The 144,179-nt window shown below is 43.5% G+C and overlaps 1 protein-coding gene across 2 annotated transcripts; it reads right to left on the reverse strand.

The window, feature by feature from the left end:
• Positions 1-8,340: 8,340 nt before the first annotated feature.
• Snx2 (sorting nexin 2) lies at positions 8,341-64,763 on the reverse strand. 2 transcript variants are annotated; one of them, XM_045131675.1, is made up of 16 exons: positions 64,618-64,763; positions 44,141-44,258; positions 40,341-40,504; positions 37,383-37,449; positions 36,604-36,647; positions 34,009-34,150; positions 31,622-31,700; positions 25,272-25,347; positions 24,463-24,576; positions 24,115-24,208; positions 18,611-18,816; positions 11,888-12,031; positions 11,284-11,295; positions 10,416-10,496; positions 10,232-10,303; positions 8,341-8,830 (listed from the first exon to the last, which is right to left on the reverse strand). In XM_045131675.1, exons 1-16 carry the CDS (start codon positions 64,723-64,725, stop codon positions 8,780-8,782), a joined length of 1,572 nt encoding a protein of 523 aa, XP_044987610.1. In that variant the 5' UTR covers positions 64,726-64,763; the 3' UTR covers positions 8,341-8,779. The 2 variants fall into 2 exon arrangements, with proteins under 2 accessions (XP_044987610.1, XP_004669249.1); XM_004669192.3 differs by lacking the exon at positions 11,284-11,295.
• Between the last annotated feature and the right edge of the window lie 79,416 nt (positions 64,764-144,179).

The following is a 144,179-nucleotide window of genomic DNA, read 5'->3' on the forward strand; positions in this document are numbered from 1 at the left end:
TACATATATATTCATATATATTCATATATTCATATACATATGTATCAAGATTTGGCATATAACAGGAAATATATATTTGCCTTCCCTTTTTTTTCTCCCCATTACACTGTCTTGCTCCACACTCCCTATACACTCTTCCTCCCCCATAACCCTTAAGGTTCAGGGGTGACCAAAACCATGGAGACCACTCTGAAGCAAAGATGGAAACTTTATTCAGGAAAAACACTAGCTGCCAGGACTGACTCTCAAGAGCAGAGCAGAGCAGTCAACTTGGGATCGCAGACAGTGGGCTGAATGGAGCTCTTAGTTGGGGGAAGTAAGTAAAGAAAAGGTTTCTTTAGGGGAGATCTAAGATAGGCAGGGTGTGAGGCCAGAACAGTAACCTGGTGTCCTGAGAGATAAAGGGGGCAGGGAACCCATTAAGGTTTCTCATTCATTTTGAGTTGATTTTTATAAAGGATGAGAGATAAGGATGTAGTTTTATTTTTCTACATGTGGATACTTTCCCTAGCACCATTTGTCAAGGATGCTGTCTTCTCTTAAAGTATGCATTTGACAGTTTTGTCAAAGATCAGCTGCAGGCTGTAGCTGCATAGGCTAATTTCTGGGTCCTCTATTCTTTGTGACAGTCCCATGCTAGTTTTGTTACTAAGGCTCTGTAACACAATTTGAAATTAAGCATTATGATACTTCCAACATCATTCTTTCTGTCTGAGATAGTCTTAGCTATTCAGGATCTTTGTGTCTCCATATGGATTTCACAATTAAAATTTTTTTCTAGTTCTTTGAATAATGTCATGGGCATTTTGATAGAAATTGCATTGGATATTCAGATTACCTTCAGTAATATATTTGTTTTCACAGTATAAGTTCTGTGTATTTTGCGTGGGAAGTCTCCCATATTTGTGTGTCTTCTTCATTTTCATAACTGTTTAATTTTTTTTATTTATTTGCAAGCAGAGAGAGAGGGGGGGAGGGAGGGAGGGAGAGAGATTAGACAGAAAGGTTGTACCTGCAAAGCCTAACAACCCAAGTTTGATTCCCCATGCCTATGTAAAGCCAGAGGCACAAAGTGTTACACGTTTCTGGAGCTCATTTGCAGTAGTTGGAGGCCCTGGCACACCCATTTGCACACACACACTCTCTCTCTCTCTCTCTCTCTCTGCATGCAAATAAAATATTTAAAAATATTATTTATTTATTTGGTAGAGAGAAATATGGGCACATCAGGGTGTCCTGCTGTTACAAATGAACTCAAGACACATGCCACTTTGTGCATCTAGCTTTACCTGGATACTGGAGAACTGAACCCAGGCTGTAGGCTTTGTAAACAAGCACCATTGACCACTGAGGCATTTCTACAGTCCCAGAGAGTTTTTATTTTAAAAACTTATTTTTTATTTATTTGAGAGAGAGGAAAAGAGAGAGATTGGATGCGCCAGGGCCTCCAGCCACTGCAAACCAACTGCAGATGCATGCGCCTCCTTGTGCATCTGGCTTACAAAGGTCCTGGAGAGTTGAACCAGGATCCTCTTGCTTTGTACGAAAACGCCTTATCCACTAAGCCATCTCTCTAGCCCTGATCTTTTCTTTTTTGAGAAAGGGTCTTGCTCTGTACCTGTGGCTGGCCTGGATCTTGCTGTGTAACTCATTCTGGTCTCAAGTTCCTGACAGCCATTGGGCCTTAGCCTCGCCAGTACTGGGTTTATAGGTGAGATCCACCACATGTGTCTTTAAGTGAGTTGGTTAGATCACTAACATTGACGTTACTGAGACAGGATTGCAGGTGCCTGTAACTTTCTTGGTTTCTTTTCCTCGTTGCTTGGATTAGTTTTTCTCTCTCCCTCCTATTCATACTAAGGGTTTACTGAGTTGTCTCTTTTGTAAAGCTTTTTTAGTTTTCATCTGAGAGAGAGGGGTGGGGGAACACACATGGGCATGCCAGGGCATCCTGCCACTGCAGAATAACTCCAGGTTCCTATCACTTTGTGCATCTGGCCTTTTGTGGGTACTGGGGAATGCTCAAGCCCAGACCATCAGGCTTTAGAAGCAAATATCTTTTACCTCCGAGCCATCTCTCTACCTCCTTTACTCATTTATATCTTCCATAAATATAGACACTATACCATGATCGTAATCCTCTACCACCACCACGCTCTTAACCCCTCAAGTCCCCTCTCTACTGAATCCCTTCTTCCAATTAGTCTCTCTCCTATTTTGATGTGAACATTTTTTTTTCCTCCAGTTATGCAGGTTTTGTGTAGGTAGTGTCAGCCTCTGCGAGAGCATGAATATCAAGGCCACTTTGTGTCTGAAAGACAGCATTGTAAACAGTCCTCTCCTTCCTTTGGCTCTTACATTCTTTCTAGCACCTCTTCCACAATGGTCCCTCAGCCTTGGAGAGTGTGACAGAGATATCCCACACAGTGAACACTACGCCACCACTTCTTTTCAGCACTGTAGTGAGCTTTGAGTCACCCAGTGGTCACTGCCATCTGGAAAGAGAAGCTTCTCTAACCAAAAGTGCAAGTAGCCTGCTATGGTGGTGCACACCTTTAATCCCAGTACTCAGATGGCAGAAATAAGAGGATCGTTGTGAGTTTGGGGCCACCCTGAGACTACATAGTGAAATTCAAGTCAGCTTGAACTGTGAACAGTGAGATCCTAACTCAAAAAAAAAATAAATAAATAAATAAAGTGAGAGTAGCATTAATATATGGGCATATGCTTAAGTATTTAGTGGATAGTTTGGTGGGCATATTCATTTAGCTAGATAACAATAGTAGTTTCCCCATAGGGCATATGATCTCCCCATCAATAGGCTTTTGATTAGGTTTTTAATTCCTGTGAAGCAGGCCTCTAGTCTGATCAGAGAGCAGTTGGATTCCCCCATAACAGACATGCCACCATTGCACCAGTGGTATATTTGGCCTGGCTGACCAGTCGTAAAACTGGCAGGGTCTCCTGCTTAACACCATTGAAGTCTTTTCTCCCCTAACAGGCTACGTAGCTCTTTCCAGCATCCTGACAGCTAGTCAACAGGGAGGAGGCTTCCAGCCCAGCTCCGGCTTGATTTCTCGGTGACCAGCAGCCCAAGCATGTGGTGTCTTCAGCAAGAGTCTTACCATCCAGTTTTGGTGGGAAACCAAGAGCCTTGACAATAGGCTACAAGTTTTGGAGCTAGGGGCTTCCCTAGCCAACAGCTCGCTGGAAGGTATCCCACCCCTGGAGGTGCCTCTGAGACATGATTTCATTATTCAGTCCAGGCTAGCCTCAACCTCACAATCCTCCTATCCCAGCCTCATGCACGCTGCAATTACAAGTGTTTGTCTTCCTGTCCAGCTCATGGACCCCTCCAGATTTTCCATACTGATCTCGCCACAGGGCTCTTCTGGTAGTGGCCATGTGAAGAGAAACACACCGATCCAGCCTGCTTCCTGGTGCTTGGAGGTCTTAAGGTACCAATCCTTGCTCCCTTTGGTTACCTGGGCAAAGTCTGGCACGACCCACACAACCCAGCCTGAAACACAGCAAGTGCTTAAGGGCAAGCGGCAGGGCGAGGCACCAGGCCCTGGGCCAGCAGTTCAAAGACATGGTTGCTGGGCAGCCGCACTGCTCTGCTGCTTCTGCATGGGCATGCATGCCATTTTATTGCTCTGGGCAGTAACGTGCTCACGTGTGAACTGAAAAGACCCTTCCAGCAACCGAAGTGGATAATCTCATCAGTACTCTCCTTTAGTGTTCCAGCAGTCCCCGTCTGAAAGTGGCCCAAAATGTTCTTCAGCATGCTTATATTCATCCCCCGGTGGCCCAGGGCTATCTCCAGTACCAAGCAGCCTTAAGCTCGTGGGCAAGCTTGATGGCTGCTGGGAGAGAAAGCCTGGCAAACCCTCTTCCCACCTCACGCTGTCCTCTTAGGAAAATTCTTCCTTGTGTTCTCGTAACCAGTCGTCTTGAAGAGCTTCAGTTCATGCTTTTTTCCCTTTCGTTTTTTTCTTGTTATCTGTGTGCACCTAAGTGTGCATGTGTTGTGGGTATGTATGTATGTGTATGCATGCCATAATGCATGTGAGGTCAGAGACAACCTCTACATGTCTGCGCTTTTCTTCCGCCATCTTGAAGACGGATCTCTTGCTGCTGCAAGCAAACGCCAACCTAGCTGCTCTGCGAGCGTCAGCCTCCCGGCTGCAGCAGCACACAGGGATGGCTCGCGGACACGCGGGCACTTTTCTCCAGTGAGCATTTTTTTGTCAAACCAGATGGCTATTGCTGCATGGGCTTCTCTCTGGATCCTTTTGGATCAGGTGTCCCCCGTAAACTCAGGTGTTCTGAATGCTCAGTTCCCAGCTGATGGAGATTTGGGAATTAACACCTCATGGAGGGAGTGTATTGTTGGGGGTGGGCCTATGGGTGTTATAGCCAATTTCCCCTTGCCAGTGTTTGGCACGGTCTCCTGTTGCTCTTGACCACCTGATGTTGGCCAGGGTGTGATGTCCACCCTCTACTCATGTCATCATTTTTCCCTGCCATCATGGAGCTTCCTACTAAAGTCTGTAAGCCAAAATAAATCTCTCCCTCCCACCCCCACAAGCTTCTCTGGGTTGGGTGATTTCTACCAGCAATTCAAACCTGATTGCAACAGTAAAGTGGTACCGAGGAGTGGGATTGCTGTTAGACACCTGACTGTGTGGCTTTGGGCTTTTGGAGCTGATTTTTCAAAAGGAATGTGAAAGGATTTGAAACCTTAACCTAAGAGATGCCTTGAAGTGCTGTAAGTACAGCTTGATGGACTATTCTGGTCAGAGTTGAAAGACCTGAATGCAGTAAGAACTATGGACTGTGAGGTTTGGCTTATGAGGGTGAGAAAGAGCTTTGCTTGGACTGGGCTAGCAGTTTGTGTGAGCAGCTTACTGTTACGCCCATGTCCTGAGACGTTGTGCACGGTTGCTTCGTGTAGAAATGAACTGGTGTGAGCAGAGGGATATGGCACAGAAAAAAATAAAATAAAATAAATCTTTGGGTGAACTGCCGCCCATTCAGCTGCAATTGAGAGATTACAACCTTGGAGACTGGGCCAATTGATTTGCATTGGGACAACAGGAAGAATGTAGACTCTTTTGGTGGCGCCTGAGTGCTCAAGGAGTGTCCTATTCTTCAAAGTCTGCTTTATATCCCCCCGGATTAACAAATTGGCACCCTTCCTGGTATTGTGGGGTATTAAGAAATGCAGGGAAGAGAGGGTCATTGAGTTTATAGTGTGGTCTTGTGTTTTGGAAATGGCCATGGGCAGTGTGAAGCAGGTTTGTTGGATGCCTGCATGGAGACCCCGTGGGGCCATGAGGATGAACCCTTGGTTGCAGTGGAGACCCAGTGGAGTTGCTGGGACCACGAGATGGCTGCTAAGTAGAGCTGCCGGCCCTGAAGTTTTCCAGGACTGAGAGTAGCCTGGCTAGAGGGGTGGAATTGGAACTCCAGAGACTTGTTGCTGGTTAGAATTATCGGAGCTACAGTTTCATATTTGCCTTTTTTTTTTTTTTTTTTTCGAGGTAGGGTCTCACTCTGGTCCAGGCTGACCTGGAATTAACTCTGTAGTCTCAGGGTGGCCTTGAACTCACGGCGATCCTCCTACCTCTGCCTCCCGAGTGCTGGGATTAAAGGCATGCGCCACCACGCCCAGCTCTGGCCCTATTTTAATCTTATATTGGCTGAATATTTCTTTGCTAGGCCCAATGCCATCTTTTGCAGTGTGTTTATTCTGTGCCATTATGGGTTTTGTGGGGAGTATTTGGTATTATGCCTCAGTTAAAAGATCATGGACAATGGGGTTGTGTGAACATCATTGGGATTGATAAAAACTATGGGGACTTTTAAGTTGGACTGAATATATTGTATTTTACGTCATGTATGGATATCAGTTTATGGGGGCCAGGGGTGGAATGTAGTGGTTTGATTCAGGTGTCCCCCATGAACTTAGGTATTCTGAATGCAAGGTTCCCAGATGATGGAGATTTGGGAATTAACACCTCCTGGAGGGAGTGTATTGCTGGGGGCGGGCTTATGGGTGTTAATAGTCAATTTCCCCTTGCCAGTGTTGGGCACACTCTCCTGTTGCTACTGTCCACCTGATGTTGGCCAGAGGGTGATGTCTACCCTCTGCTCATGCCATCATTTTCCCTGCCATCATGGAGCTTCTTCCTATGCGAGCCTGTAAGCCAAAACAAACCTTTTTTCCCCACAAGCTGCTCTGGGTTGGGTGATTCTACCAGCAATGCAAACCTGACTGCAACAATCTTCTATACTGTTCCGCTGATCCACTTGCCTTTGTGCTGGTGCCATGATGTGCTTGAGACGATGGCTCTGTAATGTAACGTGAAACCAGGGATGACACCTCCTAGGCGTACTTATTCATTTGCTTAGGACTGCTCTGCCTGTTGGAGGTCTTTGTTTTGCTTTTAGGCAGGATCTTATTCTAACCCAGGTGGCACATGCGGAGTTCATTTGCACTCACTGGCTTGAGACCCTGGCATGCCTGCTCTCTCTCAAATAAAACAGAAAACGTGCACAGCAGGCTGGAGAGATGGCTCAGTGGTTAAGTTGCTTTCCTACAGTGCCTAACAACCCAGGTTTGATTCCCCAGTACCCACATAAAGCCAGATGCACAAAGTGGTACATGCATCTGGTGTCCATTTGCAGTGCCTAGAGGCCCCGGTGCTCCTAAATCTTTTGAAAAGTGAAAAAAAAAAAAAAACTACACATAAGGAAAAATTCAGAAAATTCTATTGTCTTGGGCATTAAAAGCATGTTTATTTTTAAATATTTTTATTGCTTTATTATCTATTTGCACGCAAATAAACTCCAGATGCATGTACCACTCTGTACATCTGGCTTTACATGGATACTAGGGAATCAAACCAAACCCAGGTCACTAAGCTTTGCAGTGCTTTAACCACTGAGTCATCTCTACAGTCTGGATAGGATATTTTAATAAGAATATGTTTTTATTGTTTGGGGGCTAGAGATGGTTCAGCAGTTAAAGTTACTTGCTTGCAAAACCTGACATCCCTGGCTCAGTTTCCCAATACCCATGTAAAGCCAGATGCATGCATCTGGAGTTTGTCTGGAGTAGCAGGAATTCCTGGAACACCCGTCTCTCTCTCTCTCCAAATAAATTAAAAAAAATATTTTTCTAAAAAGAATACTTTCCTTTTTCAAAAAAATATTTTTATTTATTTATTTGCAAGGACAGACATAGAAAAGAAAGAATGGGCACACCTCCAGCCACTACAACAGGACTCCAGACGCTTGCGCCACTTTGTGTATCTGTCTTTATGTGGGTAGTGGGGAATCTAACTCAGGTCCTTAGGCTTTGCAGGCAAGCATCTTAACTGCTGAGCTCTCTCCTCAGCCCAAGAGTACAGGTGCACATCACTGCTGCTGGCTGAAGAACACTTCACTTCTTTCAGGACTACGTATCAAAGTGTGAGGGCAGTCTGAATAAATTTTTATCAGCATTAAGGACTGAAGAACAGCCATTTGCTAAAAGGACACAAAGGGACAGGAAGGCCTGAGACAGAGCATGTTTCATTTTACTTCAGACTTGCTTCTGTTGTCCTTAACTATTTATTCACCAAATCGCGGTGTGTTGTAACAGGACACTATTCCTGTCAGTATAACCACAGATGATCTGCTTGAAATGAAAGCAAGACCCGCAATACATCCCTGCAAAGTCTATGATTTTGATAACAGATAAGCAAAATCCACAGGACACACATCTGAAGCACGTTACCACAATTTTCCTTTTTTTTTTTTTTTGATGGAGCAGTCTAGCATTGAACTTGTGATCCTCTTGCTTCAGGCTCTGGAATACTGGGACTATAGGTGTGAATCAACACACACCTTTTCTTGCCTCTTAAATTGGGAATTTAAAATATTTTGTTCTGTGTTGAAATGTTCCCCAATTTCTAATGGTATCTAAAGGAAGTTTATAAGCTTCATTTTAGTCATTAAATGTAAGAATTTGACCTTTCCTGTCAATTTAAATACTTTAAAGGCTGAGGAGAAGGCTCCGTGGTCATAAAGGCATTTGCTTGCAAAGCCTGCTGGCCTTAGTTCAGTTCTCCAGTACCCATGTAAAGCCAGATGCACAAAGTGACACATGCATCTGGAGATCATCTGTAGGGGCAAGAGGCCCCGGTGCATCCATACACACCTCTCTCTTGCAAATAAATGAATAAAAATATTTTTAAAAATACGTAAGGAAACACAGTATCAAATATATACATTTAGAAGAAAATTAAAAGATACCTAATTAAGTTTATATTCCCAAATAGTTACTAATACTTCACAAGGAATATCATTTTATTACTGTAATCACAAAATCATAATTTCTGTACAGGAATGTATAAGTGAACATTAATCAATGCATCAATAATTTGCTTCATAAAGAGGGTAGACATACTACAGAACATATATAAAGAAAAAATATTGTAAAATTTTCTGGCCTTGCAGTGCACTTTTTAGTGCAAGTATTTAAGACACAATAGTGTTCAATTCAGCAAAATATTGCAGAATGTCATGCCACAGTCCACTTAATTCAAAGAGGGTCAGGACATGCAGCTTGTAATAAAATGTCAGCGCATATATATATCTGATATATATAAAAAACCCACATGTAATCATAAAATATATAGTGGTTCATTTCGATGGTTTTAAATGACTTCACTGTAGAATTCAGCCCAAGTGAACAAACACTGAACGTCTTCACAGGAGCGTCGTATTGCTAGGCAATGGCTTTGGCTTCAGGCAGGAATGCTTCCCAGTACTTTATCAGCTATGGGTAATAATACAAACAAAATGTATTCTCAGTACATTTTTGTCATTTCAGTGCATACATACTGCATAGCTTTTTAACAGTCTATATAAATGATTAACACTAGTACTTTTTTTTTTTTGGTTTTTCAAGGTAGGTTCTCACTCTAGCCCAGGCTGACCTGGAATTCACTATGGAGTCTCAGGGTGGCCTCAAACTCAGAGAGATCCTCCTGCCTCAGCCTCCCCAGTGCTGGAGTGCTGGGATTAAAGGCATGCGCCACCATGCCCAACTTAGCCTCTGGATTTTATTTGGGCTTGAAGACCCAAACTCAAATACTTATTGGTGCACAGTAAATGCTCTACTGACTGAGTCATCTGCCCAGCCTAAGCCCATGGATTTTTTAAACTTTTATTTTTTATTGACAACTTCCATAATTATAGACAATAATCCATGGTAATTTCCTCCTTTCCCCAACTTTCCCCTTTGCAAGTTCATTCTCCATCATACATTTTCTCCGTCAATCAGTCTCTCTTTGGTTTTTTCTTTTATTTATTTATTTTTATTGACAACTTCCGTAAATGCAAACAATATCCCATGGTAATTCCCTCCCTCCCCCCTCAATCAGTTTCTCTCTTATTTTGATGTCATCATCATTACCAAACCCATAGTTTCTCAGGTACCATTAGACAGTCCTTTTTAACCCCAGCACTCTGGTGGCAGAGGTAGAAGGATCTCAGGGAGGTAAAGGTCAGCCTGGAACTACAGAGGTGTTCCAGGTCAGCCTGAGCTAGAGAGAGACCCTACCTTGAAAGAAACGAAACAAAAAAAAAATCAAACCCCACTAAAAACAAGTAAGCAAGCAACAACAAAAACTCTATAGTCCTAATAAGAAAACAAATGCCTTTGACAACATCCAACTATCAAACATTCCTAAGAAAATAACTTACCAAAACAGTACAAGTTAAAAACTTTGAAAACTTCATCTTCAGTCTGTTCACTATGTTATGAAGACAAACATTTACTTTAGGCATTACTCAAGCAGGTCTATTCACTAAGGAGACACCACAGGGACTACAAAGCCTTGTGGCAGGCAGTGTCCCAGCAATCCCAGCACAGGAAGCTGTAGCGGTCTGGAGACAGTAAGGCCCCAGGTTTCCAAAACAAAGCAAAATCCCCAGTGTGCATGTGTGTGTGGGGGTGGGGGGGACAGAAAGAGAGAAAACACACACTGTGTCCTATTTAGTAGAGTCAAATAGGATCTGAGTATCTAATTTCCTAATTAACATTTTTCCTTTGTTTTCAGTCACAACCTTTCTTTACTCCATTTTTATTTCTCTCAAGCTTATTTTATTAGCCATCTTCTCTAAAACATCTGTATTTTTAAAAAAATTCTAAAAGTTTCAAAGGAAAGACTCTTACCTGCTGCTGTGTTTGTACTAATGATTCTAAGTATTTGATGATAACGGTTTTAAAATCTTTTACTCGTTCTTTCTGTTAAAGTAAAAATACATGTAAAAAGGCTATTAGAAAACTAAGCTTAATTTTACCATGAACTTGAAGTAAAAGGGGACATTATTCAAAAGTACAAAAGTATTATACATACCTCAAATCTTCCTACTTCTTTTCGAATAGTTTTAGAGATCTGTTCAAAATCTCTTTCTCCTTGTTGTACTTTTGCCTCCCACTAACAGAAAACAAACAAAAGAACACATACTCGGTTTTTGTCTGAGGAGAACAAATCACAGAATTGCCATTATTACCCACTTAGCATTAACACAATGCCTAAAGGCACTGAGGTAGCACCAGGTGATAGTCTGTCAAAGGTGAGTCCGCTCTAGCAGTGGACATGCACGTCAGCTCCTTACAGCCCACGGCTCGATTTGCTCAGACTCAAATACTTCATTTTTAACACGCTACAAGGTCCTGCTGTGGACGTGGTTCCCGCCTGTAATTCCAGTGTCCAGGATGCTGATGCAGGATCCTGAGTTCTAGGCCAGCCTAGGGAACCATAGTGACAGCATCTCAAAATATGCAAACCCTCACCCACAGCTTACTTAAATGGGACTTTTGAACATATAATTCACTATCAAATATGTAGCAGTCTTATAATTTTGCTTTTATATCACATCTCAAAATATATCAACAATATTAAGAACATATGTTCAATTTATATACCTATGGAAATACTTCAAAATAGGAGAAACATATGACAAACATTTAAAAAACATTTTTTAATGGCAAAATGACCAGATTAAAAAAATGGCCGAGTTACTGTCTACAAAAGACCCATTAATAAACATGAAATTCAGAACAAAAGCAACAAAATGTTATGATTAGTGATGAATGGAACAGCTAAAATAAAAAGAAGATTTAAGCAATGAAATGAATTTTCCCACTATGTAACCAAAACACCGGTCCATACTCTGCAAACAGCAGGTACACTTATTTTTAGTAATATAAAGTTGTCCTACCTCTTCAATTTCCTTATTGAAGCATGGCAAAAAAAGTGTATAAATTATAATAAACTTATACAGATTCATTAAAATACCATATATAATACATATATATGGGGGATAGTATTGCCCAGAAAATTAAATGTGGGGTAGGTCTGACTCTAAAAACATTTTTAAACACAAAATGAGTGAATGTCTGAAATCAAATTAACCATTTAAAAGCCAGGCGTGGTGGCACATGCCTTGAGCCCCAGCACTGGGGAGGCAGAGGTAGGAGGATTACTGAGAGCAGTTCCAGGCCAGCCTGGGGCTAGAGTGAGACCCTACCCTTGAGAAAACAAAAACTTAACCATCTAAAAAGAAATGTATGCAATGGAAAGGTTAACGTTAATTGCCTCCTTACATGACTCTATCCATTTTCTATAATCACATGGAGGTGTCAAAGGGCTGGGGACATTTTAATGATGGTCATAATGTTAAAGTGATTCTAACTTGCATAGTTCTTAAAAATATGGAGAAATAGCTAAGAGCTGAATGGTTCAGAAGAAAATTATAAAAAAAATTATGCATATATGAATGACATGAAAATTCTAAGTAAAGAAATAAAAGATTTAGTAATTACCTCTCTTATTTCATTTTTAGCTTGCTGTATTTTATCTGGTTTGTTAGCAACCATCATTTTTGCCTCAGTTTCACGTTTTTTGAGCAAAGTAATTTGAGCATCCTCCCATTTCTGCCAGCACTTCATTCGATGATCAAACACACCCTATAAGTGAATGATATAATGCTGTTATAAAATACTTTTGTTGAACTAGAACTGCTATAATATTGAAATCCATAAAGTCAAATGTATACATATTATACTAATTACTGAGATAGTGAAATTGAGCATACCAATACCAGAATTTCCATATTCATTTGCTTACAGTAACAACTGTCACTGGATGAAAAATAAGAGCTAGGAATAAAAAAGTCAAACAGTACCTATCTCACTAGCTAGCTTTTAGGTTTTCAATGTGATTTACAGAAAGATTTTAAGGGCTGAGGAAATGGCTCAGTTGGTAGACTGTGTGCCTTAGTTTGATCCCGGCACCACATCAGCTAGATGTGGTGGCACGTGCCTGTCATCCCAGCACAGGGGATGTGGAGTTAGGAGAGTCAAATGTTCAAGGTCATCTTTGGCAACACAGCAAGTCTGAAGCCAACCTGGGCTACTATATAAAACTGTCAAAAGAGAAAAAGGAAAGAATAAAACAAAGAAAGAAAAAAGAAAAAGATTTTTAAAACTTCCATGCTTTGAAAAAAAAAGATGTATTTAATAGAAAAATGCTGGTATCTTACGTGTATTCGAAGATTCCCTACTAAATAATATGAAATAGGGCTGGAGAGATGGCTTAACGGTTAAGCGCTTGCCTTGAAGCCTAAGGACCACGGTTCGAAGCTCGATTCCCCAGGACCCATGTTAGCCAGATGCACAAGGGGGGCGCACACATCTGGAGTTCGTTTGCAGCGTCTGGTGGCCCTGGCACACCCATTCTCTCTCTATCTGCCACTCTCAAATAAATAAATAAAAATAAACAAAAAATTAAAAAAATATCAAACACAGGTCTAAGTGTTGGAGACACAGAAATTGGAATGATAAAACGGGTCAGGTCAGGTGATATACACCTGGAATCCCAGCACCCAGAAGACAGAGGCAAGAGGACTGCTATGAGTTCAAGGCCAGCCAAGGGTACATATACAGTCTCAGTCGCAACTCCTTTTCCCCCTAAAAAAAAGGTAGCAGGAAATAAGTAAAAATGTGGAAGAGACTCCAATGGCTAAAAAATTAAAAAGCAGAACAACTTGCCAGGTGTGGTGGCACGCCTTTAATCCCAGCACTGGGGAGGCAGAGGTAGGTGGAGCACCGTGAGTTCAAGGCCACCCTGAGAGTCCATAGTGAATTCCAGGTCAGCCTGGGCTAGAGGGAGACCATATCTTAAAAAACAACAACAACAAAAAGCAGAACAAGTTAAACGTCTAATTAAATGGGAGTGGGGATTCCTACACAGTATGAAAACTAGAAGAGTATCATATTCAGAGATGAAGAAATTTACAAAACGTCTCTTCCCACATCTATGACTTTTAAAGAGGTCTGGTACACCAAGGACAAGTGAATTGAAGAAAGAATGACAGATATGAGAATAATTATAATTCTCATGGAAAAGTTAAAAGGATAGGAGAATTCACCATGAATTCTTTTTCAAACTCAGTGTTGGGAATTTGTTAATATCACTTTAGTATTTACTAATTGAACAGACAATCAATACATGAGGTGAACCAGAAAGCACAAATCTGAGCTACTTCAGTTTATTCCCAATGAAATTTTGTGTGTGCTTGTAAGTGTGCAAGTCCCATGCACACGTATGTGGAGACCAGAGGAAGACGCTGGGCAGTTTCTACTGCTCTTCTGCCCTATTTACCTGAGACAAGACCGGGTCACAGGCATTCATGGCCATGACCGGCTTCTTTCAATGAGGGCTCTGGGGATGAAACTCAGGCCCTCATGCTTGCACAACACGCTGAGCCATTTCCCACTCTGCTATTGCTTTTTGGTTAAAAAAAAAAAAAAAAAAAAAAGAATGGGGCTGGAGAGATGGCTTAGTGGTAAAGGTGTTGGCCTGCAAAGCCAAAGGACCTTGGTTGGATTCCCCAGGACCCGTGTAAGCCAGATCCACAAGGTGGAACATGTATCTGGAGTTAATTTGCAGTGGCTGGAGGGGCCCTGGAGCACCCATTCTCTCTCTCTCTCTCTCCCTCTATTGCTCTCTCAAATAAATAAATAAAATAAAAAATTATCAATCTGGGTGTGTTGGCTCTGACCTATAACCCTGGCACTCAGGAGGCTGAGGTGGGAGAACAGTTCGGAGCTCGAGGCCAGCCTGGGCTGGGTCTCCAGAAGGAGACCCTGCCTTAAGAGAACAAAGACCAGAACTTTACTGGGGGGGCTGGGGAGATGACTCAGCAGGGCAAGCGCTTCTCTGAGCATGAGGACTGGAGTACATCCCCAGCACGCACGCAAGAAGCTGGGCATGGCACGTGCACCCATAATCTCGGCGGCAGGGAGGTGGAGGCAAGAGGACTGCGGGCCGGCGAGGCAGCCAGTGTGACGAAGCCACTTCTCACTTCACGTTCAGTAGGAAACTCCATCTCAAGGGAACGACAGTGCAGAGAAGAGAGCAGCTCACCTGTTGTTCTCTCCTGGCCTCTGCATGCACTTACATGTGTGCACTATGCATACACACCACAGAGAACACACACACACACACAGATGACAAAATAAAAGAGGTAAATAGCTGGGGATGAGGCTAAGACAGAAGGATCACAACTTCATGACTACTCTGGCTTTAACCTTCTCAAAAACCGAAGGAGTATGCTTGGGAAGTAGTCAGGAGGATCAGGAGTTCAAGGTCCCCCTCAGCTACATAAACCTTGTTTATAAAAGAAAATGAAAAAAAACACCCTACCCTAAGATTTAGGGATGTAGTTCAGTTGGTATAGTGCTTGCCTAGAATGTACAAAGTCCTGAGTTCAAGTCCACGCAATGTAGAAAAAAAGGAATTTTAAATTTTAGTCTTAAGTGTATTTCCAGGAGAAGAAGACTATAAAACTCTCTGCTCAAGAGGTATGTAATTACTAAAAATATGTGCCACAAGATAATGTAATCAAAATACCCTTTAACTTCAGTATCTGCTGAAGTTCTTCAAACATACCAACTTTTCGTTGATATATTAAAACTAAATGTGGGCCCCATCCAATTTATTATCTCATAATACCATACAGGAACCAACTCATTTTCATTGTAATACAGATATAGATGCTTTAAGATTACCAAAGTTAACTAATTTTAGAAAAAATAATAAAAGTAAACTCACCTTTTTTTAAAAAAAAAGCATTGAGTCATGCCTTTATTTCCTTTTATAATTTTTAAATTTTATATAAATTATAACAGGTTATTCTCTTTTATGGCCCCCATCCCAGTTCCTGTTACCCTGGAGACCCTCCTTAGCAGAGTTATGGTATTCACTGTGGGGTCATGAAGGCCTCAGTCAGTCCCTGTGGGGTAGCTGGGAACCTGCACAGGATATTCCTAACTACTGTGTGGCTCTTACAATCTCCACCTCCTCTTCTGCAATGTCTCCTGGGCCATGGCAGGTCTGTTGGCAGTCTGATTTAATGTTGAGTTCTATGTAGCCTCTTGATTTCTGCTTTGATAGATTTTGATTGCTCACATGTCTACCACCATCATCCTGGAGCTGGTCATCGGGTGAGCACTAAGAGCAGCATTCGTGCTACCACTTCCTCTGTAATTTCTTTTGGATCCTGGCAGATGTGGGAGAGGTGGCACATCTCACAATAGGCCGTCAGCTAACTTCTTAAAAATGGCCCTTGGCTCACCTCTTTTCTCTACTGTGGTCTGTTTTGTTCAATCCCAGGTAGGCACGTTGGAATGGTGTCTAGCCCTCGTGAGCAACCATGCACTCAGCCTTTTTTTTAAATTAAAAAAAGTTATATATGTATGTATATGTATGTGTGTGTGTGTGTGTGTGTGTATGTATGTATGTATGTATACACACATACACACACACAAACACACAAATTTATTTATTTGCTATTTAAGAGCAAGAAAGAGAAAATGGGCACACCACGGCATTCAGCCACCACACATGAACTCCAGATGCATGCGCTACCTTGTGCATCTGGCTTACATGGGTCCTGGGAAATGGAGCCTTGAACCAGGGTCCTTAGGCTTCACAGGTAAGCACTTAACCACTAAGCCATCTCTCCAGCCCCCAAAATATTTTTTTATTTATGGGGGGGCAGGAGAGAAAGCATAGTTGTGCCAAGGCTTCCTGCCAGTGCAAAAAAACTGGAGATGCATGCTCTAGGCACTTCGTGCGTTGGCTTCAGATGAGTACCAGGGAACTGAACTCAAGTTATCAGGCTTTACAAGCAAGTGCCTTTAACTACTGAGCCATCTCTGCAGCCCTGTTTTCTTATTCTTATTCACTTGGGGGGGAAATCAAAAGCATACTCAAATTTCTATCAATTCAATTTTTCTTGTTTATTTGAGACAGGGCAGGGTCTAGGTGTGGATCACCATATCTCCTACTGCAGACTCTAGACAATGCTACCCTACGTCAATTGTGCCACAACTCAATGTTTCTCTTTTTATGCCAAGATACTGATCCACACTGGTAGAGCCAACCCACTGGACATCAGGGATAGGTTCACGCTTGTCATGTTCATCTCACGTATGTACTGTGCCTACATACAATGGAGGAGGAACTTAAAATTGCTGACTTCTCAAAATGAAAGAAAAAAAGACCAGGGACATAAAAAGGTAGTTATTTAAAAGAGTAGAACTAGGGAGAGTGCTTGGTGGCTAAAGGTTCCTGCTTGCAAAACCTGCTGGGCCTGTGTCCTCCTCCCCAGTACCCACGTAAATCCAGATGCACAAAGTGGCTCATGTACCTGGAGTTCATTTGCAGGGGCAGGAGACCCTGCTGTGTCCACACCCACACGCACTCTCTCTCTTGCAAACAAATGAACAAATACAGATTTATTTACTTGTTTGTTTGTTTTTTCAAGGTTGGGTCTCACTCTAGCTCAGGCTGACTTGGAATTCACTACATAGTCTTAGGGTGGCCTCAAACTCACAGTGATCCTCATTACCTCTGCCTCCTAAGGGCTGGGATTAAAGGCATGCACCACCAGGCCCAGCAGATATTTTTATAAATATAAGAGTAAATGTAAACAAAATTGGTAATTCTGTCAACTCTAAGCAAGTGTCATTGTGAAGTGTTAGGAATCCACCAGTAATAAATGTCATTATTAACTTGAAAACAAGAGTAGTAGGCAGTATTTTGATGTTCTCATTAGAGACAACGATCATTTTGATTTAGCTGAAAAATTACCCCTAAAAAAGGAACAGGGTCTCATTAGCTTTCTAGATGCTTGAAGTCAAGGTAAAGGCAAAATGTAAACAGCTAGATTCCCCTCCTCACAACAAGGCATGGTCCTAAGAGTAATGCAGACATCATAACATCATGAAGTATTTTCTGAAACATGTGAGAATGATTTCTGTCCAAACTCATACTACCGTCCCATGAAATACTCAATGCAACAATCACTTCTGGTTTTATCCTGTTTCATATAAGTAAGCTTTACTAATGACAAAAGCCTGGTAGGTAGTTTTACTTAATGTTGTACATGTGTAATGCTTTTTATCTTATTTGGCATTACTTAAACGTCTTAAGAATTAATTCTGTATATTGTACTATCCAGGTCACAGGGGCTTCTGAAAAAAAGTTGTTACAAGTACTCATCTTTTGTTTTCTTTGGAAACAGGTCTCATGTAGCCCAAGCTGACCTCAAATTTCCTATGCAGCTGAGGATAACTTTGAACTCTTGATCAACCTTACTCCATCTCCCCAGGAACACAATCACAGTATGTGCCAATATGCCTGGTTCTTGTTTATTTACTTCATGTGTGTGGTATGTGAGTTTGTATACATGTGGCTGCTTTGTGTGCATGTAGAGGCCAGAGATTAACAGCAGCCGTCTCTCTCAATCACTCTTCACCTTATTTACTGAGACAAAGACTCTCACCAAACTCAGAAATCATCCATTTGACTAGTCTAGCGAGCGAGCGAGCGAGCGAGCGGGCTCGGGGGATCACCCGGCTCCACCTCCCAGCTGCAGGGATGACGGGGACATGTGGCCATGGTGCGAGGGCCAAGCCCAGCTTGTGCACGTGTTCAGCAAGCACTCCACAACACCCCAAGCCCTATCTGAGCATCTGAAATAGGAGCACGTCTATGTCGGCAACCTCTCAGCGCGATGTTGACTGTGCGGAACTTCTGGCCCTGGGACTCCGGAACTCCGTCCTCTTCTACGGCCCTGCCTGCCTACTTGGCTTCAATGGGAATTTGATGGCGGTTGTGTGGAATCTGCTTTTCTAGTCATAAGCACAGGAGGTCTTTCTACCTCAGGTCTTCAATTTCTTTTAGCATTTTAAAGCTGCAGTCCTACAAGTGCTCATCTTGAGGCCTTTTTTATGTAGTAGTATGGAATCTGCATACTGAAATACACACCTGACAGAAGATTATTTTACTGTACTTTTTAAAAGTGGCTAGCCTAGAACTTGCTGTATCTATAGACCAGGCTGGCCTTGAACATGTGGCAATCTCTTGTCTCTGCTTACCAAATGTTATGATCAATGTGCCACTACGCCCTGAGCATTCTTTTTAAAGCAAACCACTTAAATAGGAAGGATGCGAGGAAGATCACAAACAGGGCTTACTTTCACTGCGGCGATTAGACGGATGTAGTCACTAAGCAGCTCTGAAAATGTGTAGAAGTCAGCAAAAGCTTGCTCTTGATGCAGCTGGTCTATCTTCTCCTCAACCTCTGCCAGCTGAGACAGGGCTCGAGACAAAGCAGTGTGGTCCTCAGAATTTCCCAACATGGCAGCACTCTTAGCAAAGGCAGCTGTGTTGGCTGAAAGTTCTGAAATTAAAAGGACAAGCATCCAGTCTTAGTAATACAATGCCTTGGGCATAAAGGCCAGTGCTCAGATATCTGCTGAAAGTCAAGAACAGCTGGACGGGAAACTAGGTGCTACAGAGCACTTGCCCAAGTTTGCATTCTGTCATGCGCGCAGGGGAAAACAATCACTGCTTATATTCTTAGGTGGTGAACTGTGTTTAACTAATTTAATATAATACCCTGCCTCCCCTTCCCACCTCAAAATGCTCTCTTACCTTTGTATAAGAAGCAGTAACAGGGCCAGGGTGGGTTATATCACAGTGAGTTGCTGGTCAGGAAGGCACCTGATGCCCTAAAACTTTACAGACTATTGCCAAAGCTCTTGGCCACCTACCTGAACTAGATGGTAAAACCCTACTGCTAAAGACAACACGTGCTTGGGCTGCCTCCCCTGCTGACTAGCTGTCATGCTGGCAGAAAGAGCTATGCCGCCATCTTTACAGCTGTCCAGCCAGGCCAACTGTACCAACCAATGCAATGGTAACATGTCTGTTATGGGGAAAAACAGGTCTCTGATTGGATTTGAGGCCCTCTCCATGGGAGGGAATTCCTGCCTCGTTCTGAAAACCTAATCAAAAGCCTATGGCTTGAGAGGCCATATGCCCAGGGCAACTATTGTTGTCTAGCTAAATGGATATATTATGCTCGCCAAACTGCCCTCTAAATACTTAGGTTTATGTCCATATAGTATGCTATTCTCACTTTTGGTTAGAGAAGCTTTTCTTTCTTTTTTTTTTTTTTTCAGATGGTGATAGCCACTGGGGAGACTCAAACTCAAAAGTGCTATAAGCAACTGGGGAGTGCTCAGCACTGAGACATCACTGTCACAGCCTCCAGGGCTCAGGGACCATTTGGAAGAGGTGGTGGAAATAATGTAAAAGCTAAAAGAAAGGGGGAGTGTTTGGAATGTTGTCCTCCAGACAAAACGTGGGCATGGCATTCATGCCTACAATGGCTGACACTATCCACATAAGACCCACACTGTAGGAAAGGAGAAACTTCTGGCATCAAAATAAGAGAGTTTATTTAGAAAGAAGGGATTCAGTGGAGGAGGGACAGAAGAGGGACAAGAGTGGGTGGTGAGAGGGCATTATGATCATGTTATATTGTATGTATGTATATAAAATTATATGCAATATATATATACACACACACACACATGTTGTATTGTATATACAATATAGGTTATATTGTATGTATATATATATGGAAGCTGTCAATAAAAAATTTTTAAGGGAAAAAATTAAGAAGCATTAAATCACAATGCTACTTTTTTTGTTGAGGTAGAGTCTCACTCTAGTCCAGGCTGACCTGGAATTCACTCTGTAGTCTCAGGGTGGCCTTGAACTCATGACAATCCTCCTACCTCTGCCTCCCGAGTGCTGGGATGAAAGGCGTGTGGGCGCCTGGCTGTCAATGCTACTTTTTTGACTTTTGAACATGTCACTGAAAATGCTATCTAAATTTTTAGTGAGATTATTCAACTAACAGAAGAAAAGCAAAATAAAATTATATATACATTCATGTCAACTGTTAGATCTTGTTGGACAATTATAATTTTTTTGGTTTGCTAACTTTTTGTTTTTTAAGACAATGGCTACATCGCTCTGGCTGGCCTAGAACTTACTCTGTAGACCAAGCTGGCCTCAGACTCCCAGTGATCCTCCTCCTGAGTGGTGGGACTATAGGCACACACCTCCATGCGTGACCAAGAGTTAGAAATTCTAAAGGCTGGATGGAAACGTGGCTTAGTGGTTAAAGGTGCTTGATTGCAAAGTCTGCAGGCCATGGCTTAATTCCCCACTTCCTATGTAAAGCGCATGCATTCAGAGTTTACAGAGGCAAGCAGCAAAGGCATATCCATACTTGCACTCTCTGCTGCAAATACATAAAAGATTTTTTTAAAAATTCTACAGCTGACGGGCATGGTGGCGCACGCCTTTAATCCCAGCACTTGGGAGGCAGAGGTAGGAGGATCATTGTGAGTTCGAGGCCACCCTGAGACTCCATAGTGAATTCCAGGTCAGCCTGGGCTAGAGTGAGATCCTACCTCGAAAAAACAAAAAAATTCTACAGCTGAAGAGATGGCTCAGAGGTTAAGGCAAGGTGCTTGCTTGCAAAGTCTGTCAGCCTAGGTTTGATTCTCAATACCCATGTAAAACCACATGCAAAAAGCGACACATGCTAGGCTGGGGAGATGGCTTAGCAGTTAAGGTGCTTGCCTGAAAAGCCAAAGGACCTAGGTTCGATTCCCCAGGACCCACATAAGCCAGATGCACAAGGTGGTGCATGTGTCTGGAGTTTGTTTGCAGCGATTGAAGGCTCTGGCATGCCCTTTCTCTCTTTCTCTCTCTCAGATAAAATTAAATAAAAAAAAATTTTAAGTAGCACATGTGTCTAGAATTTGTTTGCAGTGGTAAGAGGCCCTGGTGCACCCTTTCTCTCCCTCTCTCTATTTGCCAATGAATAAATAAATAAAAATATATTTTTTTTAATTCTAAAGATTGTGCCAGCCGGGCATTGGTGACACACACACACTTCAATCCCAACACTCGGGAGGCAGAGGTAGGAGGATCACTGTGAGTTCAAGGCCACCCTGAGACTCCATAGTGAATTCTAGGTCAGCCCAAGCTAGAGTGAGACTCTACCCTGAAAAAAAAAAAAAAATTCTACAGACTGTTTTTAACACGGTCATTTCAGATGTTTAAATAAATAAATTCATAGGTATTACAGGCTATTTATTGCCAACGACTAACAACTACATTGTGAAAACTGCTCTGTTGCTCTATGTTATGTAAGACCTTTTAAAATCCATAATGCAGTGGCTGCAGATGTAGCTCAGTGGTGAAGCACTTACTTATCCTACTCAAAGCCCTGAATTCAATCCAGCATCACAAAAAAAAAAATAATAATATAAGAAAACAACAACAAAAATCCAAACCAAGCAAAAAATCACCTCAGTTCCGATTCCTCAGAACTGTGGCCCTCCCTCATCTGGGGCTGGGCTCAGCGGGCAGGAGCACTTGCTCTGAGCATGAAGGCCTCCCCGGGCCTCAATTCCGTCCCTGGCACTCATGGAAAAAGCTAAGCATGGAAACACACCTGAGACCCCAGTCCAGAGGAGAATGGAGACAGAACTGGTGGGGCCAGTTGGTCATCCAGGCTGACCCTAAAACGGCAGCTCCAGGCCCAGCAAGACATGCCATCTCAAGGAATCAATGCAAAAGAATGACAGAGAAGGACACTCAACATTTTACTCTGACCTTTGCACGCGTGTGCACATGGCACTTGCACACCTGCATACACTACACAGACACACGACTACATGCAACAACAAAGTTCATTCTCTATTCCCTGAGAGGTGTAACTGTAATGCAATGATATATAATATAAACATTGTGACAATTATGTAGACATAATTACAAAAGTAATCAGCCTTGTCAGGCGTGGCGTCACACGCCTTCCATCCCAGCACTCAGGAGGCTGAGGCAGGACGATCACTACTACAGAGTGAGTTCCAGGTCAGCCTGCACTAGATGAGACTCTGCTCCCAAGAATCAACCAAACAAAAATTAGTTTTATTTTGTTACTATTAATGAAATCTATTATATATTATCTCACATACTAAATTACTTAAATATTTTGAAAAACTGAGTCTTAGACTCTAAAAAATATTATTCAATGAAAACTTCCTTTTAGTTTAAAAATTAATTCCAATTTTCTATACACCACAATCACACCACACCACACCACACCACACACACGCTACACACATGTGCCAAAAGTCATTCAATAGAATTTTCTAGGAAGCACAGGCAGAAAGCCTACACTTTAAAGAAAATTTGCAAACACCAATTGTTTTTACTTTTCTCTCCCCTCCTGGGATTCTAAGACACAAACCCAAGGCCTACCAAGGTAAGCAAGAGAAGTACTCTTCCACTGGACTATATATACTGTGTCCTGCAAATACTAGTTTTTTTGTTTTTTTTTTTTTCCTTTTTTCTTTTTTATCGAGGCAGAATCTCCCTCTAGCTTAGGCTGACCTGGAATTCACAGTGTCATCTCAGACTGGCCTCGAACTCACGGAAATCCTCCTACTTCTGCCTCCCAAGTGCTGGGATTTAAAGGCAGGTGCCACCATGCCCAGCCTCAAATACTAACTTTAGAATCTCAATTTTTTAGTACAAAGTATTTTATCCATTATGTTGTAAATATAGCAAATAATTAATTGAATAATAATTTCAATCCAAATTCAAATACAGTTGTATAATCTCTGAGCTGTTCTACTTCTAAACTAAAAGTTTGATCAAAAAACAGTAAAAAATTTTTGTTTAAAAAAAAAATCATTTAGCCAGGCATGGTGGTGCACACCTTTAATCCTAGTACTCAGGAGGCATAGTTGGGAGGATCATTGTAAATTCAGACCAGTCTGGGACTACAGAGTAAGTTCCAGATCAGCCTGGGCTAGAGCGAGACCCCATCTTCAAAAAACAAAACAACAACAACAAAAAATAATAATAAAACAGTCTTTTTGACCAGGCATGGCAGTGCAAGCCTATAATCCCAGCACTCCGAAGGCAAAGGAAGGATGATCACTGTGAGTTGAAGGGCACCCTAAGGCTACATAGTGACCCTACCTCGAAAAACCTAAATAAATAAATAAATGAATAAATAAAGTATTTTTGGAACAAGATTTCTCTCTAGCCCAGGCTGACCTGGAACTAACTCTATAGTCCAGGTTGACCTAAAAATCAGTTATTCTCCTACCTCAGTCTCCCAAGTGCTGGGATTACAGATTTGTGCCACCATTCCTGGAGTAGCAAAATATTTTAGATAAGGGCATTGAGACAAAATATTCGTTTTGTTTTCAGATAGGTTCTATGTAGCCCAGGCTGGTCTCAAACTCATGACAATGTTCTTGCCTCAGCCTTCCAAATTCTAGGATTAAAAGCATGAGCAATCGCATCTGGCAGACAATATTCTTTTTTAAAAAGTATTTTATCTATTTGAGAGTATGGGTGCCCAGAGCCTCCTACCTCTATAGACAAACTCTAGACACATGTGCCACTTTTTGTGTCTGGCTTTATGTGGTTACTGGAAATCAAACCTAGACTGTAAGGCTTTGCAAGCAAGAGCCTTTACCCACTTAGCCATCTCCCCAGCCCCGTTTTCTCTCTTCAGTAAGAACTTCAGAGTACACATGCACTGTAATAAAATTTAAATGTGATGCTAAGCACATAAATAACATGACAAACAAACCTTTTCTGTGACACACCAAGGCCTCAACACTGGCATGAAGTTTCCGTAGCTGCTGGTCGAGATTCTCAAATTGCTGTTGCTTCTCTTCAAACCACTAATAAAGAAAGAGAAAAATGGAGCTCATTTAAGAAGAACGAACCACTGTAAATTAGGTTACCAATAGCAAGCTACCGTCTTTGTTTTAAAACAACAAATTAGCTGTATATAACCACCATGGTCAACTGATGTGTCTGAGAACTAAACTCAATAAGCAAATTAATAACCTATTTTCTACTTGTAGAACTTTAAAATGCAATTGTTGGGCTCATTAATTCATCTCATTATTCAAGTCGAAAAATCAGCTCTTACTGCATCCGATTCATTCATCTTGATTGTCATTTTGTTGACGGCGTCGGCAGCCTTGTTCACCATCCTCAATATTCCTGCTCCACTCAGAGCCTGGGTATTAACTGCTCTAGGCAGCTGGAATTGAATGACAAATAAGGGCAAACAAACCGGTTAAAAGCCTCGAGGTTTAACTCGGCACAAAAGGGATCCCCACCTCCAAAAATAAAAAAAAAGAAAAGAAGAAAAGGAAAAAGAGGCTGTATTTTCTCCACCCTCATACATTTCAATAGTGAGACCTAATTTCTCAAATATATTCTTTGTACAATCTCAAAGGAAAACTTAAAAAATAGACTTTCTATTTGCTTTTCTTCTGCACGTTTACATTTAGATAGAACAAACACTGTTCTAACACAAGCCACCTGTTTGCTAGCAGAAATAAACTGCTTGTCAGGAAAGAAGGAGGTCTTTGGGAAATCTCTCCATGCTTAGACAGGATAATTGTTTAAAAATTCTGAGACTCCAGCAAAGTTTTTTGTTTTTATAATTTCTAGCACTAACAACTAGGGCAGTCAGAGTAAAACTATTTGCTTAAATCTAGTTTTAAAATGTCAAAAAAGGAGCTGATCGTCCTATACATATCAATACAAAGAAAGTACTCAGCCAGTAATTAAGAAATTAAAGCACTAAGCAAAACCACCAACAAAAACCTAAAAGAAACATTGCTTTACTGTACCTAGTAATTCAATTATTCACTGAGAATCTAGTCTTACATAAATTATGACAACTATAAAGGAAAATTTACACATGCAAATGTGAAGTAGAAATAATACCTCTGAACTTTCCAAAAACTGCCTTAAGTCGGGATCCTGCAGCAAAGTTGGATGCTTCACTGTTCTCTGGAGGTACCTAGATGTAAGAGTCACAGAGCTCCTATTTACTATCACTTTAAGTGGCTTCACCTAGTAGAAATACAAGTAATTAGGGAGCAAGGTGCCCTCAGTCTTTCTCCTATCACTCTGCACTGACGACATGATTGAGAACCTTCTCGTTTAATTTGTCTGGGTGCATGTGCGTGTGCACGTGCATGTACGTGCACAGAGGCCAGAGGAGACCTTGAGCGTCACCTTCAGGAACGCTGTCCACACCCTGTGATTGGAGACAGGACCTCTCACTGGCCTGGAGCTTGCTAAACTGGCTAGCCAGTAAGTAAGTGCCAGGACCCTTCTGTGTTTGCCTCCCCAGTGTTAGGATTACAAACTTAGACAGACCAACATGCCCAGCAGTTTTACTTGAGTTCTGGGACAACACTCAGGTTCTCGTGGTTCCAAAGCAAGCACTTGACCACCTGAGCTGTCTCCCTACCCCAGTTACTTAAAATCTTCTAGCAATTAGATAATTTAAAATGGCTCTGCTCACCATTTGAAAACTGATCCACCCAGTACTTCCTTTTCATAGTTATATAAAAAGAAATGTCAGACGTAAGGGCGGCGATAAAAGTGGAGAGAGGGTTCCCAAAATTCTGTGAAATTTTAACAGGTACATGAGCCTGGATAACAATGTACCTTTGGATGGAGTTAATATGGTCCCACATATAATTTTAGAGACCTCAGTTAGATCTTTTTGGCTCAGCAACTGTAACTGCTACCTGTACCAGGATGGGAAGCTGACTGTCTCAGCATTCCTGCTTGTCATCAGACTTCAGTGGTCAGTCAGCTTTGCTCCTCAGTTCTTAGTTGATGAGGACTAAGTTCCTTTTAGTATTTCCACGGTTTTTAAGACAAGGTCTTACCAAGCCCATGCTGGTCTTTTACTTTTCATCTTACCATGTTAACCTCACAAGTGGTGGGAATACAAGTGCGTACTAAAATGCCTGGCAATATTTCTATTTTTAAGGTTTTGTTAGCTTTGTCTTAATTAAATATGATGCTACCTAAGGCAAAAATGAAGAACAAGAAGCATTACTATTAGAACTACTATTTGCCCACTTTAGTAGTTTTTCTACACTAGAAAAAAGCTCACCTTTGCTTGCCATCTATACTAAATTAGCAATTGTGGTTTCTCAGAGAGGGAAAAGGTCAACAATTTATGATGCTCACTCATTTAATTTGATTATTTAAAAAAATGTTATCTTTCTCCAGACCAATGGCTCCATATAGTCATATTTCAATTATACTTACTTCAATTAATATACATTTATTCTGTTTCCCCAGAACAGATGTCAAATCAAAATGTCATAAAAAGCTGGGCATGGTGGTGCATGCCTGCACTCAGGAGGCATAGGAGGATTGCAGTGAGTTCAAGGCCACCCTGAGACTACAGAGTGAATTCCTTGTCAGCCTGAGCTAAAGTGAGACCCTACCTTGAATAACACCAAAAAAAAAAAAGTTGTAAAGATCTTTTATTTACGTATTTGAGAGAAAGAGAGAGAGTGAGAGAATGTGTGTGTATGGGTGTGCCAGGGCCTCTCATTGCTGCAAATGAACTCCAAACACATGTCACTTCATGCATCTGGCATTATGTGGGTACTGGAGAATCAAACCCAGGTCATCAGGCTTTGCAAACAAGCACTTTTAAATGCTGATCCATCTCTCCAGCCCTCAATTAAAAAATTTAAAATGTAGTTTTCATAAAATTATAAAATATGTCTAAAATTAAAGAATTTAAGAAATATTAGTTTTCAAATTAGAGTTTGACATATTTTAATGATGAAATTATTATTAAGAAAGTTATTCAGTTGTTATACTTCATACTACCTTCAGGCAGTTTACATAAATTTCCAATATCACTGCTGGCAAAAAGTGGCCACATATTTTTAAGAGGAGCAAGCAAGGAGCGTATTTAGTACTCAGTATTTAAGAACATCACAGCCAAGTATAGTGGCACCTCCCTGTCCATCTAAGAACATGGGCAGCAAGAATCATGAATTCAGTGCCCACCTATGCTACATGATGAGATCCTGCCCCCAAACCAAACCAACCAACAGCAAGAAATAATTCATTACTTCACACCTAAAAGGAAATAGGTAAGACTGCTTATACTCTAAAACAGCTTTCTAAAGTGAGTTTCACAGATGACTAGTCTTGAGCAATAGTAACAAAAGAGTACAATTAAGAAAGTGTGAAATAGCTGGTGTGGTGTGTACACCTTTTAATCCCAGCAATCAAGAAGCGGAGGTAGGAGGATTTCTGTGAGTTCGGGGCCAGCCAGAGACTACAGAAATGAGTTCTAGGACAGCCTGGGCTAAAGTGACACCCTACCTTTAAAACAAAAAAGTAAGTTTGAAACATATTACACACATTTCTCTCTTTACGAGTCACTGAACAGCACTCTAGCAATGCTGTGAACTTGTGAACATAAATCTCTGCCGCAGCCTCCCAAGCGCTGTGATTACAAGCACGCCACCAGCCCTCGATGACGTTCTTCCTCCATTTGGTGACCAAGTATGACACTGCCATGGCGCTTGGGGACTTAACCACTCTCTTTCTCTGAATTTTAATTCTACGTGGGTTGAACCTTTCATGAAAGGGAGTCATCTATGTTACTGAGATATGCAAATAGATACTGTAAATTAAATAATGAAAAAATAAATGCTACTTTGCACAATCCATCCAAATAAGTTGTATATCCCACAAATATATCTGGTTCTAAGTGTTAAGAAGTGTCACATGAAAATAATTTAGAAAAGTCAGACATATGAAAGGATAAGGAAAATGATGTTTGAAAATGTAGCACATGTAAAGAAACACGTGCACGGCCCTGGGGCACGGGTTAGAGTCAGACCAGAGCCACTGCGTTCCTTCGCTTCCACTCCTCTAGGCTTACACTGTCTTCAGTCAGTTTTGTTTTCTTTTTCTAATGGAAGATCAACTTTCCTCCTGAGAATACCATTACAGCAGCTTTTAATAAGCACCATTTATCAGTCACTGAAGAAGCTGTCTTTAAGGAGGAGGGGAAAGAATTAGAACAAAGAATAATGACACTTACATATGAAAATCCACTACTTTGTAAGCTAACTTAAAAATTAATTAAAAAGACAAATGCACAAACTTAAAGAGCTTTTAGGGACTGCTGAAACATAATCTAGATACTTCATACTGCATGGAGCTAAGGTATGCACCATACAATGCAGTCAAATTAGTAGGAGAACAAACGTAGAATCAAATTATATGACCTTAGTATAATAAATCTTCATTAAGTTCTTTATCAAGCATTGCCATCTGAACTATTTCTACTTTAGAGAAAAATCAGACTGACAAAATAGACTTCCAAGGTCTCTCAAAGGGTTGTGCATCTTCAGAAAGGATTAAGCAAAATCAACACAGAACATTAGGTGCCTTTATTCCTAAGAAGCATTGTCTATAACTTCTCTGATGACACAACTCTAATGCTTAAACTTCTGATGCAAGTTAAAATCTTTTTCCTGGGTAACTGCTGATTTTCAGACATAATCCCACCTTTTTGAAATTTTTTCAAATTCAAAAAAATTAATATTCTATTTTTATTTATTTGTGTGTGAGAGAGAGAGAAAGAGAAAGAGAATAGGCTTACCAGGGCTTCCAGCCAATACCAATGAACTCCAGATGCAGGTGCCACCTTGTGCATCTGGCTTATGTGGGTCCTGGGGAATCAAACCTGGATCCTTTGGCTTTGCACACAAGTGCCTTAGCCACTAAACCATCTCTCCAGCCCCCAAATTACAAAAATTTACAACTAAATATTCTTGTCTATAATTTTCCTGGGAACTTGAATATATAAATATATTGCAGTTTGGTCACATTCCTACCTCCCTCTCCCGACCCTCATTCCACCCTCTTATTCCAAGTTACTTCTTCCTATTTTGCTATCTCACTCATGTTTGGTTTTTGAGGTAGGGTCTCACTAGCCCAGGCTGACCTGGAGTTCACTATGCAGTCTCAGGGTGACCTCGAACTCACAGCGATCCCCCTACCTCTGCCTCCTGAGTGCTGAGATTAAAGGTGTGCACCACCATGCTCGGCTGGTGGTCTTTTGGGGGTGTAGGTAACCACTGTGGGGATCTGAATGGACTAGTCGTTCATATCCGGTTAAACTACACTTTCTTTATAGACTTGCTTATTGCATACTGTTTAAACCTTACTTTACTTAAGTGTTTTCTTAAAGTGTGAACAATTACTTAATAGTCTGAAAAGTCAGCATGTGCCTTGTATGTGTGTACACGCACACAGGCACATGGCTAAGACCTCCCCTACTTAATCACTGAATTTAAGCAAAAAGGCAAATCTAAGAGCAAACAAAATAACTATGATATTAGAAAGTGTTTCAACCTAAATAATAACTATTTTATGTTCTACAGTGGGTTTTTCAGTAGTTTCAGATTTGTTCTCATATTTTGAGCCCAGTAAGAACACAGCAGCTGTTAAGATTCTGGGGGTGGGATTCTCCCCACACTTTCACCCTGCCACAATGAAGGTGGCGGGTCTTCAAAGCCACAGGGTGTGTGCAGTCACATGCCATAAGGGCAAACAGAGCATGTGTACTAGTCTTAAGTACATAGGGAACCCCAAGCAGCAAGTAACATTATTGTGCAGTTAAGTCAAAATAAAAGGCATGCCTTTAATCCCAGCACTCAGGAGGAAGAGGTAAAAGGATTGCTGTGAGCTGTGAGTTCAGTCCAGTCTGGGATTACATACAGAGTGAGTGGGCTAGAGTGAGCCCATATCTCACAGAACCAAAAAAAAAAAAAAAAAAAAAAAAGGCAATAAATAAATAAATAAAAAAATAAAGTACACCTAAAAACCGACACGGTACCCACTTAGATTTCCCCCTACTGTATTTAAGAATGTTTATATTGTGCTGAAGAGATGGCTTAGCCATTAAGCGCTTGCCTGTGAAGCCTAAGGACCCCAGTTCGGGGCTTGACTCCCCAGGACCCACGTTAGCCAGATGCACAAGGGGGCGCACTTGTCTGGAGTTCCTTTGCAGTGGCTGGAGGCCCTGGCGCGCCCATTCTCTCTCCCCCTCTCTCATCTGCCTCTTTCTATCCATCTCTGTCTCTCTCAAATAAATAAACAAAAATAACAAAAAAAAAGGTTTTATTTAAATAAAAAAAAGAATGCTTATATCAAGCTGGCCAGTGAGCTCACTTGGCCAGAGCCTAGTGCTAATAAAAAATGCTTATATCAGAGCTGGGGGATACCGTAGTGGTTTAGATGCCTGCCTGCAGAGCCTGGAGACCCAGGTTTGACTTCCCAGAACCCAAGTAGGCCAGATATACATGGTGGTGCATGCATGTGGAGATAGTTTGCAGTGGCTGAAGGCCCTAGCACACCCGTTCTCTCTCTCTCTCTCTAATAAATAATTTTTTAGAGGTATCTGGCTATGGGATACTTTTTAATATCCTAAAAAAATGTCAAAGTGGCCTTACCTCACCCACGAGTGGCCGTGTATATGTATATCTAGAGGGCAGTACTAGGGTCAAACTCAATCTCGTCAGGCAGATCTTCACAAGAGACACATTCCCCACTGTTTAGCTTTTAGACAGTGTCTCACTATGCAGCCTAGGCTGGCTGTGAACTCGAAATCCTGTGTCAGCTGCCTTAATGCTAGAATTATAGGTGTGAACCCCCACGTACAGCTTCTCTAATACTTTTATCAACTCTTTCCTCATAATCCCAACCTCCATGTTTTCCTTTTACAAGGGCAGCAGTTGCCGAGCTCTTAGTCATGGTATCTATGATCCAATTTGAATCTCAAGTAACACTCCATTGTTTCCTGCATAGACCAGGACACAAAACAGGTGTTATTTTGTTATGTAGACTATTAATGAGAATTATTTTTAGAAATACAGTAGGATGTTGCTGGACTAGCTTTTATAGTAGAAGTTTAAGCTGCACTTGATGGTGTTTGCCTGTAATCCCTGCACTTGGGAGCTTGGGAGGTAGAGGTAAGGGGGTCAGGGGCTCAAGATCATCCTTGGCTACACAGGAGGTTGAGACTAGCACAAGCTACTTGGTACATGAGACCTTACCTTAAACAACCAAGTAACAAGAACATTAATGAATGTTTAAAGTACTCCTAAAAGTCATCAAGTCATCTTCTGAACAAACCACTGAGGCAAAGTTGTGTGACACAATGTCTGGTCTTAGATTTGTATTACTGAAGCACAAAGATTCAACAGTTAAGCGCTGCCACTCAGAATTACCTTTCCAGAGCTGCTCTCCGCTTCTCCACAAACTCAGTAGATGACGAGTCTTCTTTACCTACTTTGACCTTGGTCATACCTTTGAAAAAGTTGAATGAGATTCATAATAATTCTACATTACTGTGAAACAAACCTTTATTCCTTCATAATGTAAAATGTACTTTCAACATTGTTAAATGCCATCTTACTGAAAAAAGTAAACTATTCTGAGCTATTTCATAACATCTTTAATTAGTAAATAAAAAAAATTTCCATCAGTTTACTTATTTGCTGTATTTCATACTTCTAACAAATTCAAATGTTTTACATTTCAAGAATATTTTCTCCCCTGGAGACAAACACTGCGGTCACTCAAATCTCAACAAGCAGACATACAGAGGCTACAAAGAACTCAGCGCTGACTCCCCAGCAAAGTTCAAGGAAAACTGCACAAGGAGGGCTGGGAAAACTGGAAAGGCCACAGGTGGGCAGGGTTAGCCTACAACATGGACTCCAGCAGAATGGTAAGAGACCCTGAGGCCCCATAGTGAATACCAGTAATTCCATGGAGGACGGCCCTCAGTTGAATGGGAATGGCACAAAGGGAGTATTACTTTTTTTTTTTGTTATCCTAAAAATAAAGAAATTATTGCTCCTAAGTTATGAAGACATTAATTGAGCTTGAACTTTGGTGTACTAATTTCTAAATTTTCATTGTACATATTGAAATCTAGAAATACTTGAGGCTGGGGATGTGGCTCAGTCATAGAGTACTTGGCCAGGCATTCAGGAGGCTTTGAGTTCAAGTCTTAGCACTGAAGGACTTGGACTGAAGGCCCAGCACTAGGGAGAATTAAAAGGACATCATGTTTTCCATTTTTCTTAGACTGTATCTGTATTACTGACTCAGCCCATTTATTTGCTTATATATATGACATGGAGCTTCTGGTCCTCCTTGTCCTTTCTCCTCCTGGAGCTAGACTACAGGAACTATCACCACCAGCTTAGGGAATGCTGGAAATTGAGCCCAGGCCTTCCTGTCTGATATGCAGCCACTCCCAACAAATAAGCTACATTCCCAGCCATATTTAGACCATTTAAAATTCATTACAGACATATCTGCAATAACAGAGTGTTGTTTTTTGTTTGTTTGTTTGAGGTAGGGTCTCACTCTATCCCATGTTGACCTGGAATGCACTACATGCTCTCAGGGTGGCTTCAAACTCAGGGCAATCCTCCTACCTCTGCTACCCAAGTGCTGGGCTTAAAGGTGTGTGCCCCCATGCCCAGCCCAGGCAGAAAGTTGGGGTTAGGATATTAGCTCGGTGGCAGTGTGTGCCTTGCAAGCTCAAAGCCTTGAGCTCAATTTTCAGTACCAATAAACACACCCAGAGAGAAGGAGGTAGGGAGAAGGAGAGAGGGAAATGTTACAAATGCAACCTAACACAGCAGGTTTCAAAATTATAAATGGTAACAATAAATTACTTTTCACACTAAATATTTTAATAACCAAAACTAATTTGAAGAACAGAAAGATAACATATTTCAGAATAATAATATTGAATAAGAATTAAACTAAATAAAAACCTAGAACTGAGAAATGTTGTAAACAATGCTACAAAATTTAAAGAGATGATATGATATTTGTCTAGGAGTGAGATAATGAAAGTGTTCCTCTTCTGTAATTTTTGTAACTAAATCTCTACTACCTGTACAAGCAAAAATGTTTTTGTTTGTTTTGTTTCTTTAAAAGAAGGTTTCACTATATAGGCCACAGTGTACAAGTAGATATGTTTTTAAACAAATGCAATGTAAATAAACTAAGACAAGAGAGTTCTTGTGCTTTCTTAATACTTTCTAGTTCTATTACCTTATAAAAGGGGGGGCGGTGGGTTAGTTCAGGCCTTTCCCAGATCACTGGCCCTCTCATACTCTTCAGAGTGCCTTTTTCTTTCTTAATAAACTGCCCCTATTTCTATCAACTTAAGATAAATGAATAAATAAATAAATCGCTCTTATATGAACAAGACTAAATCAAATCTTTTTGGACAATATATAACTAAGGAGAAAACAACTCTAGCTCTTAGAAAAATGCTAGTATATTAATAATATTAAGTATTATCTAAATGTGACTCAGTAAAATGGTATTCTAGTGACCCTAGATGTTTACAGTTTCTAATTGCCTTCAACTTGATAAATTTCAATTCAATAATCAACATCCAAAATCCTCATGTCAGAAATAAAGCTACCTGCTATATATCTCATCATGAGATACATTATATCATAGACTATTTAAATTCTGTATCTCTGTAAACAGTATCAGATGTTGACAGTGAATGACTGTGGAATAAACAGATCCATATGGTTAAAACTCAGTAACAACACCAATTATTATGACTTATGCTTACCTACTATGCTCTTTTCTGGAGCTGGTGGTACAATGTAACCAACATGTAAATACTTGCTTGCTAACTTGCTGTGCAAACCGAGAAAGTCACTGAATCTTCTTTTAACCGAAAATTCACTCTTACTGAACATGGAAAGAGAAGTCTACGAATGAAGAGTTATTTTCCATTTTTAGCAATTGGCAATTGTTGATAAAATAATGCTACACATAACTGCACACACATGCACTGCACCATTTTGCAAAAGAATACAGATTATTGCCAGGCGTGGCGGCGTACGCCTTTATCCCAGCACTCGGGAGGCAGAGGTAGGAAGATCGCCATGAGTTCGAGGCCACCCTGAGACTACAGAGTGAATTCCAGGTCAGCCTGGACGAGAGTGAAACCCTACTTTGAAAACCCCCCAAAAAAGAATAAAGAATACAGATTATTAAGGCATACAGATTTCTAAATCAAAAACAAAAAACTACTAAATCTGCATGCTAGATATGTAGCTCAGTTGGTACAGTGCTTGCCTAGCATACATGAAGCCCGGAGTTCAATCCCCAGCACTGCATAAACCTGGCATGGTCACTTTCCTGTAATTCCAGCACTTGGGAGGTGGAGGCAGGTTGTCATCCTCAGCAACACAGTGAGTGTGAGGACAGTCTAGGACATGGGACCTCTCTCAAAAAAACAAAACCCAGGGGCTGGAGACATGGCTTAGCAGTTAAGCGCTTGCCTGTGAAGCCTAAGGACCCCAGTTCAAGGCTCCATTCCCCCAGAACACATGTAAGCCAGATGCACAAGGTGGCACATGCATCTGGAATTCATTTGTACTGGCTGGAGGCCCTGGTGTGCCCATTCTCTCTCTCTCTCTCTCTCTCTCTCTCTCTCTCTCTCTCTCTCTCTCTTTCTCTCTCTGCCTTTCTCTCTGTGTCTGTAGCTTTCAAATAAGTAAACAAAAAATTCACCCCCCCCAACCTAAATTGGGTGTAGTGGCTCAAAAACCTTTAATCACAGACCAGGGAGGCTAAAGTAGGAAAACTATTATGAGTTTGAAGACAATATAGGCTACAGAGTGAGTTCCGGGTGAACATGGGCTAGAGTGAGACCTTGCCTTCAAAAGCCAAAAACAAAACACCTAAATTATAGTTGTTAAAAAAAAAAAAAGAGAGAGAGAACAAAAGATCCTGGCTTTCTTCTTTGACCCGTTATATCCATTCTACCATTTTTTGCTAGTAACTCCTTGTTTGTTATCTGTACACTATGCACATACAAATTGTTCTTACAAGTTTACTCATCACCCAGATACTACTCCAAGCTTCAGTCCAATAGATCCAAATGCTCAAGGGGCATCGCCACATGAGTCTCCTTGGTCCTTCAAGCTCCCTGCGTTTCCTTATTTGAGTCAGAGTCCCACAAGAAGAGCGTGTGTTTTTACCGTCCACTACTATGCTTGGTGCTTGCAACAGAGCCTCAAAACAAAGTAGGGAGCTTCAGTGTTTGTTTAATGGTTTAAAAAATCCATCCCATCCCCACTGTGCCCGCCCACTCCATGCCTTTCCATGAACAGCATTCACGCGACTACCAGGTTCTTTTGGTCAGCATATTTGACATTCCTCCTTCCTACTCCTTATATTCAAATCTTGAATCTATCTCATAGAGATTTTTTTTTTTTTTTTTTTTGAGGTAGGGTCTCACTCTAGTCCAGGCTGACCTGGAATTATAGAGAATTTTCTTAAAGTCATTTACTTTGCTTACTTAAAATACCATTCCCTTGGTGTCAAGTATTATTTCTCCTTTAATATTATTTTGTTTGCTTGTTTGTTTTGACACAGGGTTTCATATATCCCAGGCTGGCCTACAACTGGTATAGCTGAGGATGAACCTGAGCTTTTGCTATCTTCACCATCCCAGGGCTGCTGTAACATGATTTGTTTTTAAATAGTTCTGGGCATTGAACCCATGAAGTTAGGATTTCTGACACAAACTCCTGTTTAAAGATGTGAGGGACTATAATCCTTTAATAACAGCAGTGGCCTTTCAAGTGGCAATCTTGACCTCTTCCTTGACCCTCTGAGTTTACACTGACAGAGACCTGTCTAAACAAAAGTCTACGTGTCAGGCTTTTGTCTGAATCCTGTCCCCCTCCTTTTTTGTTTGTTTGTCTGTCTGTTTTGTCTTGGCTCACTTTTATGCTAAGGATGAAGCCCAAACTCCTAATGTGGCTGGTCATGGCTAAAGAACTCACTCCTGAACCACTGGGCGCAGACGCTAGGAAGCACAGTGCCCCTGACTTCTGGCTTTCATACAGCCGTCTTTTGCCTGAAACAGCATTCTCAGCATTCTCTCTCATCCCTCTCAAATCACACCCTCATGTTTGTTTTGGCTTAGAACTATTTCTTCCAGGATACTTTTCCTGACTTTCAGGTCTAGTTCACTTACTGCATCCTCTCACTCTCATTCAATCACTCAGAACTCATTTTAGCAGCTTCTTGGTAATCTTCACCAGAAGGTACCGTATGAGGCACAGTTTCCTTCCGTCTTTATGACGTACTTATCTTCTACCACACAGAGTAAGAGGTCAGTGTTGTACTAAAGGAGCAGAAGGCTCACCTTTGTTGTTACTCTGTAAGCCATGTAAGCATTCATACCATCACCTGTAAAGAGTCAGACAGTACAATTAAAATCCCAAGGCTGGGCTGGAGAGATGGCTTAGCGGTTAAGCGCTTGCCTGTGAAGCCTAAGGACCCCGGTTCGAGGCTTGATTCCCCAGGACCCATGTTAGCCAGATGCACAAGGGGGCACATGCATCTGGAGTTCATTTGCAGTGGCTGGAGGCCCTGGCGTGCCCATTCTCTCTCTCTATCTGCCTCATTCTCTGTCTGTTGTTCTCAAATAAATAAATAAAAATAAAAATCTTTAAAAAAAAAAAAATCCCAAGGCTTGGGCTAGAGGGTTGGGTCAGCGTTAGAATGCTTGCCTAGCATGCATGAGAGCCTGATTTTCACCCCCAGCACTGCCAAAAAATAAAAATAACAATCACATGCTTCACAATAAAGTCTAAAAACAAAAGAACAATTTTAATACTATAATGATATACTTAGTAGGAAAAAAAAATCTAGATGTAAGAAACTAATCAGAAAGAAGTACAGGGCTAGAGCGATGACTCAGCAGTTAAGGGGCTTGCCAGCAAAACCTAAGAACCAGGGTTCGATTACTCAGGACCCCCATAAAGCCAGATACACAAAGTGGTGTATGCATCTGGAGTTTGTTTGCAGCACCTAGAAGCCCTGACACTCCCATTCTCCCTCCCTCTCTCTCTTCCCCATCCCCCTTTCTCCTTGTAAATAAATATTTTTTTTCAAAAGTACAAAAATATAATAGTGACTTACCAACTTTCTCTGGATCTGACACACCAATTTCTATATCAAAAATATCTCCATTTGCTTCTTCTTCAATCTAGAAAAGTGCATTTTGGGTATTACAAAAGAATCCAAATCATACTATTATTGTTGTAACACTATCTATACTTTTTTAAACATTTATGTTTTATTAGAGTCATAAAACAGCAATTTAAAAGCCATTCCACCCTCCATTTCTCAAAAAAAAAAAAGAAAGATTTCACATTTGTAAGCATTTGGAGAGTATTTTGTCTTCTCAGATGTATAGAAAATGCTACAAAACATGTTAGAAAAAAATTTAATTGTACTTTTCTAAATATTGTGTGGGGGTTGTTCACCATACATTTTTTTTTCATGTTGTTCTTTTATTTTTTTGAGATAAGATTTTGTGTAGCCCAGGCTGGCCTCAAACTTACTGTAGCCAACGATGACCTTGAACTCTTGATCCTCCTGCCTCATCTGCCAAGTGCTGGGCTTGTAGATATGTCACCAAGCCCAGATAAAACCAGCAAAAACATAGATTCTTTAGATTCAAATTATTAAAATGCTTATACTTTTCTTTACCTTTTGGGGGACAGGACCTTGCTACCATGTAAGAGCTCAAGCTTGCCAGGAGCTCAAGATCCTCCTGTCTTAGCTCTCAAGTGCTACGATTTTAAGCATGCGTGCACCACTGTGCCTGGCTTATTTATTTACTTGAGAGAGAATGTAGGGGAGGGGCAGACAGAGAGGGGTGCACTAGGGCCTCCAGCTGCTGCAAATGAACTCCAGACACAAGAGCAACCTTTTGCATCTGGCTTATGTGGGTCCTGGGGAATCGAACCTAGTAGGTCCTTTGGCTTTGCAGGCAAATGCCTTAACTGATAAGCCATCTCCCCAGCACTTAGTTATTTTGTTTTGTTTTGTTTTTCAAGGTAGGGTCTCACTCTAGTACAGGCTGACCTGGAATTCACTACATAGTCTCAAGGTGGCCTCTACCTCTGCCTCCCGGTGCTAGCATTCAAGGTGTGTGCCACCACACCTGGCTTCTTAGTTATTTTTAATACTACCATTTTTGAAAGTGTACTTGTACTCTTGAATAATAAGAAACAACTCATTACTTGTGCCAGTAGAATCTTACAGGCTAGTAGAAATTATCACATCCAAAACCAACTTTAGTATCATGACTTCTGTAATCATCAAACAGACATGTTCTTTTGCCGACAATAAAGGCAATACATAGTAAGTTCAATTTTCAAAATTAGTTAAGTGGGGAAAATAACCCTTTGAGACTACCGAGAAGTCCCTTGAATGCCATTAGGAACATGTATTTCTACCAGAAACTCTTCAGGAAGACTGTAGAAAGGCCAGCGAGAGTGCAGCTCAGAGGCACAGTGCCTGCCTAGCACGGACAAAGCCCTGGGCTGGAGTCAAGGCACTGGCCAAACGAACTTTAGATAAAGCACCAAACTGTAAACATCTCAAGGCAACACCGTGAGACTATAGAAAAGTGTGAGCCCTCTTGAATCATAACATGTAGATCATTAATGGTAACAGTAAAAATATTAATAGCAGTTCAGTGAACTTTCACAAAGTGAACACATCTTTGTAACCAGAACCCAGATCAGAAGAAGCATGTGCTATCAGTATATGCCAGAAGTTCCTCTTCTAGCTTTCTCTCCAGTCACAACCAATCCTTTAGCATGCCAACTTACATGCCATCCTGACCTCTAACACTATTCACACTGTTCATCAGTTTTGCATGTTCTTACCATGGACTCACAGTAAGTAATCATTTAGGTCTTGTTTCTCTCCCTTCATGTTTTTGAGGCTATTTTTTATGTAGTCTTTAATCATGGGTATTTTAATTATACATCTCAAGCCAAATGATTTTTAAATGTTTAAAGTAATTCCATACCAAGACATTTTTTCTTCCCCAAATGTACCTTGTTGAAAATTGTTGCTTCAAGTCATAAGCCAAATACTATTCTTTATAAATTAAAAACTGTCAAACCATGTGACTGCAACTTTAAGTGATCTGCAGTCCTTCTTTTTAAAAATAAATGCTTGGAGAAAGGCTTGGAGACATCGTAGCTCAGGGGTAGAGCACTGATCTGCCTGCCATGCAGGAGACACCAGGTCCAGTCCTTGGCAGAAAGTAAACGCATGAACGCTAGACAGCAAGCTTGAGGCTCTCAGAGTAGTGTATGATTCTGTCAGATGAAATTACTCACAACAGCTGGGCATGGTGGCGCATACCTTTAATCCCAGCACTTGGGAGCCTGAGGTAGGAGGATCACTGTGAGTTCAAAACCAGCCTGGGCCTTCCTCAAAAAACAAACAGTAAAATATTACTAACAATACCACTTCATTATTAGCAGTTTTATCTCTTATATGGTCTGCACATGAATGTTCAGAGGCATACAAGCATCAGCATAGGATCACAAATGTCAATTACTTTGATTTATACTAAGCATCTTTCTATTTTCTTTTTATTTTTGACAAATCTAGGGATAGATCCCAGGATTCTTACACATGCTCAGCAAGCACTCTACCCATGAGCTACACTTCAGCCCCAAAGTCCTTGATATAAGAAGGTTTGGGATACTATCTGAAGTGGCGGCTTACATATATAATCTCAGCTCTTGGGAGGATTGCCATGAGTTTGAGGTCAGCATGGGGATACAGAGTGAGACCTAGATTAGCCTGCACTACAGTGAACACTACCTCAAACAACAACAACAACAACAACAAAACCCTAAAACAACAAAAAGAATGTAAGCGATATGCTCAGGTCACTGAGTGGTAGCAATAAAATCAGAAGTGAATTCTCTCGACTGTTGTAGCACAATTTTTCTCCATAAAATGTGTGAAAGGCTATATTAGGAATGACTATCAGGACTCATGTTGTGTAAAGAACATAAACATGTACATATTACATATTAATCAAGAATTATCAATTTCCCATACCTCTTCCCTGGATCTATCAAAGATCACAGGAGCAGAAATACTCTTGGATTCAAGTCTAGGAGCAATGAGTGCAGTTGGAGTGACAGGTGTGACTGCAGGAGAAGGCTCTGAGGAGAGAATAGGTTCTCTTTCTGGGCTGTCCAAAGAAACCTCTTCTGTGGCTTCTAGACACAGATTAAATGACTTAAGTAAGGCAATCACAACAAGGTCTTAATAGTATATAGGCAGCACTTAGTGAAGTAGATTCATAACACCTACAAATAACTACCAAAATAACATCACAAGAATTATCAGTGCAAAGTAACTTTATGGATCATTTGTAGTTGCTCATGATAACTTTAAAACAAACAGGAATGCTGTTGGTCTTTGTGAAGAATTGCATTATCAGCTTAACTATCTATACTATTAGATATTATCTACACTAGGGGAAGACAATGATGTAGATGATTCCACATTCATTTGCATTTGGATTAGCAATACATCTTGCACTTGTTTTAACTTAGCTTTCAAATATTTTATTTAGGCTACCAGTATGATTATTTTATACACATATACACATATTTTATAGGAGAAAACTGCCCTGAATTATCCCAAGTAGAATCAAAATTTTTGTTATGGAAAAGCCACAAAGTTAGTAATCTAAAGCATTTATTGCCAGAGATTACTGGGTATTAGTTAAATATATAAATATATAAATATAAATAAATATATAAAGCAAAGGTGTTTATGTTGTAATTTAAAGCATTCATTCACTTGAAAAATCTAAAATTTAATATATTTAAAATCAAATCACATCAATAAACTGAATGTCTACAGGCTACATAGTACTGTGCTAAGTGCAATGAAGAAACACAAACAAATGGGGAAAAATCATACCTGCCCTCAAGGGGTTTATAATCTAGTTGGGAAAACAAGACATGTGCCATGTTAAATAATAATAAACGATTTAAGAGAACAATAAAGAATGCTGTAAGACATTGAACTGCTTTATGAACTGAAGAACAAGCACTATAATTTGAGTAGACATAGAAGCCAATATTGCAGGCTGGGGAATATCAGGAATTGTTTGTGAATCTGAATTTAAAAACAGAAAAAGTTGTGGGAAAATTCCAAGAAAACAGAGTAACAGCATAAGCAAAAAGTGGCACCAGCACAGTGACACTTACGGTCAGCGCATGTCCAACAGACCACAGCTGCGCTGGTCAGGAGCCCTGACAGCAAGAGAAGGCAGGCAGGGCTGTCAGGGACATGGTCAGAGCAACAGGGCCTAGCTGGAGGTTTTCAGGTTCTTTGAGCCACGTTTTTAATACCTCAAACAGCACAGCAGTTAATAGGCTGTTAACTGTGACAAGGTGACATGGGAAGACATGGCATCAAGCTGTTCTTGCTGGGTATTTCAAGTTGATGAGATCACCCGATCTCTTCATATTTTTATAGCAAAGGGAAAATCATTAACCACCAAAATCTTCCAAATTATGGCAATCAGAAGAAAGACATAAACTAGCAGTGCAACAGACTACATGACTCTGATACAATAAACTGAAAGTTCATGCACAACTTCAGGCCACAGAGAGCTGTTATTTACGCTCTTTTTTGAAAATAAATGAAAGCAATGAGCAGTATAAGAAAGGGACACAGCAGTGTAACACAGCAGGCGCTGGGAGAACACTGGCGTGCACACAAGGAGCAGAGCGCCAACGCGGAAACAAGCAGCAGTGACCACGAGCCCCGGCAAGCCTGCAGAGGCGCAGCTACGCAGCAGACCAGTGGCCACGAGACACGAGGCCTCAGGGCAGAGGGTTTTATCACACCTGACTTCACTAGTGCCAGGGTTTGTGATGTCTGCATTTGTGGACTGCTTCAGAAGTGACAAGAGACCTGAAAATAAGGCTAACTATGACCCAAGTAACTAACATGGAAACAAAAGAAATGGAAAACAGGTACCAGACAGAGTCTCATGTAGTGAGGAAGACCTGGAACTACTGATTCTCTGCCTTCCAAGCACTGGGACTGTAGGCGTGGGCCACTATACCCAGTTCTTAAATTGCTCTCATGACTTTTTTTTTTAGCTTAAATAAACTAAGACCAATTCACAATGTTTAATTTGAAATGGATGTAGATTCATTCACAAAGATGCCTGATTGGTAATAACTATAAAGATTAACATTTTCTTACAGATATAACCTGACAGCAAATATACATTTATTATATCAATATGAGAACATTTTTAAGTATCTACTAAATGATGGGGAGAAAGGTTATATAATCAACCATGTTTAAATGAACATACTCTCAGTATGTTTATAGTATTCTTTTTTTTTTTTTTTTTTGGTGTTTTCAAATTGGGGGTCTCACTCTAGTCCATGTTGACCAGGAACTCACTCTACAGCCTCAGGCTGGTTTTGAACTCATAGTGATCCTCCTGTCTCAGCCTCTCAAGTTGGGACAAAAGGTGTGCATCACCATGCCTGGCATAATATAGCATTCTTTAAGTAAGCTAGCAGGGGTTATAATTAACTTTTTCTAGTACCTCTGCATACTATATGTTCCCTAAAACACACGGCACACACAGCAAGACAATCTGAATACTGTGTGTGACAGCACGTGTCCAGTGCCAGAGTACACGTGCGGAGGTCAGGACAGCCTCAGCCCCGCTCTGCCCCGCCCACCTTGCTTGAGGCAGGATCTCCCTGTTCACAGAGCTCACTGCTGCACAGAGCAGGCCAGCTGGCCTATAAACTTCCAGGTGACTCTCTTGTCTCTGCTTCCCTTCTTGCCCTAGACACGCTGAGATTATAGCCCAGATTTACGTGGGATCTGGGGACTCCACTTAGGCACTCATGCTTATGTAGCCAACGCTCTACTCACTGATCCATCTCCCCAACTCCTGATTTCTCTATGGTTTTAAAATCATAATGGTGAGGTCACTATAGCCAGATCTACATATATGCACTGAAAGTATATTCTGTCATTACAAGACAACAGGTTTTCACCATCCTGGTAAGGTATGTTACTCTCTCCCATGGTTTCCTAGAACCACACTCTTCCTCAGGAGGAGGAGAGACACTACATCTTCTTAAATGCATTATGACTAAGAACCAGGCAAGAATTAAGTCATTCATACAAAAGTCATCAGATTAGGCCTTTGATCCCCCAATGACGTCATTAAGAAACACGGCTAAGCCAGGCATTGTGGCACAAGCATTTAATCCCAGCATGCACAAGGCCAAGATAAGAGGATCACTGTGAGTTCAAGGCCAGTCTGAGACTAATTCCAGATCAGCCTACACAAGACCTCCCTCAAAAAAGAAAAAAGAAATATACAGCTGAATTTAAGATACAGCAAAACATTAATTAATCAATTAATAAAAAGACAGAGCTATCCTCAAACTCACTAGCAGTGAAGTAGAGTCTTAAATTCCTGATCCTCCTGCTCCCACTTCCCAAGTATTGGGACTACAAGTGTGTGCCACAACACCCTGCTATTATTTTTCACAGGATGACCTCAAAGGAAATTCTGTATCTTTGTAAGTGGGATTTAGGGGGGCTGTTTTTCTTTTCTTTAAATAAGGTCTTACTCTGTAGTGCAGTCTGGCCTCAAATTCATAGCAATCCCCTGCCTTAGACTCCCAAATTCTGGGATTACATGCATGAGCCACAACATCTAAACTCACTTTCTAAGTTATTACAAGAAGAATTACTATTAAGATACAGAATTCCACGTTTGCTTTAGAGACTATTTTCTAGTAAAGTTTTGATTAGGATCAGCCATTATTTAAAAATGAAGATCTGTCAGTTACCTGCAAAAAGGTCTTCTCTGTCGTCATCTAGTATAACTTCTGTGGGTCTGGAACCATTTGAGTCTGCACTGATATCTTCTGCGGGAAGACTGGCTGGTTCTGGAGACGACGGACTTGACTGTTAGAAAGAACAGCAGAAGGTAATGACTTGGTTGAGTATCCATTTTACTTACATCTATACAAGCTACAGAAATACACCATTCTCTCAGAGAGGAATGAAAAAGAACAATTATCTATATTCCCTAAGGTTCAAAATAAACCCACGTATACTTCAACTCATCTCCTTTCTTTTTCTATTGCTGGACACAAATTTAATATGCAAGTCAGATGCTTCTTTATGTCCACCAGCACTGAGGGTGGGACTTTTTCACTTGGAAAATGCAAGCAGGGGCTGGAGTGATGGTTCTGTGGTTCACAGACTTGCTGCACAAGTGTGAGGACCTGAAGTTGGTGCCCCAGACTCCACATAGAGCCGGAAAAGTCCAGGCAGCACCTATAACCCCGTCCTATAGTTAGATGGCAAAGACAGAAGAAGTCCAGAAGCTTGAAGGCCAGCCGGCCTGGTGTTCACAGCAGTGAATGAAAGACCCCGCCTCTCAAACACGTTGGGCAGTAAGGATTGACCCTCACTCCGGGTTGTTTCTGGCCTTCCTATCTGCGTGCCATACGCATGACCATGCTCACACACAGACATTTCACACAAACACAGATAATAATTTTAAAAATTTCATTAACATATTTTTTAAATTTTATTTATTTATTTGAGAGCGACAGACACAGAGAGAAAGACAGATAGAGGGGGAGAGAGAGAATGGGCGCGCCAGGGCTTCCAGCCTCTGCAAATGAACTCCAGATGCGTGTGCCCCCTTGTGCATCTGGCTAACGTGGGACCTGGGGAACCGAGCCTCGAACCGGGGTCCTTAGGCTTCACAGGCAAGCGCTTAACCGCTAAGCCATCTCTCCAGCCCTCATTAACATATTTTTAACGATGCTTTTAACAATGGTTAATATATCAGACCAATGTCCTCCAAAGAGGTTCCTTCCCTTCATGTGTCTTGTTGCTGTATCACATTTTCCTATAGTTTGCATTTTATGTTCACTGAAGAAAGGGAAAGTTGTTTGACATTTCCCCATCACCTATCATTGCATTTGTATTTAACTTTTGTATAAAACTTAGAAACACTGGGGCTAGAGAGATGGCTTTAGCAGTTAAAGCACTTGCCTATCAAGCCTAAGGAACCAGGTTTGATTCCCCAAGACCTATGTAAGCCAGATGCACAAGGGTGTACATGCATTTGGAGTTCATTTTGCAGTATCTAGAGGCCCTGGAACACCCATCCCCCTCCCCTCTCTGCTTCTCTTTCTCTCCCAAATAATTAAATAAATATTTTTAAAAGGCTTAGAGTGAAAAGAATAAACCTCTAGCAATTAATCAAAACAAATGATTTTTTCAAAAACTCAGAAACACAAAGAGTTTAAGTCACTACATTTTTGTGTATTCACCCCTTGCATAGTACTTTCTCACAGGGTCCTAGGGGTTGGTCTGTGTGCACACAGAAATGATAGTTCACCACTTAGTTGGGGAAGAGGGATGAGACATGTTCGTAGGCCCAGGTTGGGCTGAATTTACCATGTAGTCAAACAGGATCTTGAACTCTTGATCCTTCTGCCTCCACTTCCAAAATGCTAGCATTACAGTGTGTCCTGCCACGCAGGGCCTCATGGTGTCACTTCTGACAGGAGGTTACGAACGACTGAGGGTCCCATCTGAAGTGCTCCTCTGCACACACATGTAAGCCCTTCTCTCACGTCCTCCTCCTCCACACCCCTGTCATTCTGTCTGAAAAAAGCAGTTCCGTGATGCTTAGTACATCAAGAGGCCTATATAGTAAGGAGCTGAAGTTTCCTCTCATGGTTTGGGGTGCTGGGGAGCTAGAATGTAGGTTCTTCCTCTTGGCTGGAATCTGCCTTGAACCAGTATATGAAGATATTCTGCTCCTGGATCCCTAACCCCTGGAGACAAAATGAGATTAACATGCTGGTTGTTCAAGATGTAAGTGTTGGAGAAATATGGTGTACAACAACAGACAGTATGTAGCACATGCATCATAGCCCCTCTCTCCCTCTGACTGTAACTCAACTCTATAACCTTAGGAAGCTGAGAACAAGTCTGACACAATGTGAAGGACATTAAGTCAATTTTCATCTTTTTTCCTAATAGTTCTATTCTGAAAATGGACCTGTGCCAAGGGTGTAATGACACAGGTAGCTAAAATTCTGGTAGAAATCTACCTTTAACTAAGTACAGTGGTATATGTATGTAATCCTGGCACTGGAGAGGCTGAGGCAAGATCACCACAATTTCAAGGCCAGTCTGGGGTCTATACTGAAAGTGTCTCATCTTTATGATCAGATTAATCAAACGAAGGGTCGTGAGGTCTGAAGAGTGTATGTGTATAAATTAATGTCTGGGATTTATTTGGTCTTGTTTTTTCCTGAATTTGGTACAACATAAATTTATGGATAACAAGATGCTCAGTAATCCCCCAGTGGGGATAAATTAAAAAATACTATGCTAGGGCTGGAGAGATGGCTTAGCAGTTAAGGTGCTTGCCTGCAAAATCCAAGGATCCAAGTTCGATTCTCCAGGTCCCATGTAAGCCAGATGCACAAGGTGATGTGTGCATTTGGAATTCGTTTGCAGTGGCTAGAGGCCCTGGCATTCCCATTCTCTCTCTCGTTCGCTAATAAATAAAGAAATAAGTAAAAATATTAAAAAATACTATGCTACACACATCATCAAACTGCTGAACAGTCTGGGTAATGGCTCAGCAGTTAAAGGTACCTGCGTACACAGTGCTGAAAATGAAAGCTAGCCCAGTTTTAATAAACACATTTTCTCCCTACACATGTACACATTTACTCTGTCCTCTTTTTGTCTTTTATCTTGAAGCAGGGTCTCACTGGAGCAAAGGATGACCTGGAACTCACTCTGCAGCCCAGGCTGGCTTTGAACTCTCAGAGATCCTCCTATCTCAGCCTCCCAAGTGCTAGGATAAAGCTGTGAACCACCATCCTGGCCAAGAACACTTTGAAAGTGCTGAAAAAGTGTATGTTTTCTTTAGTTTTAATAAGTCAGATTTTCCTGATCAGCTCAAGTTGGCCTCCTGCCTCAGCCTCTTGAATGCTAGGATCACAGGTGTGCAACAATATATCTGGCACTATAAAGGATTTTAATACAGTATACAACTATAATACATGTAACTACAATTTACTAATTCATAATAAAGTGAGTACTCATATTATGCTAGTATCTGGTACACTCTTAGTGTTGTGACACAAGAAAAGCAAAAACTACGGTTATATTCAAAAATTAACCCTTGAGCCAGGTACAATAATGCACACCATGAATCCCACCATTTGGGAGGCAGAGGTAGAAGGATTACTGTGAGTTCCAGGCCAGCCTGGGCTAGCGTGAGACGGTACCTCAAAATAAATAACCCTTTGGTCTCACATCCAGAGCCCAAGAGTGCAGTGCAGGACAGGAATGCTGTGGGTGGCAAACAACTACATATGTGGCAGCAGTCACACTACTCTGGAGAGGGGGAAGGCTTGAGTTTCTTTGGATGTCTAGGCAAAAAGTCATGCTTCTCTGCTAGAGGATGACCTAGGTTACTCCTCCACTCCTCCCCTCCCTCCAAATCCCCTCTCTCTCACACACACACCAAAAATTAGGACTTCTAGGTAAGGTGGAATACTAGAAACTATATCAGTAAGATGTGGTAAGGAAAAACAGTCAAGATAATAAACTATAATCTCTACCCTGAGAGACAATAGCTATAAAAAAATGTATTAAGCTAGGAGAGATCTTGGTTGTGAAGCAGGCGAGAAGGGCTGTGTCCTGCAACACCACACAGTGAGGTCAGTGGGAACTGGTGAGAAGGGACCCCTATAATTGGCACTGCAGGAACAGTTAACTGGATGACTAAGGGTTGGACATACGATGGGCAGACACGGGTTCTCAAGAGCATGAACAAACTTTAGCTCCAGTCTGGGGCAACCTGGCTACAACCAGCGGCAGCTGCCAGACGACGGTTTATACCTTCCCTTCCCCAACACACCTGGGCCTCTCAAAGAGCTGGAGAGGGCTGGGGAGGTGACGGCACCAAGGGTTGGATACACCACGGGCAGAGAGGTAGGGTCAGCGCAGGGCTGAAGTGTGGTCCTGAGGGGCTGTGGCAAAGTCCCAGAGTGGCTCCTGCTGAGGTCAGTGGACCCACCACCGAGGACTCACCCTTCCCCTCCCAGCACACAGGGAGCTGCACAGCTGCAGACAGACGCCTAGATGCGCCCACAGGCTACGCATGGACACAGAAGCAGGTCTGCCATCTCCACGCCACTCTAGAGAGTCCTGTCACTTGCTCACTCAGTCCAACTGCACCATGAAACACAATCCACAAGGTAATTTGTTAGAACTCCACTGGGCACTACTTACCCTAAATCTAGTTTGCGCAGATTTGAACTGGGGTTACAAAGTGAACTTCCTCAATCAGCTCAGTTCACAACATGGAACATCACTGGGAGGGCAGGTGTTCAAAACCCACCCGCAGAGGAAGAAACACTGGCTAATGTGATAACACTTCTATTCGTTTGTATTTTTATTTCACTTAAATGTTATCTTCACATAAATGTTTCTTGAGTCCTGCTTTACCTTGTAGACTGCTCCATAAAGTTTCAAGACCATTCAGTACATTTCTGTCTCTAATCAATTATTAATTCTATTTTTCACACAAAATCCATACATTTTTCCACTTATTCCTACCATATTTTGCAATTTCTTTTCTTTTCTTTTTTTTTTCTGTTTCTTTTGAGGGATAAGGTCTATAATCCAGACCGAAACACTATTTAGCCAAGGATAACCTGGAACTTTTCATGTTCGTGCCTCCACTTGAGTGCTAGGATTACGGTGCATGCCACCACACCTGGCTTTCCGCAGTGCTGGGGACCCACTCCAGGACTGAGTTGCACACGAGCCTTCCGTTACACCTGCTTCTTAGCTAAAACCCTCTGTAGTTTAAGTGTCTGTACATTCAGTCAACTCTTACAGCACCCCAACTTCCCTTTCCACCATGACTTTTTTTATTCCTTTCCTTTTTCCCCCTCACTTTTTTTCTAAATTGATCTAATACTAACGGTTGCTCGTCAGCATAGTTCCTTCCACTCCTAACCTTAGTAGCTAGTCTATTAGCACAAACCATACTATCCTTGTTTCTTTATACCCAAATAGCAACTGAATTTAAAGGATGTGTGTTTAATTGGCAGTAACAATACTTACTTAGTTAAGTCTAGCAGTTGTGGTTGTTCCTACAGTTAATATTTCACTTAGTCCTAAATGAGCATTGCAAATACTTCAAAATAATAGTGCTGACTTACGAGCCAAAGAGATGACTCAGTGGTTAAAGCCACTTACTTGCAAAGTCAGCTGGTCAGGGCTTGATTTCCCAGAACCCATGTAAGCCAGATGTACAAAGTGGCATATGCATCTGGAGTTTGTTTACAGTAGCAAAAGGCATGCCCATTCATTCTCTCTCTAGCTCTCAAATATATATATATATATATGTATGTATGTATGTATGTATGTATGTATGTATAATCCATTTGAGGGCTGGAGAGATGGCTTAGCGGTTAAGGTGTTTGCCTGCAAAGCCAAAGGACCCAAGTTCGATTCTCCAGGACCCATGTAAGCCAGATGCACAAGGGAGTACATGCATCTGGAGTTCCTTTGCAGTGGCCAGAGGCCCTGGTGTGCCCATTCTCTCTGTCTCTATCTCTTCTCTCTCTCTCTCTCTGCTTGCAAATAAATAAATAAAAATATTTTTTAAAAATCAAGGTGGTATTAACTCTCTGAAAACCACCATTTCACAGTAATGGATTGCAATGATAAAGAATTAAATGCAATCCCAGACCAAAAAACTTAAAAAGATTAATTATAAAATTGTTTAACAAAATCAGAGCCGGATGTGGTGGTGCACACCTTTAATCCCAGCACTCGAGAGGCAGAGGTAGGAGGATAGCCATGAGTTTGAGGCCACCCTGAGGTTACATAGTGAATTCCAGGTCGTCTTGGGCTAGAGTGAGACCCTACCTCAAAAAGCCAAAAACAAACAAATAAATAAATAAACAAAATCCAAAAGGATATAATTAAACTCTCAAATATATTCAAAGAGAATGCAAACAGATAGCTGAATGATATAGCAGTATAGGATATGAAGAGTTCAATTAAGAAATGCTAGCCGGGCGTGGTGGCGCACGCCTTTAATCCCAGCACTCAGGAGGTAGATGTAGGAGGATCACCATGAGTTCAAGGCCACCCTGAGACTCCACAGTGAATTCCAGGTCAGCCTGGGCTAGAGTGAGATCCTACCTCGAAAAAAAAAAAAACCAAAAACACAAAAGAAATGCTGGTAATCAAGTTGAAATTTTAGAAATGAAAAGTTCACTAAGCCACATAAATTCAGTAGTAAACTTCACCAATCAAAAAGATCAAGTGGAAGACAGAATATCAGGATGGAAGACAAGACTGGTAAGTTAGAACATTAAGACACCAATAAAAATAAGGATGAAGACAGCATATGAGACCCATAAGAAGAAATTTAACAATCATAGAACTAGAACTTCAGGACAAAGGCATAAATTCTAAGTTCAATAAAATTAATAATAACATAAAATAATATAAAAATAACAAAATAATAAAAAATAATAAAATAAAATAAATAATAAAAATAAATAATATAATATAAATAGAATTCCCCAAATCTAGGGAAAGAGATGAGCATCTAGATTCAGGGAGAATTAGTTCCCCAAACAGACAAAATCAGGAAAGAACCTCCCAACACCATATTCTAGATAATACACTAAACATGGTAAACCAAAAACTACTGAAAGCTCCAAGAGAAAGTAGTAGGTGACATATAAATCATCAGAATTATATCGGACACCTTAACAGAAACCCTAAAAGCTAGAGAAGCTTGGGTGAGGCACTCTAAGCTCTAAAAGGCAATGACTGTACCTATTCTCTCTGTCTCTGTTCTATCTCTCTCTACCTGCAACTAGTAAATAAAGATGTTTAAAAAACAATATGAGCAAAAGTAAAGGAATGCTACCAAGCTTTTTTTAAAAAACAAACCTAATCTTAGCCCAAACCAAATAAAGACTTAACAAAAAAAAAAAAAGGAAGACTGAGGAACAATTCACCTAGTAAACACAGATGCAAGCATTCTCAACAAAATACTTGTAAAGCAAATTCAAGAGCATATGAAAAAGATTGTTCAGAATCCATTCCAACATTCAGGAAGCTGAAGCTACATAATGTGTTCCCAGTCAGCCTGGGCTAGCATGAGACTCTACCTGGATTAAAAAAAAAAAAAAAAAAAAAAAAGATTATTCACCATCAACAATGTGGATTTGCAGAGACAGATGGTTCTACACACACAAACTAATAAATTTAATACATCAAAAATGAACTAAAGGATTACAAATCCATGACTATCTCAATAGATGCAGAAAAGGCTTTTGACAAAATCTGACACTCCTTATGATAAAAGCCCTGAAAGAAACTCAGAACTGAAAGACCATCTCAACATAATAAGGGCTATATATGATAAACCTATAGCAAACATCATAAATGGGGAAAAACTCAAAAATTTCCACTAAAATCAGGAACAAGAAAGGGTGTCACTTTTTCACTTACTCAATATATGTGTGAAGTTTTAGTTTGAGCAGTAAGACAAGAAAAAAAGGAATAAAAATCGGGAAGGAAAAGCCAGGCATGATGGCACAAACCTTTTAATCCCAGCACTCAGGAGGCAGAGGTAGGAGGATTGCTGAGTGAATTCCAGGTGAACCTGGGCTAGAGTGAGACCCTACCTCAAGAAAACAACAACAAAATGAAGCAGAAGGAAGGAGTTAAAGAGCCTTATTTTCATGCAATGATTCTGTACCCAAGCTCTGTCAGAAAATTCCTAGACACAATAACTGGTATAGCCACTGTGAAAGTTGTGTGCAGGTTCCCGAGACAGCTAAAAATAGATTTAGAGGCTGGAGAGATGGCCCATCAGTTAAGGTGCTGGCCTGTAAAGCCCAGGCCAGGGTTGCATTCCTTAGTACCCAAATCAAGCCTGATGCACAAGGTGGTATGTGCATCTGGAGTTCATTTATAGTGCATTACATAACCTTCCCCCCACCACCACTCGTGGGTCGGTCGGTCTGTCTGTCTGTCTGTCTCTCTCTCTCTCTCTGCCTGCAAATAAAAATGTAAAAAATAAAAAGCCAGTATGTAACTTTGTGGTTTAACTCCCATTCTGTTATTACTGTAAACATCATGGTAATTTCCCATAAAAGCTGACACTCTGAATAGTTCGAAGCTGCATCCTGAGATCCCGAACTCTGGGATGCAGACCTGATGCACCAGCTTTCTTCTTTTTCTTTCTTTTTAACCAAATAAAATTTTGCCTTACCACCAAAAAAAAAAAAAAATATTTACCATGACTCAGCTAACCACCCTTTGGGATATACCCTAATGACTCTACTAATTACTACAAAGATGCTTGTTCATCCATGTTTATTGCTGCTCTCTTCACAATAGCTAGGAATTGGAACCAGCCTAGATGCCCATCAACTAATGAGTAGATAATGAAGGTATATGTATACAATGGAGTTTTATTAAGCTGTTAAAAAGATTGAAACTATGAAACTTGCAGATAAATGGATGAACATAGAAAAGATTATACTAAGGGAAGTGGCCCAGGCTCAGAAAGTCAAAAGCCATATGTTCTCTTTCATATGTAGATTCTTGCTTCAAGTGTTCAGATTTCTATGTGAGTCAAAGTAAAAGTCAGTAGTAGAGCCCAGGAAGCTAGATAAATAAGGGCAATAAAGGATGAAGGAAGGGCAGTCGAAAGGTGGGTATAGTAGATAACTAACTAGAGGTGCAGAATACTAGGGGTGGATGGTCAAAGTGGTCAGGAAGGTGATGGGGTGGGAGGAGGTTTAATCAAAATTCAAGATGTGTGACTTCCGGTTAAGATGGTGGCGTAGGTACCACATCAAAACAGCCTACGGGGGGAAAAGACCAAAAAAACTCAGCAAAATACACACTTTTACTAAAAAGTGAGGTGTTTAGGAAATTGAAATGGCAGTGGAGAAGTAGAAGAGATCCAGAGCATCCAGAGCCCGCACAGGCGGGAAAAGCGCACCAGAAAGTCACCAGGCTCAGCACCAGCCGCAGGAAAAGCCAGGAGCTCTCCGCAACTCAAGAAACGTGAAGGGAGAGCGGCAGTGAACACCGGAGGAGCAGACCACGAGGTAGAAGAACACGGGGAACACCGAGAGAACAAGAGCAGCACCGGCTCCCTCCCCTCCCTCACCGCCTGTGCCCAGCTCTAGCGAACAAAGCAGCAGTCCCGGACACGGCCACACCAACATGAGCCGACAGCAGGACCCAAGCAGGACCAGAGTCCGGCAGCAACATCAGCAGCCCCAGCAGTGGCTGATCCACCAGCGGCTCCAGCAGTGGCAGCTACAGCAGCGGCAACAGATCCAGCAGCAACAGTAGCGGTTCCAGCAGCAGGAGTGCCAATCTGCAGGGCCACAGTTGCCAGGCTCGGTTTGCCCCACAGGAAAAGCCAGTGCCCAGCTCCAGAAATCAGAACAGCAGCCCAAAGACAGAGCCAGCAACTTGACTGAGACCAAAATCATCCAAGGTAACTGGGATTGCACCAGGGAAAGGTCTCACTTGGTCACAAGCTGACCTGGATCCCTCAACAGACCAGAAATCTTAACCTCTATGTTGATAGAGGATGTGGTTGTTATAATACCTACTCTTGCATAAATACTCGGTGCTGTTTTTGATTGAATGTGTACAGTGTTTAGTTAACTTTTAGAATCTACCTGTATTTTATTCCACTCAGCCTACTCGAATGCTCCCATAGCAGGAAAACTCAACCCATAGGAACACCTTTGTAGATATTCTGAGAGTCTTAAGAGCCACACCTAACACCTTAAGCTCCTACCCTAAAGATATATAACATCAAATCAATTGATACAACTAAGAATACCCAGCTAGCTAGAAAATCCAAGCATTAACTTAATCCAAGATGCAAAAATATATACATTATAACACAAGAAACACCAAAAATCAAGATAACATAAATCCACCCAAAAGTATTAATGCATCAGAAATGACTTCCAGTGAGAACAAGTTAGAGGAAATGCCTGAGAAAGATTTCAAAAGAATGATTATAAGTATGTTCAAAGAAGTCAAAGAACAAATCAAAGGAGTCAAAGAGGAAATCAAAGAAGACGCAGGATACCAATTTAATGAAATAAAGGCAATACAAGACATAAATAAGGAAATAGAAATAATAAAGAAAAACCAGTCAGAATTACTAGCAATGAAGAACACAGTTAATGAAAAAAAAAAAAAAAAACTCTAGAAAATCTCACCAGTAGAATGGATGGAGAGGACAGAATATCTAAGCTAGAAGACCAGGTGGCAGATCTAATACAGTCCAACAAAGAGAAAGACAATCTTATAGAAAAGTATGAGTGGGAATTTCAAGATATTCGGGACAATATGAAAAGATCAAATATAAGAATTCAGGGCATAGTAGAAGGAGAAGAATTCCACTCCAAAGGCATAGTAGGCGTCTTCAACAAAATCATAGAAGAAAACTTCCCCCAAATTGGGAAAGAGGTGCCAATGCAGATAGAGGAAGCCTTTAGAATCCCAGCCAGACAAAACCTGGAAAGAACCTCTCCTCACCATATTGTAATCAAACTACCAAACACACAAACCAAAGAAAAAATATTGAAATCAATTAAAGAGAAAAATCAAGTTACCTACAAAGGCAAGCCCATCAGGATTACAGCAGATTATTCAACACAAACTTTAAAAGCCAGAAGGGCTTGGAGTGATATATTCTAAGTCCTAAAAGATAACAACTGTCAACCAAGGTTACGTTATCCTGCAAAGCTATCCATTCAAATACAAGGAGAAATAAGGACATTCCATGACAAAAGCAGGTTAAAGGAGTATTTGAAGACAAAACCAGCTCTACAGAAAATGCTTGATAGAATCCTCCATGCTGAAGAAAAGGAAAAGCATACATATAAGGAACCTGGAAAAAAAACAAGCAATACTTAGATACTAGTTAACACATGAGACCAAAGGTAGAACCGGAACCACAAAAAAAAAAAAAAAAATGGCAAACATAAATACACACCTTTCAATAATATCTCTTAATATCAACAGCCTTAATGCCCCAACAAAAAGACATAGGTTTGCAGACTGGGTTAGAAAGCAGGATCCTACAATTTGTTGTCTCCAAGAAACTCACCTTTCTACAAAGGATAGACATTATCTGAGGGTGAAAGGTTGGAAAACGGTGCTTCAAGCAAACAGGCCTAGAAAACAAGCAGGGGTTGCTATCCTAATATGTGATAAGGTAGACTTCAGTCCAACTGTTAGTCAAGAAAGATAGGAAGGTCACTTTATACTGATTAAGGGCACACTCCAACAGGAGGACATTACAATCCTAAACGTAAATGCACCTAGCATGGGGGCTCCCAACTTCATCAACAAATGCTATTAGAACTAAGGTTACAGATAAAACCAAACACAGTGGTGGTGGGTGACTTTAACACCCCACTCTCATCAATTGACAGGTCATCCTGGGAAAAAATAAACAGAGAGGCATCTGGACTAAATGACGTCATAGAAGGAATGGACCTAACAGATATATACAGGACATTTCATCCAAATGCTGCAGAATATACATTCTTTTCAGTACCACATGGAACATTCTCTAAAACAGACCATATTTTAGGACACAAAGCAAATCTTAACAAATTCAGGAAAATTGAAATAATTCTTTGCATTCTATCTGACCACAATGGAATTAAATTACAAATCAGTAGCAAGAAAGGCTATAGAGCATACACAAAATCATGGAAACTAAACAATACACTACTAAATGATGAATGGGTCAATAAAGAAATCAAGATGGAAATCAAAAAATTTATAGAGTCAAACGATAATGAGAACACAACATACCAAACTCTCTGGGACACAATGAAGGCAGTTCAAATAGGTAAATTTATAGCCTTAAGTGCCTATATTAGGAAATTAGAAAAGTCACAAGTAAACAACCTAATGCTACACCTTAAAGCCTTGGAAAAACAACAAGAAGGCAAACCAAAAATCAGTAGACAGGAAGAAATAATAAAGATCAGAGCAAAAATTAATGAAATAGAAACAAAAAAAATCCAAAGAATTAATGGAACAAAGAGTTGGTTCTTTGAAAGGATAAACAAGATTGACAAACCCTTAGCAAATCTGACCAAAAGAAACGAGACACAAATTAATAAAATCAGAGATGAAAAAGGTAACAAACATCACAACAGATTCCAGAGAAATTCAAAAAATCATAGGGACATACTAAAAAAGCATATACTCCACAAAGTATGAAAATCTGAAAGAAATGATGATTTCCTTGATTTATATGACCTACATAAATTAAATCAAAATGAGATTAATCACTTATATAGACCTATCACAAGCATGGAGATCCGAACAGTTATCAATAATCTCCCAACTAAAAAAAGCCCAGGCCCAGATGGATTCACTGCTGAATTTTACCAGACCTTCAAGGAAGAGCTAACACCATTGCTTCTTAAGCTTTTCCAGGAAATAGAAAAAGAAGGAATTCTACCAAACTCCTTCTATGAAGCCAGCATCATCCTGATACCAACACCCAGGCAAAGACAGAACAAAAAAAGAAAATTACAGACCAATCTCCCTCATGAACATAGATGCAAAAATTCTCAACAAAATACTGGCAAACAGATTACAAGAATATATCAAAAAGATCATTCACCCTGACAAAGTAGGCTTTATCCCAGAGATGCAGGGATGGTTCAATATACTCAAATCTATAAATGTAATATATTATATAAATGGGTTGAAGGACAAAAATCACATGATCATCTCATTAGACACCGAGAAAGCATTTGACAAAAATCCAACATCCCTTCATGATAAAAGTCCTACAGAGACTGGGAATAGAAGGCACATACCTCAATATAATAAAAGCTATTTATGACAAGCCTATAGTCAACATATTACTAAATGGGGAAAACCTGGAAGTTTTTCCACTAAAATCAGGAGCAAGAAAAGGGTGTCTACTGTCCCCACTTTTATTTAATATAGTTTTGGAAGTCTTAGCCATATCAATAAGGCAAGAGACACATATGAAAGGGATACAAATTTGAAAGGAAGAGATCAAGTTATCATTATTTGCAGATGACATGATTCTATACATAAAGGACCCTAAAGACTCTACTAGCAAGCTGTTAGAGCTGATCAAAACCTACAGCCATGTAGCAAGATACAAAATAAATACCCATAAATCTGTAGCCTTCATATATGCTAACAACAAACACACAGAGGATGAAATCAGAGAATCACTCCCATTCACAATTGCATCAAAAAAAATAAAGTACCTTGGAATAAACCTAACCAAGGAAGTAAAGAATCTCTACAATGAGAACTTTAAAACTCTCAAGTGAGAAATTGCAGAAGACACTAGAAAGTGGAGAAACATCCCTTGTTCCTGGATTGGAAGAATCAATATTGTAAAAATGGCAATCTTACCTAAAGCAATCTACACATTTAATGCAATCCCTATCAAAATTCCAAAGGCTTTCTTCATGGAAATAGAAAAAACAATCCAAAAATTCATTTGGAATCACAAAAAACCTCGAATATCTAAAATAATACTGAGCAACAAAAAAGAGGCTGGTGGTATCACCATACCTGATTTTAACCTATACTACAGAGACATAGTAACAAAAACAGCGTGGTACTGGCACAAAAACAGACATGTAGATCAGTGGAACAGAATAGAGGACCCAGATGTAAGCCCAGGCAGCTATAAACACCTGATTTTCGATGAAAATGCCAAAAATACTCACTGGAGAAAAGACAGCCTCTTCAGCAAATGGTGTTGGGAAAACTAGATATATATCTGCAGAAGGATGAAAATAGATTCTTCTCTCTTACCATGCACAAGAATTAAATCCAAATGTATTAAAGACCTTAACATCAGATCTGAAACTCTGAAACTGCTAGAGAAAAAATTAAGGGAAGCTCTTCAATATATTGGTCTTGGCAAAGACTTTCTGAATATAACCCCAATTGCTCAGGCAATAAAACTACAGATTAATATCACTGGGACCTCAGGAAATTACAGATTTTTCACTGTAAAGGACACAGTGAAAAAAGCAAAGAGGCAACCTACAGAATGGGAAAAAATCTTTGCCAGCTATATATCTGATAGAGGATTAATATCTAGGATATACAAAGAACTCAAAAAGTTAAATAATAAAGAATCAAACAAGCCAATCAAAAAATGGGCTATGGAGCTAAATAGAGCATTCTCAAAGGAAGAAATACAAATGGCATATAAGCATCTAAAAAATGTTCTACGTCAGTAGTCATCAGGGAAATGCACATTAAAACTACATTGAGATTCCATCTCACTCCTGTCAGATTGGCCACCATCATGAAAACAAATGTTGGCGGGGATGTGGAAAAAGAGGAACCCTTCTACACTGCTGGTGGGAATGCAATCTGGTTCAGCCATTGTGGAAATCAGTGTGGAGGTTCCTAAAACAGCTAAAGATTGATCTACCATATGACCCAGCTATAGCACTCCTAGGCCTATATCCGAAGGAATCATCTCATTTCCTTAGAAGTACGTGCTCAACCATATTTATTGCTGCTCAATTTATAATAGCTGGGAAACAGAACCAGCCTAGATGTCCCTCAACTGATGAGTGGATAATGAAGATGTGGCACATTTATACAATGGAGTTATGCTCAGCGGTAAAAAAAAAATGAAGTTATGAAATTTGCAGAAAAATGGATGGATCTGGAAAGGATTATACTAAGTGAGGTAACCCAGGCCCAGAAAGCCAAGCACCACATGTTCTCCCTTATATGTGGATCCTAGCTACAGATGATTGGGCTTCTGCGTGAGAAGGAAAATACTTAGTAGCAGAGGCCCGTAAGTTAAAAAGGAGATATAAAGGGAAGAGAAAGGAAGGGAGGAGGGTACTTAATAGGTTGGTATTGTAGATATATAAGTACAATGATTGAGATGGGGAGGTAATATGATGGAGAATGGAATTTCAAAGGGGAAAGTGTGAGGGAGTGAGGGAGGGTATTACCATGGGATATTTTTTATAATCATGGAAAATGTTAATAAAAATTGTGAAAAGAAAAAAAAATCAACATGTAGCTGGGTGTGGTGGTGCACACCTTTAATCCAAGCACTCAGGAAGCACAGGTAGGAGGATCACCGTGAGTTTGAGACCACCCTGAGACTACATATAGAATTCCAGGTCAGCCTGAGCTAGAAAGAGACCCTACCTCGAAAACAAAACAAAACAGAACAGAACAACAGAAAACAAAACAAAAATTTAAGACTTATGAATAATCCACATGAAAACCTTCTTCTTCACTAGCTAACAACATGCATTTAAAAAAGACAGTCAAAAAACAAAATAAAAGAGAGAGAGATTTTGTGCAAAAGTACCCTATGGAGGTGGATAATGTTGTGTCCAGATTGCACAGATTATAAGAAAAATGTCAGTGCCAGGGATGGCATACTTCCTGTGAGTTGTTGGCCAGGGAGGTCCCTGATGCCCCCAAAACATTACAAGTTATTTAGCTGGGCGCGGTGGCGCACGCCTTTAATCCCAGCACTCGGGAGGCAGAGGTAGGAGGATCGCCATGAGTTCGAGGCCACCCTGAGACTCCATAGTGAATTCCAGGTCAGCGTGGGCTAGAGTGAAACCCTACCTCGAAAAACCAAAAAAAAAAAAAAAAAAAAAAAAAACACATTACAAGTTATTGTCGATGCTCTTGGTTGGCCACCAGAACCAGGTAAGACCCTACTCCTGAAGCCTCCCCAAATGAGGGCTGCGGGTCACTGAGAAATCAAGCTGGGGCTGAGCCAGAAGCCTCCTCCCTGTTAAGTAGCTATCAGGATACTAGAAAGACCTACGCAACCTGTTGGAGCAGAAAAGACATCAACACCTTTCAGCTGACCAAACAGGACAAATGTACCAACTGGTACAATGGTGACATGTCTGTTAGGGGGGAAGCTCTGCTTTCTAATAGGACTGGAGGTCTGGTCCATGGGAGGGAGTTTCTGTTGGTACTGAAGACCTAATCAAAAAAGCCTATGGTTTGGGAGGTCATAAACCTTAGGGGGGTATCAATTACTGTTGTCTGGTTAAATGGATGTATTATATATGCCCATCAAACTGCTCTCTAACTACTTATGCTTATGTTCTTTTTTTTTTTTTTTTCCCCCGACAGAGAATGGGCCTGCCAGGGCCTTTCAGCCACTATAAATGAACTCCAGATATATGGACCCCCTTGTGCGCATGTGCGATACTTCATGCCTATGTCACTATGCATCTGGCTCCATGGGACCTGAAAATTCAAACATGAGTACTTAGACTTTGCAGGCAATCACTTGAACCACTAATCTCTCTCTCTAGCTCTTATGTCCATATCTTAACACTACTCTCACTTTTGGTTAGAAAAGCTTCTCTTTTCAGATGGTGGTTGACCACTGGGGTGATTCAAAACTCACCAGTGCTAAGAAATGACAGTAGAGTGTTCATCATTAAATAGGACATCTCTGTAATACTCTCCAAGGCTCGGGGACCACTGTAGAAGAGGTGGCAAAAAAGCCAAAGGAGAGGAGTGCTTACAATACTGTCTGACAGACACAAATACACAAAAGTAGTTTTTGTAAGCTGGAATAAATCTTACAGAAAGATCTCTACCACAAACAAAATTTTCTGGGCTGGAGGGATGGTTTAGCAGTTAAGTATTTGCCTGCAAAGCCTAAGAACCCATGCTCAACACTCCAGGTCCCATGTAAGCCAGATGCACAAAAGGTGACGCAAGCATGCAAGGTTGCAAATGCACACCATGTGGCACACATGTCTGGAATTCGATTACGGTGGCTGAGGCCCTGGCATGCCATTTCTCTCTCTCTTTCTCTCTCTCATACACACACACATATTAAAAAAATAAATAAATAGCTGGGTGTGGTGGCACATGCCTTTCATCCCTGCATTTGGGAGGCATAGGTAGGAGGATTGCCATGAGTTCAAGGCCACCCTGAGACTGCACAGTGAATTCCAGATCAGCCCGGATTAGAGTGAAACCCTACCTTGGGGGAAAAAAAAAAAAAGTAAATAAATAAATAAACGCCAGTCTGTTGGGCTTGCCTCAAAATGTTTTTTCTTTTACATTTGATATGTAGCTCTATTGGTAGAACATCAGCCTAGCATGCAGGAGGCCCTGATTTTTTATCCTAACATAACATAAACCAGGCATGGTTTGTACACACCTATAAATCCTAGCACTTGGGAGGTACAAGCAGTAGGGTGAAAAGTTTGAGGTCATCAGCTATATGTAAGTTTGAGGCCAGTCTGGGATAGAGGAGACCTATCTCAAAAAAAAAAAAAAAAAATTCGAGGTAGGGTCTCACTCAAGCTCAGGCTGACCTGGAATTCACTATGTAGTCTCAGGGTGGCCTTGAACTCATGGCAATCCTCCTACCTCTGCCTCCCAAGTGCTGGGATGAAAGGCATGTGCCACCATGCCCGGCACAAATAAATAATTTTAAAGCTTCTTACTTCAAAAAAATAAAAGACATTTATATGCTACTTTTGATTTGCGTCTTTAGTAGTATGTTTTCTTAGTAACAAATACTCAAGGCAGAAGATCAGAATCACTCTGGGTCTTGCAATTCAGTTTTCTCTCTGAGCCAGAAACAGTAGTAGGAGAAACTACTAACAATGTAAAATTCTAGAACCTATGTGGCACTACAGAATCAAAACAATTGCATTTCAATAAAACCCGTGTGTGTGTGTGTGTGTGTGTGTGTGTGTGTGTGTGTGAAGTTTAAACAGCATTGATCTACGGCTGCAGATAAAGCTCTGCAAGCTTGAAGCCCTGGGTTCAACTGCCAGAGCCATTAAGTAAAAGATGAAAAGCACTAATTGAAAACCAGGAGTGGGGGTCTACGACTGGGAAGCTGGCGGTCAGTAGACTCAGGCAGAGGGGTTAGGAGTTCCAGGAGCACACCGCTACGAAGCCAGAGACATACACTGTCAAACCCAGAAAGCACTAGTGGGGCAGAGCACTTGCTAAGCACACAGACTTCCAGTAGAGAGAGGCACCTGCATTTAAACAGGGTAACACTGCAGCTTATTTTGCACTCGGGTCTGAACAAGCACCATGTGAAGAAACATGAAGCAGTGGAAGAGCACTCTCTTGGAGCAGCTCTGGGATACAGGAAATACTTCCCAGACAGCTTGAAAGGGCAAAACACTGAATTCTGGATGCCAAACTAAAAAATAAAACTTTTAGTTTACAAATCTCAAAGTCATAATACTTTCTTAAAATTAATAACTTGAATAAGCCCATGAAATATGGGGTTGAGGTGAGCATCCAATAATGGCTTTATTCACAACTTTCATAGTGCATTAACCAAGATGAATTATCAATAATCATACTGCAGACTTTCACAATGAAAAAAAAAAGGTCTAACACTTAAACTTTTTAAAAGACCCATCCACATGGGAAACAGACTATATAGTTCCTTTTGCCGGGCACATATGATTAATGTTTACAACATTCCAGTTCACTCTAGGTCAACCAGGTTTATTCGGATTCTTGGAGACTTGTACGAAGCCTGTGTATCTTCTGAAGACAGTACAGGTTTTAGGGTCCTGAAGGCAATTTTAACAAGTTAAAATACATATTAAGGGCTAAAAACATAACAACCCCAAGAATATAACCTGAAAAGTAATTAATTCTTAGTAGGTCCTGGTTTTGACAACTAAACCGGCAAGCATTAACTACGTGCAATGTTCCAAGATTTTGTGAGAAACACCAAGAGTACCAAGGCCCATCCCTAGTCCCAAGGGATCTATGATCTAAGGGGAAGTGGGGCTGGGCGGGCCACACACATGTATTAGCAGAACCAGGTCAGTGCTGAACAAATGGTTCCTGGTGTTCTGTTTCAGTTCACTGAAATTCAGATAATAGATACTTTATATAATTTCCAGGTGATCTGATGCAGACTTGAACAGGCCAAGGAAGCTTATCATAAATCACTTTATGAGAAATTACAGTGAAGGTAGACAGTCTTCTGGCAAATGTGCTCATATTCAATGGACACAAGCTGAAAATTAGAATTTAAGGTGTGAATGCTCTCATCAGATGCAAAGCAATTTAAACCTCAATTAGATATAGGCGAGCCCAATACAGTTAAGCTCATAATGGGTGTTTCCTTTAACAAAAACAGGAACACTCAGCTTCAGAGATCGCTGATCATGCGAGAAAAGAGGAAAAAGGAGTGGAGGTCGGTCCATCCGTTTCCATTTCTCCCCTGGTAACTTTAAAAAAAGAAAAAGAAAGGAAGGAAGAAAAGCAGTGTCTTGTATTCCTTATTCCCTTCGACTAATATTTTCCAAACACTATAGCTTCTTAAAAATTCTAGAAGCCGGGCTGGAGAAATGGCTTAGTGGTTATGGTGCTTGCCTGCAAAGCCAAAGGACAGAGGTACAATTCCCAGAACCCACGTAAGCCAGACACACTAGGGGGCCCAGGCATCTACAGTCCTTTGGCAGTGGCTGGAGGCCCTGGCGCGCCCATTCTCTCTCTCCCTCAAATAAATAAAGAAAAACAAAATATTTCTTTAAAAAAATTATAGAAGCCAAGCGGGGATTGGGAGCTCGTGCCTGTAATTTCAACACTTGGAACGTGCAGGCTGGTAGATAAGGAGTTCAAGGCCATTATCGGCTGCATTGGGAGTTCAAAACCAGGTTGGGTACATGAGAGCCAGTCTCAAAAAAGAAAAAGCAAAAAACAAAGTCTAGAAACTAGGATAAAATTGACTGATGCATGCGTTAACTGAAAGTCCCAAACAGAGGCTCCTCTCCGACGTCGAGGGAAACTAGCAGTCCACGAAGGACCTTGACAGCGACAAGTGCGACCCGAGGGCTCCGAGCACGGCCCGCCCAGGGCAGGCGAACCGGAACCGGCCTGCAGGAGCGCGGACCCGGGACCCGGAGGGAGCAGCGGGCCCGGCTGCGACGCTCCGCGCAGCGGCGCCGGCCCTGGGAGGCCGACGCGGAGGCCGGGCCGCGCACACCAGGGCCGAGCCGCTGACAGCCCCCGGCGCTGGGCCCGCGTCACAGGTGTCACCGGGACCCGCTCGGCCCGGCCCGGCCCGGCCCGGGGGTGGGGAGGAAGGAGACGCGGCCGGGGACGGCACCTCGGGGGCGGGCAGACGCGCGCGGGCCCCGCGGCGGGGCGGCCTCACCTCCAGGGTGGACACGGTGCTGGTGAACAGGTCCTCCCCGTCCTCCAGCTCCTCGAAGTCGGTGGGCTTCGCGTCCCCCAGCGGCGGAGGCTCCCTCTCGGCCGCCATCTTCGCCGGCCCGAGCACTGCGCGAGCGGGGCCTGGCGGGCCTGTCACGTGAGCACGCACGGCCGCCGGCGCGCCGAGCCGCGGGACGCCCCGCCCCCGCCCGGGCCACGCCCCCGCCCCGCCAGGGCCACGCCCCCGCCCCGCCAGGGCCACGCCCCTCTCGCGGCAGGCCACGCCCCGCGGCTCCGCCCTTCGCCGCTCCTTCGCCTCCAGGTCTGGGCGTTTGGTCTCCTGGGTGCCTGCTGGGGGAAACCTGACTTTTTTTTAAATAAATATTTTACTAATTTATTTCAGAGAGAGAGAGAGAGAGAAAGAAAGAAGCAGATAGAGAGAATGGGCGCACCAGAGCCTCCAGCCATTGCACACAAACTCCAGATACATGCATCACCTTGTGCAGGTGGGGTCCCCAGGGAATCGAACCTGGGTGCTTTGGCTATGCAGGCAAGCGCCTTAACTGTTAAGCCATCTCTCCAGCCCCTGACCTGACTTTATATGCAGGAATCTGAGCCTTGTTACCATAGGACGAATGATTGGCACTGTCAGCTTTTTAAGATGGCCTCTGGGAAGTGGAGGAGCTTTGCATGAACACTGTAGAGGACAAGCACAGCAATGTCGCTGGAGCAGTCCCAAAGAACCCTACATCTAAGCTGAGATGACCCTGCAATGGGCATGGTTCACGCTTATGGAGGTTTGATTCAGGGGTCCCCCATAGGCTTATATGTTCTGAACCCTAGGTCCCCAGCTGGTGACACTTGGGGAATTGGATCCTTCTGGAGGTTGTGTATTGTTTGGGGCAGGCTTGTGGGTGTTATAGCCTGCTTCCCTTTGCAAGTGTTTAGCACACTGTCCTGCTGCTGTTGTCCACCTGATGTTGGCCAGGAAGTGGTGTCCACCCTCTGCTCAGGCCATCATATTCCCCCGACATCATGGAGCTTCCCCTGTAGTCCGTAAGCCAAAACAAAGCCTTTCCTCCCACAAGCTGCTTTTGGCCAGGTTCCTTGTGCCAAGCAAGGTGAAGCTGACTACAACAGGTGACAACTGGACGCTAGAACTGTGGCTAGTGAGAGCAGCCAAATTTCTGTGTTTCATTTAATTTTAATTAATTTAAATTAAATAGTTCCATGTGACCAGTGGCTACCTATGATACAGTGCAGTTCTAGATAACTAAAGATCCCTGAATTATTTACCTATACATTTTTGCAATTTTGTCAATAGCCAGACAATATTTTGTCCCTGCTGTTGGTTACTTGATTTTTTTGTTTGGTTGGTTGGTTGGTTAGCTGGTTGGCTGGTTTGCTTTCTTTTTTGCAGGGGAGGGGAGGAGAAGGCTAAAAGTATTTTTAGGGCTGGAGAGATGGCTCAGCTGTTAAGGCATTCTTTTTAAAAAAAAAAAAAAAATTGGCCAGGCGTGGTGACACACATCTTTAATCCCAGCACCCAGGAGGCAGAAGTAGGGAAATCACCATGAGTTCGAGGCCACCCTGAGATGACATAGTGAATTCCAGGTCAGCTTGTACTAGAGTGAGACCCTACCTTGAAACACACACACACACATACACACACACACACACACACACACACACACATATATATACATACATACATACACACACACACACACACATTTATACACACATACATATACATATATACACATGCATATATATAGTATTTGTTTATTTGGGAGAAACACTGGGGGAGGGGTAAAAGAATGAGTGCACCAGGGCCTCTTGCCACCTCAAACAAATTCTAGACACTTGTGCCACACTGTGTATCTGGCTTTATGTGGGCACTGGGGAATCAAATCCAAGTTGGCAGGCTTTGAAAACCTTCAACCACCGTGCCATCTCCCCAGCTCTGGCTGACATTCTTAATTTCAAACAATAAGCGTCACATCTTCGTTTTTCAGTGGGCTTTCCAGACGACATGGCTTTCCTCACTCCATTCTTCATTTGGAACGGCACTGGAGGAGGCAGGAAGACCGGGCAACCCAGGCCCCAGTGCCGGAGACACCAGCTTCATTTCCTCCGCACTGATTTTTCCCAAGAAAATTGACTGGATGACTCTTCATCCATGTCTCTCATCTCTCCACATCTGGGAATCATAGGGGTAAATGCTGTAGACATATATACTGTGCTAAATTTCCCCTTAAATATGTATATCCTTAAGTTAACTTTAAATGGGCTGGTATATGTTAGCAAAACAAAAGAACACCAAAGGCAACTATTAAACTAGGCATGGTAGTATATGAGTATATGCCTTTAATCCCAGCACTCAGGAGACAGAGGTAGGAGGATCACTATGAGTTCGAGGTGAACCTGGGACTGCACAGTGAGTTCTAGGTCTGCCTGGGCTAGAGTGAGACCTTGCCTTAGAAAAAAACAAACCAAAAAAAAAAAAAAAAAACCTTAAAACTGTTTTTCATCAGAACATTATAAATTAAGTAAGAAAGGGAGGACCAGGGAGACTGGGAGATGCCTCAGTGGATAGCGTGCAATTGCTGTAACAGGTCTGTCATCCCAGTGTGGTTATGGTGAGAAGGCGGCAGGGAGGGGAGAATTTCTTCAAAGGACGTGGACCAGCCTGGAGCATGCGCAAATGAGCACCTCAACAATAAGAACAAAGAGATCCCACGTGGAAACACGGGGAAGCTGAGGACCAGCACTCAGAAGCACACCTCTGGCCTCTACACCACTGTGACGTGTGTGTGCCCGGTCTCTGCTCACGTGCGTGAATCTGGCCTCTACACCACTGTGGCGTGTTATAGCCAGTGTCCCCTTGCCAGTGTTTGGCACACTCTCCTGTTCCTATTGTCCACCTGCTGCTGGTCACAGGGTGATGTCCACTCTCTGCTCAGGCCATTGTTTTCCCTGCTACCATGGAGCTTCCCTTGAGTCTGTAAGCCAAATAACCCCCCTTTTTTCCCCCACAAGCTGCTCTTGGTCAGGTGATTTCTGCCAGCAATGCGAACCTGACTGCAATAGGGCCTCAGGTAAAGAAACCAGACTAAAATCAAAAGAAAATAAAACTAAAAAGCTGTTGCCTCAGTCTCTTATTTCTAAGTTTACTCATGAGCTCACTATCTCATAGCAGAAACATTTTCTTGCTCCAGTGAAAAACTATATCTTTCTGACCTTCATTGCCCTTGACATTGTTAGAACCAGAATCTCTAGTTTTGAGCTCTGAAGCCATTCATTCACAATGCACCTGTATTTTCCCAGTGTGGCCCAGACCACCTTTCTCAGTTCCCTGGAATGGCCCCAGTCATCTACCCAGTTATCACTTCCCTGAAGTGGCCCATGCCCTGAGGCAGGCAAGGTGGACAGCCCTGCAGCCACGAATTCCACTGCACCCACCACCCCACGAGAACCCCTAGTCTGTAAGGGAGCAGCTGCCAGCCTGCCTGGTCACGGCTTTTCCTGAGTAAAGCCTGTCTCAGCTATTGAACAAAGTCTTCCCTTTCATTTCATTTCCTGCTTTTTCCCAAAAGACATGATACTTTAAACAATTTAGTACTCCATCAACATATTTGTTGTGTGGTTGAAAATAAATCTAACAAAGAAATAGAGCCAGTTTTTCTAGATCAAAAGAAGCAAATAGCCTGTGGGCTTGATACACATGGGTTTTATTGAATGCACACTTTTTAAAAATTATTTTATTTTTACTTATTTATTTGACAGAGAAAGAGGGAGGGGGAGAGAGAGAGAGAGGGAGGGAGAGAGAGAGAGAGAGAATGGGCGTGCCAGGGCCTCCATCCACTGCAAATGAACTCCAGATGCTTGTGCCCCCTTGTGCATCTGGCTAACGTGCGTCCTGGGGAATTGAACCTGGGTCCTTTGGCTTTACATGCAAATGCCTTAACCACTAAGCTATCCCTCCAGCCCTGGGTGCACACTTTAAAAAAAATTTTTTTTAATTTATTTGACACAGAGAGAGAAAGGGAGGAAGAGAGAGGGAATGGGCACACCAGGGCTTCTAGCCACTGCAAAGGACCTCCATATGCATGCAACACCATGCACATCTGGCTTACATGGGTATTGGAGAATTGACCTGAGTCCTTAGGCTTCACAGGCAAGCACCTTACCCATTAAGCCATCTCTCCAGCCTTTAAAAAATTTTTTTTTTCTTTATTTGAGAGCAACAGACAGAGAGAGAAAGAGGAAGGTAGAGAGATTGAGAGAAGGGGCGCACCAGGGCTTCCACCTACTGCAAATGAACTCCAGATGCGTGTGCCCCCTTGTGCATCTGGCTAACGTGGGTCCTGGGGAATTGAGCCTCGAACTGGGGTCCTTAGGCTTCACAGGCAAGCGCTTAACTGCTAAGCCATCTCTCCAGTCCCAGCCTTTTATTTTTTTTAATTTAATCCACTGGCAATATTTAAGAATCTGAAACTCACACAAAGACCTAGGTTTGTGGCTTCTTTTTGTTAAGGTTATATAGGCCCTAGTGCTCTGTGGATACACACTGTCCTGTTCTCTATAGTCTGCAACTAGCCTCGTCCATCCAGTTGGAATGCATTTTCCTCTGCTCCCCCCCCACCCCATTCTTCCTTAATCATAAGCACTCAAGTTGCAGCAGACATCACAATGAAACAAATAAGAACTTTTCCTCTTCCTGCATAGCCAAGAATGACCTTGTGATCATGTTCTGGCCAGTCTATTTAATATAAACAGAGTTGCATTAAATGAAAAGTACAGGAGGCCACTGTCTCCAATTAAGCACCAGTAAGAGACTGGGACACACCAAGCTAAACACCAAACTGTGGGCTGGGGATAGAGCTTAGTATGTATGAGGCCCTGGGTTTGCTCCTCAGCACAACAAACCTATCAATCAAAATCAAAAGCGAAGTCTCTTACACTGAAGTTCCCCCAAACTGAAATGAAAGTGTTTACTCTGATGTTCAAAGGGTTAGAGAGAGAGCAGTTCCCCAAACAGGCAGTTTCATTCGGCATGATAATGAAGCATTCTCTGTTTGATCCTTATGCATACAAAAGGGAACTGAAAGCTGACATGACCCTCAGTTTTTCTGTTATTCTATCTGTACTAACTTTGAAATGATCAGTCTGATTTTTGGTCTTTTTCTATCTTTTTGCTTCTTTATTGATAAGTAATTCCAATAGCATATGATTTCCCATTTACAAGATTCAATTGTTTTTACTGCAGCATACTCATAGGACTGAGAGGCTATGACCACTTTCAACTTTAGAACATTTTTTGAATATTTATTTGTGTTTATTTTATTAGAGAGAGAGAGAGAGAGAGAGAGAGAGAGAGAGAGAGAGAGAGAGAGAGAGAATGGGTGTACCAGGGCCTCCAGCTGCTGCAAACAAACTTCAGATGCATGCGCCACCCTGTGCATCTGGCCTATGTGGGTCCTGGGGAATTGAACCTGGGTCCTTTGGCTTTGCATGCAAGCATCTAAACTGCTAAGCCATCTCTCCAGCCCAACTTTAGAACAGTTTTGACCAATGTGTACGTGTATACTGTGCATTGTGCTCACATTCCCCCACCCCCTTCTACTCCTGCTAAAGCCCTTCTTTTCCCAAAGAATCCCGCTCTGCTGACCTGTGCTCCTTTTCTGCTTCTGTGCAGCTCTCATGCATGCAGCCATGTTGTGTGTCACGACTGCTATGGCCGTGTCATCTCCAGAAGTCAGTGTCTCACCACACTCCTTCCCATCCTCTTCTGCAGTGTGCCCTAGTTCTTAGAGAGGGCGATGCAGATGTCCTGTATAGGGCTGAGCACTCATCACTTGTGCCCAGCACCCTGACTGGTTAAATGTGTCTGCATAAACCACTGCCCACTGCAGAAAGAAGCTTCTCTCTCCGAGGATAAGTTTAGCATTAATGTATCAACATAAACATAAAAGCTAAAAGGCAGTTTAATGGACAAACATTTCCATTTAATAAAACAATACCAGTAGCTGCCCCCTAAGACCTGTGACTTCTCCAGGCACAGATTTTTGACCAGTTCACAGTACCAGGCATGAGTTCCTTCCTGTGGAATGGGCCTCAGGTCCAATTAGAAAACAACTGGCTGGCATGGTGGTACACATCTTTAATCCTAGCACTTGGGAGGCAGAGGTAGGAGGATTGCCACGAGGTCAAGGCCAGCCTGAGAGTACATAGTGGATTCCAGGTCAGCCTGGGCTAGAGTGAGACCCTACCTCAAAAAAAAAAAAAAAAAAAAAAAAAAGCAATTGGTTGCACCCCCCCAATAGGTGTACCACTAGTGCACCAGTGGGCACATCTTGCCTGGAAAGTCAGTATCATAGCGTATAGGATCCACGTCTGAATAAGCTATTGGTGACTTTCCCCTCAGCGCCCCGCATAGCACCTTCCGTAGCTGGCCAGCAGGGAGGAGCTGTCATCTCTGTTTTAGCAGGATTCCTCAGTGTCCTGCAGCTAAAGTGTGTGCTCTCTTCAGCAGTCAGGTCTTCCTACATAGAACTCATGGGCCACCAAGAACAATGGCGATATCCTGTATTGTTTAGGGGCTTCCTGACCAACAACTCACTGCGGGGGATCCCTCCACAGTCGCGGGGATTCTTCTGCAACAACCTGCAGCTTCTGAGCACTATCCACCCTCCAAAGTACTTCTGCCCGACTCTCAGTTTTTAAAAGTGTTTTTATTTGATGGCCTGGAGAGATGGCTTGGTGGTTGAGGTACCTGCCTAAGGGCCAGGTCCGACTCTCCAGGTCCCATGTAGGTCAGATGCACAAGGTGACTCAAGTGCACAAGGTCACACACGCACTCAAGATGGCGCACACGTCTGGAATTCGACTGCAGTGTCTGGAGGCCCTGTGTACCCATTCTCTCTCTCCTAAAGTTTTTTTTTTTTTAATTTATTTATTTGCAAGCAGAGAGAGAGAGAGAGAATGGGTATGCCAGGACCTCTAGCCACTATAAGCAAACTCCACATACATGTGCCACTTTGTGTATCTGATTTACATGGGTACTGGGGAATCAAACCTGGGTTGTTGGACTTTGCAGGCAAGCACCTTAACTGAAGGCCCTCATTTAAATATATATGTATGCATACATATATATATGTGTGTGTGTGTGTGTGTGTGTGTGTGTGTGTGTGTGTATTTAATTACCTAACAAAGAAGTAGGTTTCCATATGACTTATTTATAACATCTTTAGTTTTTTAAAAATATTTTTATTTGTTTGTTTATGAAAGAGAGAGAGGGTGGGGCAGAGAGAGACAGAATAGGAGTGTCAGGGCCCCCAGCCACTACAAACAAATTCCAGATACATGAGCCACCTTGTGCATCTGGCTTACATGGGTACTGAGGAATTGAACCCAGGTTCTTAGGCTTTGTAGGCAAGTGCTTTAACCACTAAGCCATCTCTCCCATCCCACCTCTTTAAGTATGATCAATCCTCTTTCCCACCCACTTCTCTCTCTCTCTCTCTCTCTCTCTCCTCTCTTTCTTTTTGAGAAAAGGTAACACTGTGTTGCCTGAGCTGGCTTCAAACTGGAAATTCTCCTACCTCAGCATGCTGAGTGCTATAATTATGGGCATGTGGTATCATGCCTGGCTTCTTCCTTTTTTATTCTGCCCTTTTCTGTCATAAAACCAACTACTTCTGCTCAATTCAACACTGATTTCAAGGAATGAAATGTTGCCTAGATTCTAGAACTCTAAATAAAGCCAATCAAGGACTTTAACGTGGTACATAACAACTTCCATGCCAGCCTGTCTTACCAAAAGTATGCCATGGGATTTAGTTGCCCATGCCTGTAATTCCAGCATGCAAGAGGCTGAGGTAAGAAGATCCCTATGACTTTGAGGCTAGCCTGCACTACCAAGTAAGTTCCAGACCACCCAGGGCTAGAGTGAAATTCTGCCTCAAAAAAAAAAAATAGTTACAAAAGAAATTCATAAACCGGACTTAAGGCCTACATGTCCTCATGACCTTGGGTAAGTTTACCAGCTGTGATCCTATCTCATGTACAGGAGACACCAATGGCATCAAGAAGGTTCCATAGCAACCCTTAGCACTATAACTTCAGAAGTCATCAAAAGCAAGATATATAGCTACTGTGTGTGTGTGTGTGTGTGTGTGTGTGTGTGCGTGTGTGTTGTGCATTTATGTGTTTAAGTGTATTCAGATGTGTGTGGGTGTACATGTGTGTATGCAAGTGCATGTGGAGGTCAGAGGGACAGCCTCAGGGCCATCTTCAGGTATGCTGTCCACCTCTTTTTGAGATAAAGTCCATCATTAGCCTGGAGCTCACCAATTTGACTAGACTGCTCCAGGGATTCCTTAGCTCTGCCCCCCAGTGCCGGCTGACAGGTATGCACCCCACACCTGGTGTGTAGTGGGTTCCAGGGATTAAGCTCACATCCATATGCTTGCAAAGCAAGCACTTAACCAGCTGAGCTATCTATGGCCTCAGCTCAGTAAGTTCCTCTATAAAGGTCTAATGGAATTCTGCAGCGAATCTCTTCTTGGTGGAAAGAGTTTTTATTACTACCTTAATCTCATTGCTAACTATAGATTTGTTTAAATCATTTTTGTCCTCTGGGTTTAATTTTGGTTGGTCATATGTATCTAGGAATTTATCTATTTCTCCTAGATTTTTTTCATCCTTTTGAAATATAGGTTTTCAAAGTATGCCTTAATAATCCTTTAGATGTCATCAAAATCTGTTAAAACATCCCCCTTTTCATCTCCAATTTATTTTTTTATTTTTTGTTCTTCTCTGACAGAGAGAGGGAGGGAGGGAGGATGATAGGGAGAGAGAGAGGGGGAGAAAGAGAGAGAGAGAGAAAAAAAAGAAAGGAAGGAAGGAAGGGAGGGAGGGAGGGAGGGAGGGAGGGAGGGAGGAAGGAAGGAAGGAAGGAAGGAAGGAAGGAAGGAAGGAAGGAAGGAAGGGAAGCAAGCACACACTAGGGCCTTTAGCCACTGCAAATAAACCCCAGATGCATGCACCACCTTGTGCACCTGGTTTCTGTGGGACCTGGAGAATCGAACCTGGGCCTTTAGGCTTTTTAGGCAAGTGCCCTAACCACTAAACAATCTCTCCATCCCTCATCTCCAATTTTATTAATTTAAAATTTTCTCTTTCTTTTGGTTTGTTTGACTGTTTGCCAGTTCTGTTTACCTTTTAAAGAACCAACTCTTTGTCTCATCAATATTTTTGTATTATAATACTTGGATTGTATCAATTCAATGCAATCCCCATCAAAACTCCAATTACTATTTTTGTTTTTTTGAGGCAGAGTCTCAGTCTAGCTTAGACCAGCTTTCAACTCACAGTGATCTTATCTCAACTACCTGAGTGCTGGAATTGAAAGCATGAGCCACCACACCCAGCTACCATTGACATTTCTTGTTTTGTTTTGCTTTCTGAGATAGGATCTCACCACTCCAGGTATTCACTGTGTATCCCAGGCTTGTCTCAAACTAATGCAATCTTCCTGCCTCTGCATCCTAAGTATTGGGAGTAAAGGCATGAGCCACCGTGCCTGATCCAATGACATTCTTCATAGAACTACAAGAAAATAATCCTAACATTCTTGGGAAACACAAAAGACACCAAAAGTCCAAAGGCAATTCTAAGCAGAAGGAGCAGTGCTAGGAGTATTGAATCTGCTATTGGAACCAACTCCACTTGTGGTAGCCACAAGGCCAATGAACAGAGACAGAGACTGGATCTTGAAATTGTGCTTTAGTCAGAGAGCCGGTGACCTGAGAAGGCAGCGGGTTAAGCCCCCGCTCGCTGCTTTGTATCTCCTCTTCAGGCAGCAGGATTTATAGGAGAGGGGAGATTAAGAGTCATTGCAAAGTTCAGTCTTGCTCCCTTGGTCAGGTGGTCAGCTTCCTCCCTGAGATTGGTGGTGTTGGTGTCTCTCCTTATCATCTCCCACATCTCACCCTCATTATCTGAACACTGGGCTCGGGCACTTCACAAAGAATGCTAGTCAGTGTCTGCAGATACCAATCTTGTAGTTCCAGAGTTGACTCAAAGTTAGCAAGTCAGTAACTGCATACATGCTAAGATATTGGTAGGTATCATGCACATGTGTATTTCTTTTTACAAAATGGAGTGCAAATGTATACTTATAGAATATAAAAGTGTTCCTGTTTACCCGATCTGTCCCCCATCAGCATCATAATACCATACCTGGTTGTAAATTATATTACAGAGACTGGCATGGTGTCACCCCTGAAATCCCAGCACTCAAGAGGCTGAGGCAGGAAGGTTGCTGTGAGTTCAAGGCCAGTGTGGGTGACAGTGTGAGCCCCTGTCGCGGTCATCCTCTCAATTATACTACAGAGCCCTGATGGCAAAATAGCATCAGCGTGGCATAAAAACATATAGACCAGTAGAATAGGATAGGACCCATAAATAAGCCCATAAACTGTAACCACCTGACAGAGAAGGCCAGCCTGAGACTAGAGAGTGAATTCCAGGTCAGCCTGAGCTAGAGTTTTACCCTACCTCAAAAAAAAAAAAAAAAAAAAGAGAAAGAGAAAGAGAGAGAGAGAGAAAACTATGTGTGTGTGTGTGTGTGTGTGTGTGTGTGTGTGTAAAAGCCGGGCATGGTGGTGCATGCCTTTAATCCCAGCACTTGGGAGACAGAGGTAGGAGGATCGCCGTGAGTTTGTGGCCACCTTGAGACTCCATAGTGAATTCCAGGTCAGCCTGGGCTAGAGTGAGACCCCACCTCAAACAAAACAAAACAAAACAACAAACAAAAAAGAGTGAAATGAGATCCCTCTATCTCTCACCTTGTACAAGCATAAATTCAAAATGAATCAAAAGCCTTAATGCAAAATTTGAGACTTTAAAAATGCCAGAGGAAGACACAGGAAATACATTTTACGATACAGGCATAGGTGTGACTTTCTGGAAAGGATGCTAACAGCTCAGGAAACAAAAGCACTGACAAGTGTGAGTGCACAGATGGAGACGCTTCTACAGGCAGATAAGGGGCTGTAGCTCAGTTGGTAGACTGCTATCTAGCATGCATGAAGTCCTGGTTTCCAGCCCCAGCACCACAGAAAGCCAACGTGCCTGCCTCAGAATAGAAAAAAATTCAAATAAAAAATTTGCCAGCTACAGAATTGACAGGGGATTCTTAAAGAGCTCAAAATATTAAACGTCAAACAAACGAAAAATCAAGAAGACATCCCATCAATAAATGGACAAATGAATCTCATTGACAGTTCTCAGAGAAAGAAATACACAAGTCAGTTCTCAAAGGAAGAAATGCAAGTGTTGATAAATACTTGAGAGTGTGTTCAACATCCTTAGTCAGCAGGTAAACGTGAGTTACACTTACATTATGATCTCCTCTCAGCCTGGTCAGAATTGCTAGTGTCAATAAGCAAAGGAAGCAGGTGGGCAAAGGGGGCTTCGGTACACCGTTGCTGGGAATGTAAGCTGGTGCTGTGGGCATAGAGATGCCCAAAGAGAACACTGGATCTCCCTCTGTCGCTCATCTGCATACTTCCTTAAGACAGACTCTTTCTCTGGATGTGAAGCTGCCATTTTTGCTGGCCCCCAGTAATTCTTCAGTCTTGGAGATTACCCATAGGGCTGGCCGTGGCCATATCCCGCTGTTTATGTGGGTCCTGGGGAATTAAACTCAAGAGACCCTCAGGCCCTCTCAGGCTCTTAAGCTTGCAGTAAGTTCTCTTAACCTCTGACCCAACTCAAGATTTAGTTTTGACAGGTAAAAATGTGGATAGCATCATAAATCATTACATTTATATAACATGATATGGGTATAAATATCAATACAAAAGGCCACAAATTATAGCAAAATGCATGGTTTTTACCCTCAAGGAATTCACAATGTAAAATCCATAATATATGAAGACAAATAAAAATACATTATTGAAAATGCTGCAAAGTCAATTTAATGAAATAAAGACTTGTCCAGGGAGGTTTGGGGAGAAGAAATGATGTGAAGGGCAGGAAATGGGACAGCCAGCAAAGGCCTGAAGACAGAGAGAGAGAGAGAGAGAGACGATGGACATGAGTTTATGCTAGCAGTAAAAGAGTGCCAAGGAGGCTAGGCGAAAGGAAGTTAATATATATTTACTGAGTGACAAGACCCAAGTCTTTATCTTCAGGAATTTTGAAAGAGCTCAAAGTTCAAGTTACAAGGCTAAAAAGGGTATAAATCTTGTCTGTCGCATTTTGTTCAAAACAAAACTCTCATTTTTAAAAAATGATGTCAGCTGGGTGTGGTGGCCTTTAATCCCAGCACCTGGGTGGCAGTGGTAGGAGAACTGCTATGAGTTTGAGGCAGCCTGGAACTATAGGGTGAGTTCCAGGTCAGCCTGGCCTAGAGTGAGACTGAACCTACAAAAAAAAAAAAAAAAAAAATCGTTACCTTTAAAAAAGCATCACTACCTCACTAAGGTGTGTAACTGGTTAGGTATTAGAAGTTCAAGTATATGACTGATGAACATATCCCGTCAGCATTTCATAATAATGATTATGTTGATGAAATAATTTTGTAGTTCAGAAGAAGCAGCATAGGTTTTACTTAGTAGCCATTTTCTTAAGTCATCCTAGCAGAATAAGAAGAATTGAGCCCCAGACAAATGAATGCCTCAGCGACCTGTGTGGACCTGTTGGGAATGAGTTCGGAGAGGGCAGCAAATTCCTCCTATGAGCTGATTTGGGTCTCAGATAGATTTTATTTGGATCCACGATGTTGGTAAAGGCAATATTTAAAATATTTTTCAATTAATTGTTAGCACTTTAAAATGGGAGGTTTTTACATGGCAAACAAACAAAACTTAAACTCGAGAGCCTGGGGACACCAGGCCGACATTCACCCACGCAAGCTGGAGAGAGCTGGGCAGGGTTTCCCTCCTGGCCCCGTGGAGCTCTGCAGCCGTCCTGGATCTGCTGGCTCCATCCCGTGCTCTGCCGCAGAGCTCCACTCCGGAGCCGACCCTGCGGCACGGCGTCTCTGCTGGGCCTGGCTGTAGAGAAAGCCTTTCCCGCCACACGTGCTCCTTGTCTAGCCCTGCTGCGACACAGAACTACACATCAGAGGCGTTCAGTGCCAGAGTCATCTTCTCCCGGCTGTGGGGGCCTCACATGAAGTTGTCTGGCCGGAACCTGGTGCGGAGGCGCAGGCCTAGAACCCCACACTCAGGAAGCTGAGGCAGGAGGCTCAGGCGTTGAGTCCAGCCTGGACTAGTCTTTGACGAGAGATCAAAGCCCACTTATTACCTCAGCTCTGCAAGCCTGCAGGAACGCTCCTTCCAGGAAGACGTTCTCAGGAGGGTCCATCGACACCCCTTGGCCGCAAAGCTGCTCAGGTGTTCAGCAGACTGTCAAGACTGTCGGCAGTAGGGATCACCCCACCTCCAAAGCTGAACTCGTGGCGAATTTATTGAGGGTAAATGGAATGTTCCTCACAGCCACTCACCATCTGCTTTGCCTCCTCTCACCAAGCACTCACTGCCTGCGGAGACAGTAGAGTCCTTCCAGGGTGAGGAGAGGAGCTTCATGATGGCTAGAAGTAGGCCCTGTGGATGCTTGTGTTCCTTTACAACAAAATATCACAGACAGGGAAAAATAAAATTCTATCTAGTAGCCAGGCGTGGTGGTGCACGCCTTTAATCCAAGCATTTGGGAGGCAGAGGTAGCAGGATTTCTATGAGTTCAAGGCCACTCTGAGACTACATAGTGAATTCCAAGTCAGCCTGACCTGCAGTGAAACTCTACCTTGAAAAACTAAAAAAAAAAAAAAAAAAAAAAAAAAGCATAGCAACATGATTTCTCAATAATCTGTTTATGTAACTTGGGGGTTTAAGCCAGAATCACATGGTCTAGTTTAGATACACAGGACAAACACATCATTAGTGAAAGTGGGAAATAAAGCTTTAAAAATTACTTATTTATTTTATTTTAGAGAGAGAGGGGCAAGGAGAGACAGAGAGACTAGGCACACCAGGGCTTCCAGCCACTGCAAATGAAATACAGACTCATGTACCTCCCTATGCATCTGGTTTACTTGGGTCTTGGGAATCTAACCTGGGTCCTTAGGCTTTGCAAACAAGTGCCTTAACCACTAAGCCTTCTTTCTAGCCCAAAGGTTGTTTTTTGAGTGGTCATGGTGGCAAGTAGCTAATTTGTTCCCCTATGTCCTGTTTATTTTTCAGCCTGTATTTGACCCATTTTATCAAATGTCAGATGATGGGGCCACATGAACATAGCCCCCTCCTAAAATACTATTAAGTCTTTAAGTAATAGTCAAATCAGAGCTATTGAGTTAAACAAACATCCCTGAAGAAAAATTAGCACGCCATTCTACTTTATCTTCTTAGAAAGATCAAAATGCAATATTCTTGGACTGTTAAGACAATTCAGGGGAACTGGAGAGGAGCCAGCTGATTCACTTCCTTCCTCCAGACACAAGAGGCCAAAATTTCCCTTCACCAGCTAAAAAGGAGGACCCAGGAACTCTGGTTGTCAAGGTGCTGAGTAGCCAACGGGCTGTAACTGCGAAAAGTCCTATAGCTCAGCCCAATTTGTAAACTCTGAACTGGTCTCAGGAGCTGTGGGAGGAAGTAACCCGTCATCACTGCTTCTGAGTAATTAATAATGCTTATCCCACTTAACCTGTGCTGACTTCACCCTCCACTGGAGAATCTGTTTTTCTCTTTCAGAAAGTAGTGAATCCCAAGGAAATAAACCACCCCTCACACTTCAGGCAAGGCCCAGCTGATACCACAGAAGAGGAATTGGGGAGCAAGGGTGCTGTTTCCATGGTGAAACTGACAATCAGCCCCAGAGTGAAGGAGGCAGACCCTGAGGACACACAACACTTAACAAAGCAGAGATCAGAGGCTCCCAAGAGCTCATCACTGAAGTTTCTTAAAACTCAACCACCACTGCTCAGGGAATTTTGCAGAAGGGAGAGCAGAAAGAGTGTAAGAGCCACAGGTGGGGTGGGACATCATACCCAGAGCCATTCCCTCCACCCCCTAAAATAACTGACTGCTGCTCCCACAATGCACAAGCCACAACCCCATGGGAAATACCTGCAACCCCACTGAGAGCGTCCCCAGTGGAATGAGGGCCGGAACAAGGAGAAGATGGTACCAACCATGATATACCCATTACTAAGTAAGTCCGCAATACAGGGTGGATTCTGATCCTACCTCGAAAAACCAAAACAAGAAAAGAAAAAAAGAATTCGGCTACATTCTTCTTTAATCTAAGCTTTTCCTGTGTGTGTGTGTGTGTGTGTGTGTGTGTGTGTGTGTGTGTGTGCCACTATTCCCAACCTAGTCTTTCCTTTAATATCCAAATAACATGGCCCAAGTCATCACTGCACTTACTATGCTTTGCTTTCAACAGCCCTCTCCAGCAAGCCTAGAGCATCTTGGGTAATGCAGTGATGTACCTGCACCAAGCGCAGACTATGATTTACCTCTTCAGTGTCCCAGATCCTGAAATCGTTCCCGACTATCTGAATTGTCAAACTTAAAAGTATCATTATACTGCAGAAGAAAATGAGAGGCAAAAATATAAATATAAATATAGCACAGGATCTTCGACATTTGTGTTCTAAATTCCCTGTTTGTTTCACCATGTAAATTTTCTGTGTGTGTATGTGTGTGTGTGTGTGCATGTATGTGAGTATGTGGGCACCCCAGTGTGCCTGTGTGGGCAGAGGCCAGATGTGGTGGTTTGGATTGGTTCTCCTAAATGAACTCAGGTATTTTGGAAGCTCAGGGCCCAGGTGACAGCAGCTGGGAGGTGGCCCTTGCTGGAAGGTGTGCGGTGTTGAGCAGGCTTCAAGGCGTATTAACCAGTTCCCCCTTGCCAGGGCTCGGCTGTTTTCCTGCTACACCGTCCACCTGCTGTTGGCAAGGAGGCGATGCCCCAGCCTCCGCTCGTGCCATGCCGCCCCTTGCACCGAGTCTTCCCTCAAGACCGTAGGCTGGAATGGAACCTTCCTCCCATCAGCTGCTCCCAGCCAGATGCTTTGTCCCAGTCCCATCACGGTCCTTGTCACACAAGAGGGTGACTTCAAGCGGGCTCCTCCGTAGCTGCCCACCTCACTTACCCAGGAGGGTCTCTCAGCTGGAAGCCGAGCTGCTTCTTGCCAGCCAGCGCCCTGGGGTCTCTTGTCCCTGCTGTCCAGATTACACGCCCACCCACCCTTGACAGGGGCTCTGGGGCTGGAAACTCCGGCCTCTGTGCTTCGTGGCAAGTGCCTTATCCCCAGAGTCACCTCCTTAGCCCCCCAAGTCTCTGCTTGTGCTGCATTTCCTCTGATTCCGCCTCCTGCCCCGCTGGTGAAAGGCACAGGTAGGAGGAGTGCCGTAAACTGAAGGCCAGCCTGGGCTACAGAGTGAGCTCCTGCCAGCCTGAGCTACAGCGAGACTCTACCTTGACAATATATATATATAATTGAATCTTAAGGTAAAGGCAAAAAAAAAAAAAAGTAGGGTTAAAATTACTTCCCCCACACTTAGAAGCCTTCTATTGAAGAAAAGACAGAGCCCTCCCCACACCGGCGCTCACACGCTATGAACTGGCCGTTCTGGAATCCCTGTGCTCCCTGAGGAGGCCGCCATCCCCAGCATGCACCACCACGCCTTGTGGATGAGGCTGGGGGATCAAACCCGGGCTGCACGCTTGTGATGCAACGGAGCCACCTCCCCAGCCTATTAGACACTGAAGTCACAAAAGTTCTAGCAAAGCTGGGGTTGAAAATCCAGGCATTCTGACATTCGAGCTAACATTTAAACAGCAGCCTGGACAGTTAAGTTTTATAGGATGGAAGCTGCCAGAACGCCAGCTCTTCTTCCTTGTGTGTTGCCTGGTGCATGCGAGGCGGGCCCTCTACCACAGAGCAGTCTCGCAGCCTCAGCTATCGGTTCAGTGTAAAACAGAGGCAGAGGTACCTGGGCTTGCCGTGAGGGTGCAATCTTTACAGCCCAGAGAAGGCGCCGAGTAAATGTGAGCTATTGTAACTAGTGGCCAGTGGCAGAAAGCGTGCTGGATAAGTGCAGAGTGGATGTTGGGTGGTTTTGTTGTTTTGGGCCACTTAGTATCTTTTTTTTTTTTTTTTTTTTTGAGGTAGGTTTTCACTCTAGCCCAGGCTGATCTGGAACTCATTCTGAGTGCCAGGCTGGCCTCAAACTCAGTGATCCTCCTACCTCTGCCTCTCATTTGCTAGGATTAAAGATGTGCCTCACCACAGCTGGCTCAACTTTGATTTCTTGCTCCAGGAATTGCCTGGGTTCTGCGAATGGTCCTTTCTACATCAAGGTGCTTGTCCACATGGATATGCAAGCACTATAAACTGGACAACTGAAGCCTTACCCCTTATCTCTGAGGACAGTGATTCTTCGAAACAGTCTCCCCACATAGTCCAGGCTGGCTCAGAACCGGAAGTCCTCCTGCCTCCACCTCTGAGTGCTAGGGTTAGAGGTAGGCACTGTCATTCCTGGCTTGGAAATCTGATCCTCTCCTCCCCCCACCCCCCACCGTGACATTTCTATTTATTTATTTGCAAGCAACGGGAGAGAATGGGTGCACCAACGCCTTGGCCACTGTAAATGAACTCCAGATGCATGTTCCCCCTTGTGCATCTGGCTTGTGCATGTGGGCCCTCAGGACTCAAATCTGGGTCCTTAGGCTTTGCAGGAAACCTTAACTGCTGAGCCATTTCTCCAGATCTGGAATCTGATTCATGAGTGAGGCAAGCACAGAATATTTTGCTTAAGGTATAGCCATGTCAGTCCACAGCCAAACACTGCACGGCTAGCCTGGGGTTGCAGTGGTTCAGAGGAACCAACATCCCACAGCAGGGAGAAGCACAGATGACAGGGAGGACGAGCTGGGACTCGCTTGCTGGCACATCTGCACCTGTCTGTCACTGTCCGACAGCCTTCCAGGAGTTTTGACTACCGCTTACTCTGCCTTCCAAACTTTAATGCCTTCGTTGCCCAAATCCAACTTGCAAGGGGCTTCTGAGAAGACAATTCCTAAGTAATCATGCTGACAAGCTTCCATTCCAGCATTTTTTTTGAGATAGGGTCTTGCTCTAGCCTAGGCTGACCTGGAATTCACTATGAAGTCTCAGGGTGGCCTTCAACTCATGGCGATCCTCCTACCTCTGCCTCCTGAGTGTTGGGAGTAAAGGCGTATTCACCACACCCGGCATTCCAGCTATGTTTAAGAAAATAAATGGAGGTGATACCTATAAATGCACATCCAGAGCTGGCCTGCAGTTAGTGTTTGTTTATTAAGTGACCTCTTACTTGTCACAGTGCTTGTAAGTCAAGTGACTTGTGCTGATATGCTCTAGACCTGCCATGATTGTTTATGGCATCATAACTATGTCAGCTGCTGACATTCATTTTGTTGCAGTGAATAATTTTGCTGGCTCACTGCGTGTCTTCCTATGAACATGCTTGGAAATTGTTTGTGTGGATAATTGCTTATTTGGTGAAGCATCACAAACAATAAATGTGAGCTGTGCACTTCTTCTGTTTACATGGCTTTTCACCTGTCTTGAACCTTTAGCTTTAAAAATAAGAATAATCATCTTTTCCCACTTTTCCTTTTTAAGATAGAGAGAATGGCTGCATCACAGCCTTAGGCCACTGCAAACGAACTCCAGAGGCATGTTCCCCCTTGTGCATCTGGCTTTATGTGGGCACTTGGGAATCAAACCTGGGTCCTTAAGTTTTGTGAGGAAGCACTTAACCAGAGGAAAACAGAGAGAGAGAGAAGAAGAAGAAGGAGGAGGAGGAGAAGGAGGAGGAGGAGGAAGAAGAGAAAGAGAGAAAAAGAAAGGCCGAGGAGAGAGAGAGAGAGAGAAGAGAATGGGTACACCAAGGCCTCCTGCAGCTGCAAATGGCACATGAACCCCTTTGTGCTTCTGGCTTTATATGGGTACTGGGGAATCAAACCCAGGCAATCAAACTTTATAAGCAATCACCTTTAATTTCTGAGCAATTTCTCAAGCCCCTTTTCTCATTTTCTTATCAAACGTTGGCTGGTATTTGCTAGTTCAGAACCTGTCTAATATTTTTTCTTTACTATCTTTCAGCTATCTAGTGTAGCCTTCATTATTTAACTAGCATGTAAATTGTTCTCGCATGATCTAAACTATTTGAACCATGCCTGTGTTTTTCTCTTTCTATTCATCTTCTTCCCCTTCCCCTTTATTAATAATTTATTATTATTGTCTTTTGAGGGAGTGCTTTGCTGTGTAGCCCAAGCCTGATCAACCAGTGATATCCCTGAGATTACAGATGGGTACCACAACACCAGCCTGCCTGGATTTTCTTTTTTTTAAAGGGTTATTTTCTTTTCCTTTTTTTCTTCTTTCTTTCTTTATTTATTTCTTTTCTCTCTCTCTTTCTCTCGTTCTTTCTTTCTTTTTTTTTAGTTTATTTCTCTTTACTTATTTGAGAGACAAATAGGCAGGGAGAGAGAAAGAGAGAGTGGGGTGCTCCAGGGCCTCCAGCCACTGCAAACGAACTCCAGATGCATGCGCTCCCTTGTGCATCTGGCTTATGTGGTCCTGGGGAATCAAACCTGGGTCCTTTGGCTTTGAAGACAAGCACCTTAATCACTAAGCCACTTTTCCAGCCCTTGCCTGTATTTTCTTACAAAAGATGAAACTGGCTAGCTCTGACAAGAATCTCAGTAAATGTAATTGTGTAGGAAAGTTCTAGAAGAAAATGAGGACATGTTCAGCTGGGATTTTGAAGGGCTGTTTATACAGACATAGGTGGGCCCATGGGAAACCACAAGGAGCTCTGGGTACACAGCGGCTAGCAACCAGTGAAAGTAATTTTTTTCTGCCCTTAGGCCTGAAGGTACCAGAGCCAGAAGGCCTGGCAGGAGCTGAAGCCCAGCGGAAGGGACTGCTCAGCAGGAGCTGTTCTAGCAAGGGGTCGGGGTCTGATCCTGGAGCCTCTGCTAAGGAGGAGCCATGGGGAAGGCAGAAATGGGCCCCTGGCTCTCTAGCACCCCACTGTCCCCCAACTGCTCTCCCGGCAAGGCACGAGCAGTGAGCAGGTAGAAAGCACTGGAGTGCGGGAGCTCCACGCCCGAGGGCAGCTGCCCTGAGAAGCAGGAGCTCCACGCACGTGGTAAATGCTAAGTGGTTCTGTAGAAGCCACCCGATACGGAGTAAGGGCTACTTCAGCCTTGTTCCTGACACCGGCTAGGAAGCGAGCTCTGCTCTGATCACCAAAACCGTGGCAAGATTAAAAGGGGCAAGAGTCTAAGAAATGGTGCATGCAGCCAGAAGCAGCTGATAGGAGGAAAGATTTTTATTTTGGTCTCAAGAGGAAGCTTCACTAGGTCAGGGGAAAGCATGGCATGGGCAGAAGCTGGACATCACCTCTGCCTCAGCGGGTGGACAACGGCAGGAGAATGAGCCGAGCTCTGGCTGTAATGCCCCGAAGCTCATTCCCAACAACACACCTCCTCCAGCAAGGTTTCACCTCCCCAGTTGCCATCACCTAGGGACCAAGCATTCAAAGCACATGATTTTATGGGGGACATGTGATTCAAACCACCACAATAGTCAGTTAACAGAAAACACAAATTCACTGTGCTCTCTCTTCAGTTATGGAAAAGCTTATCTCAGCAGTATAAAGAAGATAAGCAAAAGCAGCAATGGACAGGATTTCTTCATAACCGAGAGAGTGGAAAAATTGAGTTATCTTTTCAATATTTTGAGCTTAACCAGTTGTCTTGCATGCATTTAATCTTCAGTAAATGCTTATAGAACAGGGTTTCTTTTTTTGAGGTAAAATTTTGCTACATAGCCCAGATTATAGATGTTTGCCATCGCATCAGACCGGAGTCTTTTTTCTTTTCTTTATTCTCTTCCTTTTTAAAAACTATCTTCTCTCTTTCTCCTCCTCCCCACCTCTCTCTCATCGGTTAGTTTCATTTTGGAGCATCTTCAATGTCAATTTGCCTCATCTGAGATGAGGTCTTTCTGTGTAGTCCTGGTGGGCCTACAACTCACTGTGACCTCAAATTCATTATGTAGAGGAGACCTTGAACTGCTGACCCCTGTGCCTCTACTTCCCCATGTCTGGGATTACAAGTGTGCATCACCACACCTCATTCAATTTACCTTCTTTTTCCTTTCTTTCACTTTTCTAGTAGGGTCTCGCTCTAGCCCAGCCTGACCTGGAGTTAAACTCAGGCTGGCCTTGAACTCCCAAAGATTCTCCTACCTCAGCCTCCCAAGTGCTGGGACCAGAGAGAGGTGGGCACCACCACGCCTGGCTCAACTTCTTGATTTAGTTTTCCCTTTTCTAAAAATATTTAATTACTTTATGTATTTGAGAGAGTGAGAGAGACAGAGGCAGATAGAGAGAGAGGGAGAAAAAAAAAAGAATGTGTGTGCCAGGTTCTCCAGCCACTGTAAACAAACTCCAGGTACATGTGCCCCTTCTTTATGCGGGCCCTGGGGAATTGAACTTGGGTTCTTAGGCTTTGCAGGTAAGCGCCTTAACTGCTGAGCCATCCCGCCAGCCCTGATATTGCTTTCTTTACCCACTTCTACTTTCTTTTGAGTTTGGTGACCTAACTCATTGATTCGATCTGCTTTTAACTGTCCCTGTGAGTAGGCAGGACAGTATCAGTGTTGAAAGACCACGTTCCGTGTCACTGAATTCAGGGTGACGCACCCACAGCGTGCTGCCTGGGCAGCCCGTACATGGACTCTGACCGTGAGACAGCAGGAGGAGCGAGCTGGAGGGTCCGCAGGCGTCTCTGGGAGAAGCAAGAGCGGCAAGGCGGGGCCCTCGCGAGGTGACCAGCACCAGGGAAGCCCGTGGCTGGGGTCGGGGCTCCTGTGATGCTTAAATCGGTGCTCACGACCAGTCGGCTCTCTTCGCCGAGCAAGTGCTCGGGCAGGAAACCTGAGCTAGGCATAAGCTCCACGCATGCCATTCCCAGAAGAGACCCACTGGGTTTAGTTAGGGCTGCTTGTGGGAGCATGGACGTGGGATTAGTAGCTGAGCTGTGAAACTTGCCAGTGACTACAGCACTACACAGACCATGTCTACCACTCACGCAGAAACCAGTAACTACCCGCAACTCCTCAGCAGTGGGAGCCTCATGCCCTCCCGTGCCATCCAAAACGGAATGTTTTTGGGCCCTTGCATTTTTTTTTAACATACTTTTCTTTTGAGACAGAGTTTTGCTATGTAGCCCAGGCTGGCTTTGATCCACAGAAATATTTTTACTTTAGCCACTCAAGAGTGGGCACCATACCTGCCTCTAGAATGATCCTTTGGACTAGAACAAAAGAATCGTATTGTCTTGCATTCACAGCTCATCCCACTAGAGAGGTAAACTCATATATTAATGTCCTGATACATTTTCAGCATATATTTTATGGGTAAGGTGAACTATTATCATACTTTTGATAGCTAATCAATAAGAGAGGCATTTAGTTTTACTACTTTCTGGGTTATTAGGCTGTTGAGTGAAAGCAACATGGCTAGTTAAAGGAGGTATCTGTTTAATAAAAGGCATGGGGAATGCTAATTGGTCTTTAAGGTATATGCCATGTTCTGAGTTTCCCCGTCTGATTTCCTTCGTTTGACATTTAAAAAATTAAAATCCAAAGTTTTCAGGCATCTTTTTTCTTTCCTTTATTGATCTCCTTTTAAAACCTGTCACTGACCCACATGTTAGCAGGATGCCTAAAGAATACACATAAAGTTGCGAGGCGGGAAGGACGCTAGGACGCGGAGGCAGGCGCCCGGGAGGCCCTGGCTGGAGCGTCCTTGTTGGAGGAGCTGCTCGACAGTGGCCAGGGCTGTACTTCGGACCCAGTGAGAGAACCCAAACCCCGTAGTATTGCACCAAAAGACGTATGGCTGTCGGGAGTTAGCGGTTTGTTTTGCTTTTTCATTTTGAAGTTTTAGTTTGCTTGCTTTAAAAAATTTTTTGTTTATTTTTACTTATTTATTTGTGAGTGAGAGAAAGAGAGAGAAAGAGGCAGATAAAGAGAGAATGGGCACTCTAGGGCTTCCAGCCACTGCAGACAAACTCCAGACACATGTGCCCCCTTGTACATCTGGCTAACGTGGGTCCTGGGGAATCGAGCCTCAAACCAGGGTCCTTAGGCTTCACAGGCAAGCCCTTTGCTTGCTTTTTGAAGAGAGGGTCTGGCTTAGAACTCAGTCTGTAGCTTAGATGACTTTTAGACTCCTGATCCTTCTGCCTCCACCTCCCAAGTGCTAGGATCACAGGCATGCACCGCCATGAGCAGCATATGTTTTTACATGCATAGCTGTGTTTGCATGTATGTGTGCGCATGTCTGTGCATGTGTATGTGCATGTGTGTAGAGGCCAGAGGTTGATGTCAGCTGTCTTCCTCCATCAACTAATTTCTCTGTATCTTATTTTACTAAGACAGGATCTCTCACTTGAGTCCAGGCCCACTGACTCAGCTGGTCTAGCTATCCCACTTGCTCCAGGGCTGACTCAGAGCAGCCCACCCTGCACTTACAGGGGTGCTGGAGGCCCAAGCTCAAGTCCTTATGCTTGATGGCAAGCACTTTACCAACACAGCCATCTCCCCGAGCATCTTTTCCGTTGTTTGATTTTTGAGCTAAGGTCTTGCTCTAGCCCAGGCTGACCTGGAAGTATGCACTTTCAGGCTGCCCTCGAACTCACAGCAACCCTCCTACCTTAGCTTCTTGAATCCTGGGATTGAAGGCATGCACCACCGCGTCCGGCCCCCAAACATTTTTTTTTTTTTAAACAAGGCCTTACTATTCAGCTCAGGTTAGCCTTGAGCTACAGCTCTTCTGTCTCAGGATCACAACTATTGCTCTCAGAATTTTTTTAAAAATATTTTTATTTACTTATTTGTAAGCAGAGAGAGACAGAGAGAAGAGAGACAGAGAAAGGTAGAGAGAATGGGTGCCCCAGGGCCTCTAGCCACTGCAACCAAACTCCAGACACACGTGTCACCTTGTGCACCTGGCTTTACGTGGGTCCTGGGGAATTGAACCTGGATCCTTTGGTTTTGCAGGTGAGCACCTTAAAGTCTAAATCATCTCTCCAGCCCACTCTCAGAATTCAATACATTATTTCCTTGCTGATGAATTTTATACAGATTGTAAGATGAAAAATTAGGGATTATTCTGTGACTTTTGGCCTGATAAGCTGGGTGAATGATGATGAGATAGGAGAAGCATTTTTAGGTAAAAACTGAGACTTCTGTATTAGTTATGAGTTTGAAAAGTCTGTTTTAAAGTTATAAGTTAGAAATATTCATTTTACACTCAAATGATTGTCTGAGGTTCCAATGGAGAAAGACCTAGATGGAGAAAAGCAGTGATGGAGATGCCATAATCAACTATCACACATGTGGCACTCTGAAATGACAGGGCAGCTGGCGAGCCTGACAAGGACTATTTAGTGGGGGCTGTGAATAGAAAATGAGGGGGAAATGGAAGACAGTCAAACTACACAATGAGCGTGAAGAACTTGAGGAAACATTTACTCATAGTCATGGTCGACCATGCGTGAGCATTGCCGGTTGGTGACAAGTCTCTTGGTTGCCCACCTGAACAAGGTGGTAAGGCCCTGTTGCTACAGATACCACACATGTGGGCTGCACGACACACAGAAATGAAGCTGGAGATGAGCCAGAAGCAGGTTTCTAGAAAGACCTATGCAGCCTTTGAGGGGAGAAGAGTCAAACCGTGTTGACCAACAGTGGACTCTGCCAGCTCTACAGCTGGCCAGATAGGCAACATGTGACTATTGCAATGGTGGCATGTCTGCTGTGGGAGATGCCAGCTGCTCCCTGACTGGACTGGAGGCCTGCTCCCCAGGAACAAGTCCCTGCCTGGCACTGAAAACCTAACGGAAGGTCTCTCATGGCCTGGGAGATCACACACCTGTGACGGAAACTGCTACTGTGATCTGGTTAAGTTGAGATATTATGCCCATCAAACTACCTTCTAAAGAGCTACATTTATACCCGTATACTAATGAAACACTCACTGTTCATTAGAGAAGTTTCTCTTTCCCGATGGCAATGACCACTGGGGTGACTCAAAACTCACCAGAGTGCTGAGAAGTGACAGTGGGGTGTCCAGCACTCAATGAGACATCTCTGTCATACCATCCGAGGCTCAGGGTCCACTGCAGAAGAGGGGCAGAAGGAACGCAAGAACCAAAGGAAGGGCGGGGTACTTACCATACGTTCCCGCCAGCCAGCTGGCTCTCAGAAGAATCTCCTTCTCTTCTTTTTGTTCTTGCCAAAGCTGTTTATTGTATAACTACCTTTAATCAAATGTTTCAGCAGGTCATAATGCTCTCAGAAATACGTAAGTGCTAAACTGAGCGTAATTTTCATGGGTTGTAGCAGTCAAAGAGCACAGCAGTATCTAGGGAAGGTAAAAAGTTTATCTTTTTGATTTTTAAAATATATTATTTATTTATTTACTTGAGAGAGACAGAGAGAGAGAGAGAGAGAGAGAGAGAGAGAGAGAGAGAGAGAGAGGGAGAGGGAGAGGGAGGGAGGGAAATAGAGAGAATGGGAGCACCAGGGCCTCTAGCTACTGCAAATGAACTCCAGATGCATGTACCACCTTGTGTCCTTGTGTGTCTGGCTTACGTGGGTCCTGGGGAATTGAAACTGGGTCCTTAGGCTTTGCAGCCAAGCACCTTAACTTCTAAGCCATCTCTCCAGCCCCATATTTTTTTTATTTTTTAAGACAGGGTTTCATGTATCCCAGGCTGTCCCCAAAATCTTTTTGTACCCAAGCTATCCTTGAACTTTTTAGTTAAGAGGGTTTCACTATAGTCCAGGATGATCAGGAACTCACTGTAGCCTAGGCTGACCTTGAAGTCATAGTGATTGTCTTAGCTCAGCCTCCTGAGTGCTGGAATCACAGTAGTGATACTGTAATACTACCATGCCTGCCTAGCCTTGAATTCTTGATCCTCCTTCTACCTCACAAGTACTGAAATTACAGGGGTATGCCTCCACACCTGGCTCTCACTCTCTCTCTCTTTAAAAAAATTTTAAAAAATATTTATTTATTTGAGAGGGAGGGAAAGAGAAAGAAAGAGATAGAGAGAATGGTTATGGGGTATGCCAGGGCCTTTCGCCACTGCAATCGAACTCCAAATGCATGCCCACCTTGTGCATCTGGCTCATGTAGATCCTGGGAAATCAAACCTGGGTTCTTTGGCTTGGCAGGCAAGTGCCTTAAACATTAAGCAATCTCTCCAACCCTTTAAAAAAATTATGACAGAGAGAGAGAGAGAGAGAGAGAGAGAGAGAGAGAGAGAGAGAGAGAGAGGCAGCGTGAATTGCCATGCCAGGGCTTCTAGCTACTGAAATCAAACTCCCGGTGCATGTATGACCTTGTGTGTATGTGTGACCTTGTGTCTATACATCACCTTGTGTGTCTGGCTTATGTGGGTTCTGGGTAGTCAAACCTGGGTCCTTAGGCTTCACAGGCAAGCACTTTCACCACTAAGCCATCTCTCCAGCTCTCTATTATTATTATTATTATTATTATTATTATTAATTATATTTTTATGTGATCTCACTCAAGCCCAGGCTGACCTGGAATTCACTATGTAGTCACAGGGTGGCATTGAACTCACAATGATCTTTCTACCTCTGCCTCCCAAGTGGTGGGATTAAAGGTGTGTGTCACCATGCCTGCCCCCCCTTTTTGTTTCATTTTTCAAGGTAGGGTTTCACTGTAGCTCAGGTTGACCTGGAATTCACTATGCAGTCTCAGGTTGGTCTCAAACTCACAGCAATCTTCATACCTCTGCCTCCTGAGTGCTGGGATTAGAGGTGTGTGCCACCACGCCCAGCTATTTTTTTAAATTTTTTATTTTTTTAAGCAGAATCCCACTCTGTTGTATAGGCTGGCCACAGATTTATGGCAACTGGTCTACCTCAGCCTTCTGAGTGCCGAATGGTGGTGTGAGCCACTGGGTCACCTGCTGTTGTTGCACCGTCTCTCCTTCCTCCTCCTCCTCCTCTTTCTCCTTCTTTGGCAGCATTGGAGCTTATCAAGAAAAGGTTTTTACATAGATTCAAGCATGATAATCATGGACATTAAAGAAGGGAGACAGAGCTACCTTAGGAGGGAGGGTGTACACATCATACAGATGGAAACTGGCAGCTGCACTTTAAAGGAATTATGTGTTGTTTTGTGAGAGGATAAGTGGAAGACTAGTCAGAAATGAATTCAGAAAGTAAAGAGGGAAGCCACATTACTGTTTAAAGATTAGTTGTGTGTGTGTGTGTGTGTGTGTGTGTGTGTGTGTACTTTGTTTTACTGAGAATTGAACTTAGGGCCTTGAACATGCTGGACAATGGGTCAGCTAGCCAAGATATGATGACCAATGGCACATGACTTATGGAGATCCAAGTGCTTTGTTTTCTCTTGTTTTAAGTATTTATTTATAAGTGTGTATGTGTGTGTGTGTGTATACTCACACACACCAGGGTTTCTTACCACTTGCTACAGAGGAACACCAGATGCTTTTGTTACTTTTTGTGCCTGGCTTTATATGGGTGCTGGGGAATCGAATCCAGGTCATAGGCTTTGCAAGTAAGCACCTGGAGGCATCTCCCTAGGCCCCTCAGTGGCTTACTGATTTCATGCCTGGTACCGAAAAGCTAGTCAACAGCCTATGGCTTGGGAAGCTACAGTGCTGTGTGAGAAGATGGGTGTGCCAGGGCTTCATGTTGCTACAGAGGAACTCTAGACATGTGCACCTTCTGCATCTGGTTTTACATGGGCACCAGGGAATTGAACCCAGGCTAACAGGCTTTATAAGTAAGCATCTCTAACTGCAGAGCCACCTCCCCAGGCCTCTCTAAGCACTCTTAAAAACAAATCTTACACCCAAAGTAGAACAAAGTTTAGGGACATTTATAGAGATTTACACAGAAGTAAAATAACGCGCAACCCAGAAGGGAGATACACAGATGGAGCAGTGGTTTGACAGGAAGCAGCTGCTGGTTATTGTGGCGTGTGACCTCCGCCCAGTTAGGGTGCTCCTTTCCTTTCCTACTTGTACTTTCACTTCCTGGAAGCCCGTTGTGACCTTTATATGCTGCAAGCGATTCTAAGGGGGCTTCTCTGCTGCCCCCGCCATCGGGGCTATGTCAGTCCACGGATTCTCCCGCCACAGACTTCAAGTTCACCGCCGTGGGAAGTCCTGCAGAGCTTCCCTGGGTGCCTTTAGGTAACGCTGCTGCAGTACCTGTAGGTAATGCTTCTGCTGCGACTAATTTCAAAAGTAGCTTAAACCTAGAGCTTGTTCAGATGCGTTCAGAATCGGATTGAGTATTAAGATGAATTCCCACGACCCCATCGGCTGGCGTCAGGGATTGTCACCTTCTTGCCAACCTTGCGTCTCTCGTTCTTCCCGCCAGGCTAACCGAGAACTGCTTGTTATTTTGTTGGATTATTTTAAGAAGGACATTTATGCACCCATCCACAGTGCCCTACCCCACTGAGCATGACGCTTTGTCCTTGATGCTTTTACCACGGCACACCAGAAGTGCTCCTGTGAGCACAGGAGCCGTCACTTGAATCATCATTAGGGGACTGTTGAGTCTCTCCCGCTCTGTCAGCTCCACACCTTCTCTCCCGGCACTGGTTCCCGCAGAGGAAACGAGATATCTTGTTTGTTAGGTTGTCCCCGCCGGGAAGTGATTGATTGTTTCCCTCTGGTGGGGCTTAATCAGTTGCTCTTCCCATTCCTCATCCCTCTCTCTTCCCAACAAATGGTCAGTTAGAAGTTAGCTTAGATCCTAGAATAGCTCCCCACTCCCGAGGTAGGGTCTCGCTCTAGCCCAGGCTGACCTGGAATTCACTGTGTAGTCTTAGGCTGACCTCAAACTCACAGCGATCCTCCTACCTCTGCCTCCCGAGTCTGGGATTGAAGGTGTGCACTACCACACCCGGCCTAGAACAAGGATCCATCACTGAAGCTGGGTGCAGTGACTCACCCCTAACATGAACCTCAGCGCCCTAGAAGCTGAACTGGATTGTGAGTTTGAGGCCAGCCTGGGCTATGCAGTGATACCCAGTCTCCAAAACAACCCAAGCAAATGAAAAGAACACTTCACAGGATTGCTTTCTGTCGGGAGTAATCAGCCTCCAGGATGCCTCAGCGGCCTTGACTTCCCTTATGTCCTTGTGTGGCTTCCTCCCACAATGTAAGAGGCCTGGCCTGCATTACCTATAGGACGTAGTAAGCATGATAGATGATTTATGTTATGAAAGACGTTGTGGCTTCCTCTCTTCCAGCTGGAAGAAGCCATGCACCCATGCAGCTGCGGAGTCGAGCAGCCAGGTAGAGAAACCGTGTGGCGAAGAACACAAGCCTCTGCTGAAGCCGTGAGGAGTCTGCCTTCCAGCCCCAGCCAAGCTCTCAGACAGTTGATTCCCCTGCACTGACAGCTTATCTGCAACCTAGTGAGAGCCCTTGGGTTACACCACTGAGTGAACCACTCCTTAATTCCTAAGTTAGAGAAACTGTCTGAAATAATAAATGTTAGTGTTCAAAGCCATACAGTTAGGGAGTAATTTGTTATGTAGCAAAAGATTTTTTTTAAAAAAAATTAAAGGTCAGTGTTTCACCACCTGCTTCTTTTGGAAGACACTGAGAAATCGAGCTAGAGTTGAGGTGGAAGTCTCCTCTGTACCTCCTGCTGTCAGAGTGCTGGAAAGGGTTATGCTGGACGCTGGGGAGAAAAGCCATGCACGGTCCTAACCAGCACTGGACCCTGCAACCTATACTACTGGTCAATCAGGCAGGATGTGCCACTCTTGCCACAGTGGCATGTCTGTTATGGGGGCAACGGATTGCTCTGTAACTGGATTTGAGACCCTCTCCATGGGAGGGCACTCATGCTTGATATCAAAGATTCAGTAGGGCCTATGGCTGGGAAGGTGGGAAGCTACTTTTGTCATGTGTCTAAAGGACGCATTAAGCCTACCAAATTGCCCTCTATACATTCAATTTAAATACTTACGCTAGTGTAAGTTTATGCATAAGGAAGCGTCTCTTTTCAGCTGACGGTGACTAATGGGGAGCGTCAGGAGAGTGCTAAGAGGTGACAGTGAGTGTTCAGCACTAACGCAAGCTCTCCAAGGTTCAGGACCCATAGAGGAAGAGGGGGCGGGGCGTGGAAGAGCCAAAGGACGGGGAGACGAGCTTGCGATGCCCTCTTTTGGACATGCAATGGCCCTTGTGTTTGCGACACCACAGTAGCTCACCTGCACAAGACCTGCATGATGTTGGGGCCATCAACACGTTGTCATGAACAGCGGAGGATGATGACAACATCAGAGCCGGGCGTGGCGGCGCATGCCTTTAATCGCAGCACATGAGAGGCAGAGGTAGGAGGATTGCTGGGAGTTCGACACCAGCCTGGGCTACTGAGTGAGTCCCAAGTCAGGCTGGGCTAGAGTGAGACCCCACCTCGAGAAACCAAAGCGAACAAGAAAAGACATCACCACAGAGGAAGGACCAGTTGAAAAGAAGAAAGGGTTCAGGGGAGGGGGACAGAAGAAGGTGTACAAAAGAGAGTGGTGAGGGGCTTGTGATCAGGGGACATTGTGTATATGGACGGGGGTTATTGATTAAAAAAATTAAAAATCAATGTCTTCAAATGAGATATTTTCAGTTAGTGGTCTAGAGATGTGTTTAAGGTCCGATACTCAGTGCCCAATCTGTCCTGCTTTCCGGGGCCCTGAGTGGATGCTTTGATGTGAGCAGCAAATGAGAGACAAACAGCACAGGCCGCACATGCCAGCGGCCGTGACTTCCACTGGAGGAGCAGGTCTGGCGTGATGATGACCAGCATTTTCCATTCCATTCAGCTGTGAAGAGTCTCCTGGGCCACGTGTTTTGCAGAGCAGCAAACAGTACTGCCTAGGTTGTTCTTTTAATCACTTTAACATGATTTTTATGTGATCACTTCTGTACGATCAAATGGAACAATTCCCAGTACTGTGAGGACATCTAAAAGCATACTAAAAATACACACAGTAATTGTCTACGATCCTAGAAATTATTCCCCAACTAGATCTGCTTATGAGGATAGGGTTTTTTTTTTTTTTTTCCCTTCCCTCCTCTTTGCAAATACATTATCCACCACAGATTGTGTTTCCTAAATAAGTGAGTGTGTTAAAATACTTTACTCCTTAGTACTAGAAATAGCCAAGTGCCAGAAATTTGCTTCAAATGGTTTCCGGTGATTTCCTCAGGGAAGGCTTTTATGTATATTAAAATTTTATTTCACATTTTGAGAAAACATTCTAGTTGGAGAAAGGGAGCCCTGTGTTCTCACATTTTAAATGCACACCCCAGAAGGTTCTACCCTTCGCTCACAATTAACTTTGTACCAGCTATCACTGTCACCAGCCTATTTTAATTTTTTAATCACTTTATTTATTTATTTATTAGGTACAGAGGGACAGAGGGCGAGAGAGTGAGAATAGGAGTGTCAGGGCCTCCAGCCACTGCACACGAACTCCAGATGCATGTGCCACAATGTGCATCTGGCTAACGTGGGACCTAGAGAATCGAACCTGGGTCCTTAGGCTTCACAGGTAAGTACCTAACTGCTAAGCCATCTCTCTAGTCCCGTACTATAAATTTTGTCCTCCATTCAGTTAAGCTTCACTCCCCAATCCTTTGTCAGATGCTTTCTAAAGTCATATCAGATGTGAGAGTACAGTGTCCAGCATTCATCCAGAGGGGCCAGTAGTTGTGACCGCAGACATTACTACAGTCATCTTGGTGTCAGGATGCAGCCAAAACATGAATATCGATAACTTTGAGTTTTGGAGATTAACTATACTCATATGACATGGCATATGCTCCCAGCTCAAGCTATGCTCAAAACATTTTTAAAATCCTATTTTTTATTGACAGTTTTATTCATGTGTATATAATGTATCTTGGACATAATCTCTTCCCGTTACCTTCTCCCGTCTGTGTGTGTATGTGACCCATAGAATTCAATTAGGGTTGCCTGCATGAGCTCCAGTGAAGGATTATTTATCAGATCAGAATGCATGCAATTACCAGAGACTACACTGCTGAAGAAAATATCTGCTCCTCCCCTAGCAACCATTAACGGCCAATAACTCCTCGGGAGGGAAGGGGCCCCGTGCCCTCCTCTGCCATCCGCAATGGAATGTCCATGGGCTCAGTACTGCACAGGTCTCATGCCGGTAATGGCAGCCACTGTGGGGGTCACACATGGAGTGGCCATGTCATGTTCACAAGACAGCATTCCAAAACACTCTTCTTTATCTTCCTGCTACTGCATTCTTTCTGCCCCTCTTATACACTGTTCCCTGAGCCTTGCAGGGTGATATACATGGCTCGTTTAGCACTGAGCACTCAGCAGTCACCTTTTCTCAGCACATCACTGAGTTCTGAGTCACCCAGTAGTCACTGCCAACTACAGAAAGAAGCTTCTGAGGCTGAGGAGATGCCTCAGTGGGCAAAAGCTCTGACTGCTTAAGCATGAGGGCCTCTTAGGCTGGAGAGCCCCAAGTATGACTCCCCAGAAAACATGTAAAAACCTGGGTGTGGCCACACATGCCTGTAATCCCAGCCTTTGGGGTGGAGGGGGCAGGGTGGAAGGCAGAGAATCACTAGCACTTACTGACCAGCAGTAGCTCCAGGCTGAGGGTCAGTCCTGTCTCAAGGAAAATATATGAGTGAATAAGAGGATACCTGACATTCTCCTCTGGCCTCCACATATATGCACATGGAGCCTACACACATGCACACACATGTGCGTACACCAAATATCACCCACATCACACACAATAACAGTCTTGTACCAGTGGGCACATCTTGCTTGGCTGGTCAGTTGTATAGAATGCAAGGTGGACCCACCGATGGATAAGACAGTTATGACTTTTCTCCCCCAATAGCCTGTATGACACCTTCCAGCACTATGACAGTCACCAGGAAGGAGCTTCCAACTCAGCTCCAGCTTGACTTCTCAGTGCCCTGCAGGCAACGGCCAGCCTTCCACTTCCACATGACACTGTTCTGCCCCCCCTCCTCTCATCACCCTCCTCATTGTCCCTGTGCTGGTTTCACTCAGGTGTACCCAATAACCTACGTGTTCTGAATGCTAAGTCCCTAGCGAGTGGCACTTTGGGAATGGGTGCCTCCTGAATGCAGTGTATTGCTGGGGGGTGCGCTTGTGGGTGTTATAGCCAGCTTCTCCTTGCCAGTGTTTGGCACACTCTCCTGCTCCTCTTGTCCACCTGATGTTGGCCAGGATGTGTACCCTCTGATCACACCATTGTTTTCTCTGCCATAATGGAACTTCCCCTTGAGTCTGTAAGCCAAAATAAACCCTTTCCTTCCATAAGCTGCTTTTGGCCAGGTTCTTTGTGCAGCAACTCGAAGCTGACTGCTATAGTGAAATTGATACCAGGAGAGGGGTCATTACTGCTTTAAACTGACTATGTGGCTTTTAGTCTTTTGGAACTGATTTGCAGGAGGAATGTGGATGAATGTGAAATCTTGGCCTAAGAGACACATTGTAGTTCTGTAAGTACAGCGTCATAGGCCATTCTGGTCAGAGTTGAAAGATCTGAATGCAGTAGGAACTATGGACTATGAGGTTTGGCTTATGAGGTGAGAAAGTGCTTTGCCTAGACTGAGTTAGAAGCAGTTTGTGGGAGAGGCTTGTGATAAGCTCATGTCTTGAAAACTTGTTCAGGGTTGCACTGTATAGAAATGGACTGGTGTGAGCAGAGGGATATGGCACAGAAAAAAATAACATTTTTGAGTTGAAACTTCTGCCTGTTTAATTGCAATTATTGAGAGATTACAATCTTTGAGATTGAGTCAGTTGGCCTGCATTGGAACAACAGGAAGAATGCAGACTCTTTTGAAGAGGCTTGAATGCTGAAGGAGTGTCCTGTTCTTCAAAGTCTGCTTTATTCCCCCTGGATTAACAAGTTCATAGTCCACTTGGTATTATGGAGTATAACAAATTCAGGAAAGAGAGTCACTGAATTTGCAACTCAGTTTTGTGTTTTGGAAGTGGGCATGGGCAGTGTGAAGCAGGCTTGCAGGCTTGCTTGGTTACCTGCATGGAGGCCACTGTAGTCATGTGGAGAACATGGGTTGTAGTGGAGACCCAGTGCAGATTCCAGAACTATGGGACAGCTGCCAAGGAGAGCTCCTGGCACCATATAAAGTTTTCTGGGACTGTGAGTAGCCTAGTTGGAGGGGCGGAATTGGAGATCCAGAGACTCATCACTGGTTAGAATTATTGGACTTGGAGACTTGCCACTGGTTAGAGTTGTCAGACTTGTAGTTACAGAATGTGATGTTTGCCCTGTTTATTTTAAATCTTTTATTGTTTCATTATTTTCTTGTTATGCCCGATGCCATCTTTTTCCATATGAATGCTTATTCTGTGCCATTGTGTGTGTATTTTAAATTTCATTTCATTTCATTTTGGTGTTATGGCTCATTTAAGACCTTGAGCTATGGAGATATTTAAACAGCATTGAGATTGGTTTAAAAAAATTGGGGGGCTTTTAAGATTGGGCTGAATGCATTGCATTTTATATCATAGATAGTTATCAGTTTATCAGAGTTGGGGCAGAATGTGGTGGTTTGATTCAGGTGTCACCAATAAGCTTATGTGCTCTGAATGCTAAGTCCCCAGCCACTGGCAATTGGAGCCTCCTGGAGGCATTGTATTGTTGAGGGTGGGCTTATGGGTGTTATAGCCATTTTCCCCTTGCTAGTGTTTGGCATTCTCTCCTGTTGCTGTTGTCCATCTGATGTTGACTAGGTGATGTCCACCTCTGCTCATGCCATCATTTTCTTCTGCCATTATGGAGTGTGGTGGTTTGATTCAGGTGTCCCCCATAAACTTAGGTGTTCTGAATGCTAGGTTCCCAGCTGATGGATATTTGGGAATTAATGCCTTCTGGAGGGAGTGTATTGTTGGGGGCGGGCTTATGGGCTTTATAGCCAGTTTCCCCATGCCAGTGTTTGGCACACCCTCCTGTTGCTGTGGTCCATCTTCTGTTGGCCAGGGGGTGATGTCCACCCTCTGCTCATGCTATCGTTTTCCCCTGCCATCATGGAGCTTCCCCTCGAGCCTGTAAGCCAAAATAAATCTCTTTTTCCCAGAAGCTACTGTTGGTTGGGTGATTTCTAACAGCAATGCGAACCGGACTGCAACAGTAAAGTGGTACCGAGGAGTGGGATTGCTGCTAGATACCTGACTGTGTGGTTTTGGCCTTTTGGAGCTGATTTTCAAGAGGACTGTGGGAGGATTTGAAACCTTGGCCTAAGAGATGCTTTGCAGTGCTGTAAGTACAGCTTGATGGTCTATCCTGGTCAGAGCTGAAAGACCTGAAGGCAGTAAGAACTATGGACTGTGAGGTTTGGCTTATGAGGGTGAGAAAGAGCTTTGGGCTAGCAGTTTGTGTGAGAAGCTTGCTCTTGTGACTATGTCCTGAGAAGTTGTGCAGGGTTGCTTTGCGTAGAAATGAACTGGTGTGAGCAGAGGGATATGGCACAGAAAGAAAAATCTTTGGGTGAACTGTTGCCCGTTCAGCTGCAACTGATAGATTAAAACCTTTGAGACTGGGCTAGCTGACCTGCGCTGGGGCAACAAGAATGTAGACTCTTTTTTTTTTTTAATTTTTTTTGTTCATTATTTTATTTATTTATTTGAGAGCAACAGATATAGAGAGAAAGACAGATAGAGGTAGAGAGAGAGAATGGGCGCGCCAGGGCTTCCAGCCACTGCAAATGAACTCCAGACGCGTATGCCCCCTTGTGCATCTGGCTAATGTGGGACCTGGGGAACTGAGCCTTGAACCGGGGTCCTTAGGCTTCACAGGCAAGCGCTTAACCGCTAAGCCATCTCTCCAGCCCAAGAATGTAGACTCTTTTGAAGGGGCCTGAGTGCTCAAGGAGTCCTGATCTTCAAAGTCTGCTTTATCCCCCACTGGATTAACAAATTGGCACCCTACCTGGTATTGTGGAGTATAAGAAATGCTGGAAAGAGGGTCATTGAGTTTGCAACACGGTCTTGTGTTTTGGAAATGGCCATGGGCAGTGTGAAGCAGGTTTTCTGGTTGCCTGCATAGAGACCCCATGGGGCCATAAGGATGAACCATGGCTTGCAGTGGAGACCCACTGGAGATGCCAGGACCATGAGATGGCTGCCGAGGAGCTGCCGGCCCCGATGAAGTTTTCCAGGACTGTGAGTAGCCTAGCTGGAGGGTCGGAATTGGAATGCCAGAGACTCGTTGCTGGTTTGAATTATCGGACTTGAAGATTTGTCACTGGCTAGAGTTGCTGGACTTGAAGCTACAGAGTTTGATGTTTGCCCTGGTTGTTTAAATCTTGTATTGGTTGAATGTTTCTTTGCTATGCCCAATGCCATCTATTGCAGTGTGAGTATTTATTCTGTGCCATTCTGGGTTTTTTGAGGTTATTTTTTGGTATTATGGCTCAGTTAAAAGATCTTGGACTATGGGGATGTATGAACATCATTGAGATTGATTAAAAACTATGGGGACTTTTAAAGTCAGACTGAATGCATTACATTTTACATCATGTATGATTATCAGTTTATGGGGGCCAGGGGCGGAATGTGGTGGTTTGATTCAGGTGTCCCCCATAAACTTAGGTGTTCTGAATGCTAGGTTCCCAGCTGATGGATATTTGGGAATTAATGCCTCCTGGAGGGAGTGTATTGTTGGGGGCGGGCTTATGGGCTTTATAGCCAGTTTCCCCATGCCAGTGTTTGGCACACCCTCCTGTTGCTGTGGTCCATCTTCTGTTGGCCAGGGGGTGATGTCCACCCTCTGCTCATGCCATTGTTTTCCCCTGCCATCGTGGAGCTTCCCCTCGAGCCTGTAAGCCAAAATAAACCTCTTTTTCCCAGAAGCTGCTCTTGGTTGGGTGATTTCTAACTGCAATGCGAACCGGACTGCAACATGGAGCTTCCCCTTGAGTCTATAAGCCTAAATAAACCCTTTCCTCCCCCAACTACTTTTGGTCAAGTTCTTTGTGTAGCAACTCGAAGCTGACTAAAACAGTCCCTTTCTACCTTTCTGGTCTTTGTTGACTTTTACTCCACCTTAACTTAAAAATCTAAAAACTAGAAGGTAGGATTTGCATAGGAGAAAGAGCATTCAGCATTTGTCTTTCTGGGCCTTGGTGGTTTGAGTGGACGGCCCCAACTTATTCAGGAGTTTACTAAAGTCTGTGATTCAGATCTGCCGCCACTTGGCTGGAGGAGGTGTCACTGGTGGATCTTAGGGTCCAGCCCTGAGGCGTGGCGGTGGATTTGGAATTCCAGACTCAAGACAGGCAAGGTGCCCTAGTTCAGCCCGGAGTTCCTGAAGTGTGCTTTTTGGTGATGGATTATCTCTCTGCTGGGACCTGAAAGTGGGCCAGCTTCTTCTGCCATTATGGAGTTTCCCCTGTAGCTGTAAGCTGTAATAAAGATCCCTTCCTCCATAACTGGACCTAGTTTGGAAGTTCATCTCAGCAACCTGAGGCTGTGTTACACACTTAGTATATTTTCAAGATCTATCCATTTTACTATCAATTTCATAATTTCAGTTTCTTTATAGCTGAATAAACTCCATTGTGTATATGAACCATGTCTTCATTGTCCATTCTTCGGTTGATGGCTAGGATTCCATTTCCTAGGCATTGTGCATGCAGCATCAACAAACATGGATGAGGAAGAACTCTAAAGTCATATAGTAGATCTTTAAAAAATATTTTATTTAATTATTTATTTGAGAGAGACAAAGAGAAAAAGAGGTAGATGGGGGAAAGAGAATGCACCAAGGCCTCTTTTCCAGCCACTGCTAATGAACTCCAGATGCATGCACCACTTGGTGCATCTGGCTTCACTTGGGTGCTGGGGAATTGAACTGAATTTCAGGTCAGCCTGGAATAGAGTGAGACCCTACCTCAAAAAATAACACAAAATAAGAGAGAGAGAGATTAAAAAATATCAACGTGAAGCCAGGTGTGGTGCTGCGCTTTAATCCCAGCACTCAGGAGGCAGAGCGTGGTGGTTTGATTCAGGTGTCCCCCATAAACTCAGGTGTTCTGAATGCGAGGTTCCCAGCTGATGGAGATTTGGGAATTAATGCCTCCTGGAGGCAGTGTATTGCTGGGGGTGGGCTTATGGGTGGTATAGCCAGTTTCCCCTTGCCAGTGTTTGGCATACCCTCCTGTTGCTATTGTCCACCTTACGTTGGCCAGGGGGTGATGTCCACCCTCTGCTCATGCCATCATTTTCCCCTGCCATGGTGGAGCTTCCCCTCGAGTCTGTAAGCCAAAATAAATCTCTTTTTCCCAGAAGCTGCTCTTGGTTGGGTGATTTCTACCAGCAATGCACACCGGACTGCAACACAGAGGTAGGAGGATCTCTATGAGTTCGAGGCCACCCTGAGACTACATAGTGAATTCCAGATCAGCCTGGGGTAGAATGAGTCCCTACCTCAAAAAACATATATATCTGAAAAGTTAATCCTTAATGCAAACAATTAAAACAGGCAAAGTACACTAAACAAAGAGCAAATCTAAGTACTCAGTATTCCTGCCTTGGTGGGCCTGGCTTTGAATCCTTTCCACCCCTGTGACGTTTCTTCATCACTCCCCCATTCAAACCTATGTGACCAGATTTTTACCTTATGAGGTGTGTTTCCTTTCCACCCATGCTGAGGTGTCAAGGCGGTTCCCTCCCTGGTGCACTATTGGCTTTGTCTCTGCTGGCCAAGCTGCGCAGGGACCGGGTTTGGAGCAGGTCTGGCTGCCATGCGGGCCACTGTGTGGGGAGAGCGGAACTCCCGTGGTCTCTTGTTCTCCTGCTGCTGGTTTATGGGAGAGGGGAGGTTGTTCCCAAGGAGCTCGGCTGGTCCAGCGTCTCTCCTTCAGGATCTTCTGACTGGGAAGGGCTGGGATGAGTGGGGAGGAACCCTTCCTAGCAGCTTCCAAGGCTCCTGCTGCTGGCTGGGCAGCTGTGAACCAGGAGAATTACTTCCTTGCTGCCCACTGGAGCCCATCCACACTGATCGGCAGTAGCTCCCTCCTGCTTCTCCGTGCAGATCTCACTTGGCTTAACAAGTTCCTTTAAGATCTTGTCTCTTGCAGAAAGAAAAACAGCTTATAGTGTGTTATCTTACCCCCTTGCCCTTTGGCAAAACTCTACTCACCTTTAAAAAAAGGTATTTGTGTTTATTTATTTGCAAGCAGAGAGAGAAGCGGAAGAGAGAGAGAGAGATTGAGAATGGGTGCACCAGGATCTCCAGTGGCTGCAAGACACATGTGCCACTTTGTGCATTTTGCTTTACATGGATAATGGGGAATTGAACTTTGGTCCTTAGGTTTTACATGCAAGCACCTTAACCACTAAGCCATCTATCGAGCCCTCTACTCACCTTCTTAATTGGAAGTCCCCTTCCACCTTTTTTTTTTTTTTTTTTTTTTTTTTGAGACAGGGCCTCTCATTGGTCTGGAGCTCACCAACTAAACTGGACTGGCTGGACAGTGAGCAGCAAGAATCTGCTTGTCTCTTCCTCCCCAAAGCTAGGGTTACAAGCATACCACACACCTGATTTACTGTTTTTTTCTGAGGTAGAATTTCCCTCTAGCCCAGGCTGACCTGGAATTCACAGCGATCCTCTGACCTCTGCCTCCAGAGTGCTGGGATGAAAGGCGTGCGCCACCATGCCCGGCTTACCTGACTTTTAAAATGTGTGTTCTGAAGACTGAAGTTAGACCCTCATGCTTGTAATGCAAGTGCTTTACCAACTAAGCTGCCCTCTCGCCCTCACAGTGTTATTTGAAATCTTCATAAATTACAGGCCTTTAAAAACTATTTGCTAGTGGGCTAGAGAGATGGCTTAGTGGTTAAGGCATTTGCCTATAAAGCCAAAGGACCCAGGCTCAATTCTCCAGAACCCATGTAAGCCAGATACACAAGGTGTGTTGCATGCATCTGGAGTTTGCAGCAGCTGGAGGCCCTGGGGCCCCCATACTCTCTCTCTCTAAAAATAAAATATTAAAAAATTGTTATTTATTTGGAAGGGGAGAAAGATAGCATGCCATAGCCTCTTGTCACTGTAAATGAATTCCAGATGCATATGCCACTTTGTATCTGGCTTTACATGGGTACTATGGAATCAAACCTGGGCCATCAGGCTTTGTAAGCAAGTGCCTTTAACTGCTGAGCTATCTCTCTAGCCTAAGATTAAAAAAAAAATCTTATTTTTCAGGTCAACTTGGGCTACACCAAGACCCTACCTCAAAGAAAACAAACAAAAAATTATTTTTATTTATTTATTTATTTGACAAAGAAAGAAGGGAAAGAGAGAGAGAGAGAATGGGCATGCCAGGACCTCCAGCCACTGCAAACAAACTCCAGATGTGTGTGCCCCCTTGTGCATCTGGCAAACATGGGTCCTTTGGGTTTGCAAGCAAATGCCTTAACTGGTAAGTCATCCCTCCAGCCCCTAAGATTTTTTTTTTTTAATGAGATGTTGTAATATTTTTTTTATTATTATTTATTTATTTGAGAGCAACAGACACAGAGAGAAGGACAGATAGAGGGAGAGAGAGAGAATGGGCGCGCCAGGGCTTCCAGCCTCTGCAAACGAACTCCAGACGCGTGCGCCCCCTTGTACATCTGGCTAACGTGGGACCTGGGGAACTGAGCCTCAAACCGGGGTCCTTAGGCTTCACAGGCAAGTGTTTAACTGCTAAGCCATCTCTCCAGCCCAAGATTTTTTTTTTTTTGAAGTAGGGTCTCACTCTGGCCCAGGCTGACCTGGGATTCACTATGTAGTCTCAGGGTGGCCTCAAACTCATAGTGATCCTCCTGCCTCTGACTCTTTAGTGCTGGGATTAAAGGCATACACACCATGCACAGCCCTAAGAATTTTTAATTTTTTTGTTTATTTTTATTTATTTGAGAGCAACAGACAGAGAGGAAGAAGCACATAGAGAGAGAGAAAGAGAGAGAGAGAGAGAGAGAGAGCATGAGTGTGCCAGGGCCTCTAGCCACTGTAAATGAACTCCAGACGCATGCACCCCCTTGTGCATCTGGCTAACGTGGGTCCTGGGGAATCAAGCCTCAAACTGGCTAACGTGGGTCCTGGGGAATCAAGCCTCAAACTGGGGTTCTTAGGCTTCACAGGCAAGTGCTAAGCCATCTCTCCAGCCCCTAAGATATTTTTTTTTTAACATAAGGTTTTCTTTCTTTCTTTCTTTTGTTGTTGGTTGTTCTTTCAGTGATTTGAAAGTATCCTTCGGGGCTGGAGAAATGGCTTAGTGGTCAAGGTGCTTGCCAGCAAAACCAAAGGATCCAGGTTTGATTCCCCAATTTCCTTGTAAGGCCAGATGCACAAGATGGCACATGCATCTGGAGTTCATCTGCAGTGGCTATAGGCTCTGGCATGCCAATTCTCTCTTTCTTTCTCTCTAATAAATAAAAATTGCTTTTTAAAAAAGTATCCTTTGAAACTCCTTTGATATCTGGCTTGCAACAAAGCCAACCATCATTGTTCACCCAGTGACACACCTTTGATTAGTGATGTTTCTTCAGGTGCTGAGATACTCTCTTCCCTTCTGACTTCCCAAATGAAGCCCATTTTCAATTCTTTCATGTTTGACTTTTGTTGTTGTTTAGTTACTTTGAGACTGAGCTTGACTATGTAGCCAGGCTAGCCTGGAATTAACTATGCAGTACAGGCTGGTCTTGAATTTGTAGCAATCCCCCTGCCTCAACCTTCCAAGTGCTGTGATTATGAGCATGCACCAACATACCAGCTTCGGCTTGGAGTCTCAGGGTAGCCTCAAACTCACGATGATCCACCTACCTCTGCCTCCCTAGTGCTGGGATTAAAGGAGTGCGCCACCACGCCTGTCTTTCAATTCTTGTTTTAAAAGAAAACTAACCTGTTTATTTAGTAAAATTGCAAACTGAACACTGAGACTCAGCTTACAGTAAAATGCTTTCATGTTTGCTCCATATTTGAGCAACATTATACGCATAAACTTTCACTCATCATGTTTATCTCTTTAACAAATAGCACTACGTAATGCATTGCATTTCACCTGCTGTCTTGTCTAAACTGACTTTTGGAGTGTCTCGGGGATTTGGGCAAACAGGCTGATTGCTTCATGGAGTCCTAACGTCCAACATGGCCTACGGCCACCCCGGCCTGAATGCGCCGGATCGCGTCTGAAGTCTAACGTCGTGCCAGCAGCTTTTGCTTGGTCGCTAGGCCAGAGTGCAGCCCTCTGAGAAACTGTCTATAAGTCATAATTTCTTTTTAAGTCATATTGTGTTTGCAAACATTAAGAGATGCTCTTCAACAAATGAGGAAAATTAGTTCACAATCAATGATCGCTGTATGTTGGATATTTTGGGGAAGATTTACTCTGAAAGTCCCTTTGGAGGTACAAACCTCATCTCTCCCTTGGGCTGCAAAGCTGAGCTCTTCCTCTCTGTAGCACAGTGACGGGCAGGGAGGGCTGTCCCAGCTGGTTAACACTGCTCTATTGTAAAGCTTAATTGTCACACATAATAATCTCCAGGACAATTATTTGCAGTCACTAATTTAAAAGGGCATTTATGGCCCCAGTTAAAAAGAACACTTAAACATAGAAAATTAAATCTATAAAGAATCTTCACATAGGCTAAAACAAGTGGCCCAGGATCTCATAAAAATATTCGATTGACTACTAAAAAATCATTTATTTTCTCTTATGTACTGTTAACTTTTTAAGCAGTCATTATTTTAGGTATTTTGGATATCAATATGTTGACATTTCTGTAATGGTGTCTGAAAGAACTTCTTAAAGAAAGAAAGTGAAGTGAAGATTGTGTCACCACAGGGAATGAGGACACCAGGTTTGGCACAAGCAGATCCCTGGGGACCTCTGGGATGGCAGATTCAGAGTATAGAAATGAGAGAAGTCATGTCCTATGAATCCTGAGAAGGAAAGATTGGTAACATGCCCATTATAGAGGCACTGAGCTTTTCACACTGATAACCAAGGCCACATACTTGAAGTTTTTGGCTCACTTGTAAAAACTAATCACCTTGAACCACAATTGTCTTGTTCCAGTTATCCACTGAGGAAAAATTAGGTTAAAATGTGGTATTAAAAGAAAACTGCCACCTCTGAATCTTCCGCCCAGTGTGCGAACTTATTCTTTCTTCCCTTCATTCCAGGTTCCTTGTCTGCGAAGAGAAGGTGTGGATCAGAGGCTATCATTGCCTTTGTTCATCTCCAGCTTGGATCACTGCTTTCCAGGTTGTCTTTCTTCCTTGTTTTTTTTTCAAGGCAGGGTCTCGCTCTAGCCCAGGCTGACCCGGAATTCACTATGGAGTCTCAGGGTAGCCTCGAACTCATGGCGATCCTCCTACCTCTGCCTCCTGAGTGCTGGGATTAAAGGCGTGTGGCACTACGCCCGGCTTCTTTTTTTAATGAGGTGGGGTGTCACTCTAGCCCAGGCTGAAATGGAACTTACTCTGTAGTCCCGGGCTGGCCTCAAACTCACAGCAGCCCTTTGTCTTCCGAGTGCTGCAGTTAACGGTGTCTGCTCGGCCTCTGTTGTCCTCATTATACCGGTTGCATGAGGTAGAAAATGAAGCCATGTTGTCTCTGCAGAGAGCTCAAAGGCAGGGAAGTGCAGGGACCCAGGAATGAGGTGACAACCAGAGGTGGGGATTGGCATTACCTGACCAGAGGCAGCCCTGGGACTCACCAGTCCTTGGCAGTATGTGGTGTGGCTTCACGAGCTTGCTTTCCGTTGTACTTCCCAAGGGCAAAACAATTGTTTTCTTTATTCTCATTTTCAAAATTTTTTATTTTTTATTTATTTGAGAGAGGGAAAGAGGCAGAGTGAGAGAGACACAGAGAGAGAATGGGCGCTCCTGGGCCTCCAGCCACTGCAAATGAACTCCAGACGTGTGTGCCCCCTTGTGCATCTGGCTAACGTGGGTCCTGGGGAATTGAACTGAGGTCCCGTGGCTTTGTAGGCAAGCTCCTTAACTGCTAAGCCATCTCTCCAGCCCTTATTCTCATTTTAAAGGGGATATAGCAGAGAGGTTAGACAGTCACTCTACCACTGAGCTAAGCCCCAAAGAAGAAAGCAATGTTAACTTGTACAAGGTCACATGCATAGGAAGTGGTGTTACTGATAATTTCTTGGTGAGCAAAAACCAAACTCAGGCCTTCTGATTCAGTTCTGGTGATCAGCTTGAGGATTTATGGCTTGCTTAAACTTCCTGTGGTAATTTCCCAGTCAGTGTACTTATAGAGAAGGACTCTGACTCCCATCATTGAAAAGCATCTGCCAGAAAGATAATTGCTTTAGAAATCAATATACAACATTTGCTTAGACCATTCCATTTCACCTCCTTAATACTCAATTGCACTCTATAACATTAGTTTTTAAAATAGTAACATGCTTAGGAAACTAGTAATATATATATTGTTTTTTCAATGTAGGATCTCACTCTAGCCCAGGCTGACCTGGAATTCACTATGTAGTCTCAGGTGGCCTCAAACTCACAGTGATCCTCCTACTTCTGCCTCCCAAGTGCTGGGAATAAAGGTACACACTACCATGCCCAACTCAAGTAATATTATTTTAAAAATGAGTAACTGACTCTTTAAAGCAAGAAGATTTGTCAGGAGAATGAAAGACAGAGATACTTACCAATACTGTGAATAACTAGTTATTTCTGTGAAAATTTGGCAGCCATCTTTGCTTCAAGTATTTAAGGTAAATAAAAATAACATCATTTAAACAGATTCTCTACTTAAGTACAAGTTAATGTTTCTATTTCAACACTTTAATGGCTGTTTCTTGCCTTCATTTTGTTTTTGTAGGTATATTTTAAAATAAAACATGTTTATACTTACTGTCCTAAAGGGTCTCTTCTGGGTATTACATCTCCAAGTGTTGCTTAGAAAATGGGCAATAGATCTCTGAAGTGTCTTAGGAACTTTTCCATCTCTGTGTATAAACATGTCTACTTGGAACCGGTTTTATGACCTCACTTCTAAAAGTTGTACTTTTGTCCTAACTAGATCTGTTTTCAGTTACACGCTTGGCTCGACTCTTGAATTAATTCTCACCAAAACTCTCACAGCAGCAGTGGCGCTTGCCTTTCCCTCCACTGCCTCCTCCTCTTCCTCCTGGTCCTCGCACGTTAAAGACCGTTCCTTAGCCTAGACTTAACAGTATTTTTTTTTAGTCTTGCAAAGTGCCTTTTCACTCCCAAATATATTTTCACCTACCTCTATGTTATTCATAAGCCAAAGGGAAAAAAATCACTCTTTACTCCCATAAACAAAGAGAGAATTTGACATTTGCTTAAGCAATTATTTTCCTTCCTCCTTTCCTTCCTTCCTTCATTCCTTTCTTCTTACCTTTTTTCTTTCTTCCCCTTTCCTTCCCTCCTTCCTTCTCTCCCTCCCTCTTTTGCCATCCTTCCTTCCTTTCTTAATTCCTTCCTTTCTTCCTCCTTTCTTCTCCTCCCTTTCTTTCTTCTTTCCCTCCTTCCTTCTTTCCTTCTTTCTCTTCCTCCCTCCTTTTCCTTCCTTCCTTTCATCCTTCTTTCTTTCTCTTTTTTATTAATGACTTCCATAATTGTAAACAATATCCCATGGTAATGCCCTCCCTCCCCCCCTTTCTCCTTTGAAACTCCATTCTCCATCATATCCCCTCCCCCCTCAATCAATCTCTCTTTGATTTTGATATCATCATCTTTTCCTCCTATTATGATGGTCTTGTGTAGGTAGTGTCAGACACTGTGAGGTCATGGATATCCACACCATTTTGTGTCTGGAGGAGCACAGTGTAAGAAGTCCTACCCTTCCTTAGGCTCTTACATTCTTTCTGCCACCTCTTCTGCATGGACCCTGAGCCTTGGAAGGTATGATAGAGATATTGCAGTGCTGAGCACTCTTCTTTAATTTCTTCCCAGCACCATGATGCCTTCTGAGTCACACCAAGGTCACCGCCATCTGAAAAGAGAAGGGTCTCTACCAAAAGTGAGAGTAGCATTAATATAAGGGTATGAACATTAAGAGAAGTGCTTACTGGGCAGTTTGGTGAGCATAGTATATACATTTAGTCAGACAGCAGCAGATGTTACACCCCTAGGGCTCATGACTACCCGTGTTTTAGGTTTTCAGTACCAGGGATGTATTCTCTCCCATGGAGCAGGCCTCCAGTCAAATTAGAGGGCAGTTGGTTTCCACCATGACACACCTGCCACTATTGTACCCATTGGCTCATTTGGCCTGGCTGGCAAAATTTAAAACTTGCAGTTTCCACTGTTGAGGATCTTCACTGGTGATTTCTCTCTCTCCCATGAAACTGCATGCAGAATGGCTTCTTCCAGCTTTCTGTCAACTGGTCTACATGGAGGAGGTTATTAGCTCAGTTCCAACAGTATTTCTCAGTGGCCTTGCAGCCCAAGTATGTGGAGTCTTCAGCAGTATCTTTCTCTTTCTTATAACAAGTTGCCTGGGCTGCCTTCACCTTCTAGCAGCTCCAGGCTTGTCCCATCACACCCGGCTTGCTCAAGTGACTCTGGGTTGAGGGCCATGCTGTTTTCTATTGCTGTTGTTTTGTACACATGACCACATCACACTGGGGCCTGAAGAGCATATGCTAAATATTTGGAGATAGCATCAGATAAGCAATTTTCATGTGCAAATTGTGACATGGAAAAATTGTGACATGGAAATAGGATTCTAATGTCAATATATATTTGCCATATTCTCCAAACCTTTTTTTTTTTTTTTTTTTTTTTTTTGGTTTTTTGAAGTAGGGTCTCACTCTGGTCCAGGCTGACCTGGAATTCACAGGGTGAATTCTCAGGGTGGCCTTGAACTCGTGGCAATCCTCCTACCTCTGCCTCCCAAGTGCTGGGATTAAAGGCATGCGCCACCACGCCCGGCTCCTTTTTTTTTTTTTTTTGGTTAGAGAGAGGGAGAGAGAGAGAGAATATGAATTAATTGGCAGTCCAGGGCCTCTTATTGCTGCAAACAAACCCCAGATACATGAGCCACTGTGTGCACCAAGATCTACAGGCTTTCCAAACAAGTTCCTTTAACTGCCAGCCATCCCCCTGTCCCCCTCCACCCCCTGACATTGTTGTGAAGCAGAGACTGCTTTGAGTGTGGCCCTGAGAGAAGGAAGTGCTCTCCCTAAGCCTAGGGGTAGGCTCCCTTCTCTTGGGACTCCCCAAGGTTTTCCTCTTACTTGCGTGTGTACTAGTTAGGATAGACATCTAGCTTCCATAAAACATACTCAAAATAACAGGAGCCTTTCATTTTACCTCAAATACTATCTGCTAAGGTTTAAATACAAAATATCCCCCATAGCTCATTTGTTGAATGCTTGGACCTTCAGCTGGTAGTGGAATTTTGAGGAGTTGTGGAAATATTTTTCTTGCATATGTATGTTTTATGGTGGGCATGACTGTGTACATGTGGGTGCATGCAGGTGTGTGGGGACATGTATGTGTGTGAGGACAAGCTGTGTGTCATCCTCAAGGACGGGGACCATGTCTTTCTGAGACAGGTCTCTCACTGAACGGCACAGGTTAAGATTAGACTAGCTGGGCTTTGATGCCAGCACTCCTGGACTCCTCGGGAGGCCGAGGTAGGAGGATCACTGTGAGGTCACCCTGAGACTACACAGTGAATCCCAAGCAAGCTTGGGCTAGAGGGAGACCCTGCCCTGCAACACAAAAACAAGCAAACATGCAAGGTAGACCAGCTGGCCAGCAAGGCCCAGGTATCTCCCCGTGTCCACCTCTTGGCACTGAGTTACAGGCACATGGCATCTGCTGAGACTTGAGCTCAGGTCTTCCCGCCTGCCAGGCAAGCATTTTACCCACTGACCTGTTCCTTCGCCTAGGTAGAGGGGAGGCCTGCGGAAGTGGGTCACTGGTGGCATGCCTTTGAAAGTGACAGCGGGTTTCCAGCCCCCTCCCCTCTCTCCGGCCCGAGGTAAGCAACCCCACCACAGTCAGCAGAAAGAATGAGAGGAGAAAAACCAGAGCTCATTTTCTATCCTGTAAGGACATAAAGATGAATTTCAATATAATTTCTGCCCATATGCGATTGGCTAGAACTTAGCCACAAAGCCAAAATGGCCTGCGAAGGAGGCTGATGGCCATGAACTTCATAATTACTTGGGGACTGTTTCTGAAGGAAGAAGATGGAAAGCAGATACTGGAGGGCAGTTAACTACCTCTGCCCACTCCTTAACTCCTTCACTGTACCTGCACCGGCTTTATCTCATAAATGAAGCATATGCATTTATTTTTCTTTCTAAGGAGAGATAACTTGAAAGTCCTATCCTATCTAATCGCAGCATCTGGAGCAAAGTCCAGAATCCCTGGGTGATACCTAAGCCTTTCATGTCTGCATGTGGTTCCTTGGGGCCCAGCAGACTGAGCTGAGAGACAAGTTATCTCTGTCCTACCACATAATAACCACCACTAATGCCCACGCAGCCGAGGAAGGAGGCGGTCACTGGCATAGATAGACAGGGAAGGCAAGCTCCCTGCCTAGGAATGAATTCTATTTTTCTGGCCTACAAATAGCAGCATCTTGTCCTGTTTCCTGAGAGGCTGACTAGCTTTGCCGGCCAGTTTTCCTGCTGGTGTGGATGTGTGGAATATTATCTGCTCTCCTACATCAGTAATTTCTCTCCTTTTGCACTTTTCCCCCCCCTGGGTGATCGATCTGCATTCATTTACATCAAAAGGGATTCCTTCTCTGGTTTTCAATAGAGTTTAGGCAATGGGAAGACCCAGAGAAAAGGGCCCAGGAAGGGAAGAGGGAGAGGAGTCGATGGCTCCTGCAGGGCGGCCGTGGATGGTGGTGTTCCAGCAAAAGCCTCATGGTCTCAGGCTGCCTTGTCTTTAGTGCCAGTCACTTCTCCCTCCATTCTGCAGGAAGCTTAGGGATACTAAGAGCACCCCACCATTCCTAGATGAAGGAATATCCTACAACTCATGCGGTCTACTTCCCTCCAGAATTTACAACCAATTCCTTTCCTAAACTCCCCTCTCATTATGTACCATTTTTTTTTTTTTTTTTGAGTATTTTCTCATGGGATCCTGACTAACACAGGTGCAGGCTTATTTCCTTGCAAATAAACCTCTCTCCACACCTTCTCAAATTACTTTTCTGGTGTACTGGTTTCAAATCAGTTTCAGGTACACTAGCCAGGGGACCCTCACTCAATTACAGGATTTAGAATTGCAATTTCTGATCTTCATTTTACTAGACTCTGTGACCAGACCATTTATTTGCCTTGTGTGGGTTACTTCTGTTGCTATGACAGAACAGCTGGTGGAAACCACCTGAGGAGGAAGGGCTTACCCAGCTGGCAGTTGAGTGGCAGAGAACACTCAGTAAACTGCTGGTGGCTCGCTCCCAGCCCGGCAGCCGAAGAGGAAGTGGAGCGCGTGGGCTGCGATGGAGGCCAGGCTGCGCAACCCACAGGCTCCAGCGAGGCTCCACCGCCTCAAGTCTCCACAACCCCAAACAGCACCACCTGGTGGGCGTGTGGTGTTCAAACACATGCGCCCGGGGGAGCCATTTCATTCACATTCAAAGCATAATTCCATCTTACGCTCTCTCTGTAGAGATATTTGCAAACAATAAATCGAAAAGGAAGGTCATAGCTATAGTCTGATGTCGGGATTGGGCTGGTTCCTGCTGTCAGGGATTTCATTAAAGAAATAATTTTAATACATCCTATTTATTTATGACAGAAGCAGAGAGTACCAGGGCCTCCTGCCACTGCAAATGAACTCCAGAGGCATGTGCCATTTTGCGCATCTGGCTTTATGTGCGTACTGGGGATTTGAACATAGGTCGTCAAGCTTTGCAAGGAAGCATCTTTAACCACTGAGCCATCTCTCCAGCCTAGGAGTTTCCCTAAGCAGGGTGTGGGGATTGCATTTGAATTTTTCCTTATAGCTGCTCCTGGGAGATACTGCTGTAGAAACCATTGGTTTCAATGTTGGGTGTGTTTTAAGCCCTTTGAGCAGCCACATGATTATATGTTACTCCATTTAGATTTCAGGCAAGTCAGAGACAGTCGCTTTTAACAACATTGAATTCCTTCTCGTAGGGAATGACCCACGACTTCATCTTCTCTGAGAGGCTGGGCTGCAGGCGGCCAACACGGGAAGCGGTTTTCTAGCAGGTTCCCTGGGAGCTGAGGGCGTGCTTGCCTCCTGGTGCAGGGCAGGTAGCAGCTTAAGCAAACTCTTGTCATGGAATCACAAGGTCTGCTGGCTTGCCCCCTGGACCGTTGGGTTTCTGCATTCTCATGTCCAGATTCCAAGTTTACATTGCTTAGATACGGGTTTCACTGCTATCACAAAGGCCCTCAGATAACAGTGGCATAGGACAAGCAGACCAGTTTCTTTCTTCTGTCTCCAGGTAAATGCTGACCATCCTCATTTTAAAACGGCAGCTCTGTGGTATCAAGGCTCAGGTCTTCCTGCCTTTGTCATGTGACTCCTGTTTCTGCCCAATATGGCATCTCTGGCTCTTGCTAGCAAGGCCATGGGAAGGGGGAAGTGTTGAAAATGACCCATTTCTTTAAGAAGATGACTGGAGAATTATAAATGTCACTGTGGCTCACAGCGCAGTGGACTGAGTTGATAACATGGTCGCACCTCTGTCTGAAAGAGCACATAGGCACAGCGGGACTCCTGGTGGCTCTGTGCCCAGCTGAAACACTGGGCTCCGCTAACTAAGGAAGGGAGAGTGGATACTGGAAAGGTCTAGTGGTCTTTCGTCATACTTCTCTGCACGATCTGATGTCTGGAACCCTACAGTAATGAGTTATGCTGGCTCCCCAAGTTTTTTAAGTGGGTCTGAAATATGTTATCCCCCAAATACTCAGACTGGAGATCTCGCTAGCTCTCTGGAACTTTCTGAATGTTGAAAATAATCCCTTAAATAAAGGGCTTTTGTTACGCTCTACCAAAAAAAAATCACATAACTCATTATTTGTTGAAATGGTAGATGAAGTCTTCTAGTCTCTAAGGGGACTTAATTTCTTGATGTACGTGGAACTGTAATAACAAGGAGACCAGAAGTTAGCTGGAGAGATTACAACTAAGTTAGCTCCAGCCAAAATTTTGAAAATGGTCTTGTAAAACTTAATTTTTTTCCCAAGTAACTTGGTTTCTGGCAACTATAGCTGAGTATTGGTATCAGAGAGATACTTAAAACATATAAGAAATGGGCCTAGAAAACAATAGAGGCTGCTATCCTAATATCTGACAAAAAATAAAATATAAAAAATAAAATAAAACAAATAAGGGCTGGCAAAAAAATATATATATATAAGAAAAATCCCAGTACTAACTTTAGAGCTAGAAATGTTTACTTCTGCCTTAATGTGCACACACAGAGAATGGTTATTTGGAAAAGTGGCTGGCATTATGGATGAGCAAGGAAAGTACTAGATGGATGATCAATGATGTTCTCTCCACCATCTATACATACATACATAGATAAAATGCACCAGACAGGCTTAGCATGAGTTCCATGATCTTCCTGCCCAAATTGTGCACTCTGATTTTAACTTTAAAGAGACATCAGCCAAGCCAAGCTTTAGACGTGCTTGCTGAGCACAGAAGTTGTTGCAGTCAGGTTCTCATTGCTGGTAGAAATCACCCAACCCAGAGTAGCTTGCGGGGAAAAGGAGGTTTATTTTGGCTTACAGGCTCAAGGGGAAGCTCCACCATGGCAGGGGAAAATGATGACATGAGCAGAGGGTGAACATCACCCCCTGACCCACAGAAGGTGGACAACAGGAACAGGAAAGTGTGTCAAACACTGGCAAGGGGACACTGGCTATAATACCCATAAGCCCGCCCCCAAGAATACACTCCCTCCCGGAGGCGTTAATTCCCAAATCTCCATCAGTTGGGAACCTAGCATTCAGAACACCTGAGTTTATGGGGGATGCCTGAATCCAACCACCACAGCAGGGTGCATCTGTATTCTCAGGACTTGGAAAGCTGAGGCGGAAGGACAGTGACTTCCAGGCCAGCCTAGGTTACGTAGCCAGACTCTATCTGGCAGGCAGGCCGGCGTGGGACGTGGGAGCAGATAAAGGGAACCTAACTGAAACAGTGGACGGAACATAAAAGCAGCAGAGGGGTGACTGGGGGAGCTGGGGATCAGAAAGGGGGAGCTGGGATACTGGAAGAGGGCAGTGGGGAGGGCGACAAATATGACCAAAGCCAACACTTTATGCACTATTTTTATTTTTGCTTTTACGAGGTAGGGTTCACTCTAGCCCAGGCTGACCTGGAATTCACTATGTAGTCTCAGGGTGGCCTCGAACTCATGGCGATCCTCCTACCTCTGCCTCCCCATTGCTGGGATTAAAGGCGTGCGCCACCATACCTGGCCTCTGGGCATCCATTTTATTAGATTAAGGGTAAAGCCCACCACATTAAGACTACACATAGATGATTGCCATGTGGGCAGGCCTCTTTTATGGCTTTGCATCTTTCCTGAACTTCCAGGTCTCTGCTCTGGTAAGCCCTCCCCCCTCTTTCCTTGGCCATGCTAAAATGAGGGGAGCCCCGACTCCCACGTGAACTCCCTACCCCTACGGCCAGCCATAGGACAGGGGCTCTCTGCGCTTTCCCTTCTTCCTTTCTTCCTTCTTCACAATGGTACATGCTTGCGAAGCCTGCTGGCCTGGGTTGGGCTTCCCAGTACCCACATTCATCCACGTGCACAAAAGTGGCTCATGCATCTGGAGTTCCTTTGCAGAGGCAGGGCACTCTGACATGCCCACTCTCTCTCCTTCTCTTTCTCTGTTCACAGATAGGTAAATATATATGTTTTTTTAATACTACAGGTCAGGTAGTGGTGTAATATGAATGTTTAACCTCGGGTTTTGATCATTTTATTTTACACTATTGGTCTTCACATTCCTTTATATGAGTCTCTCATTGAACTCAAAGCTGAGTTTTATATATATATATATATATATATATATATATATATATATATATATATATATATTTTATTTCGAGGTAGGATCTCATTCTAGCCCAGGCTGACCTGGAACTCACTAAGCATTCCCAAGCTGGCCTTGAACTCACAGCAATCGTCCTACCTCACTCTTGCAAGTGCTAGGATTAAAGGTGTGTGGTCCTTACACCCGGCCGGAGCGGAGGGTTGGTGAGTCCAGCGAAACAGTGAGGGGCTGAGATTCTCCTAGCTTGTCATCGGCCCGCAGTTCCCGCGTTGTCGGGGTGCCGGGGTTGGTCTAGGCAGGCACCCCAGGTCCTCTCGGGACCTTACGCTTGTGTGGCAGGTGCTCTTACCCACTGAGCCGTCTCTCCAGGAAGCAAACATTCTAGAAGAGTGAACATAGGGATTAGGCTTGGGAGGTGACCGTGTGTGTTATGGACACGCTTCCTGCCCCTGCGGGTCACTCAGTTGGATTTTGAAAGCAATCTGATTATGTCCCAGCACTTTATCAGTATATCACATCTCATGAACGCATTTACCCTTTCCTTGGAGCTCTTTTTGAAGTTCTCTGGACTCTGTTATAGTTAAGAAATCAGGAATTGTATATGGTATTGCATATTTTGCATATTTTGCAATAATAGATTGAAATGCTGTTTTGTATCTAGTGTCCTTTCCTGACAAACAAGCATTTATCTTTTGTCTATAGTTCCATTCAAGGTCCATGCTTCTAGAAGTCTATAGATGGTGACTTAAACCTCTAGTCTTCAAATCATGACAGAACATAGCCTTAAAACATTCTCAGGGGCCTGGGGAAATGGCTTAGCTGTTAAGGCACTTGCCTGCAAAGCATAAGGATCCAGCTACAATTTCCCAGGACCTATGTAAGCCAGATGCACAAGGGGACACATACATTTGGAGTTCATTTGCAGTGGCCGGAAGCCCGGGTGTGCCCATTCTCTCTTTCTCCCTATCTGCCTCTTTCTCTCTGTCTCTCTCTCAAATAAATAAATAAATAAATAAATTTAAAAACGATAAACTTTGTTAGGATGGGATTGGGTTTTACTCCCCAACTCATGGGTTATCCCTAATTGTATGAATTCTTTTGCCAATTTGTTTTCTGCCTTTCTGATCATTAACAGAGTCTTACATTTCCTTTGTGGCACAGAAAGTGCTGGAATCTGGCCTCTCAGCTCAACTCTGGAGCTTTCCTCACGAGTTCCATACATATATAAAGATGTAATCAGGGCTGGAGAGATGGCTTAGTGGTTAAGCGCTTGCCTGTGAAGCCTAAGGACCCCGGTTCGAGGCTTGGTTCCCCAGGACCCACGTTAGCCAGATGCACAAGGGGGCGCACGCGTCTGGAGTTCGTTTGCAGAGGCTGGAAGCCCTGGCGCGCCCATTCTCTCTCTCCCCCTCTATCTGTCTTTCTCTCTGTGTCTGTCGCTCTCAAATAAATAAATAAAAATTAAAAAAAAAACTTAAAAAAAAAAAAAAGATGTAATCAGGCCTGCAGCTCATTTGCCTCTAACATCTGGCACGTTGTCAGTTAGGAAACATACTGCCATGACGCCACTGAAACGTTTGTGTGAGGTTTTTCACAGAAATCGGTGATTTTGCCGGTAAATCAACGGAATTTTTCTAAGAACAATGCACGGCAGAGGAACGCTTTCTAGGACGAAAGCGCTAGAGTTGGAGAAGAGGAAACAGAAAAAAAACTTTTGTCAGGAATTCGTCCCTTAAGAAAACAGTGTGAACAACACTTCTGTCAGAACAGTGGCTGTGGCTAAAGCCCGGGGCGGCGACGGGAGGACAGCTGACAGAGCGCCCTGCCGGTGACGGGGTGGGCGTCGCGTCGGGGCTACACAGCGTGGAGGAGCGATCACCGTGGAGAAAGTGCTGCAGAAATTTCACTTTGCAACTGAGACTTATCTCAGTATAGGTGAATAGAAACAAATGGGAAGGTGTTGCATGTTTGCTTTGCCACCATCGGAAAACCAAAAGTGAGAGCAGCATTAATATAAGGGTATAAATGTAAGTATTTAGAGGGCAGTTTGGCGGGCACACTATATTCATTCATTCATTTATTCATCAGCAGTATTAGTTCTCCCCCCAGGGCTTATGATCTCAGCCATAGGCTTTTGACTAGGTCTTCAGTACCGGGCCTCCAGGCCAGTCACAGCGCAGTTGGGAGTCATAATCGACATGGCCCCATTGCACCAGTTGGTACATTTGGCCTGGCTAGGCAGCTGTAAAGCTTGCAGAGTCTCACTTACTGCTGGTTAAGATCGTTGATGACTTTTCTCCTTGCAAGGGCTGCCTGCTGCCTGGGTCCTTCCAGCGTCCTGACAGCTGGCCACAGGGAGAGGGGGCTTCTGGCTCATCCCCAGCTGGGTTTCTCAGTGACCTGCAATCAGGCAGGTGGGGTCTCCAGCAACAGAACCTCACCGTCTAGTTCTGGTGGGCAACCAATGGCAATAGCCTAGAATGTTTGGGGGGCATCAGGCGTCTCCCTGACCTGTGACTCACTGGAAGGCAGCCTGCCACTGACACTGAATTTTTTTCTAATAACAATCTATGGCTTCTGGACACATTATCCACCTCTGTAGGATACATCTGCCCAAACTCTATCTTTTTAAGCATATATATTATTGGCTAGTGAAGAAGATTTCCATATGGTTTATTCATAAATGTTGTCTTTTTCTTTTCCCTTCCTACCTTCCTTCCTTCCTTCCTTCCTTCCTTCCTTCCTTCCTTTCTTTCTTTCTTTCTTTCTTTCTTTCTTTCTTTCTTTCTTTCTTTCTTTCTTTCTTTCTTTCTTTCTCTTTTTTTGTATTACAAGATGCATGCACCACCTGGTGCACCTAGCTTATGTGGGTCCTGGGGAATTGAAACTGGGTCCTTGGGTTTCGCAGGAAAGCACCTTCACCACTAAGCAATCTCTCTAGCCTCATAAATGTTAAATTTTGATTACCCCTCCTCCCACAACCTCCATCCCGTCCCTTGACCCCACCTAGACCATCTCATCCCCAGTAATGTCACCCTCTGCACACATATCTGCAATGCTCTTCTCTCATGCCCCCCCCCCCAGCCCTTTCTGCTTCCTGGCCTCTGCGGACTTTCACTCCAGTCCACACACAAGTCTCAACATTCATAGCTAGGATGCACACATGAGAAACAACACGCAGTGTTTGACTTTCTAGGCCTGGGTTACCTCAGTATAATCTTATCCAGACCCATCCATTTCTCTGCAAATCTCGTAATTTCATTTTCCCTTACAGATGAACAAAACTCTATTGCATAAATATACCATATCTTCATTATCCACTCATCAGTTGACGGGTATCTGGGATGGCTCCATTTCCTTGCCATTGTGAAGACAGCAGCAGCCCACAAGGATGAGTGAGTCTCGCTGTGGTAAAATGAGTAGGTTTTTCTTTTCTTTTTTTTTTTTTTTTTTTTTTTTTTGATTTTTCGAGGTAGGGTCTCACTCTGGTTCAGGCTGACCTGGAATTCACTACGTGGTCTCAGGGTGGCCTCGAACTCACGGTGCACTCACAAGTGACCTCACTTGGTCCACAGGCGACCACGTCTGGGTCCTCTGCCCAGGAGTCCTGCCGGCTGCTTCTCCTCGCAGAGAAGAACGAGGAGTCAGCCTCTCTGAGTTGAGTGACCATTTCCTGGGTCTTTGATGGAATTCTTACACCCGTTTCTCCGCACCCATTTTTCTGCAGTCATCCTGGCTGCTGATAGCCACCTTAGGGGTAGCTCATTTGCATATCAGCTGGCAGAGGGCCCTGGTCAGTCTCTGGGCTTGGCCCCTGGTTGCCATGACAACCTTGTCATGCTGAGTACCCCATTTCTACTTCTAATTATTGCTTCTAGAAGTTCCCATGTACTTCTAACATCCCATTTTTACTTTTAATTATTGCTTACACTCTGCCTCCTGGGATCAAAGGCACATGTCACCATACCCAGCTTATTTATTTTATTTGATTTTTTTGATTTTCGAGGCATGGTCCCATTCTAGCCTAGGCTGACCTGGAAATCACTCTGTAGCTCCAGGCTGACCTCAAACTCATGGTGATCCTCCTGCCTCAAACTCCCAAGTGCTGGGTTTAAAGGCATGCGCCACCACACCCAGCTTGTGTTGGACATTTAGAAGGTTTCTTCATTACATACCATAGAGCAGTGAGCACGTTTATATACAAATCTCTGTATAAAACATGTCTATTACTTTTTTAAGTGCATGTGTGTGTGTGAGAGAGAGAGATTGAGAAAGAGAGAGAGAGAGATGTGGGGGTCAGAGGACAACCTCAAGGTGTTGGTCCCCTCCATCTACCTTGTTTTGACACAGGCTCCCTCTTATTTTGCTCCTGGGAAGACCAGCCTAGCTGACCCGTGAACGTTGAGATCCTCCTGCCTTTGCCACTGATTCCTGTAGCTGTGTTGAATTACAGACACATGGACCAGTTTGTGTCCAGCTTCATGTGGCTCTGTCAATTTGAACTCTGGTTGGCCGGCTTGTGGAGCAAGTGACTTTAATTGCTGAGCCATCTCCCCAGCCAGGACATGTATATTTTAAGACCTTTAATTCTTCTTGCTAAATTGTGTCCTTCCTTCCTTCCTTCCTTCCTTCCTTCCTTCCTTCCTTCCTTCCTTCCTTCCTTCCTTCCTTCTTTCCTTTTCTCCTTCTCTTTCTCCCTTCTTCCTTCCTCCTTTGTTTCCTTTCTTACTTTCTTTTTTGAACAGAAATTTTACAATGTATCCTAGGCTGGCGCTGAATACACTGCATAGTCCAGGCTGTCCTCTAACTCACAACAATCCTACTACCTTAGCCTCTTGAATGCTGTAATTATAGGTATGCGTCACCATGTCTGACTTCATCAAATTGTGTTTTTAAAATATTGTACCAGTTTATATTCCTGTCAAAAAGAGATAAGAAAGACCATTCCTGTGCACTTTGCCTGTACTATATATAATTAAACAAATTTTCTTTTTTTGTTTGCACACATGTATGTATGTGTGTGTCTGTGTCTAGGTGCACAAGAGTCTCTTACTGCCAAATGTTTACACTACTTTTTGCCTCTGGCTTTTATGTCGGTGCTGGGAAATCAAACTCAGGCCCACAGGTTTTGTAAGCAAGCACTTTTAATCACTAACCATCTCCCCAGACTCTTATTTGTAAAAATTCCAAACACTTACTTTTTATCTTCAGTAGTGTGGTGGTTTGAATGCACATGCTTGTCCCCAATAACCTCAGGGATTTTTAAAAATATATTTTATTTATTCATTTGAGAGAAAGAGGCAGAGAGAGAGAATGGGTACTCCAGCCACTGCAAATGAACTCCAGATGCATGTGCCACCTTGTGCATCTGGCTTACATGGGTCCTGGAGAATTGAGCCAGGATCCTTTGGCTTTGCAGGCAAGCACCTTAACCACTAAGCCATCTCTCCAGCCTCAGCCTCAGAGATTTTTGATTAAGGTTAAGCTTCCTACTTAAGTCTCCAGCAGCCTTACTCTTTGAGGCACAGTCTTTCAGCCATCCCTAGGGATTCAGCTGTCTGTGTTTCCCTAGCTCTGGGGCTACAGGTGGACACCACCACCCCTGGCATTTATGTGGGTGTTGGGGATCTGAAGTTGGATCCTCATTTTTGTGTGGTAGGCCCTTTACACTCTGAGCCATCTCCCCAGGCATTGAAAATCCTAAATTCTAAGAAAATTTAATCGTTTGTATCTCACATAGGGAATCTGCAGATGGACTCCCCTTCTAGAATGTTAAACTGTTTTTATATACTTTCATATTTAAAGATTTTCATATAGGGTTATCTGCTAGATGGATATGTAACTTTGGGTAACTTTTTTCTAGACTTTTTTTTTTCTGATTGTTAAATGATGATCACTAAAGTTTCTTCTGAAAATTTGAAATGAGAAATTTGATATACTTGTCATATGATTTTTTAAAAAAAGTATTGTTCTGGCTGGTCTCTGAAGATTTTTGCTTAATTAATGAGTGAGTTAGTTAATTAATTTATTAATTCTGTGTGTGAGCACAAATGCATCTCCCAGGGCCTCTTTTCACTGCAAACAAATGCCTGCACTTGTACCACTTTTTGCATCCAGCTGTATGTGGATGCCTGAGGATCGAGCCCAGGCCAGCAGGCTTTGCAAGTAAGCATCCTTAACCACTGAGCAATCGCTCCATCCCTTATAGGACTTACTTTTTTCCTCGAGTAGGATCTTGCATTAGCCCAGGCGGGCCTGGAATTCACTATGTAGTCTTAGGCTAGCCTTGAGCTTACAGTGATCCTCCTACCTCAGAATATTTCCTTTTTAACTTTCTGTTTGACTTGACTTTTTAAAAAATTGATGTTTATTTATTTATTTGAGAGAGAGAAAGAGGCACAGAGTGGGAAAGAGAAAGAAAATGGATGTGCCAGGGCATCTAGCCACTGCAAACGAACTCCAGACACATGTGCCCCCTTGTGCATCTGGCTTACATGGGTCCTGGGGAATTGAACCTGAGTCCTTTGGCTTTGCAGGCAAGTGTCTTAACTGCTTAGCCATCTCTCCAATCCCCCCTTATATGATTTTTGTTTAAAAATTTCTAAAATGCACTCTTTTTAAAAGTTCACAGTGTCTATAGTAACTAGTGTTTGTTTTTGGCTTTTGTGTGAGGAGAAATGGCTTGATTTTGTATATTTTTCATAGGGCCTATCTTTTTTAAAGTATATTCTCAACAGAGAAAGAATTACTATAACTGGCTGTCAGATTTGTGGTTGTTAATTAAACATTATGCGATGTTTTACCTGATGTCACTGGGACCTTTACGGACTCCCTCTAGTGGCTCAAACTACTTAAAATGTTTACTGAACATTCCAGACCACATTAGCTTCTAGCTCTCCTGTGTTGATGTTTAAATCTGTATTTCATCTCTCCGAACTATTATTGCTTTTCAACGAATTAGTTAAGATGAGCGTATAAAGAAGATAGAGGAGGGGCTGGTCATTTTTGTGGTTTTAATTTGACATAAAGGACAGGATGGAGCCGGGTGTGGTGGCGCTTGCCTTTAATCTCAGCACTTGGGAGGCAAAGGTAGGAGGATCGCCGTGAGTTCGAGGCCACCCTGAGACTTCATAGTGAATTCCAGGTCAGTCTGGGCTAGAGTGAGACCCTACCTCTAAAAACCAAAGAAAAGAACAGGATGGGATTAGATGTCACAGGGAAGCAATTCTGCAGGTGCATGCGTGCATGCATGCGTGCATGCGTGTGTGTGTGTGTGTGTGTGTGTGTGTGTGTGTGTGTGTGTGTGTGTGATTGTGTTGTTGGTTGCCTGTCCTCTTTCCTCTCTGCAGCATGGGGCGACACTGGGCTGGTGGGCTGCGCTGGCATGCTTCTGTGCTGGCCCTGTGGAGCTTGCTGGTTTTTTGTTTTTGGTCTCCATCCTCAGTGGCATCCAGAGACGTCTCTCATCCCCTGGATTTCTCGTCCCAAGGTCTATGCTCGGAAGCTTAGTGTCATCAACTGAGCTCAATGAAGAAGGAGAACACAAAGTGGGAGGTGGATCCCCATCTTTCTTCTTCCTGCGCACAGCAGGCACAGCGTGACCAGCGCCTCACACTCTTGCTGCCGCAACCTTCCTCATCATCGGAAACCCCGGCCCACAAACCCTTCCCTCCGCGAGGGGCAGTCCGTGTCTTTGTCACTGTCCGTATGTCCAGGAAGCACACTGAGGACAGTCCTGCGGGAGTGAGAGGAGGGCAAGAGCCTAAGACGGTAAGACGGTCAGCCGAGGAGTGGCCCGTGCCTCAGCCGAGAGAGCAGTTATGCGCTAAGCGCCACGTCAACTGCTCACCGGAATTAACTCATCTAGGCCTCAGGATAGATTGATTTCCACCCCCACCCATCGCCTACATTTACACGCATCCACATCTACATACAACTACATCTACATACGTCCCTACATATCTACACACCGTGGTATAGATTAGCTTTGAGATATTTGTCCAAGGACACAGAGCTAGCAAGTGGAGAGGCAATCTGGAGATTCCACGTTGCTTTGGTGGGTCAGGAATTGGTGAAGGAGCAGATGGGAGGGCACCAGCTCCCATGGAGAACAGAACCAGGACTTTATTTTAAGAATTTTTAAAAATATTTTTATTTTTATACATTTATTTGAGAGAGAGAGAGAGAGAGAGAGAGAGATTGAATATGAGTGAACCAGGGCCTTCAGCCGCTGCAAACAAACTTCAAATGCTTGTACCACCTTGTGCATCTGGCTTATTACATGGGTCCTGGGGAATCAAACCTGGGTCTTGTGGGTTTTCAGCCAAGTGCCTTAACCACTAAGCCATCTCTCCAGACCAGGGCTTCGTTTTAGAATAACCTGATCTGAACAGTTGTACAGAGAAGGAACTGGTGCCATAGGAAGAAACAGACATTCGTGTAACCACTGATAACTAAGTGGCAAAGGGCAGAAGATACAATAAGAAAAACAGAAGAGGGGCTGGCGACACGGCTCAGCTGGTAAAAGGCTTGCCTAGCATGCACGAAGCCGTCGATTTCAACCCCAGTGCCACCTAAAACTGAGCATGGTGGCAGGTACCTGATTCCAGAGCTCACAGGGTAGAGGCATGAGGATCAGGAGTTCAGGGTTCTCCTTGGCTGCCTATAGAATTTGGCCTGGGTTACATAAGACCTAGAGAGAGAGAAAGAAGGAAAGAAAGAGAAAAATAAAAAGCAAGTACGATACAAAGCCACAGTGAGGAGAGAGGCCCAGGTAAGGCCCCTTTCTGTTGAAGACAACTGGAAGGTCAGCTCCGCACAATGGCCCGGACGGCCACAGCTCCAGGCTTGGGGTTGGGGTCAGGACAGCTGGGGGAGGGGCTGCTAGGAACCATAATCGGGATGGCTCATCTTAAGCTTCTCAGTGGCTAGAACTCAAACCAGCCGAGAGTGACATAGAAGACGGGAACTCTAGGGCCAGGCAAGCTTTCTGGAGTAGTTTTTTTTTTTTTTTTTAATGAGGAATGCAAATTAGTAGTCAAACAGAAAGAAAAGAACAAAAAATGAGTCAAGTTGCAGACTGCTATGAGAGCTCAGTGGTAGAGCAACCACCTCACTCACCTAGCATGCACAGGTCCTGGCTCCTTTAAGAAGAAAACTGTGACGCATGCCATTATGACTCCATTATATACCAGGAATCTGCTTACTACTTGTACGCTGTGGTGGTTTGATCCAAGTGCCCCCATAGACTTGTGTTCTGAATGCTTAACCCCAGCTGATGGCGACCTGGGGATCAGCGCCTGCTGGAGGAGCTGTGTGGCTTGGCCGTCACAGCCAACTCACACTCTCCTGGGGCTACTGTCCACCTGATGTTGGCCAGGATGTGATGTCCAGCTCTGCACATGCCTCGCTTCTCTCTGCCATCACAGAGCCTCCTCTTGATTCTATAAACAAAATAAACCCTTTCTTCCCTCAAGCGGCTCTTGGGTGGGTGCTTTGTGCAAAACGAGAAGGTATCTACAACCGACACCTTTTCATATTAGCCTCGTACAACAGAGCCCATTACCCTCATGAAGGAGGAAAGTGAGAAATAGAGAATTCCAGTAGCTTGTTCTTGGCTACTCAGCTAGGAAGTGGAGACTCAGATGATATGAAGCTCTGGGGATTTTGCAGCCTAGCACAGCTACCTGTGACACAGAGTAACAAGATATGTCACTTGCTGGGCGTGGCGGCGCACACCTGTAATCCCAGCACTTGGGAGGCAGAGGTAGGAGGATCACTGTGAGTTCCAGGCCAATATGTCACTAAATGCTGTGAGCAGAAGAGATGTTCAGGGGAGACTGTAGAGAGTGTAGAGATGAGGGGTGGTCTGTCACCACAGACCAGAGATGTTTACTATCAACGGTGGAGTGCAGTGAGACTGAAGACTTTGTGTCATTCTCACAAGAGTCATGGAAATCTGAGAGCAGGGGGGAAAATGAAGCTAAGAGGTACCCGGGTTGGGGACTGAAGAGAAAATAATGGTCAGGTAGGTGAGGCATTTTGGAGTTTTGGAGTTTTGGCATCTTCAGGACCTCTTGAAACGTAGGAAGGTGTTATATCACCTCCACTCAGTTTATGTACAGCGCTGTGAAAATAGAAACTTTTGGCCTAATTTTTTACATGTGTAAAGCTGCGTTTGGCATATCATATTCCTTTCTCTAAAAATGTTCATCTCTCTTTGAGGTCACAGCATCTACTGGGACCCCAGGGGTCTAGTGATCATGTGCACTTTTGGTAAAAATAAAAATAAAAAAGTATAGTTTCAGAATAGATCAGAACTACGTTTTTCTAAAAATTCTGTTTTTGATGTCTGTTTTCTTTCATGGCTATGTAGATAAATATGTCTTCACCCTTTGCTTTTGCAAACAAAGTAAAATATGATAGCTATTCAAAAGCATTTAATAAGGAAAGGCTAGTTTGAAACAACGGTCAGTAAGGCGCAGGGTATGCAATATTTGCTGCAAATGCGTGTCACAAGAGCCTGAGCCATGCAGATTCCAATGGAAACAAAACATGAGTAAGGCGAAGGTCCTCTCCCAAAATTTGCTAAAATGTGAGTTTACGAATCCTGAGAGGTTGGAGGCCAAATGAGGTCTAATTGAGTCTTATTTAACTTGGCCTTTTAAATGTATAATCCTTGGCATTCTCTGTAGATATTACACTTTTGTCAAACTGACCTTACTCTAATGTTTTTCTTTTCACAGAGACGAAGTATTTTTGAGCGTCCAATGGTAACTCAGCTAATAAAGTTTTCAGCTATAAATGTAGACTTGTGCTAATGGAAACCACGTTACCGGTGGAAAGGCTCCCATTCCTTATTATCATTTTCTAGCTCAAATAGTTCGCACAGCAGGATCCTTCAGGGGCCCAGAAAAATAGCCTAAGAAATATTACTTTTGCAAAGATTCACACACTCAGTTTAAGTATATGATAAAAATAAGAAACTTGGTCACCCAAGTAAATAGGCACTTATAATTAAGGAAGAAAGCTTGAAATATTGTCTACCCCAAATTGTCTTTAGAGGAAAAAAGGACAGAGTTCGATTAAACAAATATCCCAAATAGACATAGTTTTATACTAATTGCTTTTAGGTTTATATTGAAATAAAAATATTTATATTGAAATAAAAATATTTGTATTGAAGTATAAATATAAATGTTTTCTGAAAGAGAATCAACTCTGTAATTTTATTTGTTTATTTTTTTGGTTTTCTGAGGTAGGGTTTCACTCTAGCCCAGGCTGACCTGGAATTCACTCTGTAGTCTCAGGGTGGCCTCAAACTCATGGCGATCCTCCTACCTCTGCATCCCACGTGCTGGGATTAAAGGCGTGCGCCACCACGCCCAGCTTCACCTTTGTGATTTCATTTCATTACTTATTTGTTATTTAATTAATTTTTTTTGGAGACAGAGTCGTGCTGTGATTTCTAACACATCAGCAAGTCCATGGCTCAAATCAGCCAGGGTTCAGGTCCCACCTTGGTGATCAACTCACAGGATACGTGTCGACAGGTCCCCTTGCTCTCTGGGGCTCTGCTGCCCATTCCCAGACCAGCTGGGACCTGACTTGCTCCCTGCGGAAAAATACCTCAGTGTGGCTGCATAGAAGCGGTAGAAAGAAAGGACTGGAATGAGGGCAGACAAGGCAGAGGTGACTAGAGCCTCCCGACTGAGGACGCCTAACTGCCCCTGAGTCGCGAGGACTGAATCCTCCCCTGTCTTTTCACAGTCTGTGTAAGAACATCCTGCAGACAAATGTTAACAGTGTGAGTGACCTTCGCTGAGCTTAACGATTCCTGGGCCGTAAAAAATGTTTTACCTGGGATAACAATGAGTGTGCATTCCTGGAGCCTCAGCCCACTGACCTGGAACGAGCCCCCCCGGAAGTGTGCTAAGTGGCCAGGGAAGGCTGGCTCGAGCTTATATTTATCTAACAGATAATTGAGCAGACTAAAAGGTCTTTTATTATCCTTATGTGGATTACGTACTTTGTAGGGTATCCACGGTCATTATTGAAACCATGTGTATCCTTGTCTCATTTCTGAGCACCTTCTCTGAAAATCAATCCCCCATGCCGAGGAATGCAAACCAGGCTCATTTTAGAGGCAGTGTAAACAAACATAATTAAGGAGGCAAATTTACTTCATAAATTATCTAATGCCTCCTGCATTAAAATGGAAGTGACTTTTGGCTGCCCCCATCTGCCCATGCGTATAATTGTCAGGTTCAGATGTGATTTTCCTGGAAGAACAAGTTTGAATCGCAACAGGCTTGATCTATGTTGAGTCCACGTTTTCCACTGGGACAGGTAATTTGTGGAGATTACCGTCTCGGAATTTTAAATACAACATTCTCAAAACTGGAGTCAAGGTGATCTCACATAGTTAAGATTGTAAAAGTGCTACTTAGAGAAGTGATGCTGAAGTGAGCAGAAATGGAATTTTTTGAGTCAGAACTATTTTTGTTATGAAGCATGGGAAACAAGGGACTTGTGGTACTCTTGATTCTCGTGAAGAAGGAAACCAACTCGCTCTGAAAATTCTCATTAAAGCCTTGTTTTAATATGTTGTTTAATATGTTCATACCAAGACGTAAAGGCTAAAATCATGGTGACATCTCTTGCTTCGCTGAGTTGCATATTAGGTTATCATGTGCTCACTGCTCCTCGTTAAAGCTGGAAACGGGCTGGTAAGTGACCCCCTTCTTGCCTCACGTTACTTCAAAAGTGGCCTACAAGACCCAAACATCTTGTGACTAGAAGCATTTTAGGTGGTAAATATTATTTTAGGAATTATTGACAAATTGATATAAAAGTGAATACTACGAATAACTTTATGGAGCAGTATTTGAGGACAATATAAGCATATACCAACAACACTTCCCTCTAATAATCATTTCTATTTATTAACTTATTTGTTTGGGTTTTTTTGAGGCAGGGTCTCACTCTAGCCCAGGCTGACCTGGAATTCACTTTGTAGTCTCAGAGTGGCCTCGAATCCAGGCAATCCTCCTACCTCTGCCTCCCGAGTGCTGGAATCAAAGACATACACCACCACCACGACTAGCTTTATTAACTGTTCTTTTTTTTTTTTTAATAAATATTCAGCCAGGTATGGTGGCACATGCCTTTTTTGTTAAATTAATTCATTAATTTATTTGAGAGCAACAGAGAGAGAGAGAGAGAGAGAGAGAATGGGCACGCCAGGGCCTCCAGCCACTGCAAATGAACTCCAGACACATGTGCCCCCTTGTGCATCTGGCTAACGAGGGTCCTGGGGAATCGAGCCTTGAACCAGGGTCCTTAGGCTTCACAGGCAAGCACTTAACCGCTAAGCCATCTCTCCGGCCCTGTTAACTATTCTTCATCATTCTATTGTAGCTACAAAACTTCAAATAGTATTTCAGTTGAATTTTACTTTAAAATGTTTTCTTTTTTCTTGAGACAAAGCCTGGTGTAAGTCTAGGGGCCTTGAACTCATCTATGTAGCCTTGAGTACCACAAGTCCCTTGTTTCCTATGCTTCATAACAAAAATAGTTCTGACTCTGGCCTTGATTTGGCGACTTTCTTCTTCAGCCTCCGAGTTCTGGCATTACACGTGTGTGCGACCATATCTTGGTAAGGTGCTAAAATATTTAAAGTGAGGATATACGTGGTAAGTGAATATATTTTTCCAGTAAAAATTAAAATTCTTAGCCGGGCGTGGTGGTGCACGCCTTTAATCCCAGCACTCGGGAGGCAGAGGTAGGAGGGTCGCCATGAGTTCGAGGCCACCCTGAGACTACAGAGTGAATTCCAGGTCAGCCTGAGCCAGAGTGAGACCCTACCTCGAAAAACCAAAAAAAAAAAAAAAAAATTAAAAAATAATTCTAAAAATATAGATAAGGTTTTGTTTATTTGAGAGAGAGAGGTCAGAGAGAGAGAGACAGAGAAAGGGAGGGAGAGAATGGGCATGCCAGAGCCTCTAGCCACTGCAAATGAACTCCAGATGCATGTGCCACCATGTGCAACTGGCTTTACATGGGTGCTGGGGGATCAAACCTGGGTCCTTAGGCTTTCCAGGCAAGTGCCCTAACCACTAAGCAATCTCTCCAGCCCCAAAGTTCTTTTTGAGTAGCTCCTGTAATGGAATTCTCTCTCCCAGAAGGAGCTCACATTTCCATCTGGCAAGTGTCTATTCTCCCAAATCACTCTATGCACAAGCACGTATCTCTGGAAAATATAGAGTCCTTTGGAGTGTGTGTCATATAATTGGTATGAGTTGCTGTAATTTCTTATTTTTGTCACTTAATGTCTCGAGGAGCTTATGCAGTCATATAATTAACTTAATTACTTTAATCTACGTCTATTTTTAATAAGGTATGGTATCATTATTACAATGTATTCTCTACTCTAATATTCCTAGATGTTAAAGTTGTTTTCATTTCTGTGCCATGACAAAAATGCTGCAGTGCCTTATTGTATGTGCCTCCTGCCAACTGTTGCTTATGAGCAGCCTCCTAAATAATTCTGTTTTCTTTGCCATAGTATTGATCTAAGTTATTTCCAAGCCTCCTAAAATGTGCCTTTTTACCTCAAGCCTCCACTACCACATTTTACCAAAGACCTTTTCCCCTCTCAGAAACATTTTGGGTACAATTCTTAAAATAACTTTTTAAAATGCTTATGATATTTTCTTAATTTTCCAGTACTTCACACTCAAAATAACAATCAGGTGGTAACCTATATTTTTTAAAATTATTGAATAATATGTTTTCAGTAAAGAGAGAGTTGTGCTGAGTGAGAGGGTGAGGCTTGTGTGGACTGGCTTTCAATCCTAGACAAGGAGAACTGTTTCCTGCTCTTACTTTCTCCTCAGAAACAGGACATGGGGTACTAGGAGGTGCCAGCCGAAGGCCTGGCTCCTTGCCCTCTGGCTGTGGGTTGTTCAGGGATGGGTGAGCAAGGAGTCCTCTGCATCACTGACGTTTGGGGGTGAATGGGAAAGGCCCTTTCCACCATACCACACACTTAATAAATGCTAAACAATTAGATTGTGCCATGTTTTATCCAATTTTCATGGTATTAATATGTATTAAAAATATTTTTTAGAGCGATAATTGGAGCACCAGGGCCTCGGCCTCTGCACTTGAACTCTGGACACTTGTGCCTCCTAGTGGGCATGTGAGACCTTGTGCTTGCCTTACCTTTTACGCATCTGACTTATGTGGGATCTGGAGAGTCAAACATGGGTCCTTAGGCTTCACAGATGAGCGCCTTAACCACTAAGCCATCTCTCCAGCCCAAAATGTGTTAAAATTTAAGTATATGTTTATACATTCATCTAAAAATGTATGCAAAATGATGGGCTGGAGAGATGGCTTAGCGGTTAAGCGCTTGCCTGTGAAGCCTAAGGACCCTGGTTCGAGGCTCGGTTCCCCAGGTCCCACGTTAGCCAGATGCACAAGGGGGCGCACGCATCTGGAGTTCGTTTGCAGAGGCTGGAAGCCCTGGTGCGCGCCCATTCTCTCTCTCTTCCTCTATCTGTCTTTCTCTCTGTGTCTGTCGCTCTCAAATAAATAAATAAAAATTTAAAAAATAAAATAAAATAAATAAAAATGTAGGCAAAATGAAAAATTCAATGGTTGAGGCAGTTTGTCCTAGCCAAAGAAAGTCCTTTTCAATCTAGCTATTAATCTCAAATATTTTATTTATTTATGAGAGAGAGAGAGAGAGAAGGAGAAAGAGAGCATGCCAGGGCCTCTAGCTAATGCAAAAAAACTCCAGAAGCATGAACCACCATGTGCATCTGGCTTACATGGAGTCTGGGGAGTCAAATCTGGATGCTTAGGCATCACAGGCAAGCGCCTTAACCACTAAGCCATCTCTCCAGCCCTAATCTTAAATCCTAAAGGCAAACAACATAGATCTACGGACTCATTCTCATGATCATTTCTCCCATTCAGGCACTAACCAGGCCTCACCTTGCTTAGCTTCCAAGATCAGACAGGACTGGGTGTGTTTAGGGTGGTATGGCTGTAAACTCAATAGACCATTTATTAGGGAATTATTATGCTTTTTAATAAGGAATCTATGACTATATCTATTTTTCTTTAAAGAAATGTTCATCACATTGGACTAATTTATTATGTCTAATAAATTATTCTATTATGCTCAATTATTATACTCAATTATTCTGTTATATTCAAAATGCTGGGGCTACAGCTCAGTGGCAACATGTTTTTCTGGAATGTACTAGGCCCTGGGATTGATTTATGTGCTGCAAAATAAATAAATTGAAAGGAAGAAGGAAGGAAAACATGAAGGAAAGCAAAAAGGAGGGAGAAAGGCAGGGAAGGTGGAAGGTTTCTACACTGTATTTTTACCAAGTTCCTCTATTTGGCACATACCAAGAGAATTCGTGACACTCCAATTCAAGTAAAGTTCTTCTGGAAGCACCTTTAACCACTGAGCATCTCCCCAGGCCTGTAAATTTCTTTTGGAATTTCTGCAAATGGATGCATCAGGGGCTAAATTTAAAATTATAAATTGTGGGGCTGGAGAGATGGCTCAGAAGTTAAGGTGCTTGCTGCAAAGCCTAACAACCCAGGTTCAATACTCCAGTACCCACATAAAGCCAGATGTACAAAGTGGCGCTTGTTTGCAATTCATTTGCACTGGCTGGAGGCCCTGGCATGCCCATTTTCTCTATCTCCCTATCTATGTCTCTCTGTGCTTGAAAATAAATAAAAAGCTTTCTTGATTATAAATGGTGGAGCATTCACTGTGCTCTGCTTCTTCAGTCTGGGCTGATGTGACCGCCTGTTTTCTGCTCTTGCTACCACACATCCTCTACCATGTGGCTGATGACCTGGAACTGTAAGCAGAAATAAACTTTCCTTCCTCCATAAAATAAGATAATAAGTGTGACAGAAAAAGGAAACACGTATGTACGTATAAATGACTCATTTTCTGTAAAACTGTTTCCTTATATTTTTGGTGAGAGTATAGGTCAAAACAGGAGAAGGCACATTTTGCAAAAATTCTTGTACTGAAAGGAAAGGCTTCAGAAATTAAATAAACAAACAAAAAAACTAGTAAAAGTACTGGAGTTTTACTTAAAACTATCTGACCAGAGCTTCCCTAAAGGGTTATTTTCTCCTAAAGATTTTAATTCTAGATTTTTCGTAGATTGGGGTATTTCTGTTATTTCCTTTAATAGTAAGTCTTTGCTCAAAAATTCTTATGTAAGAATAACATAGTGGGCTGGAGAGATGGCTTAGCGATTAAGTGCTTGCCTGTGAAGCCTAAGGACCCCGGTTTGAGGCTTGATTCCCCAGGAGCCACGTTAGCCAGATGCACAAGCATCTGCATCTGGGGTTCGTTTGCAGTGGCTGGAAGCCCTGGCACACCCATTCTCTCTCTCTCTCTCTGTGTCTGTTGCTCTCAAATAAATAAATAAAAATTTAAAAAAGAATAACATAATATCATTACTATATTGCTACTTTTCAGTGTACTTTTAGATTTTAGTATTAGATTTCGAAGGCTCTTTGAAAATGTTAATTTAACAAGCATCCCATAATCTATAAAGTGATAATTTTATTGATTTTATTATATAGCAGAACCAGAAAGATTAAGTTACTTGTACCAATGTCACAATTACATTGCAAAGGGAAAAAGTATATAATGAATTTTTTCTTCTTATTTGAAAGGCAGATAGCATTTATTGTGGGCTAGCACCAATATTCAGGTAGAATAAGCTAATATAACAGAAAATTAAATAAAAATTAGAGGTGTGCAGAATGTGAAACCTCATTTTTTCTAGTAACCCTGCTAGTTGCTCTTGACGTCAAGGAGCTCAGGCTTGCAGAGTCTGCCAGGCCCTATTCCTCTCAGCAGGAAGCGGAAGGGGAGCATGAAGGACTGTGTGTTCCAGGGTCAGGGAAGAATGGCCATTTTGATATGTCTGGACAGCAAGGTCACTGAGAAATCAAGCTGGGCTGAGCTGAAAACCTCCTCCCTGTAGACCAAACAGAAAGCTGGGAAAAGCTGCCCTGTATGCAGTCCTATGGGAGACAGAAGCCATTACTGGAAGACTTGCGTTTGGCCAGATAGGCCAAATGACCCAATGGGTGCAATAGTGGCATGTCTGATCCAGGGGACACCAGCTGCTCTCTAATTGGACTGGAGGCCCACTCCATGGAAGGGAATACATGCCTGGTACTGAAAACCTAATCAAAAGCCTATGGCAGGGGAGACCATGGGTCTTAGGGGTGTAAAGTCTGCTCTTGTCTGGCTAAATCCATGTATTATGCTCACCAAAACTGCCTTGTAAGCACTATATTTAATATTCACATTCCTATATTAATGCTATTCTCACTTTTGGTTAGAGAAGCTTCTCTTTTTAAATGGCAGTGACCACTGGGATGACTCCAAAGGCACCATAGTGCTAAGAAGTGACAGAGGACTGCTCAGCACTGAATCATCTCTATCACACCCTCCAAGGCTCAGGGTCCATGGCAGAAAAGGTGGCAGAATGAATGTAAGAGCCAGAGCTGGGCATGGTGGCACACACTTTTAATCCCAGCACTTGGGAGGCAGAGGTAGGAGGACTGCTGTGAGTTCAAGGCCACCCTGAGATTGCACAGTGAATTCCAGGTCAGCCTGGGGTAGAGTGAGACCCTACCTCAAAAAACAAAACAACAAAAGCATAACAAAACCAAAACCACATGAGGAATGTAAGAGCCAAAGGAAGGGTACAACTCCTTACAGTGCAAATGTCCAGACAGAAATTGGCCTTGATATCCATGACCTCACAGTGCCTAGCAATACCTTCACAAGACCCTCACCACAGGAGAATATGCCTGTGCTGCTGTTTCCCAATCATCACTTTCCTATCATAAAATAAGAGGACCGTGGGTGGCAGATGCGGCCATGGTATTTTACACAATTATCTGCATTTTAGCTTGTTTGATTTTCAAGGTAGGGTCTCTCTGTAGTCCAAGCTGATCTGGAACTCTTTCCATAGCTCCAGACTGGTCTCAAAATCATGGTGATCCTCCTGCCTCAGCTTCCTGAGTGCTTGAATTACAGACATACACCACCATACCTGGCAATCATCTGTGCTTTACTCTATGTAATGCTGGGGCTTGAAACCAGGTCTCAACCATGGCAGGCAAGCACTACCCCCCCCCACCAAGTTATATTTTCTATCAGGACGCTGCAGATAGCAGTTCAAATCCACTCAATAGTCTTTTTCTTTTCTGATGCTGGGGATGGGACTCCAGATACTGCACACACTGGGAAGCTCTCTCTGTGGAGCCCCTGATGCTGCACCCCATATTTCATCTCCTCTCTCCTTTGTCTCTCTCTGGTCTCCATCCAAACTTCCATCATTCTCTCACGTTTTAACTTCAGTCATTGCTAACCTGAGATCAACCCAGAATTTAGTGCTTGGATCTAAGTCGGGGCTCAAAGAGCACCCAGCACTTCAGTGGACAGGAACCAAGACAGAGTGACCTGGGCTGGAGAAAGTTACCTTTCTCTCTGTGTAGGCTTTGACATTCTAAGGGGACTGGCTTATCTAGCCAGCCATCTTGAGGTGGTCATGGTGGGAGGGAGTGAGGCTTTTCCTTAAAGCTCCAGGCAGGACAATAAAAAGTGAGTCCAGGAAGGCTGTGGTGGCAAACACCTTTAATCCCAGCACTTGGGAGGCAGAGGCAGGAGAGGAGGATCACCATGAGTTTGAGACCACAGAGTAAATTCCAGGTCAGCCTGGGCTAAAGTGAGACCCTACCTCGAAAAGCCAAAATAAATAAATAAATAAATATGAGTCCATTTTTTTTGTTTGTTTGTTTGGTGTCACTATCACAGAAAGTGTGTTTTAGTATTTTGACTTTTAAAACCTTGTGACAGGATCTTGTGGTCCAATAAACAGTTTCTAGAATGAAAAAAACACTGAGTCCTTTGGTTTAGAAACACAGATTCCTTTCCTCACTGGCATATGTGAGTAGCTATTTCATTATCTTGTAGTAAATATTAAAAAAAAAAACAAGCTCAACTTCTGCAAGAATTTCTAGTCCTAGGGTCTGCAAGTTTCTTGGAGGACCGGCGTTCTCCGCTTGGAAGGAGGCGTCATTAGAGTCTGCGAAGTTCGCCCGGTTCCCCGGCCACCCCACGGCAGGCTCCGCTTTACGGTTGGGAAAGTCACGCAAGGACACTACTGTGAGTTCGGAGGCGGCGAGTGTCTGGTTCTGCCAGCTCTCAAAGCCACTGTGCCCAGAGGCTTCTGGTGAGGAAACATCACGCTTCACCAGAAAGGAAGTGTGCCAGGCTCAGCTCCTCTCCTTTGTCTGTTCATGTGTCCGAGCTCTTGGCTTTCTAGGGGTGGGATCTGGGACCCTCCAGTCCGCAGAGTGCTGGGCGGCCGCTTTGCTGTGCCCCGTGGCATTCCATTCCATTTTCTTCCATGCTATCGCGGGTCAACGTTCAGGCTGGTAAATCTGCAGCAGGCTCATTGCTGTGGGGACGGATTTAATGCAGTGCCAAGTGTATGATCTGTCGTTTGAATGAACACACTACCACATGCTTCCTGAAGGTGGATTTTCCCTGTGATTTTGGTGAAGGAAAATGTTTAAAAGAACACAGTGCAGAAAATGTTTTGTTATATATATGCATAAAGGATACTCTTTACACTTCTTATAACCCATAGTCATGTGTCTCTGTGTAACTTTTGGATACTGGAACAAGAAGGAATAAGGAGAAAGAAAGATCCTAAGTAGATGGTAACAAGGATAAGACCAGGGTTATTATTTGACCTTGTAAGCTATTCCCTGTACAATGCTGGGGGCAGGGGACAGTGTCATTCAGTGGCTGTTTTGTGTGAGCGGTGTTCCTTAGAGTTTTGCCCCATGGCAGATCTACACACACTTTATTAGCCTTTACCAGATGTCACACACTACTCTAAGGATACTCTTCTCAGTGATCCTCGCCACGACCCGATGAAGTCGACCCTCATATTCTCATCTTGCAAGTAAGAGACATGGTAGCAGTAGGCAGTTGCAGAAGCGATGTGTCACTGAGCCTGGCTCCCGGGCTGGGGCTCATAGCCAGTGTGCCACACTGCCCCTGAGCTCATTTAACCCAATCCAAGGGACACATCCCGGTCACCCATTCATCATCCCCTCGTGACTTTTTGAGTGTTCTTGGCACCGTGCCGCTTTCTGAAGTAAAACGGTTCAACAACCTAGTTGTGTTGGCCCAATTTAAACTAAGAATTATAATATTGTCCTTTCCCGAGCTTTTTAAGGCGTATGTTGTCATGCATTTCTGTGGTGACCTGAGGAAAGAAGGATGGCATGACTCACTGGTGTCCTCCTGAGGCACGGAGTCCTGCTGGGATATGACTCATGGAACTCCAGGCCCTCTTGCAGCAAGACTATTTTGGATTCCAAAGTGAAAAAACACACATCTTGCCTTCTTCCTCGTCGTTGTCTTTGTTCTCCTGTTCTCTGAGCAGCGCTTTCTTCTCCCTTCTCTGCCTGCTTGTCTTCACCTTCTTGTCTGAGAGGGAATGACCCAAATTGTTCCTACTAGAAAGATACGTGTTCATAACTCATTACGACCGTGAAAACAATGTCAAACAACCTATAGAAATCTTTTTTACTTCTGAAGATAAGGACTCAAATTGTGTTTTATGACATAAACTGAGTGACCTAAACTCATTCTTTTGTGGCCAAATATGAGCCAAATGAATTCACAGTAGGAGGCAGTGCAGGAAAAGAATGGGAACATTTAAAGAGGCCAAAATCCAGCTGTAATCTCCACGTTCCTGTATGCCATAGACCAGGCCAAAGAACTTCTCAGCGAGCGTGTTTTTCCTCTTTGGTTGATCTATATTGACAACCACCCATGGACACCGACTTTTTTGAGGGTCGATGTTGGCTTGAAGGTGGCAGCGCACTCATGTTCTGTGTCTCACTGAGGCATAGTGGCCATGAAAATACCCGTTAGTGCCCTTGCCGCGTAACGGGCGATGCCTTTTAGAATGAACACAGGACTTACGTAAATGATGTTTCTACCAGATTCCTTGAAACTGTGACAAAGTGGAAGAGTGGGCAGGTTGAATTATCCCCGTGTCGTGTAGTTGTTGCTAGGGGACAGAAGTTGCAATGGCAGGCCACACCAGCATGCAGATGTCAGCGATATTGAACCCAGTGCGTTAATAAACAGCAAGGCTGGCTTGCTGGTACCTTAAACCTAATGCCTCATAAGTATTGTGGTTTCCAAAATTATTTCAAGTTAGGCACTGCTACAAGTAAAATATGTTGCTGGCTGTGAAATAATGAGAGGGATAATAAATATATAAGACTTGGAATCTCCTGATGAAAAATGAAAGTGATTTTTATGAACCTAACCAGTCAACTCGCATGAAAAGCCCCCCGTGTGCTCGCCATGACTAATGCCTGGCCTGCCGTGTGGGAACCTCAGATTCAATTTCCTAGTCTGAGCTCTTATTTTGGAGGCACCTATGGCCGGGAGCACGACAGAGATACCAAGTTCATCTAGCGCTGGGAAGTATGTGGCTCTGAGATCCTGGTGGGAGCGACTGAAAGGTCAAAGCTGTGGTGTGTCAGCAGGTACCCAAGAAAAGAGATCATGTGTCTCCGCAGAGCTGCATGCAAATATTCGGGGTGACATTTAATGGCAGTAATGTCGGGCTTTGATGTGCCACCGTAGAGTGCTTCCCTTGTTTGTCTTTCTGCTCCTCTCTACCCTGGTGGAATAGCGGAACGGCTCAATAGGGTCATCTAATGACAGGAGGGTGGAGAAGGCTCAGGCAGTCTCCCAAGGCCGAAGGCACCTGGTTGGTAAGTGGCAGAGCCCAGCTCTCCCGCTGGCACACAGCTTCTGAGCTCGTCTCTTGCATGCGCACGCACACACACACATGCACGCACACACACATGCGCACTTACTCACTGTGGGGTTAGAACAAGCCAGGCATCCTGTCTAAACTAATTTATTTCATGAGATCATTTCTCCACACTCCATTTCACGTTGCCTGTGGAGACGTAAACCTAGTCCCGAGCAAAAGAATGAAGACTTTGGTCCCTCATTTGGCCCTAAATGTCACGCAGAAAATGTTTTCTTAACTCAACGTGAGCCCTGGAAGGCTTGTTTGCTTGACTTTCAAACACTGTCAGCCGGAAGACACATTACTCCGAAAGGTTTTATGGAGAAGGCAGTCCTGATGGAAAATGTAAGCCTGGGAGCATGTCACAGGAAAGACTTGAGGGGTACATAAGGTTTTCTACGAATGTTTTCCTCAGCTGGAAATTCTGGCCTTTGTGTTCCCAAGCAAGCTAAATTTTGTAGACATTAGCTGTTATGAATTACCATAAGGGTTGGTACAAACTCATATCACATTTCTTAAGGAATGTCTCTTAATTAATCATTAAGGAAAAAAAATAGACGAATAAAGCAAGAGGAAAATTATGTGTTTGTCTTATTCTAGATAACATTTTAAGCTCTTTGACCCCATTGAACCCAGAGAAACCTGTCTGTAATTCCAAGAAGTAAAATAAATTGCCAGGTCATCACACCTTGCCCATACCAGACCTCCTTTCACATTCAATAAATGATGTGTGATTAGAGGCGGGCCACAGGCATCCCAGGGGCAGACGCTTTAAGAAGCTTTCATTCTTTCTTCTGAACGCGGGCTGTGCTGAGTGCCATGGTGTTCAAATACGCCAGTCACCCTCCTTCTGGTGAGATGTTCTGATGGCTTCTGAATGGATTTTCTAAACTTAGCTTCTCTGTCATCAGAGATGTTCTTGGTGTGGCAGGAGCTAGTAGCCACTATGTTCTCTGCCTTGTGGAATTTGATGGGACACCCTCTCCCTGCATGCTGGATCCTACAGTTTTCACATGGTCATATTTTCAGAAAAAGGCTTTAAAGACCCCTTCCACAGGTAGTTATATAACATATTGAAACAACAATCACCCAACATTCCTCATGTATACCCCACAACAATGTTTCTCTTTTAAAAAATTATTTATTTATTTGAGAGAAAGAGGGAGGGAGGGAGAGAGAGAGAAAGAGAAAGAAAGAAAGAGAATCGGTGTGCCAGAGCTCCAGCCACTGCAAATGAACTCCAGACGCATGTGCCCCTTGTGCATCTGGCTTATGTGGATCCTGGAGAATCAAACCAGGATCCTTTGGCTTTGCAGGCAAACGTCTTAACCACTAAGCCATCTCTCCAGCCCTGTTTCTCGATTTTTATTGTGCACACCCACCTTTAAAAGATATGCCAAGGCCCATATCCTGAGGTTGGGAACTGGCAGAGAACTTCCATTTTTGTAAGTTCCCATGTTATGTTGGTGCTGCTGGTCGGAAGATAAAATTATGGAGTAGCATCATAACAGAATTACACTTTCAAATTTACAAGCTAAAACCCCAACCAAGGTGTGGATTTGAGGGAGTAGGAAGGAGGCCGTTTTTAGAGTGTAGGAATTATGTGCAGAGGATCGATTCAGGAGCAGGTTCTCTAGAAGAGAGTTCTGAAAACCCCGTTGATAAAGAAGGAAGAATGAGAGAGAGGCACATGGACGAAGACCTCATCCAGAATGCTCGCTGTTCACACATTTAACCAGAAGGCCAACCCACTAGCTCACAGTTACCACCTGCTTTTCCTTCAGCCAGTTCTGAATGGTAGCCTTTAAGAACCCAGGTACTGCTGGGCGTGGTGGTGCACGCCTTGAACCCCAGCACTCGGGAGGCAGAGGTAGGAGGATCGCTGTAAGTTCGCGGCCACCCTGAAACGTCAAGCCAATGAAGGTAGTGAAGGCATTGCTCTTGGACGACTCTGGAGCCTTCTCCGCCAGCCTTTAAAGTCAATTCTGCTCAAGTGAGTGGTGCAGGGGCTGTGGAGGGAAAAGGCAGAGGCTCAGTGTGGTATAGGCTCGGGGTCACAGACACTGGGCACCGTTCATGCGAATTTGAACCTCCAACCTGGATCTGCCTGGCAGGGGTCTTCAGCAAACTTTGATTAACCACACTGACCAGACGAACGAAAGTTCTGTGCTCTGCTCTTTGTTGCTTCAGAAATGGACAGACTGAGAATAACTGCCAAGTCTTTGAAGTGTGTTCCTGGGGCTCACAGCTGCTCAAACCTGAAAATAATTAAGTATTTCGCCGTGGCACTGACTTAGCTGGGGTTAGAACCTCACCAGATTAGGGGCTTGGCTGAAATAGTCAAAGTATGAGTTTGAAGCCGTCGAGAGGCGTGGCTCAGAAGGTAGCGGGCCCAGCAAAAGCACTGGAGTCTTTGTCACAGCGCGAGCCTCTGTGGCCGCCCGCCCCCTACTTCCCCACATCCTGTCCCCCAATAAGACTCCTTGTTTCTCCCTCAGGGAAAATTGCTCTCTAGGCCCTAACTACACACTAAAATTGTCAGTGAGTGTAGCTAGGTAATTTCATGAACACCATCGTTAGCTTTTTCTTCTCTCCCACGACTCACAGAGAAATCTCTGCCCGTGCAGTGTAGGGGACTTGTCATCTCATGCTGTTTGATTTTCCCCAAATCATTTCCTACCCTCTAAATGGACTTGTTCACTTACATATTTGCCAGTTCTTGAGTCCCCTGAGTGTTTGCTCCTGGAGAGTTGACTCCCTGTTCCCTTTGTTCCTGTGATGTCTTGTCTCTGCACGCCCACAGCTGTGCTGGACACACACCAGCTTCTCAGGAATATGTCTGAACACACACACACACACACACACACACACACACACACACACACAAACACACACAAACACACTCTAGGCCAGGTGGACTGATAACACCTTATGCCTTAACCCTACAGGATAAACTCATTTGAATTTTCTTATTGTTTGTTTATTTGTATGTATGTGTGTGTGTGTGTGTGTGTGTGTGTGTGTGGTGCATATGTGTATGGCCATGCACATGTCCTGGCATGTGTGTGGATGTCAGAGGACATGCTTAGGATGTTTCTACTCTCCTTTTACCCTCTTTGGAGACAGTCCCTCTCTTGCTCTGCCTTTGCTGCTTGAGAGCTTCCGTTCTCTCCTGGCTCTGCCTCCTCTACCATAGGTGGGGGTGGCATTACAGACTCATGGTCTACTTTGCATCCAGGGATTGAACTCGGGTCATCAGGCTTGCAGAGCAAGTGCCTTTAAACACTGAGTGGTATCTCTGGTCCAGGTAAAACACATTTTTACAAAATCCCTTAATTTCCTCATGCGAAGGAAGAGAAAACGTAGGAGTTTGGGGCAGTTTGTGTGAGGCCCTGGGTGCTTGTCACA

This window comes from Jaculus jaculus, chromosome 12, assembly GCF_020740685.1.
Source record: "Jaculus jaculus isolate mJacJac1 chromosome 12, mJacJac1.mat.Y.cur, whole genome shotgun sequence".
Taxonomy (NCBI): domain Eukaryota; kingdom Metazoa; phylum Chordata; class Mammalia; order Rodentia; family Dipodidae; genus Jaculus; species Jaculus jaculus.

Coding starts and splice junctions, on each gene's coding strand:
- Snx2 (XM_045131675.1), bottom strand. CDS start 64,725: ATGGCGGCCGAGAGGGAGCCTCCGCCGCTGGGGGACGCGAAGCCCACC. Junction 34,151..36,603: donor CTTACAGAGTAACAACAAAG/GTGAGCCTTCTG, acceptor CTTCATTCGTAG/ACTTCTCTTTCCATGTTCAG. Junction 18,817..24,114: donor CTTGGTGTGTCACAGAAAAG/GTTTGTTTGTCA, acceptor TTTTAATTTCAG/AACTTTCAGCCAACACAGCT.